The sequence below is a fragment of the Amyelois transitella genome, chromosome 15, assembly GCF_032362555.1.
Source record: "Amyelois transitella isolate CPQ chromosome 15, ilAmyTran1.1, whole genome shotgun sequence".
In the NCBI taxonomy this organism is placed as follows: Eukaryota; Metazoa; Arthropoda; class Insecta; order Lepidoptera; family Pyralidae; genus Amyelois; species Amyelois transitella.
In genome coordinates, this window is record NC_083518.1 from 8706032 (window position 1) to 8815112 (window position 109081).

Below are 109081 nucleotides of genomic sequence, written 5' to 3' on the forward strand. Positions count from 1 at the left end.
GGTCGATAAAAGCAATTTTTTTAATTACAGCTTTTAGACCGATCTGATTGCGTTATAATTTGCTGAGATAACTTTTGAGACTTGTATTCAATCCGTGTAATAACTTCGTCTTTTATTTATCTTTACGGTGTTAAATTTATGTTGACGCACTCATAATATATACTCATGTATATAATAGAATAGATTTATTTTTAAAATTGGAAACAAGGTATCACTTATTGACGTCACATCACTTAAATCTAATTATAAATACTACCGCTTCCAAAACGCATGTGTAGAAGAAGCGGCGGAACAAATTACACTGCAGCATTTTCATCGGACGTCAATTGAATATATTATTGTAATTGAGAAAGTTTGTGATTATTATGGGATAGGCTTATAAAATTGGAATTCTTATTTTAGGCGATGGGACAGCAAGCTAGTCACTATTTGAATCTCAATTCTATCATTAAGCCAAACAGCTGAACGTGGCCTATAATTCCTTTCAAGACTGTTGGATCTGTCTACCCCGCAAGGGATATAGACGTGATTATATGTATGTTTTGGATGTATGTAAGCAGTCACGTCTTTTTTCTTTTTTTTTAAAGCGAAGACTTCTAAGTGCAATATTTAAAAAACATAAATCGTGATAACTTTGTATTGTCAAAATGCCAAGAAATGGACTACTTGTTGCGTAATGCAACAAGTTTTATATTCCTTTATTGTTTCGAGCTGTTATTATAATAACACTTAGCCTTTAGTGTCTGTTTACGACTTGTTTAGCGAAATCGTATTTATTGTACAGCGTTTTTCTTGGCATGTAACTATTTTATAAGTACTTGGACAGGAAATAATGTCAAACTTTTCTACGAGTAAGTTCTCGTGGTAAAGAATCATTATAGATCCGCCTAATTATTTATACTTACCTAACGCGCACGAGCGACGCCGTTTTCATCGCGCGAAATACTATCGCCGTCTCATGTCACATTGTGACAAAAAGCGAAATAGCGTATATTTTCGCACTAAAAACGTGGAGTCGCGCGTGCGCGCCTTAGCAAAACTTCTGCAGACTGGCCATCATTTCTGATGGTATTTAAAAAGCGAAGATATTTATTCATCAATATAATTAACGCACACTCATACAATACACGCGTACAAGGTCACAGGTAAGTAGGTATTACTATAGTAATTAGTACTTCTCAGTCGTACAAAAATCGTATAGCATAGACACAGGTCGTAAAAACATTTGAATTAATTCGAAATTCAAATTCAGCGAACGGGGCGTATTCGATTGTCGAAGACTTAAACTAAGCGCCTTACGCGAAGTAAGAAGATTTCCGACGGATCCCCTTACCGAGACAACTTTGTAGTATTAAAAATTTAAATCGCATTTTTCCGCGGATGACGGCCCGAGTCCGGCCCTGTACGGATTTGTGTACTTTGAAGTTTTTAAAAAAAAAAAATAAGTCCGCCCCTGCGATTTGGGTGGATTAGTGGTTTTGATTACGTTCGTTCTACGTTTTGGAAAAGTTTGTAAGTTGTTTTTTTTTTTAATACCTACCTAAAAGGTTTCGGAGGAATATAAGTAATTACGTATCTTATAATAGAAACACCACGAACATACAGAAATAAAACCTTTAAATGTCGATTTTATATGTGCTTCGGAAAATATTATACAGAAATTATTGAGTTATAATCCAGGGGCTTTTGCTTTTACAATCATTTAACATTAAGACAGGGCCCGGATTTTTGATCATGCTACTATAAATTGATCAGGAGTACAGCTCATCTACTTACCCTTTGAAACCAATTTCATCAAAATTATGCCATTTTCTTTTCGTAGTTAGTAACTTATTTATGTAAGTATGGGTGGAAAGTTAGTTACCAACAGTATTGTTAGCTCGCTAGCAACAACGGAATTCGTTAGTTCCTGAACTATCCGCCAGGGGCGCTTTGTCGAATACCGTACAAACAATTCACTACATTCGCTAGCGAAAATGTTAAGAATAACCAAATAATAACTATATGTATACTCGCTTGGGTTTGTTTACTTTGTGACTCATATATGATCTGGGTCCCAATTCTCAAGAATCACATGTGAAAATGACATCGATTTTATCATTCTTAAAAAAGTTCACAGCCGTGTGGTTCCTGCTGTTTCTCTTATGTGTGAATCTGAATCCAAAACACGTGTAAGTATATTTACAACATTATCTGGCTTATAAGGCGATATTTAAAATTCTACACGAGTACCCCATTGTTTTGGCTACAAAGGGAATAATATCAGTGTTAGAGTATGTACAAAATAAAAACTTTACAGAATAGATTAAGTCTTCAACAAAATAAAGAATTTTATCCAAGTAACTCTGAACGGACAAATATAAATGAGTCCATAAAAATGAAATTTTTAATGCATTTGTTGTTGGCCTTTTCTTCTTTACTCGCCTTCTACTCTATTTATAGGAAAACTAGCTGTCCCGGCAAACGTTGTTTTGAATTTTGTGGGTATGAAAAATAGATGGTGGCCGATTCTCAGTACGTACGTACGTACGCACATTTTTTGTGCGTCAATATGCTCACAAAATTTCATGAAAATCGGTCAAGCCGTTTAGGAGTACGGGAACGAACATTGTGACACGAGAATTTTATATATAAGATAATAATTCTGTTTAACTTATTTCAAAACTAGCTTTCCCCCGCGACTCCGTCCGCGCGGATGTCGGTCTTCGCGTAGATGGTTTACTTCTCCATTTTATTTTCAGTCCGGTCAATTTAGACCAAAAAATAGGAATGAAGCTACATTAATTCCCATCAAGCTGAAAATGAGTATAATTGTTTAAAACACAATCAAAAGCATTATTTCAAAATTCCCCATGATTCCGGTTTAAGGAAAAAAATTACCCAAGGTCAAAGGTAAGAAAATGGGATTTTCACGATTTTCTTCAAAACGGTAAGTTTTATAGGAAAATTACCTCAGACATAGATTGTAGATCATAAAGATATCTATAAAAAGGAATCAATATTTTTTTCAATAAAGCTACCGTTTCTGAGATATTACGATGCAAAAAGTTGCAAGCGTCATAATATGCATAAGCACGTCTCGTATATACTCTATGTAGCAGTAATATAAGTAAAAATATTGTTCTGTCGGTAATTTTAACTTGAATTCAAAATATAAAATATACATAAGTATAATGAAACCCAGTCCCTTCATTTATATTGTAGTGAAACCTTGAGAGAACATCTGTCTCTCTGTTTAATTGTGTACGTGGCTAGGGTCGTATAGCTGCTTTATCTCAGAATGCTCAACACATGAAATACCGTTAGTCTTTAATAATAGTAGTCCTTGCGGGGATACCGTTGTCGGCTATGGACACCACGGCCTCTCATGCCCTAGGAGTGCCGGCCGTTTAGGGCGCCATGCCGCCCTAAATTATATAATCTTCCTAGAACCAAACGGTCTAGCTCGGGATGATGCCAAGAGACCGGATGGTATGACTTTGGTACCCTGGAGATTGGGGCGGCCTTTGGTGTGGGATGCTACTTGTGTCGACACACTTGCGCCGTCTCATCTTCAGGTTACTAAATCTAAGGCCGTTTTGCTTCAAATGAGGCAAAAAACCTCAAAAGGCGCAAATATGTAGTTATCGGGATCAAAGTTTACATCAGATGGCAAGTGTGATAGTGATATTGAAAGGAGAGTGAACGCGGGGAACATGGTGAATGGAGCTTTGCATGCCTTTATGAGCAGTGAGAAACTATCCAAAAAGGCTCGACTGGCTGTGCACAGGGGCGTGTTGGTCCCGACATTAATGTATGGGAGTGAAAGTTGGGTATGGCAAAAGAAGCACGAAAGCAGAATAAATGCAGTGGAAACGGGAGCGTTAAGGAGTATGTTGGGTGTGAAATTGAGTGACCGGATAAGGAACAGTGTGATAAGGGAATGTTGTGATGTGAAAGAAGATGTAGTTACAGGAATAGAAAAGGGTATGTTGAGATGGTTCGGTCATGTGGAGAGGATGAATGAAAACAGGTTGACTAAGCAGATATACATGGAGAGTGTGGAGGGAAAGGTCGGGGTGGGAAGACCTAGACGAACATATCTTGATCAAATTAAGGACGTCCTGGTAAAGGGTCAGGTCAAAAGTACCCGAAACCGCCGAGCTTGCATGAAGAGAGTTATGAATGTAGATGAAGCAAAGGAAGTATGCAGGGATCGTGGCAAGTGGAAAGAGGTAGTCTCTGCCTACCCCTCCAGGAAAGAGGCGTGATTTTATGTATGTACCTATGTATGTATGTAGTTATCAGTAATATCTATACTTTTGAACCTTTTGGGGTAGAAACTCTGGGACCGGGGGCCTATCTGCCCATCAGCTTTTCCGACAATTGTCGAAAAAGCTAATTGAGGTATCTCTTGGCCGGAGGGCTGGAAATTATCTGTCTCAGAGAATCAGCATTGCCATTCGAATTGGCAATGCTGCCAGCCTTCTGGGCACATTCCCGCATGTTGATGCTATGCAAGGACTGTACAATTTATAAATTAAATTTTAGTTTGTAGTCATCTTTTTTCTTTCTTTTTATAAGTAGTTTTAGTTTTAATTTGATTATTGCATTGAATTTGATAATTGTAATCTCTATTATTGTCTTAAGATGATTTTCTTCACTTAGGGTTATTCTATTTTTTTTTTAAATAATAAATGCGAAAGTTAGTCTTGAGTGCCACTGCGTAGTGAAAACACGTGTTTATTCTAACCTATTTCAGACTTTTTCAAGTTTAATAATAAAAATGTTAAAAAAAAACGCGCTAATAGTACACTACCTCAGAGGTGGCAAGGAAACGGATGCATATTATGACGCTTGCAACTTTTTGCATCGTAATATCACAGAAACGGTAGCTTTGTTGAAAAAAAATATTGATACCTTTTTTATAGATAACTTTATGATCTACAATTTATGTCTGAGGTAATTTTCCGATTTGAAAAACTTACCGTTTTAAAGAAAATTGCGATACACCCATTTTTTACCTTTGACCGTGAGTAAATTTTTTTCCTTAAACCGGAATCATGGGGAATTTTGAAATAATGCTTTTGATTGTGTTTTAAATAATTATACTCATTTTCAGCTTGATGGGAATTAATGTAGCTATGTAGTAGTTTTTTCATAGTAATTAGTAGCGGCCCGCTTGTGCAGCAAACGGTTCAAGCCAAAGCCGACTTTAGGCGCTACAGGTTACGGCGCTAAATCCACTGCGGGTAACGCAACGTGTGTTCGCGGTTCTACAGAACAACGTCTATGGATAAACTGAAAAATTAAGATTTTTTTTTTCTTCGTATTTTTTCGGGATAAAAAGTATCCTATTTTACGCCCAGGATAATAAGGTATAATTATACCAAGTTTCATCAAAATCGAACCGTTAGTTTTCACGTGATGCCTGAACATACAGACAGACAGACAAAAATTTTTTTTATCACATTTTTGTGTTTGGTATCGATCCAGTAACACCCCCTGCTATTTATTTTTTCAATATTTTCAATGTACAGAATTGACCTTTCTACAGATTTATTATATGTATAGATATATGTACTCGTATGTCAATTCTTTTCCTTTTATTAAACGGATAAATAGAACCATTTCATATATTTCATTGATTGCTACCTCTTGGACTAGGACCTCTTGCTATTGGACCTTGCGGTTTACGAACAGACAGACAGACAAACGAATCTATTACATCATAGATTATCTAATAGACATTGACACAGCTCCAATGGTCCAATACAACTTGTGGTTAAATTCGATTCTGTATTTGGGACACGTAGTTATTAGCTGTCGAGCTGACACAAATTATAAATGAACTAGCTGTGCCCGCGACTTCGTCCGCGTGGAATTGTTATTTTGGGCATCATTGAAACCCTCAGGGATGAATAATTAACCCCGTTTTTTTTTCACATTTTCTTCATTATTTCTTCGCTCTTAATAGTTGCAGTGTGATGTTGTATAGCCTATAGCCTTCCTCGATAAATGTTCTATTCAACACAAAAATTATTTTTCAATTCGAACCAATACATTTTTTTTCCTGTTTTTCTTTTTCTTTGGTGCAATAAAGAGTTTATCCATCTATCTATCTAAATAAGTAAAGTAGTTCCTGAGATAAGCACGTTCAAACAAACAAACAAACTCTTCAGCTTTATAATATTAGTAAAGATGATGGTTTTACAAAAGAGAGCGAGAGCTGAACGTGGCCTTTCAGTCTTTTCAAGACTGTTGGCTCTGTCTACCCCGCAAGGAATAAAGACGTGGTTATATATATGTATGTAAATCAAAAAAGAATAAATTTATTTAACACAAACATTCTCACCAATAACCAAATCGCATTTTAATATTGAGAAATTGAACATAAAGCCACGAACTTTCAGACTTCAGTAACTAATTTTCCCCCCAAGTGCAGCTGCGGCGAAGTAAAAAAGATTCATTTCCACCAAAGGTAATTTTAAAGTTCCCAATATTGGAATCACACAGGTAAACCCATTTTGTGCGCTTGCCAAAGGTGGAATAGTTTCCTTATGCGGGGGTCCAAGGAAATCCGTCGCCAATTGAAAAATCTTGCGGATGCGAGCACAAGGAGTGAGATTGCTATAGAGAAGTTCTAGATGTGGCATGATTCTAAAACATATATTGTTTAATTCAGGCAGCAGGCATTGTGACGTGTGGTTACCGGCACAAATAGAAAAAAGAATAAGACCACTCTATCTCTTTCCCATGGATGTTGTAAAAGGCGACTTAGGGATAGGCTTATAAACTTGGGATTCTTCTTTAAGGCGATGGGCTAGCAATCTGTCACTATTTGAGTCTCAATTCTACTGAACGTGTCCTATCAGTTTTTTTTAAGACTATGTCTACCCCGCAATATAGACGTGATTATATGTATGTGTATAATTCAGGCAGATCGATGAAAGGTCTTGAGATATATTCACATCTGACGCCAGATATTTGTCTGAATAAAGACCAGAAGCGGGATATAGCACCTATCTATACTCATATTATAAAAGAGTTTGTTGCTAAAGAGTTTGTTTCTTTGAACGCGCTAATCTCAGGAACTACTGGTTCAAATTGAAAAATTCTTTTTTGTGTTGAATAGACCATTTATCGAGGAAGGCTTTAGGCTATATAACATCGCGCTGCAACTATAAGGAGCGAAGAAATAATGGAAAATGTGAAAAAAAAAACGGGGGAAATTATTCATCCTTGAAGGCTTCAATGATGTCCAAAATAACTATTCCACGCGGACGAAGTCGCGGGCACAGCTAGTATAATTATAATGTAAAAAGGATAGACTTGAATAGAAGTTTCTTCCAGTACTGTAAGTCTACACACTAGTCTTAAAGCCTGTGAAGCTTTGACGTCTACCTACAATGAGTACGAATGTTCATTCTTCAAGGCCCCATATGGTTACATCGGAAGATTACATTTTGCACTCTCATATTTCATATTTTACGATTGTGTCGACGAATTTTATTTATTTAGACAACTGAAATCACAAATGCCGTGTGGTTCCTGGCACCAATAGAAAAAAGAATAGGACCACTTCATCTACTATAAACCATCGCCTATGAGAAGAATCCCAAGTTTATAAGCCTGTCCCTGAGTCGCCTTTACTACATCCATGTGAAATTGGTTCTATTCTTTTTTTATTAGTACCGGGAACAACACGGCACATGTTAACTACTGAATTAATCTTCTTGAAATATCACGTATAATTATTAAGATATTATATAGATACGTAAAATATAAATATGAAGAGTCTGGAAAACGACATAGAGTACTTTCAATCTACGTAAAACCTATAATTCCCTTGGGATTGGCGAAAATCCTGTATTCTTTTGTTGGTTGCGCTAAATTCGTCGCTTTTTGTAGGTGGCGGTTTTTTTTTTATTCTTTTCATAGGTTGTGCTTATTTCGTCGCTTTATTGTTAGATGGCGTTAAAATTAAATTCGTCGTTTTTCGTAGATGGCGCTAAATTCAAGCGGGCGAAACAGCGTGTAACAGCTAGTCTCTTATAAATTAATAAGTCTCTAGCATTTTCACTTCTCTGGAAACTAACCTGAGGTACATCTAAGACCAAAATCCTGGATGTAAGTCAGGATTTTACACGACTCCCGACTGACATCCGCAACCTTTGTAAGCCAACCATCCCATGTTAGATCATCATTGGACATCCAGTAACATACATACATACATATGATCACGTCGTTATCCCTTACGGGGTAGACAGAGCCAACAGTCTTGAAAAGACTGATAGGCCACGTTCAGCTGTTTGGCTTAATGATAGAATTGAGATTCAAATAGTGACGGGTTGCTAGCCCATCGCCTAAAAGAAGAATCCCAAGTTTATAAGCATATCCCTTAGTCGCCTTTTACGATATCCATGGGAACGAGATGGAGTGGTCCTATGTTTTTATTTTTTTTTATTGGTGCCGGGAACCACACGGCACATCAAGTTGCCTGCAGATTTCCCGTCAAAGACTGTTCCCAATATTCTCCACAATACACGTGACACAAGAACAATGGAGCTTAAAAACTGCCATCCGAATCATTACAGTAACGAATTCGGTCAACGGGATTACTGAGGTGCCTTTTTGAGCACTGTCCGGATACACCCGGGCCGTTCTTTGTGAGAGGATTCTGTTTTTTTTTTCAGATACCTGTATCTCTAATGAAAGCGAAGTTGTTGTGTTTTTGTATCTTTCTCGCATTTCGCTAAACCGATTTTGATGCGGTTTTCGGGAAATATTTTGGAAATGTGGATGTCTCTTGGAGGCGGTTCTGTTTTTCCAAAAATTATTATTTCAGTGAATTTTAATGTAACGGTGAAAGTAAATGGAAACGGTTAATAAATATATGAATTCAAAATTTCTAAAACCGCAGAATATAAGTGAAAACAAAATACAAAATGAACGCGTTTTAACCAGGCACCTTACCTACCGATTCTACCACCCTTCTACACATAGCTCTTTCTAAGCTCTCCACAAAGAACATGTTATTTCTATATTCATTGCTAACCTATGTCTTTCTATCTGTTCCTTAACCTTTTCCTTTGTGAAAATAACTGGAATGACAAACACTAAGTCTAGAACTAAAACTGGACGCGAAAGGACAGAAATATTGCAACCTCCTAATAACATAAGAAATGTGCACTACCGTTTCTTTGACAGATTTTCTAAAGCTAAGGATTTGTCATCTTTCTGAACGCGAATAGCCCACAATACAAACGAACAGGCGTCTTAGTGCGATATACTCAGAACTGTTTCTCAATAAAATTGTACGTGAATACAGCTAGATATCGCCAGAACTAACAAAGGGGTAAGTGCGAGTTTGTTTGTTTGTTTGTTACATCTTTATTGCATAGAAATTAACACAGTAACAAGAAAATAATAAGTACATAGTTATCAAAGAAACAAATCACTTGCAATGGCGGACTTATCCCATGAAGGGATAAGTTAATTCAATTTGTTAAGTTAATTAAGTCAATGGAACTTCATTAGTGCCATCGCGTTACCACTAGGTGGCGCTGTTTGAATCACATACAAATTCGCGTTTACTTGCTCGACTCGTTTGTTCGAGTAAACGTCACGTTTGAGTTCCACCAAAGCAGGGAGTGTCACATAACTAATCAGATTTTTCCTTATATCCACATCTCCTGGCTGATTTGGTGCAAAAAGATCAAGCGGAGAGGATAGGAGATGTCGAATTTTTGTGTAGAATGTGTTCTTTTATTCAATACTATCTGTGTCCGCGACTTCGTCCGCGTGGTATAGTTATTTTGGGCATCATTGAAGCCCTCAAGGATGAATAATTTTCCCCGATTTTTTTCACATTGTCCATTATTTCTTCGCTTCTAATAGTTGCAGCATGATGTCATATAGCCTAAAGCCTTCTTCAATAAATGGTCTATTCAATACAAAAAGAATTTTTCAATTCGAACCAGTGGTTCTTGAGATTAGAGCGTTCAATTCAAACAAACAAACAAACTCTTCAGCTTTATAATATTAGTATAGATTGTATAAGGCATTTGTCTTCCATCTCACCTGGTAATTCACGATGGAGACAAAGTAACATGCCTATCGAAGAGATACCCATTTATTCTACTTTTAAATGTTCGCGGACAGTACTTGTCTGGGAATATGGACGAAGGCATTGCAGCAAATTACGTAACTCAGAAATCAGCGAAACTTATACCTATAATTGGGATTCCTCTTTTAGGCGATGGGCTAGTAACCTGTAACTAATTGAATCTCAATTCCATTAACTCAAACTACTGTACGTGGCCTATCAGTCTTTTCAAGACTGTTGGCTCTGTCTATCCCGCAAGGGATATAGACGTGACCATATGTATGTATTATAAATACAAAAGTTAGTAAAGGTGTGTGGACGTATTGTTTGTTATTTTCAATTTCAAAATTTACTGAACGGATTAGGATGAAATTATTATCCCGTACTTTTTATCCCGAAATTCCCTCGGGAGCGAAGCACGGGGCTGCAGCATTACTTATATAAACTTTGAGAAAAAAAATAAAGTGAACGATCACTGAAAACACTCTGGGAGTAATTTATCCTCATTAAAATAATGTCAGCGCACATTAATCGCTACTTGCACCATTAGAGCTAAAATTACACTTCATTATATTTTTTGTTTATGCCTAGGGTTGCAAATTTTATAAATGAAGATTTAGCTTCAAATATTCATGGTACAAATAACTATTGGGCTTGTCATACATTATTAACTGAACCAACCTTTTCAAGACTTGGCTATGTCTACCTTGTAAGGGATCTCCTAACCTAATACTATTTATTTAAAAAAATTTTGAGGCTCAAAGGCTACTGTGCTAAGCATTCTCTACCTTTATAAAAAAGCATACAGATAAATAATCCGATGTCAATTTAAGAGTGAGAAAACGAAATACAAATTTTATTTATAAAAATATAAGTATATAAACATATCTACATATTACATTATTCACATAAGTAAAAGATGATGAATCATTACGCCGTTTGCTTTCGGAGATAAAACTATTTACTTTAACTATATGTACGTGTATAACTTTAACTTTATGTAATAAAATTGTGTAATAATGAATTTTGGGGCCCTCGACAAATTGCGCACGCGTTTGTATTTGTTCTCGATTACAGAACTTTCGCAGAGACAAATCTTCACATGGCATAATAACAACAAAATAAAAATGAATAGAAAGACCCCAGTATCTTTTTATTTTCCCTTGCTCGGACCCTGCAGATAATAAAGTTAGTCTATGGTCTATGAGCGTTTAAAATGGCGAATATCGATCAGCTGATCGTGGTTGTAAGGAAAAATCAATGTGACGTTTGCATTCCCGCCAAAAAGTTCCACTCACATACAGCCAACATTTTTAAAATGTCACAGTCATAAAATGTTAAGAGAACGTTAGTAAAAATAAATAACAACTGCTGCCGATCAACATCTTCAGGGCCCGAAAACGTATAAAAAATGTGTACCGGAGAAAAGTAATAAAAAAGAAATTTTAAGTTATTTCTGAGTGAGAAAGTTTTAATCAACAGATTGTTAGGCCGGCGTTTTTCCAGTGGATGCTGGGATGCTAAATAACTTGTAATTTGTCAGTTGTCTACACTTCCCACTCAATCCGCGGTTAGGGCGCGATTTCCCGCCAAAATTTATCTCATGTACGCAGTAAGCAAGTTTTAACTAAGTCAGGGTTCTTTAGTGATTCGGGTAGAGCAATACGATAGCAGCGGTGCAGTACTTTGTGGTATGTTAACTTATATTCATACGCCTTACGGGGTAGGCAGAGCCAACATTCTCGATATGCCTTTTAAGCCACATTGACATGCTCAGTAGTTTTAAAAGTGACATGTAGCTAATCAATGGTAAACCTATCACCTACAAGAAGAATTCCAAGTTTGCAATCCTATCCCTTAGTCATCTTTTACGACATACATGGGAAAGAGATGGAGTGGTCGTTTTCTTTTTCTATTGGTCCCGAGACACACCAAGGCTTCATTCTATCGTATGGAGAAATTTACTTCATACTCTTACAAAAACTAGAGAGAGAATCAAAAATGTTAACATACTCGTATCATGTTTTACTTACTTTTTATTCTCCAATATTGAAATTGAAACATTTCTATTCAGAGAATTGCCACACAGAAACTGTCCCAGACCATATTTCTAAACTGATCTGATATTTGTTCGTCGTCCATTACTAATTTTACGGTTGGTTAATCGGCAAGATTTAAAATTTCAATCCCCTTTGTCCACGTCACTCAATAACGTTCTATACGATTTTGTAGCGTTATACGAGTATATAACCCTTACTTAATCGAAGTTTTCGCTCGATGGATGCTTTTTGATTTTTTTATTGGGTTTTCGTGCTTGGCTTGAGCGTGGTCAGTCATAAATTCGATGTTAGAACCTTTGGGGTGATTTTTATGGGTACATTTTTTATTTCGATGACTTGCTTTTGTACGTGGTTATATCTGCATGAATTTGATTAACTTTTCACTACCTATACCTACTTACTATCTATTTACTGACAATATTTTGTGATGTAAAATATTCTCTTTTTCATATTGAACTAAAATATAAACGGATTCTTCTTTAAGGCGGCAGGCTAGCAACCTGTCACTATTTGAATCTCAATTCTATCATTAAGCCTAACAGCTGAACGTGGCCTATCAGTCTTATTAAGACTTTTGGCTCTGCCTACCTCGCAAGGGATATAGGCGTGATTATATGTACGTATAAACGGATCTTATTAGATGCTATAAACTCAAAAATTATCGACCAACATTTTATCCTTATTTTGCCATACTACAGTGTTTTTGTTTAAAAAGTTACTCACATCCATATATATTATGTAATTATTTATCCCTTTAGGGGTAGACAAGGCCAAAAGGCTCAAAATTAATATTAGGCGACATTTAGCTAGATGGCAGGAAATTAAGGTTAAAATTAAAAAAAATAAAGACTTTTTGAAGACTTCAAAAGTACCTAAAGATGTTTAATTTTTAAACGTACCTACGTAAATAAAGACTAATTTAACACACAACTCGACCGTCGTAATCCAAAATAATTCCTTCTCGGGACCTTTGACATAAGACTCGTAAAGAAGTATTATTAAGTTCTAAAAATAGGGTCCTGTTTGCACATGCCCTAACACCCACTGGCATGTAAGGTTTGTCAATATACTTACGTGATCGTCTATTCCCTATAATGATTTTCTCTGTTTGTAAGTGATCGGTTATTTTGTACTTATTATCAATGAGACACCTTTATTACATCTCAAATATAAAATTCTCGTGTCACAATGTTCGTTCCCGTACTCCTCCGAAACGGCTTGACCGATTCTCATGAAATTTCGTGAGCATATTGAGTAGGTCTGAGAATCGGCCAACATCTATTTTTCATACCCCTTAGTGTTAGGATTGTTCATCTTTAAAAAAAATATTAACTAGAAATAACTTAAAAATTAATTATATGGCAAAACAACTTTTACCGGGATAGCTAGTATAATATACATCAGTTTTACAAAATTAATTCTGCCTTAAATTCCGACTATGATCAAACTTTGATAAGTTTGTTTTTCTATTATTAGTATTACTGATTCGACGTCAATCAAAAGCCTTCAAAACAATTCTCTTTCAAGTAAAGAGTGGCCATTTTATAGCAATTAGAGTATAAAAAAAATTAATGAGAGTGCATTACGTCGACGATACAAAGGGTTCATTCCGAACAATGTCTATTAACTAAAATCATATCGTATATTATACTACGTTCATTCAATTACAGTGCGCCGATTGCCGCTATTATTTTAAAATCGTTCGCTACCACCGGCTAATTTAGCTTGGACCCTAAATTGAACTTCGGCGAGCTATAAAAGAGATCAATAAAAACTGGACGGATTTTAAATTTCAAACGACCATTCAAATTAGTCATCGATGGTCATTTATGCAAAATTGGTGAGCGCCACCGTTATATTATAACGAATAGTTGGCGCTTAATGGTATTAATACGAGTTTAGATATCGATGTAGATAAGATACAATTATAACGTACTGTATACTTCTTATATCTGTGTGCATATGTCCACGATTTAGATTGACGTGCGGTGAAAATGCTGCAGTGTAGTTTGTTCCGCCGCTTCTTCTACACTTGCGCTTTGGAAGCGGTAGTAGATATAATTATATTTAAGTTATGTGACGGTAGTAAGTAATTTTGAAAATAAATCTATTCTATCTATTTTTATTACTCTTTGTTAACATGCTGGGAACTAAGTTAATGTTATTTACTTATTATAATGTTAGTTCTTCTGTATAACATGAATTACGTAGATAAGAGTAAAGAGTAAGAGTAAACAGAATTAACAGTTTTTAATTTACTTAAAACTTTAAATTTCTTAACTGTTAATTTTAAATTTAAAGGTATCAATATCATTTAAAAATAAACAAAACATCGCACCCGTATCAAGCGTACAACCTTTCATTGGCAATGCGCGCGCGCCGAATAATGTACCAGTAACATTTAAACGTCAGTGACAAACGGACCTCCATGCGATAAAACTTTTATTTAGTATTTATATGGTATTAAAAGTGCTATTGTTATGTCTCTAAGTAGGAAGTGCGTTTGTTTTGTGCTCATTTGCCTTTGTACTTTTGGTAAGTTTAAAAAAAGAACAGTTTTTTTTTATTTGGTCACTCATAGTCATAGCAGACAAATATGTATGTACAGTATAACTGTAAAAGTTTATGTACAGTTTTGTGAAAAGAAGTTCTTTTTTTTAAGTCTTAGGAACATTTCTTATGAAGAATATTTTATGAACTTGTAGGTATATTTAAATGTGGCGGTAAATGGTACCCAGTTACAATATTTAAATAAGTACATAAAACCTATGTAATTATGATATTTCTTTACAGCCGCTAACGAAATCCCACTTGAATATCCTCATTTAAAAGAAATTATTATTTTCTTCTTATTTTATTCAGGCAAAAATAACATCAAGAACTTAAACTTACTCAACTAAAAGAATGCTGCGAATTGACTATTAATTTACAGAAAAAAAAAATAAGATCATTATCGTTCTCCCGCGTAAAATGAACGGTGGTTAAAAAAACTTTTTGTGGTAAAGTTGTGTACATAAACATCTATTTAACATATCCCGCAAAATCTGCAAACAAACGTCTTGTATTTCTGCCTCCAAAATATACTAGCTATTTTTGTTTATTTAAAAAACATAATCTACTAGTTATGCCAAGAATTATATTGTTCACGAAGGGCAACATTATGCGGGTCTCACAATAAGCTAAACAATAATGTGTAGATATATTCAGTTTAGAAACATAGTTTTTTTTTTTATATTTTTTAATATTGATTTTACTAGTCTTGTGTTGTGAATACTGGCACTGTTAATCATATATTTTGTTTTTAACTTTTGAATATTTCCAATGCAAATTAGCATTTTTATGACATGAAATGCATTGAAAATATTTAAATATTTTGCACTTATGAAAAGAAAGTTTAAATACTGAGGTACCGTACACATTTCAGTAAGTACCTATACCTACGTCGGGTCGTATAGTTCATCCCAGAGTTTTAATACCCTATTTAGTATGATGCCGTGTGGTTCTCGGTACCAATAGAATAAAGAATAGGACCACTCGATCACTTTTCCATGGATGTCGCAAAAGGTGATTAAGGGACAGGCTTATCAATTTGGGATTCTTCTTTTAGGCGATGGGTTAGCAACCTGTCACTACTTGGCCTATCAGTCTTTTCCAGACTATAGACTCTGTCTACTGCGCAAGGGATATAGACGATAATATGTAGATATGTATTTAAAAACAAATAAAAACATGGCTGACCTCAGCTCTCATATACTAACACGCTATCATCAAATGTTATGTGCATCATCAATGTACGTTTATGATCATCATAATTGATTTTAATTGGACGCGATTAAACAACTGTCCCTACTCTTTAGTGGTATGAGAAAAAAACAACTATGCGAATTAATGATCCGATTTTATTTCAACTTGGTTTTAGCCGTCTTAAGGTTATAATACTGCAGAAAAGTGTCGAAAAGCGGACCCCGGGTTCCTAAACTGTGGTGGAGGGTGCAACTGGGAACCCGCAAAGATGGGAGAGAGAGATTGCAGCCTTCTTAGGGCGGAATGTAGCGCTTATGTCATGGTGTTTTCCCAAAGATTTTAAGGCCGGCCTGCCTGACTGCAGTCAGTATTTCTGAGTATTCCTTTAATCACCTTTCACTACGTCAATATTCTCTTTTCTTTTACATTATACATATATACATGCATTTTCTAACGAGCCTCTTACGACGTCCATAGGATAGCAATATTACTCTTTTTAATTTGGCGGTAAAGATTCGGCTATCACAAAATATTTGCCATACAAATATCTATGATAACGGAGGCATCAACTAAGGAATAGTTTTCAAACACTCCCACAGGAACAAAGTCACGAGAATTAGATAGTACAGTTTGAGAGCATTCATTAATTCATATACAGAACATTTCCGCGTTAAAACATTCACCATATTACGGCCCGAAAAGTGGGACATTAAAGTATTAAGGCGCGCACGACTGCCCAATTGAGCAAATTAAGGCAGCCTCTTATGACTTAAGGCATCCTAATGTAGTATAACGTGACGACTTTGAGATGAGCGCGTTGGGTTGTGCGATGTCATAAGTTGAAAAGGTTACGAGTGAAGGAGTAGGTATTTTGACAGAAAAGCTTGGGTATGTATATCGTGTATTTTTAAATTCATCGCTTTTAGAAAATTTAGTTATTTTGTTTTAATTTATATTTTTACGATAATCTTCTGTTTATAAAGGTAATAAGATCGATATTAATCCACAGATGTAACTACGAATAGAATTTCGCGAAAATGCGCGTCATTATGTTTAGTTGGTACGTAGGCTACCAATTCAAGCAAAATCTAAGCCAAAATAATATAGATGTAATATACCTGATATGTTCGAAATAAAATATTTGATAGACTTAAAAAAAATTGTTTTAAGTTTAAATATCTCCAAATATATGCTGTGTGGTTCCCGGCACCAAAAGAAAAACTCCATCGCTTTCCCATGGAAAAATGTAAATGTAAACATGTGACTAAGAGATAGGCTTATAAACTTGGGATTCCTCTTGTAGGCGACGGGCTAGCAACATATCACTACTTGAATCTCAATTCCATCACAAAGCCAGACGGCCGAACGTGACCTTTCAGTCTTTTCAAGACTGTTGGCTCTGTCTACCTCGCAAGGGATAAAGACGTGACTATATGTATGCATGTATGTATGTACACAAAAAAAAATACGAGTGACTATAAAAACATACACTTCACTACAAAACATCACCCGTATTTATTACTTTCATCACTTTTTAAGTGGTATTAATGGGTGGGTTAGTCCGTCTGTTTGTTGTTGGATCTTTGATTATTTATTGACTAAACTTGTTCAATCACTGTTTAATAAGGGACGCGTACGTAATTGGAGTATCGTTGGTTAAATGGACGCGGGAAATTAGTGACAGATTACTAGCCTATCGCTTAAAACCCTTAGTCGCCGTTTACGACGTACTACATAGGAAAGTGATGGAATGGCCCTATTCTTTTTTATTAAGGTGTGGGTAAACATTCATATCAAAAATCAAATGAAAATTCAAATAATTTCCAATGTCAGTTATAATTCGAACTTTACTTTTGTAGATTTTTGTGATACTAATAAACATATAATCTACATTGATCAAAATCACGTAGTCGAGTTATAAGACAGTATGAAATTATGATGGCGCTTGTCTAAACGGCGACGTCCCTTAATAAGTCTAATTGAAAAATATAAAAATGTACCGCCCATAAGAGAAAGTCGGGTGCGATCATTAGTTCGTAATCGGAATAAATTGAAATGCATCACGCATGAATAAATATGAGTTCATTGAATTATAAACAGTTTTTGGGAGAATAAGCGTTAAGTAAAATATCAGCCGCCAGTCAGGCAAAATAATTAAGTAAAAATGAATTTGATTTATTTTTCAGTTATTTTTAGTAGCTCCCTTGCTGGTCTGGTCCTGGTTGTAAAAAATCACATTGGGTAATTGCTTTTTTCAAGAGATTGACATCATACAGATTGAGTTAGCCTCAAATTAAATTTCGAACTTAATTAGAGGCTAACAACTCAATCTGTGTAATTTGTCCCGTATATATTTACTAGAGGCCGCCCAGGACTCTGCTTTGAAACCCTATCATAACGTAACAATCAATCCCCGGGAACTCCAGGATAAAAGTAGCCTATTTGTTATTCTGGGTCTTCAGCTACCTACATACCAAATTTCATCGTAATTGGTTTAGTAGTTTTTGCGTGAAAGAGTAACAAACATCCATAATTCCATACTGACATCCTGACATACTCACTAACTTTCGCATTTATAATATTAATAGGATTCATTTTTTTAGGATTAAACTTTATAGGTGATAGGCTCATAAAATTTATTTCATGTAAGTAGTACCTATGTCTGGATTCAAAATCTCTAATTCCATTACTAGGCCATCTATTTGGAAATAAGAAAAAGATCATTTCTCATCATGGCTGGCCGGGATTCGAACACACACTAACACTGCGGCACAGAGGCCGAACCATAAAGCATACATACATATAGTCACGTCTATATCCCTTGCGGGGTAGACAGAGCCAACAGTCTTGAAAAACTGAAAGGCCACGTTCAGCTGTTGGCTTAATGATGGAACTGAGATTCAAATAGTGACAGGCTGCTAGCCCATCGCCTAAACGAAGAATCCCAAGTTTATAAGCCTATCCCTCAGTCGCCTTTTACGACGTCCACGGGAAAGAGAAGGAGTGACCCTATTCTTTTTTTATATTACAACCACACGGCACATAAAGCAAAGGTACCTGATGAGAACCTTTTTTTACTACGCTTTTATTAGCTTGGGTTGTATGTATGTATGTATGTATGTATGTATGTATGTATGTAACGGAATCTTTGAGCTTAATTTTCACTGATTTCTAAACGTCTGATCAACTTGGAACTTTGCACACGTATCAAGGACCGATGACAATGCAATATTTTGATAAGAGTTTCTCATTATCCTTATTAAAACTGCCAGGATTAATAAATTCATTTTTAGATCCTTCGTATGAGAGTAAGAGAGACAGAGATAGCACCAGTGCCAGTAATCTCCATACAAGAAACCAAGAAGTTCTGACGTATAATGCGGAATATTGCTACTACTGAATTCCTTTGTCATTAATTTTTATTTTCTATTTTTTAGTTTGATTAGCAATAAAAGCGTAGTTTTTTAGTTTTTTTTAAACTATTATTTTTTAGTTTTTTTTAAACTATTATTTATTTTCTATTTTTTAGTTCGATTTGCAATAAAACAGGTAGTTTTTTAGATTTTTTATACAATTATTTTTTGGAAGTTAACACTTCTGGTATAACTATCTTATTAACACTTCTGGTATAACTATCTTACTAGAAAAGACTTTCGTAACCATGCGCCCATCGCCGGAGGTTTTCACAACTAACTTTCTTAAAGTTATATGTGGCCTGATTGGATTAAATCTCATAATATTCTCATCATCATGATTCTTTTTAAGGCGATGGGCTTGCAACCTGTCACTATTTGAATCTCAATTCTATCTTAAAGCCAAATAGCTGAACGTGGCCTATCAGTCTTTACAAGACTGTTGGCTCTGTCTACCCCGCAAGGGATATAGACGTGATTATATGTATGTATGATGATTGTTAAACCCAGTTGAAAAGAATTTTATAGTGATAAATCACTGTTAATAATATTTTTGACTATCCAGCAAACGTAATAATTTTCGATTGTGGCCTTGCCAGGAATCAAACCACAAGATTAAGAGGCAGATTGATACAGGAACAAAAATATTTCAAACATACCTCCACTGCCTTTACAACCAGGAACGCAACAAAGTTTATCTGAAGACATCGTGGCACTTTTGTTGTAAAATCTGTCTTTCACAAAAACAAACACAAACTTGGGACTCCTATCTCAAATAATAAGGTACTTTTTACAGGAGTCCTATCTAAAAATATCTGCACAACACAGTAAACACAGTCAGAGTCCGATCTCAGATGATAAAATCACACGAATATCCGGAAGAACAAAGCTCGACTCAACGGAAGATTCCAAACTCCAAATAACGACAAGTTATCAGCACAAAACAAAGTGCAAATAGGTAAATACACAGGCACTGGTAAAAAACAACAGAAAGAAAGTTTACAGGTGTTCGAATCGAATTCAATCAAAACTTACTGCAAAACTTATTTGACATAAAAAACTGTCACTCATTTTCCAAACGAGTATTACAGTGTTGCTATTATAAATAGGCAAAAGATACCTAATGTTAATTCAAGAATTGCATTAATATGTTAAATACGTATTAAATATCGCAAAGTTCTGTAGACAGTAACTTTATTCTTGTATTTTTGTAAATTTAGTTGTTCAATTTTCATTTATTACTTTTGTTTTATTACTTATATATTTTTTATTGTTTTAAAATATTCTAATACATACATACATACATAAAATCACGCCTCTTTCCCGGAGGGGTAGGCAGAGACTACCTCTTTCCACTTGCCACGATCTCTGCATACTTCTTTCGCTTCGTCCACATTCATAACTCTCTTCATACAAGCTCGGCGGTTTCGGGTACTTTTGACCTGACCCTTTACCAGGACGTCCTTAATTTGATCAAGATACGTTCGTCTAGGTCTTCCCACTCCGACCTTTCCCTCCACACTCTCCTTGTATATCTGCTTAGTCAACCTGCTTTCATTCATCCTCTCCACATGACCGAACCATCTTAACATACCCTTTTCTATTCCTGTAACTACATCTTCTTTCACATCACAACATTCCCTTATCACGCTGTTCCTTATCCTGTCACTCAATTTCACACCCATCATACTCCTTAACGCTCTCATTTCCACTGCATTTATTCTGCTTTCATGCTTCTTTTGCCATACCCAACTTTCACTCCCATACATTAATGTCGGGACCAACACGCCCCTGTGCACAGCCAGTCGAGCCTTTTTGGATAGTTTCTGACTGCTCATAAAATATTCTAATGGTAATTCTAAATGGAGCAATGCGATGAAATAAAGAAGCCTCAGGTTAATAGTAACATTATATGGAAATATATTACATCTCTTTTTGACTCATTATACGTCAGAACTTCTTGGTTTCTTGTATGGAGATTACTGGCACTGGTGCTATCTCTGTCTCTCTTACTCTCATACGAAGGATCTAAAAATGAATTTATTAATCCTGGCAGTTTTAATAAGGATAATGAGAAACTCTTATCAAAATATTGCATTGTCATCGGTCCTTGATACGTGTGCAAAGTTCCAAGTTGATCAGACGTTTAGAAATCAGTGAAAATTAAGCTCAAAGATTCCGTTACATACATACATACATACATACATACATACATACATACAACCCAAGCTAATAAAAACGTAGTAAAAACTACGCTTTTATTGCTAATCAAACTAAAAAATAGAAAATAAAAATTAATGACAAAGGAATTCAGTAGTAGCAAGTCGAACAATCAGTTATAGTCAGTTGTAGTAGTAATTACCTCGGATTAAAATTATAACAAAATTAAATTTATAAACAAAACAATTTAAATCAGAGTAAAAAGCGTGGGGTGCATTTTACTTCATTTTCATAACTCTCTTGTCATAAATATATGCTAATAGAATGATTTTAATATTTACTACATCAGGCACCCCACGCTTTTTACTCTGATTTAAATTGTTTTGTTTATAAATTTAATTTTGTTATAATTTTAATCCGAGGTAATTACTACTACAACTGACTATAACTGATTGTTCGACTTGCTACTACTGAATTCCTTTGTCATTAATTTTTATTTTCTATTTTTTAGTTTGATTAGCAATAAAAGCGTAGTTTTTTAGTTTTTTTTAAACTATTATTTTTCAGTTACAGCGCAACCAAGCAACAGCTTTACTGCTGTGGAGCTGACACAGGAATGGCGTCCAGAGGTTGGATGGGTGGTCACCTGCAGCTGGAATCTCGCCCCCAACGACCGCCTGCAGTCAGTGTTCCTTCACAGGGACAACAGACAGTTCGCGTATTTTAGACCTGCCGTAAGTTACTCTCTCTCTCATCTCATGAGAGAAGAGAAGAAGTAGTTACTCTCTCATCTCATCTCATGAGAGAAGAGAAGAAGTAGTTACTCTCTCACCTCATCTCATGAGAGAAGAGAAGAAGTAGTTACTCTCTCATCTCATCTCATCTCATGAGAGAAGAGAAGAAGTAGTTACTCTCTCATCTCATCTCATCTCATGAGAGAAGAGAAGTAGTAGTTACTCTCTTATCTCATCTCTCTTTGCGTGTTCACTGAAGCACCGAATTGAACTGAATTTTGCCGGGATATGAAGGATTCCTCGCTATAGTTATAACAACGTTTAGCTTAAATTTACTGACAGGAGATAGATAGGAGATAGTGCCTTCCCGGCACGAATAGAAAAATGAATAGGATCATCTCGCTCAAACGATAGGCGATGGGCTTAACTCTTCAATTCCCAGATTTGAATCTTAATTCTATCATTAAGCCAGCGAAAGAGAAGGAATGTAGGAGTGATTATATGTATGTACTCGAATGTTGAACGGCCTCTGTGGCTTAGCGGTAGTATGCTTGTCTGTGACACCGGAGGTACCGGGTTCGAATCCCGGCCAGGGCATGATGGGAAAAGAACTTTTTCTGATTGGCCTGGGTCTTGGATGTTTATCTATATAAGTATTTATTATAAAATATAGTATCGTTGAGTTAGTATCTCGTAACACAAGTTTCGAACTTACTTCGAGGCTAACTCAATCTGTGTAATTTGTCCCGTATATATTTATTTATTGTATAAAAGTTTCTCTCTCATTTCATCTCATTTTTGCGTGTTCACTGAAGCACCGAACTGAACTGAATTTGGCCGGGATATGCAGGTTTTTTCACTAAGTATAGTTATAGCGAGTCTATATCGCCTCGCCAGGGTAGACAGAGCCAACAGTCATCAAAGGACTTAAAGGCCACGTTCAGCTGTTTAACTTAATGATAGAATTGGGATTCAAATAGTAACAGGTTGCTAGCCCATCGCCTAAAAGAAGAATCCCAATTATACAAGTCTATCCGTTAGTCGCCTTTTAAGACATCCATGGGAAAGAGATGGAGTGGTCTTTTTTACATACATACATACATATGGTCACGTCTATATCCCTTGCGGGGTAGACAGAGCCAACAGTCTTGAAAAGACTGAATGGCCACGTTCAGCTATTTGGCTTAACGATAGAATTGAGATTCAACTAGTGACAGGTTGCTAGCCCATCGCCTAAAAAAGTGGTCTTTTTATTTTTCTATTTGTGCCGGGAACCACACGGCACCAATAGATAGATCACGGAGATAGATCTATACTGATTTAACTAACACGTAGATACCACATTTGATTTTATCCACAATTCACTCGCATAAACATCGAAGCATGATAGCAATCATAATCAATGTATGCTAGTATGTTACCAGTTGTATGTGATACGAACGTTTGTGCAGTAAATTGAGATGGAGCGATGCGATCTTAGCGAACAATATGGATTGAAACACATCGATAGTGATTCATTAATACAGATTATTAATGATTTGCTATGTTGGTTGTAGATTTGTATCGACTTTTCCGTATATCAATCAACTATTCGTCATTCCGTTAAATAAAGTAAATAAATAAATATATACAGGACAAATTACACTGATTGAATTAGTCTCGAAGTAAGTTCGAGACTTGTGTTACGAGATACTAACTCGACGGTACTATATTCTATAATAAATACATATATAGATAAACATCCAAGACCCAGGTCAATTAGAGAAAGTTCGTTTCTCATGCCCTGGCTGGGATTTGAACCCGGGACCTCCGGTGACACAGACAAGCGCACTACCACTGCGCCACAGAGGCCGCCAAGTTGTTGTAAGTATTATAAAGCCGAATGTCTCTGTTACGCTTGCAAGTCTAAACCGTTGGACCAATTTTGATGAAATTTTCTAAGAATAGAGTAATTAATCAAGGTAAAACAGGCTTTTTACGAATTCCTACGACAGTGGAAAAATCGATTATTTATGTTCATGGCGGTCGATGCTGCAGGCAAAATGTAGTCAATATATTTTGTGCAAAATTGGGTAAACGAATGAAAATGGGTAACTAATTGATTGACAAATAATGTTAACTTCTAAGCAGACGTAAAAAGCTGAAATTAGTAATTGTGGAGAAGTGCCATATGGTTCCCGGCACCAAAACAAAAAGAATAGGACCACTCCATCTCTTTACCATGGATGTCGTAAAAAGCGACTAAGGGATAGGCTTATAAAATTGCGATCCTTTTTTTAGGCAATCGGCTAGCAACCTGTCACAATTTGGATCTCAATTCCATCATCAAGCCGAGCAGCTGAACGTGGTCATTCAGTCTTTTCGGGACTGTTGGCTCTGTCTACCCCGTAAGGGATATAGACGTGACTATATGTATGTTACATATGTTGAGAAGCGCATGGAACTAAGGGAAGATATCTTAAAATTCACACGGTTTAATGTCTATGCAATGCATTCAACGGGCAACTTAACATGGGAATGTCCTAAGTTAAAAATTTATTCAAGTTATTCACTCCATTGTACCTAGTCATATGATACAAAGAAGGGTCGTATGAACCTCATTATCCAATTATTATGTTTGTCGACTTTTTACCGTCCACTATGAATGGGATGTTTCAATTTACCGCCCCGACTGAAGACCAAATAAAGTTGAACTTTATTAACTTACAAGTCTACCTGAGTTATGGTCCCACCTTGTTGGTTCAGTCGAAGATATGGATAATGACTTCCTAGCTGTTAAGACAACGGAAATACGCCATCGTAGTGGCTAGAAAAGTAATTTTATGACCTGTTTTAATAAGTAGTGCCGTATGGTTCCCGGCACCAAATAGAAAAAAGAATAGGACTACTCCATCACTCTCCCATGGATGTCGTAAAAGGCGACTATGGGGTAGGCTTAAAAACTTGAAATTCTTCGTTTAGGCGATGAGCTAGCAACCCGTCACTTAAAGCCACATCTTAAAGCCAAATAGCTGAACGTGGCCTATCAGTCTTCACAAGACTGTTAGCTCTGTCTACCCCGCAAGGGATATAGACGTGATTATATGTATGTATGTACTTAATAAGTAGTTAAACGCTCGACGTTTTTCTCTGCTGTCATTTTAATTTACTGCTAGATAATGTATCAGAGTTCTAGCTGTTCGTAGTAAGATGCAGTCTCTGCTTACCCTGAAAGACTATCGTTGTCCCGTTTCACGTCATTATAAAAAGCGAAACAGTGATATTTCGATATTTTTTCGCGCGATAAAAACGGCGTCGCGCGTGCCATACTGGGGACTACCCAACAAGAAGGTAATCGGGTCAGTTTCGTTCTTCTAGTATTTTCTAACTCTGAATGTACTAGAAGAACATATTCTGTAATATTGGACAAATTACTAATGAGTTTTTCAGATGTGTAGGTAGGTACAATAGGGCTTGAAAAATTTAAATTTATGTGTATCTACTTGCATCCAGTTCAGGTCAGGCATGCGAGGAATGTGTGTGCATTACCATTTGTTCCACTTTGTCAGTGTGAAGGTGACTCATAAACGGTTACAATGACAATGAGCACGTTGATCCAATTCACACGTTTGTTTTCTAAATAAGATAAGTATTTCACTTTACTCTTTATTGCACCAAAAACACAAGGGACCACTGACTGACAAAAGGTACGGCATGTTTTCGATTCAAACACCTTTCGTTGTATCTACCATCCTAACTTCAAAACTAATACATACATACATACATATGGTCACGTCTATATCCTTTGCGGGGCAGACAGAGCCAACAGTCTTGAAAAGACTGAATGGCCACGTTCAGCTATTTGGCTTAATTATAGAATTGAGATTCAAATAGTGACAGGTTGCTAGCCTATCGCCTAAAAAAGAATCCCAAGTTTCACAACTAATTTTATTTTTCACAACTAATAATAATGCGAAGGTAACTATGTTTGTTGTTTTCACTCAATAACTAAATATTCTTGAAAAAACGTAGGTACCTGTATATAACCAAGAGTCTGGAGAAGGACATAGGGTACTTTTAAAGCCGTTAAAAACTATAGTTCCCGTAGAATTTGCGTAAAACCTGTATTCTTTTATAGGGGATGCGTGTTTGTAAATTCACGGGTATATGTTAGTAGAAAATACTTTTTAAAGCTCCTATTCCTATGATACCAACCTTACCAACAAATATTAACAAAAAAAAAACAGGAACGAAAATCTAACAACCAAAAATTACTGTATCATTTGTATTATGTGGCATTAGTTTAAACAGGTCTAAATTCATTCATGTTTAGTTTACCTAATTTTCACTGAAGCTACTAAATTATTCAGAACAAATGTGAAATATGCATAATCGCATAATCAATTTGCATTAGGCTCTCAATGTTACATCCGATGTTGTGAATATTTATTGTAAAGAGGATTATTTTACGAGTTCATAATTTATAGACAGATTTAAGTGTACATTTAATGTATATATGTAATCTGTAATTTTATACAATTCCTAGGACATAAAAATAAGGAATAAAAAAAACAGTTGTTTTTTTTTCTAGGAAAACTTAGAAAATGTGTACAATGCCGAATAAGCAGCCGGAAATGTGATAATTAGACGAGAGTAGGGAAAATAAACACTTTAATTAATTAATTCATCAAATAAATTAATTTCTGACTTATTCTAACCTTGTAATTCTTGAAGCTCCGCTCATTTCGCTCGCTCCGCTTTGTGTTGTCACATAAGGTAACCAAAAACCCTACTGTTACGAGCCTACATAATTAGGTATTTTATTCCTTAAGTATTTTCATTGCGGGGGCTTCCCGAACCACTTGCATCCCTGCATTGATATAATAATCTTATATTAAATACACACCAATGTCAAATTATGTCACACAATGCCAGTGGACCAGCAAACGTTCTATACAATACCGAGGAATTGTGTATAGACATTCAATAGATTTCCTAGGAATTGTATAGAATGCCTATATTATTCAGATTTTCGGTGACAAGTTGGTGTACACCTTAACAAACATATCGCATAGGTAGTATATGTGCCGTGTGGTTATCAGCACAATATATCTAGTAATTGCAACTGGCCCTAATAAACCTACGTTTTCAGCTTGTGGTTCCCGACACATTAGAATAGGACCACTACAAATCTTTCCCATGGATGTCGTAAAAAAACGACTAAGGATAAGGCTAATAAGTTTGGAATTCTTGTAGGCAATTGGGCTAGCAACCTATCACTATTTCAATCTCAATTCCTTCATTAAGCCATACAACTGGCCTCTTCAATTCTGTTGCCAAAATTCAAAATTTTTATTCATTATTATAGGATACTTCATATCGCTTAATAATTGTCAAAACTTTTAGTTTCACAACATTGGTTGACGTCAAATAAATTACTTAAAAACTAAGTTTACTGCCGCTGCCAAGGCGTCAGTGCAGAAGAAGCGGTAACAAACTGCACTGCAGCATTTTCTTCAACAACGTCAACTTCACAAATATAAACCACCGTTGGCTACCTGTCTGCCTCGCAAGCGATAAAGACGTGATTATATTTTTTATTTATTTATTGCTTCCTTAATGTAAAATACAGATGTTTGTGTGATAATATCGAACCATTAAGGGCCCTGGCGGGCATTGCAATGACAGAAGCGCCATTTTTTTAATATTACAGAATAAATCATATAAAAGAAAGAGATAAAAAATTACTCTTATAATATATCGTTCCAGCCAAAGTTCAACGGACCCAGTCTTCGCCACACGTACTCGACCCTCGACGATGACATGCAACTAACTTGCGAAGAGGCTTCAGCCAGGTGCGTCCTGACAATAGAACCTGTACAGCCTCCGAAGGCAGACATCAGCATCACTTGTGAAGTGTCGGGAGAAGGGCCTATGTTTAGAGTTGGGAACAAGAGCTTGGTTATAGAGACTGTTGGTGAGTGGTCTTGATTTAATCTTCCTTTATGCATGTACCAGTACTTAGTAGTTCTACTAGTAACTACCTACCTAAGAATACTCAGGAGAACTACTGGGTATGGGGGGTTTCCGCGTCTTTTTTTATTTTTTTTATCGATAAAAATAGCCTGAACTGGTTCTGAAGGTCAATTTCTATGCACAATTTGAGGTCCAGTAATTTTTTAATCAATTCATAACATGATCGGTTATCTTGGTATCTGTCCAGTTCAGAATCTTTCCACTTGTTATTCGTTTGTTCCATATCATTGTAGTAATTATGTAAATTTCCATAATGGCTAAGTTTTTAAGCAATAATAAAAATAAACAAATGCTTTTAACGCATAGGGAGGTAGAATCCCCGCCATCCTTAAGTTATGGTAACCGCTTGCTATCAGGTGTATAGCATTTCTTTTTAAATGGAAAAATCTGTATTCACACTTTCAGTTTTACCCAGCGACGCAGTCATAGAGGTCTCAAAACCAAACGAGGATTCGAACCCGGTCCTTAACTGTTCATCTACCGGTGTACCTTCCCCTAGGATCGAGTGGACAGTTGGTGACGAAGGGACTAAGGTAACTAAATATTACGACCAGAATATTGGCAATAGAACGTTTACTCAAAAAAATAGAGTTGGTTCGTGGCGGGCAATTTGCGCGTGTCTGCGCAAAAACTATTTCTCCGAATTGGTCCAACTAAAAAACTGGTAGGTATACCATAATCTCTCCCCCCACACGGCTAAGGGCCAGTGAACGAAGTCGAGGTCAACAACTATACTGTCAAAGGAAATGTCCAGATATTGACTTTATACAGCTGAGGACAAGTAGACATAAACGCATCCATAAACTTATATAAAAAAAATCGTCAAAGTACCTACCTTTTTAATTTTTACAGATTGCCAGTTTCCACAATTCCCGCACATGGAACGTCACGTCGAAGCTGTGGTATTCCTGGTCGACCTTCATGCCGGCATCAGACCAGCTCCCAGTCACATGCACTCCGAAGGTGGCGAGAGGAATCAAGCTGTACGCTGGCCAACCCGCCCATTACAATGCGGGTAGTCGGATAAAATTTACAGGAATGTTACGTAAGTACTTTTTCATTGGGCTGTATTTATTTCTTCCCAATCCACTGGTTGTACATACATTTTTACATACAGTCACGTCTATATCCCTTACGGAGTAGACAGAGCCAACAGTCTTGAAGAGACTGATGGTCACGATCAGCTTTTTGGCTTGATGATAGAATTGAGGTTGTAAGCCCATCACATAAAAGAAGAATCCCAAGTTTATAAGCCTATCCCTTAGTCGCCTTTTACGACATCCATGGGAAAGAGATGAAGTGGTCCTATTCTTTTTTAACAGTTTTTTAACAGTACCGGGAACCACACGGCACACCACTGGTAACAATCCACTGGTTTTATTTTATGGAATGTGACAAGAGGCGGCAAGCTGTATGCTGGCTCACGCTATATAATCCATCAACAGTCCAGTCCGAGTAAAGTTAGTTGGTTAGTAATGCGGATAATCGGATAAAATTTACAGAATATTAAGTTTCATTACTGTTTAATGACAACTTTATGATTTTGTTTTTTGTTGATAAAATCGAGTTGAGGTAGTATTGGGTAAAGGTTCTTAGTAGACTTATTTTTCCAGTGACCTTTTTCATAACCCAAACAAGGCATATATGTTGTCTCTTTTTCATCTTTCTGGCAACCTTAAAGACAAAGTGAGGGACAAGAGATTATACATATCTTGTTGGTATTCGTGAATAAGGACGCAGATAAATCAAGGCTATATCATTTCCTAAAAGGAATTGCCTTTGCCTATACGTGGGTAGTTGGACATGTAGTAAACTTTTATTAATTCACATTTATTTTCTTTTCAGAAGCCACATCCATCATCTTCGTTATATCTCTATCATTCATCAGTTGATCATGATAAGACTGAGGACAGTTACTTAAATGAAACGAGACATTCTTCAAGTTGTTTTTTTTTTATTGGGCAGAAATCGTTGTGAACGACCGTTGAGAATTAAAGTCACACTATTATATTTAAACTGGGTCGAGTCGTGAGTACAAATTAGTTAATTTATCCAAATATCTGAAATATTGTTATGCATTATGACTAGACACAATAATTATAGTTTTATACATAACTAAGACTAATAAGTGTAAAAAAATTGAGTCAAAATTGGAGAAAACAAATAATATTGACTTTTAAAACTGCGAGAATTTTTTTAAAAATAATAGTGTAACTATAGATGAATTTATACAATTTATTTGGCTTGTTATTTTTTTAAGATTTATCGTTTTAAACATTTTATATTAGATAGGTGACTATTACCATTATTAAACACATTTTTTAATAACAATAATTGAATTTCATATGTCATGATTTACTTAAAGTAAAAATTACATTTAGTAAATATTTATATAATGGAATAGTTACAGTAATGTGCGCTATTATTTGGAATAAAAATAAATAAATGCCATATTTCTTCAGACGAACAATGATTTGTAAATAAAAATGTTTTGGACGTAACAATATTTTTTTATGTTAAATAAATCTAACTATTAAGTCAATTGGAAACTTGTAAATATTTTTTAATTACACTAATGGATACGATCGATATACATTTATCTATATTTCAAGATAGTTATCAGATAAAATATTTTCACATTCCTATATACTTCATAGAACCCTATTTTAATTAATGTCCAGACTCTAGTATACGTTGTCCAGTAATCTATGACATTCCCTATGGATGCATTGATTTTTCAAAAACAATCATCTAGAATAGAAGTAATTTCATCCACAGTTAAAAAAAAAATTACAAGTTTTTTTAAAGGATTTATTTGTGTATATTAAATCCTTTTTAAAGGTTTAATTATTAAGAACTGATCTTATTTAACAATGAAAATGAGACATCAACTTTTAACTCAGTCAATCATAATATCTTACATCAATTTGCACACAATATTTGTGTTTTTACTCACACCTTCATAAGGCAGTGGTGTTTTCATAGAAATCTGAAGCTTATATTTTAGTAGTAAGATTCAAAATTAATTATAACCATAGGTAAGTACCTACTTAAAATGAAATTACGTCTTCACGTGGAATACTGCGTGCTTTTCCACATTCAATGTGGATATAATATGAAATAGTACAAGATAAAACACATGAAAATGAGGTGAAATATGATATCTAAACTTTATTATCACAGTGCCTTTATCCACTGATCCAAAGATTCCACTATAACCATTTAATTCCAAACATTAAACGAAGGCCCATAGAGTATTTTTTTATAATATTATAATATATAATACTTTGGATCTAAAATTCAAAACTTATTTATGAAACACTCGATTTTCTGTATTAAGCACTGATTTATCATGAAGAATATTAAAATAAATGCCTGTTGCAAAAAAAAAAACTATAGGTTATAGTGAATCTGTGCGATCGATATCATGCATCGACTTCAGTCTACCCGCGTAGCGAGAAATTTGAGTCTACAAGTACATATGAGGCCAAGGAAAAGTACCGACATAAGCATCAATAATTCATATTTGAAATGCACTTCTGTTTTTAAAATTTTATCAATATATGAATAATATAAATGGTCAAGATAAGAGTTGTGAATTTTTTTTTTTTCTTTATAGATACACAAGAATTATCAATTGTCACTACCTTTATATTTTAATAATGTTTAATGTATCTTTCACAGTACAAAGGATGCATTTTACTTGGCCTCATAATGAATGATCGGTACATTGATATAATAAATAATTGATCTAATAACTATGCCTAACAGTTGGCCACCGTATCCTGAGTTAAGTGAGCAAGAATATTTCTAAATAACGTCTACGCGACAACTATGTTTGAAAAGTCAGGCAGAAATAGCCTTTACTTACAACACGCTTTTTAATTAACCTAGTGAGCGTGGGGTATTTTTTTTTTTATTATAAATGTAAAACAAACAAATATAGCGAGAAATCAGACAGGTTGAGTTAGCATCAAAATTCTGTCTTAATATACAAAATACTCAAAATAAAATACATTATTTAAAAATATCAAAGACAATTTTCACACAGTCCTAACATTAAATGAACCCGAGACTTTGGAATCCATTACCACTGAACCATACGGCATCGGCCGTTTTACAGTCTCGGCTTTAAAAAAGACTTCATGCCTTAATACTAGATGACTAGAAATATCTAAAATCTACAAATTGATTTGACAAAAAAAAAATGGAAAAACACCAAAATTCACGGATTATTTCAATTCCGATTTAATTTATTCCTAATACATTAATATACTAGTGTATACTTTTTAGAGGCCAAAAGTGTACGAGTACCGTGACGGAGCCGTAACATTTCAAATCATAGCATATACGTCTAATAATATTATCACAACATACATTTGGAATTTTTACGTCTAGGAATGTTTAAGATTAGAATAAGGCTCAGAATACCTTTTATCCTTCTTTTTTCACAGGTTAAATAAAAGTACATTTGACTAGACACAAGACGTTTGAATATTCCGTAGTTAAATGGGTGAGTTTTGATATTTAGCATGTATTTTTTTTAATAACACGACGTAATTAGCGTGCTCTGAACTTTACGGTTGGGAATGCTGCCGGGACAATCGTAGTAACTAAGAGAAAATGATGTGACTAGACACATTAACTAAAATTTTTGTGACTTTCATGTGCGTAATCTCATTAGATACTTTTTTTTACATATTGCTTTCTTTAGCATTTTATATTCATCACTTTATCGGTTTTTCTCTATTTCTTAAACCTTTTACTTTAATGACTTAATATTACTGAGATTTCCATTCACAAAATTAATATTCCGAGTTTTTTTTTTTAGTTTTCACTACTACTAATAAAATTCTTCGACGTAATGTCAACAGCACATCAACCAACACAAATTAACTGCAAATTCGCCAGGGTAACTTGATATGCGGTTGACTGTACGTCTAGTGCAAAAAACTAAAAATTGCATAGCAAATGTTAACGATGTGATGTGACTTTGAATTCAACAATTCATTCATTTCATAATTCATAAACCCTAATCACGTTTATATCCCTTGCGGGGTAGACAGAGCCAGCAGTCTTGAAATACTGCCAGACCATGTTCAGCTGTATATAATTAATGAGAGCTGTATAGGCTTAATGGTAGAATTGAGATTGAATTTAAGAATAAAACTTAAAAAAATCCTACTTCTTTCTAAAACCGACCAAGAGACCCACATCAATAAATTAATTAAACGTCATATTGTCTTAGAACTTATAAATCACGTATTTATAACTAATTAATAGTATAAATGCACTTTTTGAGAGACATCTAACACAAACTAGCTAGCATAGCACGACAAAGAAGGATAGATCAAAGATAACTGAAACTATAGAAAAGCACTTGGCAACAAAAAAAAACATTTTTTGAGTCTACAGAAAAATTTTGCTACTTTTTTAATAAATAATTCTTCTTTCCTAATTCTTCTCCAAAATTAAAACTGTATTTCAACACAGATACATAACGTGACTCCGAATTTGACGTTATGTCATAATTATTTATTTGTGTAACAAAATCTTCATAGCTCACTGAATCCAACGCAATAACCTAATAATATTATAGAACAGTGGAGATATCAAGTAACTTGCCATAATTTCAGTTAATTTGCCAACCCATATCACTAAGATCACCACATTGAAACCTTAAAGGAATGTTTGTGCGAAAGACCACTAAAATAGATTTCTCATGTAAAGTAGCTATATAATTTGCCCCAATATTGCATTTGTGGAAAATAAATTTTTACATAGATTGTAGGTATTTGTGGAAAATGATTTTTTTTAAATTTTTCATTTCATATAAGTTGTGTTGCCCGCTACATTTCGGGCTTCATCTCGCTTTTGACGTTACATGTTATAGCAAAAAAAAAACTTTTATATTTTCAATATTGGATTAGGCATTTGCCTTCCATCTCACCTGATGGTAAGTGACCATGAAAATTGCCAAATACTGTAAGAGGTGTACTACTACCGTTGTATTTTTGGCGTAAATAAATAAATAAACAAATAAATAAAACTACTTATTCCTCCTTATTCTTCTCGGACTTATGGCTTGTCTTTTAGTGTTCGTTCTGCTCAGCTTTGGAATAACCTCCCACAAGATACGAGATCTGCTCTGAACCTTAGTTCTTTTAAATCACTTATCAAAAGACTGTGTTCTGATGCATCTAACAATTGAGTGTACTTATAAATATGTAAGTTTATATATATATATATATATATTATTTATGTATGTTTATCTTTAATTAGATATGTAGAAATTTATTGTTTATTTTACTGCATCTCAATGCTTTTTATGTGCGTTGCCTTTTAATTATGGATTTTCCTTTATATTTTGGTTGACTGGAAGAAATCCCATTGGGGATAAGTCCGCCATTGTACATATTCTTCTAAATCCAATAACTGTTTTGCAATTTGTTTTATTTATTTTTATGTGCAATAAAGAGTTTACAAACAAACAAACAAACAATAAATGAAGACGAAGATGTTACATGCCTATCTAACAGATAACGATTTATTTTACTTTTGAATGTTCGCGGTCAGTACTTGTCCGGAAACATAAAATGGCTGCCTGAAACGCATCACCCAATTCAAGAATTTTTATTTCAAGAATTGAAAGATTTTCACAAAATATATAGCCACTTTACACGAGTCCGTATCATAATTTTCGACAAAATTTATAATTTCAGCATTACAATACTAGTACATATGATGATATTACTTCATTTACATTTTATTATTTATTTAGATGCAAAATACAACAAAAGTTTAAACTAAATCGTTGGACACAAAAATTACAATGTTCTCTTAGTTAAAATTTGAAGAATAACAATATTTCTAATTAATCAAGTCAACTTACTACTTTATAAAATTCTGGTTAATCTTAACCATGGAACTTGTACAACAAAAGTTTAATAACTTTTCACTAGTAAATAAATAATTAATTCATCCTTAAAACTGGGATAATAAAAGTAAATCATACATACTAGTATCTTGTATGGCCGCCATAATAATGATTTAAGGTGCAGCTTGTAACCACGCCCTCAAACCTCTGGCCCTTTCTGCGACACCGCCGTCGGAGTTGTCGTGAACCGTTGCTTCCGGCTGAAAAAAAAAATAAAGATATCAAACCTCATACAAAAACTAAGCTTCACTGTTTTAAAATTAATCTGTTGGCTGCAAATAACTCAAGTCCGGAAAGTCTTAACAAACCTGACTGGATTCGTAATTAAATTGTACTGATTTATACTTAATATATACTGACATAAATACATATGATCACGTCTATATCCAGTCTAGAAAAGACTGATTAGCCACGTTCAACTGTTAGGCTTAATGATAGAATTGAGATTCAAATAGTGACATTTTATCGCCTAGAAGAAGAATCCCAAACTTAAAAACCTATCCCTTAGACGACTTTTACAACATTCATGGTCAAGTGATGGCGTGATCAGATCCTATTGTCAATTTAATTATTAAAAACATTGTAATGATAGCTCACCGCTGACAATGTCATTCTAGTTTGCGATGTAGTTGCTGGATTGTAGGAGCTGGTCTCAGGGGATGCTGGAATTAACAATTAAAATTAAAAATAACATAATTAGGGCGGAAGGGTTAAAAAAAACCTGACAAGTGCGCGTCAAGACTTAATTCTATAAAAAAAGCGTGTATTGTATGGGAGCCCTTCCTTTAATAATTACTTTTTTTTTATTTAATTATTTGTTTTGTAACATAAATAAATGAATAAATATATACGAGACAAATTACACTGATTGAGTTAGCCTCGAAGTAAATTCGAGACTTGTGTTACGAGATACTAACTCAATGATACTATTATTTGATAAAAAAAAAATACTTATGTAGATAAACATCCAAGACCCAGGTCAATCAGAAAAAGCTTTTATCACGACCTGGCCGAGATTCGAACCCGGGACCTCCGGTGTCACAGACAAGCGTATTACCGCTGCGCCACAGAGGCCGATAACTACAACTAAATAATATTTTTTTAACATATGTATCTGTTACGAACTCCTTAGAGTGTTCCGAACTCCTTTGTAAAGGACAAACATTTTGTAAGTAAAATTGTAAGAAAAATAAATGACAGTCTGTTTTGAGCGTGCATCATCTTTTCTTTGCCAGCGTAATTATTTTATTATTTTCAGCATATTTCCTATATTTTGGTCCTTCGAGCCGGATATTTTTTTTAAATAGGTACCTGTGTGAGGTCTCCTTGCGTCCAGGGCCCGCCAGATGTCCCTGACGTCAGCGTGTAGGGCTCGCAGCGACCGCAACACGGCGCCCCCCGCTTCCGCTTCGGCGGCCGCTTCGCTTTCCGACGAAGCCGAACTTGTCGCTTCTTGGGTGCATGGCGTCTGGTAAATAATGTTATATATTAAGTTAGTTAGGGCTGAAAAGAAGATTTTTATAAAGAGGGTCTTAAAATTTTTCTCACAAGGCTTTTGAATTTGTGGAGAAAAGTTAATTAAAAATTACATTTAACTTGTAATTAGCATTAAGCAAATCTTTGGACGGCTGTCGATAATGATGGCTACCGATTTAGTATACAGTTCAGAATAGAATTAAAGTGGCCTTAAACTAATGTATTAATGATCCCTTAAGCGAATTGATGTTCTAAGGTGGCAAGCGAGTGTGACAACTTAGCCAAACCTTTACAAAGAATGTAAAGAATCATTTACATGTTCCCTTTCATAAACTCCAAGCTTTGAATGCATTCCGGAATAAACTTGAGATAATTTGCAACAGTCACTACAGATAAATATAACAAAATCAAAATACCAACATAAAACAACAGAGAGAAATAATACCTGATGATCTGAAAATAAATCCTGCTGAACCCTTAAAAATGAAAACAAAATCAACTAACAATACCAAAAATTTGAAGATGTTGTTTTAAAAAGCAAAGTCAAAAAAAAGTGCACGTTTTTAGAAATCGTTGGAAATTATAAAACGAAGAAGACGAAGATAAAATGATAGCAAAATCAATTTATGATTGCATCTTAAAACGTAATCCAAGAAGCAATAGAAGAATAACTAAAATTGACAACAAAATTTAAAAATACACAATAAAATTTAATCCATATAATCGCATTAAAAATAGCACCGACATTAAGCATAAAGAAATTGAAAACACGCATTTAAAAAAAATCTATAAAATATTTCGAGAAATAATCCAAAAATTTAAATTTCGAAAGCAGAACCAAGGACAGAAATTTGAACCACCAAATCAAAATTCGAAGCTTACGAACATTAATATCGACCCTAAAAATCATAATGCTAAAACCGCCAACATTTGAAAAAGGAACAACGAAAGCAGAACATAATAATTCAAACTAGAAACGCGCGGTGTTCTAAAGAACCTGTATGATGGTTGGGGGTTGAGAATCGGCCAATCGGTGCAAAGCCCGCTCGATGTGACGCAGCCGTATCTCCTTCTCGCCCAATAAGGCACGAGCTCTGTGTAACGCCACCTCTAGTTCGGTGGCTTCGCGTTCCTCCTAACGCATAAGAAGAACACAAAAAGAAGATTAAAACCATAACGTTCATTCATATTTTTCAATCCCTTTTTTTATCAAGTGGGTTTTATTGCCCGTTTTGTGGTGGTATTCTCAATGTGGTGGAATGGAATGATGCCCTTAAAATGTCAAGATACACTGACTACTGACTAGGCTGGGCCCGACACACATACATTTGTCGAATGTTAAATATTATTGTCTTGTGTCCAAATAAAGAGTGGTGTGATTTGTCAAATGTCACACTATAATAAGTATCATAGTGTCTTGTAAGTGACACAGTGTGTATTAGGGTTTGTGACGTATAGTCTCACCTGCCTGCCCTGTAACCAGCTAGTTTCTCATTACTGGTAAGAGCAGAGTCCAAATAATGTTTGATGAGGTGGTCTGTCAAATTTTACTGTCTAGTGCCCAAAAAAGTGTGTGGGGAGTGGATGTGTCGCCAGGAGTATCCCAGCGTGTATCGAATCAGGTCAGATTGTTCAACGCAGTTGATAACCATGATTGTCATATCTTTTGATTTCACAACAACGTCAAAAACACTATTAAATTACGTCAAATAAATCTTTTGGTTTCGCAACATTGGTTGACGTCAACTAAATTATTTTAAAACTAAGTTTACTGCCGCTTCCAAAGTGTCAGTGTAGAAGAAGCGGTTACAAACGGCCCTGTTCTGCGGTTACTGAATTTACCTGTATACAGGGTGACTTTTAATTGAACTGCATAAATTTAACTGTTAAGTGTACTCGTCTAAAGGATATTTAAAAACGTTAAAAGAAAAATATCGGTTCATATTCCAGAAAGTACAAAAAAATAAAAGACGATCCTAAATACGTCATATCACCCCGACGGCGGAAAAGCGACGTGTAAGATTCAGAGGTCAACGACACAATTCATTCAGCTGAGCGATCTCGACAACTCTGTACTTTACTTGATGTTGATACTAGAAAAATAATTTATTTTTCTGACATTTATTTACATGTTTAGTTTTAATTTCTTTTAGTAGTATTGGTCTTTAATAAAGCGTGTGACGTAGTTTTTGAGGGTTTTTTAAATGTGAAAATGATGACGTGTAATTTAAATAAAAATAGGCTCAAACGGCTCAGAAGCATGGGTACAGTCTATGTTTAAAAGGATGCAGTTGTTTTAAATGTCACCCTGTATATTTTAAGTAATGTCTTATAGTGTGTAGACCGACCTGCCCCCCGCGCGCGGGCAGGCGGTCGCGCGCCTGCGCGGCGGCGGCGCGGCGCCGGCGCAGGGCCGCGCGCGCGCGCCGCACGCCCTCGCGCTCCACCAGCGCGCGGTGCCGCACGAACTCCACCTCGGCCGTGTCCGCTGTCGACACTGCCCCTATATATATACATACATACATTAAATCACGCCTCTTTCCCGGAGGGGTAGGCAGAGACTACCTCTTTCCACTTGCCACGATCTCTGCATATTTCCTTCGCTTCATCCACATTCATAACTCTCTTCATGCAAGATATACAATATACATATATATATATATATATATTATACTAGAGGCCGCCCGCGACTTCGTCCGCATGGAAACTCTATCAATCCCGCGGAAACTCCGGGATATAAAGTAGCCTATATGTTATTCTGGGTCCTCAGCTACCCAAACATACCAAATTTCATCATAATCGGTTCAGTATTAATTTTTCCGTGAATGAGTAACAAACATCCATACTGACATGCTCAGAAACTTTCGTATTTATAATATTAGCGTATAAATAATATTAAAATATTTTTTTTTTTTTTATTAATAAAACCAACAGCATAACACTCGGTAATTACAATGTTACAAGTCAATAATAGGTTTCCCTTACTTTTACCATATTACGATGCTTGTACGCTTATTAACTTATACACATATTATATTAATTAAATAATAATTGTCTTCGGTTATTTACACAGGTTGTATTTCATATTATTAAGTAGGTAGTGATTAATCTTACAACATGAATAATTTTACAGAGTTTAAATATTATAAACGGTATAACAAAACAATCATAACGTAACGGTCAAAGACACGCATACATATGTATGCATGTATCCGTTATGTTTTGTTTGTTTCCTTATCATCAAATAGAAAAATAATCCAAACATTGCAAGATAGTATTTTACCCACAAGACTCTCCCATATACATATGTACATATAGTCACGTCTATATCCCTTGCGAGGCAGACAGAGCCGATCAGTCTTGGAAAGACTGATCGGCCACGTTCAGCTATATGGTTTAATGATAGAATTGAGATCCAAATAGTGACAGGTTGCCAGCCCATTGCCTAAAAAAAGAATCCCAAGTTTGTAAGCCTATCCCTTAGTCGCCTTTTGCGACATCCATGGGAAAGAGATAGAGTGATCCTATTCTTTTTTTGTCTTGGTGCCGGGAACCACACGGCTCCCCTCCCTGTTTCAATTTGTATAAAAAGAGGCCAAACAACTATTATAAAATGTGATTACTCACCTATTTCTCCAAATGGATATCTGAGACTATAGGAAGGTTGGCACGCCAGATCAGGAAATTGGTCTTCCAGATCGTCCAATTTTCGCAACTGCTGCCTGAGCGCTTCCAAAGGGCTAGACCAGCCTTCGCCTCGTCTATAAAAGGTTATTAAAATATAATTTTCGCATTTTAACCCTGGTGAATAGCCCGGGGTTTTAATATCCATCGAAAATAGATAGAACCACATGGCATTTAAGAATTTATCAAATCTAAAGTATATTTGTTTGTGTGTTTGTAAACTCTTTATTGCACATAAAAATAAATAAAACAAATTACAAAACAGTTATTGGATTTAGAAGAATATGTATAATGGCGGACTTATCCCCAATGGGATTTCTTCCAGTCAACCAAAAAATTGTTTGTAAATTTACACATACATATATGTACATTGTTCTGTGCTTTTTAGATTGGTATTGGATTCAAATTAGATTATAAGATTAAAATTATAAAGATCAACATAAAAATTAACAACACAATTTAAAAGAAAATATACCTAAAACAAAAAAAACACTAACTGGTAGTATTGAGGCATTAAAAAACAAACTTTCAAACGGAAAGGCAGTGTATTCTAATATTTTTTTCGAGAATATTGAAACAAAACGAGAGAAAATATGTTTTATATAAAAAACTGAAAAAAATGAATAGACTTTATTTGCTTCTGATAAGGGTTTACAAAAGGTGTAGCACAAAACATATTGCCTTCTAGTCAGCCATTAAAAATAGCATGAAAATATTATAATATTACACATAAGTCAAATACATCACACTCTTACTAAAGTACTAACTTGGGAGAGTAGTTGAGTCGCGACGTTGACGCAGATTTTAATCTTGTGAAGCACCTTCTTCGACCGTGACCTAAAATGATTGAGAAATTAAGTACATACATACAAATAATTACGTCTACATCTCTCGCGGGGTTGACAGAACTAACAATCTTGAAAGAGTGATAGGTCACGTTCAGCTGTTTGGCTTAATGATAGAAATGTAATACAAATAGTGACAGGTTGCTATCCCATCACTAAAAAGACGAATACAAAGTTTATAAGCCTATCCCTTACTCGCCTTTTACAGCATCCATGGGAAAAAGATGGAATAGTCCTATTCTTATTTCTATAGGTGCCGGGAACCACACGGCACGAATAACTATAGTTTCCATGAATAAAAGTAAAATTTATCAGTTATTTTTCAATCTGTCTGGTGATACGCGAGATAACCTCTGACGTACACGCAAACTCAAATAATGCCTATTCACTCTTGTCTAACAAGTACCAAAACTGTTGAAAAACTGTCTATCTATCTTTAAAATTTAAACAAAATCGGTCTAGCGTAACAATATTTTTTTTTATTAGTGAAGACCTGTAATTGGCTCTTAAATGTATAATTGAAAATCTAATGATTGTATAACTTGCTGTTGGTCATCCAAATATATAAAATAAAATAAAAATAAAATATTCCAGCAGTTTTTGTCTTTATAAAGCATTACATCATATTATGACATTTATATCTTTATTATCAAAAAACTTTGACTGTCGGCTCTGTCAACCCCGCAAGGGATATATACGTGATTATATGTATGTATATATGTATTATCAAAAAAAATTACCATTGACACTTTCTTTAGGTTTCTCATCCGCTGTGGTTGCATCCGAAGAATCTTGGCAGTCTGTTGTAGCACCTGGAACAACAGTCAAGTTACGAGAATCACATTGTATTGTAAATCAAATTAACTGTCGAAAAAGATAATATAAACTACATACATACGTCATAAAATTAATACATAAACAACATAATATTTTATGCTATACTCCATTATAGAGGCCGCCCGCGACGTCATAACGTAACAATGAATCCCGCGGGAACTCCGTGATAATTGTGTACCTAAATACTAAATTTTATCGTAATCGGTTCAGCGGTATTAGCTTGAAAGAGTAACAAACATCCACATATACACATACTCACAAACTTTCGCATTTACAGTATTAGTAGAATTACTAAGATGATGCACAAAATTATTTAAAAAAAGATACTCTCTTTTCAAATAGCAATAACTTTATGACGTCACAATCCCTAAACCATAGACTCACCAGTTTCTCTATGAGTGTCCCGCGCTCGTCTCCTTCTCTCTGGTTCTCTGAAAGCGACGGTAGTTTTCCTTTGCTTCACAGCTGACGCCTGTGAAGTGTCTGCTGATGTCACAGTCTGAAAATTAAGTGAAATTAGATCTTAAATTGTTTTTTTTTAACGTCTATAATCGTGCAGTACAACCACGTTTATATGTTATTCTTCCTCCTGGCTTTAGTCCCGGTTGAATCCTTATCACTCTGGAGAGGAGCCCGGGGTATGCCTTTGACCATGGATCTTGGATTGGGTGAGTCAGGTTTTAACACGAAGTGACTCCTCCGCAACATTTGCAGGTAAACCTGACTCACATTGGATCGATCATGGTTACAAATACAGTTGCCTGAATGTGCAGGTTTCCTCACGATGTTTGCCCTCACCGTTAGAGCATCGATTAATATTCAAACTAACGTACATAACTTTGAAAAAAAAAGTGCCGCGCGGTTCCCGGCACCAATACAAAAAAAGAATAGGACCACTCCATCTCTTTCCCATGAATGTCGTAAAAGGCGACTAAGGGATAGGCTTACAAACTTGGGAGTCTTTTTTAGGCGATGGGTTAGCAACCTGCCACTATTTCAATCTCAATTCTATCATTTAGCTAAATAGCTGAACGTGGTCATACGGCTGTTGGCTCTGTCTATCCCGCAAGGGATATAGACGTTAACATATGTATGTATGTAACTTTGAAAATAGTCATTGGCCGAGGTGGAATTCGAAACTGCCTTCATGCGCATTACGCATTTCATCAGAAAGGGTGACATGAGAGTGGTCCTACACTTATTCTATTGGCGCCGGGAACCACACGGCACTCATATCTGTGTTTAAAGCTAGAACAAATGAAATCCACTAACATTAGCCCTCCCTGCCTTCCAATCGTCGTTATTATTGTCGTATTTATGCGCGCTCTCTGACAACGAGGTCTCGTTGTCACACTTCACGCCCGGATTATTGTTCACCGGACCCGGACCTCGGACCCTGGGCTCTGGTTCTACCACAGCGCTCACTGATATCTCGTTTGCTTCTTTACATCTGCCAAATAAAAATTTCATATTTATCTGATATATACTATATATAAAATTTATGGTCACGTCTATATCCCTTGCGGGGTAGACAGAGTCAACAGTCTTTAAAAGACTGACTAAATACTAATTTATCTGATATTGTGGTTAGAAATGGATGATGATGATGATGATGGACGGCGGAAGGGGGGTGTGTAGACTGTGCTTACAGACTTCCAAAAGTATAATGTGTATGGCTCCAAAAGTGTATAACAAGATACTTAAAGAACATAAAGACGTTAACATAATATTATTAAAGAAGAAATTGCAATAATTCTTAATTGGAAAATATAATTATAATGTAAATGAATTCCGCTCTGAGAAACTTTAATGATGCTTTTTTTTCACTTGTGACAGGTTTTATTTCATATAATGTATACCAAATTGAATAATTTTGACTAAGTAATTTGCATGTGAAATCACATTATGTTGTCATTATTATGTAACACTATTTTAATTTTGACATCTTAAATACATTTATATGTTATGCACAATGTATCTTTTAATAGAAATTGTGAATGTAGGGGGAACTGTTTATTAAGGCGATAGGCTTGCAACCTGTCACTATCTCTAATTAGCCATCATTGTCATCTGATAAAACGAGACTTTTCGCGACTGTTGTCTATTCCTTGCACTCCATCTCTTTCCCACGGATGTCGTAAAACTAGCCAAAGGGACAGGCTTATAAACTTAAGATTCTTTTAAGTGCACCAGCAACCTGGCACCATTTCTCTTAATCTCAACTCTATCATTGAGCGCTGAACGTGACCTATCAATCTTTTCAAGTCAGTTGGCTCTGGATACCCCGCAAGGGATATAGACTCGATTATATGTATGTATGTTTATTACAACATAATCTTGAATGTAAAACACATTCTATCGGTTTTTACAAAATACAGTACCTTTCCAATGACTGCGTGGCTTTGTGCGAGTTAGATTTTTCCGTTTCTGAACCGGTGGTCATGCTCATTTCCCGCCTTTTATTGCGTCGCTCTATGGACATCTGTCAATTAAAAAAAAAATATGTCACATAATGTTATCAATGTGGCCAAAATCCTGTTCCTTGCAGTATTTTCGCGCTTTCTTCTTGTAATTAGGTAAACTCGTAACTATAAATACTAAGAAAGACAAGTTATGAACTTATGAATGTGGATGAAGCGAAAGAAGTGTGCAGGGATCATGGCAAGTGGAAAGATGTGGTCTCTGCCTACCCCTTCGGGAAAGATGTGTGATTTATGTATGTATGTAAAAAAGACAAAAGTTCATTCACAATATTCTCCCAAGAAAAAAATGTGTATCAAATAACGATTTGCCGAGTATCGAATAGTAAGTATTCCACTAAATTCCAAATAATATAATAAATGTACGTATGTATTGAAAATATATATGTTTGTTTAACTAATCACATTTCATTTAACAGATTTCGATGATACTTTAAACAAATATAGTTCAAATATTTGAAAAATTAGCTTCATTTTTTTAATTCAATCAACGGCAATTTCAATTCAAAGCGTTCTACTGACGAAATTTATTACCTTTACGTCGTGTTTCAACCGGGCATATTTTTGTTTCAAACAGCGGTATTTCTCAGCCAATTCCCTGTCTTCCTGGTTTCTTCCCGACGCGGCCCTCTCGTTGGCCAGACGAGCTCGTAACTCTTCCAAATGACATGCGTGTTGTGTTCTTAAACGCTCCACCTGATGGAAAAAAAAACACTAAATTATTATATAAATTTACAAACAAACACATGATCCCGTCTATATCCCTTGCGGGGAAAACAGAGCCAACAGTCTTGATAATACAAAATTAGTTCCTATATCGGGCATGGCACGCGCGACACTGTTTTTATCGCGCGACAACCTATCGCTGTTTCGCCTTTTATTACGATGGGAAAAGAGACAGCGATAGTTTATCTGTTAGGTATGCTGCCCTCCAGGTTCCATGTTTTACCTTTCACTATACAAAAATTGGCTTAAAGAGATTGCTTAGCGATAAGTCCGCCTATGCTCAACATATTCATAATGTATGTTTCTACTATATATAATAATAATAATTTACTATAATACCATTGATACTATTATGCCACACCCAGATTGCGCTCTGTGAACTTTAGATCCGTGGTTGCCCGATGCGCAACTAGCAGTCGACGCAGATTTTTGTGACTCCTACCCTACATAGTTCCTTATTCTAATTTTTGTTTTATATACGCTCGCTGTCTTGCTATACTTATGATGTATATTGTTAGTTTCTCAGTAAGTGAATTGTTAATTCTTTATGAGGAAATAAAGTTCCTTAAACCAAAAATGTAATTCTTTATGAGCAATAAATATAATTCATATTTGTATACAAGGCCCGTACATTCATCGATCTTTTCACACAATCACATCAACTAACCTCAGCTCTATAATCGTGTTTGAGGTCATTCAACCTGGCGCTGTGTTCGTCTCGCAGCGAATCCGCGTTCGCCCGATGTTCGTCCGCCATCCGCGCACGTTCGCGATTCCACGACGCGTGTAATTGTTCGCGAACGTCCGACAGGGCGCGTTCGTTCTCTGTATAAAAAAAAACACAAAGAATATATAAATACAAATATAGCCTATATATCCCTTGCGGGGCAGACAGAGCTAACAGACAAGTCGAGGCCATGTTCAGCTGTTGTGGATTCATGATGGAATTAGATTTAAATAGTCACTAACATTAAAAATTATAAGGAGGCGTTATGTAGCGGGAGCGATGATTCGGCTCGACCGCCACCAAAGGGAAGATCTTCCGCCAGGCTAGGCGTTATGCCCGGGGAACCGCGCGACAGACAATGTTTATTTGGAGGTTGTATATAATTATGCTCCAATCCGTGAAATCTTTGCTCGCTGTTTTTGACTGATATTTTATTTTTGGGACTTGTGGCGTGACATTGGTGTCGCCACAAATATAATATACAGATGAACATTAAGTCCGCCGCAATTGTGCTACACATTTGTATTTTGTAAAATAAAGGTTATATACCTAAATAAACAAAATAATAAACATCCAAGACCCAGGCCAAACGGAGAAAGTTCTTTTGTCACTGAATTCATACTTAAAAAAAATATTAACACTTTCTCAAACACACTCACCAATCTCCAGATGCTGTCTCAACTCGGTCAATCTCCTGCTATACTCCTCTCTCAATTTGGCCATGTCCTCAGCGTGCTGCCTTTCGGATGCGTCCGCCTCTCGTTTGTAACGATCTTCTATCTCTTGCAAAGACATCTGAAGGGTCTTTTGGTGGTTTTGTTCGACTGATAATAAGGCCTGTAAACAGTTAAATGTTACGTAAATACATATAATTATTTTGTAAATATAGATCTTTTAAATGCAAAAAAAAAAAATACACAATAATCACGTTTTTATCCCTTACGGGGTGGACAGAGCCGACAGTTTCGAGAATACTGAAAGGCCACGTTCAGCTGTATGGCTCAATGATGGAATTGAGATTCAAATAGTGACAGGTTACTAGCCCATCGCCTAAAAGAAAAATCTCAAGTTTATAAGCCTATCCCTTATTCACTTTTTCGACATCCATGGGAAGGAGATGGAGTGGTCCAATTATAAAGTGATAGTTATTTAGTTTATATTAAGAATATGAAGTTAATATTAAAAATATTAACAAATATGATTAAAACTAGGTTAGGTTGAAATACTAGATATCTATAATATGTTAACCAAACCTAGATAATTTGACGAGGTTTTTACACAAAAAATCTGAGCTCCACAAGCTATTCTAAATGTTTTGTTAAAAACATAGGAAGCCAATAAAAAAAAGTAACACTAATCTCAAAAAAGGCTTAAGACAAAATACTAGGTTTTTTCAGAGTTGATTACATAACAAACTATGTACATATGTATCGAAAGAACGTCCTATAAAAATTGTGTATAAACCAAAAATAAATATTAAATCTATTATCTATCTTACCTCTTCCAATTCCTTGCGATGTCTCTCAGCCTGCTCCGTCAACCTAAATCTCTTTTCCGTCAAAAACTTCTCCTCAGCTACCTTCAACTCTTCTTGCAACTCCATTCTCATTCTCCTCTCCTTAGTCGCCCACTCCACCCTTATCCCCTCCAACTCTTTCTGCAAAGACAACTCTAATCTTCTCCTTTCATCGGCCTTATTCCTCTCAAACATATCTCTATTCCCCATATCAGGAATCAAAGGAGAATTAATCGGCTTCTCATCTTGAGTTTCAAATTGATATACAACAACCACATTATCAGAACTGGATTTCCCTTGAGATATAATAACTCCGTCCAATCTAGGACTTGTTAAAGTTTTACCTAAACTCGTAGCCGATTCGGAAGATTTAATTTGTGGTGCTATAACAGCTTTATTCAGAGGTTTGAAGGTAGACATAGGACTCCAAGGCTTCCCAAAATCTCTTGGGGAACGTAAATCGGATGTGTACGAAGGTGTTGGTGATATTCTATGAATATTTGCTTTATCTTTTGGACTTTCAAAGCTTTTAGACTCTTCTTTTTGTTGACTTTTGGCATCTATTTGTGGTTTTTTTGAAAATTCTAATTTAGGAACTTTAATTTGAGGTATGATTAAATCTGTTTTGGCTTTGTGATTAGATACAGATGTTTTTGATTCATCTGATGACTCAGTATCAGTATTTTTAATGTCTTTCGTTTCATTTTCTTCATTTTCATCTGGATCATCATTTAGTTCTTTAGGTTTTACTTCGTTTGACTCGTCAAGGTCGTTTAGGTCTAAATTTGCAAACTCTCTGTCTGGAGAATCTATTGACGTTTCAGATTCGATGCTCTCCATTAGGTTTATCGATATTTTGTTTTTTAGAGGGATCATTGGGGACCTGAAACATAACACAACTTAGCAAAACCTAAGTTCTAGTCCAAAGAAGACTGTCAAGTTATTTCTGTTCCAATTTTTAACCAATCACGTCTAAAATAAACCAACAACAAAAATAATATGTAAATGCACTTTGGAAATTATTTCGATTCATCCAAATGTATAACATTTATCAGCTATTTTCTACAAAACCAACATACCTAGGTCTCTTATCTTTATCAACCGGCTCCTCCAGATTGATCGGGGAGGTCTCAATGTCTCTGGGACGGACTAAGTCGGATATTTTCTGGAAGTTCTTCTGGAACAGATCCGGTTTGATGTAGTCGGCGGCGGGCGGGCGCACCACGCGGCGCCGGGGCGAAGCGCCTCTGCTGTCGCGGGATTCACTATCTGAAATATATTTAAAAATATAAACAGGACATATTAATTTAATCTAAATCTAAATCAAAGTAAGTTCGAAGCTGTGTAATGAGATACAAACTCAACTTATATACTCATTGTATACTTTATACATACATACATATAATCAACAAGCCAACAGTCTTGAAAAGACTGATAAGCCACGTTCAGCTGTTTGGCTTTATGATGGAATTGAGATTCAAATAGTGTATATATAGCAACCTGTATACTTTATTTATATTTATAATAAATACTTAAATAGAAAAGTATACAGTTATTTTTGAGATTGTTGGCTGTGTCTACCCCGCATGGGATAGGGAAGACATTATATGTATTAATAACGTGATTATATTGTATGCATGTATAGGAAAAGATCTAAGCCAATCCGGGGACAATATGAACCCATCCCAGACCGGACTGTAGGCGATTTAGTTATACTCGTAATTTGTCAACATGATTCCTTTTATACTATTCTTAAGTATAATTTCTATTACTATATTCTTAAAATGGATAATTGTTTCATCATTTGGGATGTGGCAATTCCAAATAAACTTTCTCCTCTCAACTAGTACACAGTTCTCTAACTACTTCGCCTTTGACTTTTGACTTTATTTAAGACTTATTTAGGCACAAACACTAAGGAACCAAAAACACACTTACCAACAGAATCTTTCTCCGAAACCGACAAGCTTTTCTCCTTCGGGCTTTCAACCACCGGTCTCGGAGGTAACGGGGGTCGAGTTACCAGAGGAGATAATACTATAGAGGGACAAGGCACAGGGGGTGAAATTATTGGGGGCGAGAGGACGGCAGGGGACGAGATGGGGGCAGCACTGATGATGGAACTCTGCCCGTCATTTTGTTCCGACGAGGAGTTGGAGCCGGGACTTATTGTCGTCTCCGGATTGTTCTCCAGTTTGAATCTGTAAAATTGATGTTTATTTATTTATCACTACATAGTATAAAACAAAGTCGCTATTTTAGTCTGTTTGTCTGTATGGTTAAATCTTTAAAATTACGCAACGGATTTTGATGCGGTTTTTTGTAACAGGTAGAGAGATTCAAGAGGAAGGTTTTTATGTATAATTTTTTCCGAATTTTGCACCCGTGCGAAGCCGGGGCGGGTCGCTAGTTTTATTATATGGTAAAGGCACACCAACAGTATACATACAATACATCGTTTTATAGGAATAAATAAATAGAAACCCCTACACCCGTAGCGTGGATGGCGCGACGCCGTGTATATCGCGCAAAAAACTATCGCTGTTTCACTTTTTATTATGAAGTGAAACGGGACAGCAGTTATTTTTAGAGCTATAAAAACAGCCTCGAGGCGCTGCAAAGCTAGTCAAAACGGCCACGCAAACACTGTTATCAAGATAAAGGAATCAAATGAAGTGTCATATCTATTTGTAAAACTTTTGTAATTTTTATATTTAAACAACTTAAAATACATGTGTCAACTGTCGCTTTATAAGGCTTATATTTCATTTTGTTTGCTGGTTGATTTTTTTTAATTTACAATTCAATTGACGCGCTCAGCCATTAGCAGCGAAGAATCTAAATCGCGCAAACAAAGATTTTACGGATCGGATTATAAATACAATCTTCGACTCAACATTGTCTGTCGCGCGGTTCCCCAGGCATAACACTTAGCCTGGCGGAAGATCTTCCCTTTGATGGCGGTCGAGCCGAATCATCGCTCCCGCTATAATCTTAATTTTTTCTTAGTAACTTAAACTCACCTAACACTCTTTCTGTCCTCATCAAAACTGGACACAGCTCTCTGCTTCACATTCTCAACTCTCTTCAATACGGTATCACTCGGTTTCTCTCTCAATATCCCTTTTGGGGGGTCGCTCTTGGTCAAAGAGTCTAAAGGTAAAGATTTGTCTGTGTCAGGACTAGGGAGGTCTGATTTGCAAGCCCTTAGAAACATACTGCCTTTGCCTGGAATAAAAATCAACGTTTTGAATGTAAATAAATTTAAAAAAATATATTTCTTTAAAATTGGTTGAGAATTGTAAATTGTTCATCAGTAAATCTTGCTCTCATCATTCTTAGATTTTCCTTAAAACTTTGATTGCTTTTGTAACCTCGAAAAAAGTTAAGGACAGCATGTATGGGAGAAAGAAATTATTTAATTTGCACACCTGTAATCTTTTGACACTTTAATTTGACTTGATTTCACAAAGTTTTTACAGTCTAGTTCCACACTGAAAATAGGCTATTTGACAAAGTTCTAAAAACTATCTTAGGGTATTTATTTGTTTATAAGGAGCCCTACAAAAATACTTTTCTGCCTTTATTACAGCTATTTTATTAAAAAATCGAAAAAGAAAATGAAATATTCAAATATGCCGCCAAAACGCGACTTTTAGCAATATGGCGGCCATGGCATGCAGTGACGTAAATTTCGTGTAAATATCATACAAAGCTTGTTGGTGTTTCGAAAAGTTTTGATTTTCTCTTGTTTTATTTAACTTGTGCCACGTCATATGTGTGAAAATTATTAAAATGAGTTCCTATAAATGTTGTGCCGTGCCTCAATGCACTAATACAACAATAAAATCTCCTACGAAACTGTTTTTTTCTATGCCGATGGATTTGAATATTCGTAAGAAGTGGTTTCAGATCATGATCTCAGATCAGTGGTTACCAAGATATACTTACATTGATGTTTTCACATTCCTCAGTTCGGCAGCATAGAAATCTGAATTGTCTTTGAAGAAGACAATCCAGATTTCTTCTTCCAACCATTATTGCGTCCACTTTTGGTAGGTTTCAACTGTCAGCTTTCGCGGAATTGGTTTCCATTATTAAATACCTATGTTATCTGAGTAAACCTGAGCGATCAAACACTTATAAAATCTTGAAAAATAATAGCGAACACTAAGGAACGGTACGATCCACAGTCTGTTTATGGATAATTGACGTCATAATAGAAATAGCCAATCACGTTCGTTTTTAGTCACGTGACAGCTGCATATAAAAACCTAATTTTCTGAGACGGATTTTGTTTAAATAATGCAATATTTTTATCTCGCGTTATTACAAATCGCTCCACAAAAATAATATTAAGACTGATGACATAAAAGAAATGTATATTTTTAATACAGTCAAATAGCCTATAGTATAACTAGTGACGTCACGACATCTCTACGCAACAAGTCACAACAGCAAATCTCACGACGCTGTCAACCAATAACAGCGAAGAGTCTAAAACGCGCAAGCAAAGATTTCACCTCCGACACAACATCGTCTGTCGCGCGGTTCCCCAGGCATAACACCTAGCCTAGCGGAAGATCTTCCCTTTGGTGGCGGTCGAGCCATAATCATCGCTCCCGCTACAGTCACAATTTACAATCACTACATAGTATAAAACAAAGTCGCTATTTTAGTCTGTTTGTCTGTATGCTTAAATCTTTAAAATTACGCAACAGATTTTGATGCGGTTTTTTGTAACAGGTAGAGTGATTCAAGAGGAAGGTTTTTATGTATAATTTTTTCCGAATTTTGCACCCGTGCGAAGCCGGGGCGGGTCGCTAGTTACTTATAAAACACTCACCCGTCAAAGGCAGTCCCTTTTCAACCTTAGCCGCTGCCAAAAATGGACTAAAATTCTCCTCCTCAGGGCTATTCAGCACATGCATTTTCAGATCTATAATCTCGGACTGTTGTTTGAACAACATTTTGGGTCTTTCGTAATTCTGACGACTCAACAAATCCCTATCGGACGTGTTTCTTAAAAGTGGTTTATTGGATAATGGGCTGTCGGCGCTTCTTCTTAAAGGTGATATTCGCAAATCACTTAGTTTCTTATCTAGTCTTGCTAAAGGCGCGAGCGGTGGCCGCCCCAGTGGTGTAAGTCGTTTTAGTCCAGGCACTAGAAACATACATATATATGGTCACGTCCATATCCCTTGCGGGGTAGACAGAGCCAACAGTCTTGAAAAGACTGAATGGCCACGTTCAGCTATTTTGCTTAATGATAGAATTGAGAGTCAAATAGTGACAGGTTGCTGGCCATCGACTAAAAAAAGAAACCCAAGTTTGTAAGCCTATCCCTTAGTCGCCTTTTTCGACATCCGTGGGAAAGAGATGGAGTGGTCCTATTCTTTTTTGTATTGAAGCCGGGAACCACACGGCCATATATATATGTATGTATGTTTCTTCTAATATACACACACGTATATTAGAAGAAACATACATTAAATACATATAATCACGTCTATATTCCTTGCGGGGTAGACAAAACCGACATTCTTGAAAAGACTGACAGCTAAGCTAGTCAATTGATTGAATTGAGACAGAGAGTTAATTGATCAAATAGTGACAGGTTGCTAGCCCATTGCCTAAAGGAAGAATATCAAGTTTATTAGCCTATCTCTAAGTCGCTCTTCACGACATTCACGGGAAAGAGATGGAGTAGTCCTATTTTTTTTTTTTTATTAAAAACGTTTTACAATAAAATCCAGCCAGTTGATCAAAGTAGAAACAACTTACCTTTCCCAACGTTTGAAGATGCATTATCCTTGACATCTGTTTGATTCTCACTGTCTGTTGAAAGGTCATCATCATCACTCTCCACTTTGGTCTCCACACGCTCGAGCTGTTTGGTGTTTTCCTCAAATGTGAGCAGTTCCTATTAACATAAAAATTTGTTTATTTTATATATATTTATTTATTTACTAATTTATGTACACAGAAAACATCTAGACTGATAATCACAAGAAACAAAATACATACATACATATGGTCACGTCTATATCCCTTGCGGGGTAGACAGAGCCAGCAGTCTTGAAGTACTGAATGGCCACGTTCAGCTATTTGGCTTAATGATAGAATTGAGAAAAAAAAATATTAATTATGAAATCTCTTCCAGCAGACCCGAGATAGGAGACATGATGGAAAAGGTGTCAGGCGTGTACCTACTCCACTCACACAAATAATTATAGATATACATAAACAATTGCATAAATAAAATATTATGAAATACATATACATGTAAACACCAAATAATAAACTTACATAAATTATATACCTACAATAGATACTAAATTAGAAAGGCTTGGAGAGGTAGGTAATAATTTATGTACATGAAAAAAAAATATTTAGGCTAAGTAGAAACTTTTTACAAGGGCACTACTCATTTCTGAAGAAATTACTTTCAGTAAGCCCGCGACAGGAAAATGTGAAGAAAGACTTGAAGAAAGGCTTGTAAATATATTAATAAGATATTTACCTAAAACATACTAACTTATAATAACTTTGTTATTCATATAAAGAACAACGTTTATTACTAACAATCATACATACATACATACATACATAAAATCACGCCTCTTTCCCGGAGGGGTAGGCAGAGACTACCTCTTTCCACTTGCCACGATCTCTGCATATTTCCTTACCTAGATGAAGCGTCATCCACATTCATAACTCTCTTCATGCAGGCTCCGCGGTTTCGGGTACTTTTGACCTGACCCTTTACCAGGACGTCCTTAATTTGATTATATGTATAAACATTAGTTTGAATACTAACCAATGTTCTCACAGTGAGGGAAAACATCGTGAGGAAACCTGCCTTCACATTCAGGCAACTGAATGTGTAACCATGATTAGTTGTTAGGTTCCCAAACAAAATAAAAAACAAAAAACAAAAAAGTTTTTAACAGAAAAGAAATTAAAAAAAAAAAAAACAAAATTAAAAAAAAGAATGACTGGTAATTAGGGGAAAATTACCTGAACCGAGGCACAGGTGTCATCTTGCACAGACGCGTCCCGCGCCTTCTTCACGAGCTCTCTGTACACATTGTCTAACGGGTGCTCCCACTGAGTCTTCTTAGTTTCCTCATTGTAGTAATAATGTGTGCCGAGTTTCTCATCGTAACTACGAAAAAAAAACTTTACTTCAAATGAAATGTTCCAATATCCACTTGTGTCAGATCTTACTTTGTTTAAAATATAACTAAGTATGTCATTGTGTTGTTTACAGATTTTTTAAATAGAAACACTGCATATCTTGCCATTGATGTCGTAAAAGGCGACTAAGGGATAGGCTTATAAACTTGGTATTTCTCTTGAATGTAATAGGCTAGCAACCTGTCACTATCTCAATTCCATCAGAAGGTCATACAGCCGAATTTCACATTTCTTTCAAGACTGTTCAATTCAAAGATAATGTCTACCCAGCAAGAGATATAGACTAATTATAAGTATGTATGCAAGTTGAATGAACAAAAGAAGATAAACATGCCCAATCACATATAAATGTCACAAATAAATCTTTTGTTTCTTAATGATAAGTAAAAAAAAACTTTGCCTTAAAAATATTTCTTTTCAATAAAATTTCATAGTCAACAAATTTCAATGGGAACTAGAATCTTACTATGCTTTCCATGGTGGTGGCAGTGCTTGCATGAGCCCATCTTTAGCAAGCGGTAGCAGATGACTCTCGCTCTCCGGATCAATACCCAATTGTTGGGCATAATCAGATATTTCTGCAAAATTATATAAATTTACTAACTTGTAATTTACAACCTTAGTTTACTTCTTACATCACTGGACTTTTTCAGGACTACTTTCTCTTGTCATAAAAAGGGACTTAGGTATAGTGGCTAATAAACTTGGGATTTTTTTTTTGGCGATGGCTAACAACCTGTCACTTTTTGAATCCCAATTTCATCTTTTAGCTATACAGCTGAGTGTTTGCCTTTCAATCTTTTCAAGACTTGGCTATATTTACTGTGTAAGGGATAAAGACATGTCATATGTCTGTATATACATATGTTACTAGCTCAGAAAATACATAAACTTAAATAATCAACCTCTTTCTCAAGCCCATACACATTAGGCCGATAAAGTTGGCACACACATTCATTAGATCTTGAATGTACACATATGACTTTCAATAATCAATACCAACCAATCAACTAGAAAACTGTATTTGTTGACACGGTATGTATGAAGGTTCTAAGGACTCTGCCTCTAGGCAGAAACAATTTATTTTTTCTAATATTATCTAATCTAATCTTCTAATAAGTCATATAAATCTGAAGGTTTGTTAAAAGGATATGTGGATGTTTGTTACTCTTTCACGCAAAAGCTTCTGAACAGATTTTGATGAAATTTGCACATAGAAAATATAACCAGGAATAACACATACTACGAATTTGCTACTATCTTACTTTTTGTCATAATAGAAAATACTTATAATTTTTTTTATCAATTAATAACTAAAATCTGTTGTACCAATTTTCAAAATTTAGGCACAGAGATACACTACATTTTTAGGAGTAACAGAAACTACTTTTTTTATAAATATTTATACATTCACCCAGGAAGAAGAAAGAAGGGCGAAATTCTAGTTGACGAAGAAATTAAATATTATAGTACTAAAATGAGTACTGAAAAGAAATAAATCATGCAATAGCTCTAAGTACTTTGTTTATTTTATACACTGGCTTAGATCGCTAGTGTATTCTCATAATAATAATTAAAATTAAAATTTTACGGACCTTCGGCAGATGGTTGGCTATTTTCATCGAATATTTCACGGCATACCACTGCTGAAGTTGAACTCATATTGGGTTTTCATATTCTAATATCCTTCAAAGGAACTCCAAGTGTGGTAGTTCAAATAAATTTGGCCTATCAATAAAATCATTATCACTTGCGAACCGGAGAAGCTTCGAAGGAAAAATTCGCTCTCCAGAAAGAAAAGCTGAAAACTAATCTGACATACATGACAGTGACACAATGTGGCAGTTAGTAGTGCTTTACCCCAATATTTTTGGTTCAAGGAATTTAAAGTAGGAGAAAATAAATTTAAAGTAAACATACATACATACATATAATCACGTCTATATCCCTTGCGGGGTAGACAGAGCCAACAGTCTTGTAAAGACTGATAGGCCACGTTCAGCTAAATTAAATTAAATTTAAAGTAAAATAAATAAATTAAGGTATAATATATTCAACTTGATATGGATCCAGAAAGTATCTCTTCATGCAAGTTCGGCGGTTTCGGGTACTCTTGACCTGACCCTTTACCAGGACGTCATTAATTTGATCAAGATACGTTCATCAACCTTTCCCTCCTTACTCTCCTTGTATATCTGCTTACTCAACCAGCTTTCATTCATCCTCTCCACATGACCAAACCATCTTAACATACCTTTTTTATTGTTGTAACAACATCTTCTTTCACATCACAACATTCCCTTTTCACGCTGTTTCTTATCCGGTCACTCAATTTCACATCGATCATACTCCTTAACGCTCTCATTTCCACTGCATTTATTCTGCTTTCGTGCTTCTTTTGACATACCCAACTTTCACTCCAATTCGAGCACAGCAATTCGAGCCTTTTTGGACAGTTTCTGACTTCTCATAATGGCATGCAAAACTTCATTCACCCGCGCCTTTCTATACAAACTGTAAATGTTGACAATAAACATTAGTTTTTGGCAGTCTGTCGTATGTTGGGCGCGAAGTCTTATTATAAATTCAATTTTTAACCCCCGACTGAAAAATAAAAGGTGTATTTGATGTTATTATCTTCTATCATTCAACCATTAATGATAGGTCTTTTATTCAACGCTTTATAAAAGAGACAGTTGGCAATACTAATTTGCAATGCAAATCCGTGATTTCAATAGGCTATTTGACTGTATTAAAAATATACATTTCTTTTATGTCATCAGTCTTAATATTATTTTTTTGGAGCGATTTGTAATAACACGAGATAAAAATATTGCATTATTTTAACAAAATCCGTCTCAGAAAATTAGGTATTTTTATGCAGCTGTCACGTGACTAAAAACGAACGTGATTGGCTATTTCTATTATGACGTCAATTATCCATAAACAGACTGTGGATCGTACCGTTCCTTAGTGTTCGCTATTATTTTTCAAGATTTTATAAGTGTTTGATCGCTCAGGATTACTCAGATAACATAGGTATTTAATAATGGAAACCAATTCCGCGAAAGCTGACAGTCGAAACCTACCAAAAGTGGACGCAATAATGATTGGTGTCTTCTTCAAAGACAATCCAGATTTCTATGCTGCCGAACTGAGGAATGTGAAAACATCAATGTAAGTATATTTTGGTAACCACAGATCTTAGATCATGATCTGAAACCACTTCTTGCGAATATTCAAATACATCGGCATAGAAAAAAACAGTTTCGTAGGAGATTTTATTGTTGTATTAGTGCATTGAGGCACTGCACAACATTTATAGGAACTAATTTTAATAATTTTCACACATATGACGTGGCACAAGTTAAATAAAACAAGAGAAAATCAAAACTTTTCGAAACACCAACATGCTTTGTATTATATTTACACGAAATTTACGTCACTGCATGCCATGGCCGCCATATTGCTAAAAGTCGCGTTTTGGCGGCATATTTGAATATTTCATTTTCTTTTTCGATTTTTTAATAAAATAGCTGTAATAAAGGCAGAAAAGTATTTTTGTAGGACTCCTTATAAACAAATAAATACCCTAAGATAGTTTTTAGAACTTTGTCAAATAGCCTATTATGACGCGTATTTGATGCTGTCATTCACTGTCATTTTGAGTCAAACAAATACTCGACCTCAATCTCAATCAAATCTTGTTCTATATCTGTCAGATTCTTGGGATCTTGCTTGATGCTTTTGTGGAATTTCGGATAATTTTTATTAGTAAAGTGAAACAAATGGCTTCCATGAAAGATGTTGTTAGTATGTATCAAAACCTCAAAACAGAATGGGCAAAGAAACCTACCAGGTTAGACAAATGTGGCGAACTGCTCAACAAAATAAAGGTAAGCGAATGACTCGGCAAAAATAATAGTTGTAGGTAAAATATAATGCATTTAATATTTAAAAGCTAGGTACATGTTTTCTTGCAATTACTTTTTAAACTAATGTGGTTTTTACTTTTAACACAACAAAAACAAAAGAAATAATCATTTCTACTATTATTTGTAAATTTCATACCACAGGTTGCTCTCACCCAGTTGACATTCCTCCCAAGTAACAACACAGCTGCAAATCAAAAAGAACTGATGCTGGCTCGAGATGTTCTGGAAATCGGGGCACAATGGGCAGTAGCTGCTAAAGATGTGAAAGCTTTTGAACGCTTTATGTCACAGTTGAAATGCTATTATTTTGATTACAAGTGAGTTTTGAATCATTTTTGTGAATATTCTGTTATCTTGCTTTGTTGGTCTTTATAGTCTTTTCAAGACTGTTGGCTCTGTCTACTCAATCAGGGAAATAGAAATGATTATATGTATGTATTCTTAAAGCCAAAAAAAACCTGTTGGTGGAATTAAGTGAATTGTCATATATTCATTTATTTTGTGATGGTTTGTGCCTTTGAATGTTCTTAGAACTGGGAATTATCTAAGTGTACCCCTATACCACATAGGCACTAACCTACATGTTCGTCCAACACTCAGTGTCCTCTGATGTGTAGGTACCAATTTAGAAGATTTTGTTTTCTTGCAGGGACCATCTTCCACAATCAGCATTTATGTACCAGCTTCTTGGTCTGAACCTTCTATTCCTGCTGTCTCAAAACAGAGTGGCTGAGTTCCACACGGAGTTGGAACGTTTATCGGTAGACATAATCAGAGCGGACCCATATGTTCGGCATCCGTTGGCTTTGGAACAGTATCTGATGGAGGGCAGTTATAATAAGATCTTTTTGGCGAAGGTGAAATATTTTGATTTTCTCTTAACCGTATTCAAGATTGTTTTTCGGCTTTTGGTTTTAGTTTAAAAGGATTTCCTAATAGTGATTCTTGGCACTAAAAATAGGACATAGATGTTGTAAAAGGCAACTAAGGGATAGGCTAATACTTGGGATTCTTCTTGTAGGTGATGGGCTAGTAACCAGTCACTATTTGAATCTCAATTCTATTATCATCCCATACTGCTGACCTTTGCGGCCTTTTAGACTTTTCTAGACTGTTGGTTCTGTCTGCCTGGAAAGGTATTTCCTTACTGTAATTAAATTACTCCTGTCATGTAAAAGTTTGGCATCAGGTATTATTCTCATTGGAAAAAAATATGTTAAAGGTAACTTATTGATCTTTTGATTTCCGTAGTGCCATTTACATACCGTTTTGTACCGTGGGTCACATATTAAAGTACCTTTATCACCTTTCATAAGACCATGATTGAAGGGTTACTTGCTATGTGGCCTGCACTGTACATGTAAAATCTTATGTTTTGCTTAAATGTAAGAATTTCAGGGAAATCAATTGCTTTTGCTTAAGACTCAAATGAAGAAGACTAATGATATTTGTGCATTTATTGTAAACTTTTGACATTTATTTCTAGGATAATGTGCCAGCTGAAAGCTACACCTTTTTTATGGACACACTATTGGATACCGTGAGAGGGGAAATTGCTGCTTGCATAGAGAAGGCCTACCTCTGCATATCCTGTGCTGAAGCGGCGCGACGTCTGAACTTACCATCCCAGCAGGCTGTACATGAATATGGCAAGAAGGTATTGTGATGATTGTTTCAACTTGGTTGGTTTATACCAACTATAAATATAGTATAAATCTTATGATTTTTCTTTTTTACCGGTATTTGGTTGCTGTGTGGTTTCGACATCATTCAGCATTTAAGAATAGGATCATTACATGTCTTTCCTATGGATGTCTTAAAAGACGACTAATGGAAAGGCTAATAAACTTAGGATCCTTTTTGTAGGCAAAATTTGAATATAGCTATAGTTAACAACAAACAGCTACTTATCACTTGAAATAGAAACGTGACTGTAAGGTAATTCTATGCAAATTAACTTAGCACTTTATATCTGTACCAAAAACTAATTATAAAACACAATACGTATGTTACATTTCAGCGTAATTGGGTGCTAGGCGCAGACGGCTGCTACCATTTCAACGCAGCTGAAGAGACGTGCGCGGCCGCAGCTGGGCTGCCGTCCGCAGAGCTAGCTGAACAAACCATAGAGTACGCCAGACATCTCGAAATGATTGTCTAAATTCAAATTTTTGTCTATGGGCTAGCAAAACAGCCTTGATTTTTTTTTAGACAGCATTCACAATTTCGTCTACATGGATTTTTCGTATTGCAACAATATCTAATGTCGCGAAGTTGAATAAGTACCTACTTATTCTAATTTATGGTTTTGAAACAAATAATTACTTTTTTTTAGTTTTGCAGTTACTAATCTTTGATATTAGTGGCTAATATTCAGTAATTTGTATAATGTGACCCAAATTTTATGCGTTAAAAACAATTAAAATAAATAAGAATGTAAGTTGGGTACAATTTATTTTATCACCTCCATACCTAAAATAGTTTACAACCCTTTTGCTTATAATAACAATAATTAACCTACGAATTGGGCAATATTAGAAATTTGTATTTCGTAATTTTAAACCAGGTTTTCATTTTAATACCATGTAAGACATCGAAACTCACATCTCATTAAATTTTTGATCAGGATTTCTCTCAATTTAATTCGATCGAGCTCAAATCATTTAACTTTAGAAGCTGGATAAAGTGATCTAAAGCCTCTTTAAGGTTCCATTCTTTTCTTTCCAGGCACCTGTAGCAAAAAGAAATTAGTGATTAGAAAAAGTATTATATCTATACTAATATTATAAAGTTAAAGAGTTTGTTTGAATGTGCTAATCTCAGAAACTACTGGTTCGAATAGAAAAAATATTTTTGTGTTGAATAGACCATTAATCGAGGAAGGCTTTAGGCTATATAAAACATCACGCTGCAACTATTAGGAGCGAAGAAATAATGGAAAATGTAAAAAAAAGGGGGAAATTATTCATCCTTGAGGGCTTCAATGATGCCCAAAATAACTATTCCACGCGGGCACAGCACACACACATACACAAAATAAAAGAAGTACATATCCCTAAGAAATAGGTATAATCATTCTACTAGTGCTTGTCTCGGTTGCGTCCTGACCTCTAAAAAGGATTTTGGTATATTGATCCCACCTATTTTGTCCCAATGATATACGCTTTTGAAATGGGTGAGCCAGGTTCACAGAAACGAAAAGCTAAGCAAAAAATTGCATGATTTTCTTACTTTCGGCTACAATCTGTATCCAATTCCGTCAATTGTTCAAATATGAGAACCAATTTTTCTTTCGTCTCTTCATCAGGATTTGGATCAAATTCAAAATCGACATACAGTTTTCTCGACCTTATCTGAAAGAAAAAAAAAAATTATTTAAGTAACACAAAAAAATTCGCAAGTTATTCGAACGATGTATGCTACAAAACCCAAGGAATTTTGAAAGCAATTTGATAGTGTTTCGTTTCGTATATCATACAAAAGTGACCTGTGTTACTATTGCCTTTGTGTACCCGAAACCACCGAGCTTGCATGAAGAAAGTTATGAATGTGGATGAAGCGAAAGAAGTAGGTATGCACATATCGTGGCAAGTGGAATGATGTAGTCTCTGCCTACTCCACCGGACGTGATTTTATAGACATAAAGACAAAATCGTAGTATAGCTTTTATAATTCGTGAATAGTACCCTATGTCTATGTCCTTCTCCGTACTCCATAATAAATGTTCACAATATTTCAAGAAGGTTACAGTGGTTTTAAAGTAAAAAAACAAATAATTAGACAGACGAACGATATATATCGAATTTATAAAATAGTGTCACTGAGTAGTGACATTATTATGGAAGTATGAATTTATATGGATTGGGATAAGTACATAAGTGATTTTACTAATTTTCCGTAAATAATAATTAATATGATTCATGATTATAAATAAATGTAATAGAAAAAGAAACAAAGTTAATTTTAGTTAACACTTTAAATAATTTGCAAGTATTTTTAATCGATGTAATGAACGCAGCTGTAACCATAGACAAATATTTTTTAGTCTGTCAACATTTCATTGATTCCTCGGCGACGCCGCCTGTCAAACTACAAACATCCATCACTTGGTGCTGGTGAATCCGAAACAGGAAAAATTAACTCGATTTGTACATTTATTTTATTAGCCATTGTAACTAAATTAACGCATAATGAAGAAACATCAAACTCGGCAAAAGACGATGAACGACCCCGTGATTGTGTCGCGTGTGAAAAATTACCTTGCTGAAAATGTAGACAAGACTTTTGTCGATGTTAGTCAAATGGCGCGTTCTCTCAAAGAGCGCTACCGCGAATATAGTAATAGAAGTGATACCGCTTTCTGCCAGTTAGTAGAAAGTGCTTACAAAGTGGTATTACAAAGCTACGGACTTGACGGAGCGTCTACATCGGAAGGTTCCGAGGAAGAATCCGACCTAGAGCTGTTGGATGAAAACAACAGCGTATTGAATGATCGTTTGCTAACTATGTATAAAATGCAGGATAAAAAACGTCCAGCAGCCACTCGTCGGGCGACAGACAAGTCCGGTGAACCGATAGACATACTTAGCAGTGACGAAGACGGCTCCGCGGCACCAAAACTACCAAAAATTAACGATCAGATAACCATAACCCCTCACATACCAATAAGAAATGCAAACAGCACTTCAGTGGACCCTTCCAGATCACATCAAAATATGCATACCGGTGATAGAAAGCGAAAAGTGGATGTAAACAAAATTGCACCGATCAAAAAGAAGTATGATGTTGCTACAAAGAATGTTAAGGTTAGTTTCGAAGACATTGGTGGTATATCGGAAGTAATTACACAGATTTGTGATCTTGTGCTGCATATGAAACACCCTGAAGTTTATAACCAGTTAGGTATAAAGGCACCTAGAGGGGCTTTGTTACATGGTCCGCCAGGCACTGGTAAAACATTGTTGGCTCATGCAATTGCTGGTAAGTTACAATTGCCACTCATAGCTGTGACTGGGACAGAATTGGTTGGGGGAGTATCTGGAGAATCAGAGGAGCGCATTAGGGAGCTATTTGAGAAGGCAGTGTCCATTGCCCCCTGTGTGTTGTTCATTGATGAGATTGATGCAGTATGTGGCAATAGAGTAAATGCTCAGAAAGACATGGAAAAAAGAATGGTGGCTCAGTTATTGGCTAGTTTAGACAATTTGGGAGAAAGTAATTCCTCTGTACTCATTCTTGCTGCTACAAACAATCCTGATGCCTTAGATCCTGCCTTGAGAAGAGCAGGACGTCTCGAACAAGAGATTACATTAGGAATTCCATCATTGAAGGCAAGAAAAGAGATCCTCACAATTTTGTGCAAGAGCATAGCTTTAAGTGATGATATTGATTTGAATACCATTGCACAAATAACACCAGGTTTTGTTGGAGCTGATTTACAAGCATTGGTGAATAAAGCAAGCACTTATGCAGTAAAACGGATCTTTGCCGAAATCAAGGCTACCAGCTTAAAAAACGAATTGGCAGAAAAACAAAAAAATAATGATGAGGTCTCTGTTATACCAAATGGTGAAAAGGAGAAGGAAGAAGCACCAAAAGACGCTGCAGAGTCTGATGGAACTGCCCCAGAAGAAAATGTTGTAGAAGAAGCTAAACCTGAATCTCAAGCTCCAGCAATAAATACTGAAATCCCACCTGTGGAGGGTAACCATATAGACAATAGTACAAGTAATGCAGAGACTGCGGACCCAGTTAATGATGTGGTCAGTCTTCTGGAAGATTCTATGCCATACAGTTCAGAAGAACTTGAAGGTCTTGCCATTAGACAGGAAGATTTTTTGAAAGCTCTTAAAACAACCAAACCATGTGCTGTCAGAGAAGGTATTGTCACTGTCCCAGATGTGACATGGGATGATGTTGGTTCTTTGAATCAAGTCCGGAAAGATTTACAACTCGCAGTTTTAGCACCAGTAAAGTATCCTGAACAGTTAAAGAAGCTGGGATTGGCTGCCCCCAGTGGGGTTTTGCTTTGTGGACCTCCTGGTTGTGGTAAAACATTATTAGCCAAAGCTGTAGCGAATGAGGCAGGTGTAAATTTTATCTCTGTAAAAGGGCCCGAGTTGCTCAATATGTATGTTGGTGAGAGTGAAAGAGCGGTAAGAACTTGTTTTAGACGCGCACGGAATTCTGCACCTTGTGTTATATTCTTTGATGAATTTGATGCTCTTTGTCCAAGACGTACTTCACAAGACCATAACGGAGCTGCAAGGGTAGTCAACCAGCTGTTGACAGAAATGGATGGTATAGAGAGCAGAGAAGGAGTTTTTGTGTTGGCTGCTTCTAACAGACCAGATATCATTGACCCAGCAGTGCTAAGACCGGGCCGTTTAGATCGCGTCATGTACGTGGGCATGCCAGCAAGGGAGGATAGACTTGATATAATCCAAAAATTGACTAAAGGTGGTACTCAGCCACAGTTAGGTCCTGACGTGGATTTGCAAGTGATTGCCGGCCTCACAGATGGTTATACAGGTGCAGACTTGGCAGGATTAGTCAAGGCTGCAGCTACAAATGCTTTAACTCTGCACATAGAAAATGGTACTATGGATGAAGATATATTTGTTTCATTTGAAGATTTTAGAGCAGCTCTTGCCAAATGCAAGCCTTCCGTGTCCACTAAGGAGCAACTGCATTATGAGAAATTAAGAATTAAATATGCTTCTGGGGCTGATGATAAAGATATGGAGATGGAGACTGAACCGACTAATGAGGAATCTATGGATACTGTGTGAGAATCATTTCAACATTGGATTTTACAAGAGGATTGATTTTAACTTAATCACCTTTAATTTTTGATACAAACCAATAGTGCCAAGATGTTCCCGCTGAATTGTAAAGCCCTTGTATGCATGAGGCTTGTATGAAACCAGTAGTAATTATTGATATATATGTATGTTAATTTACGCGTGATAGAACTGTTAAGTCATTTACAATATTGCACATTTGAAATTCAATGATAAATAAAATATTTTTTAAGATATTTGGATTTGTTGTTTATTTATTGTATACAACATAGTTTGGCAATTTGTGCGATCATTATGTGTATACACAGTCCACAAATTAAAAATTTAATCATCTTGTAATATAAGAATTAGTGCCCAAAATATGTACTTTAATTATTCAATATCCTATTTAAAAGCCAGCTCTTATTTCAAGTAAGTATAATATGTTTTTGGCTTACATGCAGTCTGGTAACAATGAAAACACTGTTTCTCTTCTTCTGCAGATTATAAAAGTCAATATTATAGTAGACAAAGCAACCTGGCACTAATTAAATCTCAATTTCGTCATAAGTCTAAAAGCAGAACGTGGCCTTTCAGCGTTTTCAAGATTGTTGACTCTGTCGACGCCGTAAGTGATGAATACATACATACATACATACATATAATCACGTCTATATCCCTTGCGGGGTAGACAGAGCCAACAGTCCTGAGCGGACTGATAGGCCACGTTCAGCTATTTGGCTTTAAGATAGAATTGAGATTCGAATAGTGACAAGTTGCTAGCCTATCGCCTAAAAAAAGAATCTCAAGTTTGTAAGCCTATCCCTTAGTCGCCTTTTACGACATCCATGGGAAAGAGATGGAGTGGTCCTATTCTTTTTTGTATTGGTGCCGGGAACCACACGGATTGACGGATAAGTGATGAATACGTGATTTTATGTATGTAAAATATATTTGTTTGCTTGTTTCAGCCAGGGAATGTAAAAATTGCCTAATGCATGGAATTAGAGGAAAGATTTTGCAGTTTTTATGGTACTGGCTTCCTCCATCACACTTAACTCTTATCAATAAAATAGTAAAATAATTGTAGGTACATTGAATCGAAGGTCTGGAACGCCAACTTAATGCCGATCCAACAAAATTATATGTAGTAGAAATGACAAAAAAAAAGAAGGCGGGCGAAATCCTTGTCCAGTTCGGCTCACAGTGGCATAATCATAGGCTCGGATTTGTCGTGTCGTGAAACGAGAGCCCTGGGTCCGGGCATCATTTATTATACATAGTAGTAGTATATTTTTCGTTACTCGATTTCGTGAAATACCATCACGAAATAAACTCGAGTCGAATCGAGTTAAAATGTAGTATTAAATTATCCGTAGGTCATGACTTATTTCAACGTAAATCTTCACAGACAATCTTTCATTCCCTCTGTCTCTCTTTTATATTACTAGCTAGTTGTTCGCCTTTAATTAAGACTTCGCGAACACTTTTTTACAGAATTACTAGCTGTCCTTAATTATTACTAAAATTACTTATATGGCAAACGTTTTTTTGCCATATAAATAATTTTTAAGTAATTTCTAGTTAAAGAAAGAATGTTAAGGATGGAAAACCCTTATCACCAAGGGCTATGAAAAATATAAAAAAATATCTCGATTCTCAGACCTACTCAATATGTTCAGAAAATTTCATGAGAATCAGTCAAGCCGTTTCGGAGGAGTACGGGAACGAACATTGTGACACGAGAATTAAGTATTTTGTACTCAATTCCGTTAGTACAAAAAACAATATTTCTTGTTTCCGTTCCTACACACTGAGCTATGAGATTTTAACGTAGGTAACAACGTCAACTTGACCACTATCCAAACTTAGAATAAAAATGTGGACGAGAGAATACATATATTACCATAGAAATCAGAATAATAATACATACATTTCAAGCCTACATTATAATTACATGTTAACCCCTTGCAGGGAAGACAGAGCCTTTATTAGTACAACATTTTCCCGATTTCCATAATCGTAGCATAGCCACTGATATTTATAGCATTTGAAGATTCAAAATCAAATTAAGGGTTTATAAAATAAATGGGGGTTTTATTTTTAAGCTCAGCTTTTTTTAAAATACTAGTATTTTTTAAAGATTACTTTCTTGATTGTTTTAAGATGAAACTAAAAGGACCCTGCCAACAGTTGTCTTCAATGAAACAAAACTGTATAGTAGGGTGGGTCGAAAATTATTTTTTTCAAAATTCGATTTGTAATAGTGCGGAAAACATGACCTGGGTAGCGACTTAAAAACGTGTATATTTATTTTTTATTTTTATCAACATTAATTACCCGCGCATGACGTTTGAAAATTCGGAAAAATTGTTAAAATCGTATTTATTGTTTCAGAGTTTATTGTATAAACTACATGGCGTAAAATGATATTACATTATTATACTCAGAGATAAACGTAATAAGGTAAAAGCTCCTAATACGGCGGTAGTCAAAATCGCTTCCAATTACGGTGGTATTTATATTTCTTAGTTTTATTCCTGTTCTATTCAGTGTAAGTACATCATAACGCAAATGTGTTATTCTAAATTTATTACGGCACGACTTAACCGACATTTGCAACTACAACACATTGGCAACACAACAAAATCAATCAGTTTGTGTCACGGCATCGACGGAACAGGTGTTTTCATACAAACGCGGAACAACAAAAGTAAGCACACTAATATTTACAAAGGCAATTTTTCGTATTAATAGGCCGTTCAAGTTTGTTTATGAATAACTTATAGCATTTCCCTACTTTTAAATTTTTAAATTAAATAGCTTGTTTCACGTTTGTAACTCAGTTTTTACCCAAAAAATAAGAAATAAAATACCGCCGTAATAGGATACGAATTTTATAGACTAATCCTAACTCGGTGGTATAACTCCGTAATAGGAAAAATACTGATAAAATTTAATTGTTTATAACTTTCAAATTATTAAGTTTTTAAATTAGTTAAAAGTTCAATTGAAATAATTATTAATCTCATAAATTAATAACCATATTCTGAGGTATGTGTTCTCAATTAGAAATCTAGTTAAATAATAAAACTGTTGAGTACAAAATGTTAGTTTCTTAGGAGGGGTAAAAATTGAGAGGTGTGTTTTAATTTATCACAAATAATATCCTGTGTATAACTGTTACTTCAGTTTTACACATCTTAGCCACAAAATAGTTGTCGTTTGATTAAAAATTTACACTCTTTTGTTAATCGGAATTTTGATGGGTCAGAATTAGGATTATTAAAAACACGAGTAGTTTTCCTAATACGGTGGTAGTTATTTCCAGGTAAGTCTGTATTAGGTTATATGGTTTCCTATTATGGCTTTATTAATTAAACAGAAAATCACAAGATTTTAGGGTTTCGTAAATAAATAAAAAAAATCGTCTTTTTTCTGATTCTTATTTTTTATAAATTTTTTTTTTTTTGTAAAATCAAAAACATTGAAATAATTAAATATTTTAATATCAATTAATGCAATCTACGTAATTGTTCTTTTCATTTTTTCATAGCTCAATTCAGGCAGCAGTGGCAGCGGGCAGCATTGACGCAAGTTTTAAAAGAGTTTTAAACTTTATTTTCATTATTTTATAGACCAGTAATCGCTCGAAAAAATAAAACTGTAGGTGGCTGATGCGGCGTCGGTTGCTGACGACAGCCAGCAGTTTTGAAGCGAAGCAAGTCTAGTAGCGAACGTTTAAAATTCTTCCGAAGCTGTAAATGCTCTTCGGGTTGCTGTCGACCACTGTAACTGCAGCCTGAATTGACCCTAAACTTTACTTAGGTATCTTATATTAAGTTCACTTACCATTACTAAAGTGATTATTTTTTAATATGTAAAACTTTTAGTTACAGTTTACTATCCTCTGCGGAGTGTTAGTTTTTGAAAGACTGATGTTATAAATATTTCATTATTGTTACTTTTTGTTCCTCTACGAAGTGTTGATTTTTGAAAGATTTTAGATGATTGTTATTGTTCGTCATTATTTCTTAGCCAAAGTAACTAATTGTAATAAAAAATAAAACTTAATTCCTAAATGAACCTGCATTTTTAATATTGTTAAATCCGTGAAAGCTGTACACACGCGTGTAGAAAACACTAAATAATAATATATACATATATATACTTTAAATAAATAATATACTTTAAATTCAAAGTCGTCTTTAATTTCATTAAAGTGAAATAATGTAATTAAATAGTCAATGAACGAAAAACTTACAATAAAGGTACTTACACATTTCTATTATTGTTATACATATTATTTGTACGCAACCTAAATTAATGTACTTTCTGACCCTCCGTATTAGGAGCCGTCTACCGCAGTAATAGGCTCTGACCAAAATCATACCTCCGTATTAGGGAAAATCGACCTGCCTTTTTAAATATTTTTTTTAAATAAGAAATCGCATGAAAGGATACTTAGACTCAACAGCAATACAAAATTTAAATTCCATTTTAGATAATAATTTTGTTTGGAACCTTTAAAAATACTTACTTATGCTTATTTTTGCTTCTTACTTTCAAATGTTGCGAAATACCTCCGTAATAGGTGCTTTTACCTTACAAATAATAATCAAACCAAAATATTAGAATAATCGTGCGTATAGTGCGGGGGAAGGAGTGGGGAAAGGGGGCGTAAACTGTCGATCACGCGTCATTGTCTCAGTGCGCCTAATTAGTTCCGGGTGAAAGGTCGCGCGCATTTATATTTTTTTTCGCTATTTTAAGTCGTTTTTGTTAGCTTCTAGACGTAGTGCATCATGGAGATTTCAAATAACACCCGAATATCCACAAGTTGCATTTTTGGTGCTCTGGAAGAAATTAACGAAAATCAACTACCCACTTACAAACAAGTTATGAAATATTACAATTTAGTAAGACATCAGCTTAAACTTGGGAACAATTCAAAAAAAGAGCCATCCATTAATGAGATATCTGAAATAGTGTCATCTAAAGTTGAATATTTGTGGAGAAAAGCGTCTATTCCTACTGTGTCCCATAATCGTGTGATGCAATTGATTAAAAGTTACCACGCAAAGTGTAAAAATTTATTAAAATCTTTGAAGCGTTTATCAGAAGAAAAGATTCAAGATTTTCATAGAAATTCGGAAAGACTGTTTGATTTGAGTTCATGTAAGTGTAAAGATTTAGAGTTATGTAAATGTTCTAAAAACCAAAAGATTCCTAAGGAGGAACGAGCTTTTTTAATAGATCAGAGAACAGAGAGAAAAATGATTATGGGAACTGTTGATTTATTGACAAGTAAGAGGAAAAGTAAACTAAGTGATAGAAAAATTAAGCTTAAATCCTATTACGATTCTAGCGTTTGTGAACCAGAAATCGCGACGAGCGAGACAAAAATTACGAAAAAAAACCTTATCTCAAGGTCAACTAGATACTATTCCTGCCTTATTTTTTGATGGAAGAAAAGATAAGACCATGAAAATCGTTATGAAAGGGGACAAAAAATACCGCTTAACATCCGTGGAAGAACATATTTCAATAATTAAAGAACCAGGATCAGTTTATGTCGGATATGCCGTTCCCAGCCATGGAACTGCAAAAGGGTTGGAGTCAGCTATATTTCAAACAGTAACAGGTCAAATGAATATGTCTCTAGAGGATACTCTAGCTATAGGTTGTGATGGGACGGTAACCAATACGGGCAAATACGGCGGAGTCATACGGCTTTTAGAAAAGCGTTTACACCGACCACTTCAATGGATCATATGCCTTTTACACTTCAATGAACTGCCCTTAAGACATTTATTTGCAAAACTTGATGGCACCACAACAGGACCTAATACTTATTCAGGTACTATCGGCAAGTTATTAGATGATTGTGAGAAGCGCTCGGTTGTCATGTTTGAAAAGATAGAAGGTATGTTACCAAACATTTCAAATGTAAAAGACCTCAGTTCTGATCAACGTTACCTTTATGATATCACATCTGCCGTCATAAGTGGTGAGTTCTCTCCTGATTTGTCTAATCGCTCTCCGGGAAAAATGTCGCATGCCAGGTGGCTAACAAAGGCCAACAGGATTTTGCGCTTATATGTGTCTACTGAGATACCTACAAACGAACTGAAACAACTCGCTACTTTTGTAGTTAAAGTATATGCCCCTATTTGGTTTGAAATCAAATTAAATCCGACATGTAAAGATGGAGCAAGGCACTTTTGGAAGTTGGTATTTTATTCTCGATATCTTCCGCAAGAATTGAAGAGTGTTGTTGATCCTGTAATAAACCGAAATGCTTTTTTTGCGCACCCAGAGAACTTGCTCTTGTCTATGTTATCTGATGAACAAAAACATGTGAGAGAACTTGCCGCTAGACGCATTTTAAAGGCAAGGAAACCATCTGAATCCCTTCAGCTTCGAGTCTTTGAAGTGCCTAAGATAAATTTAAACGCTTCGTCTTACATCGATTTGATAGACTGGCAGCAATCTTACTCGCAACCATCTATATTGACGAATGTTCCGGATGAGACTCTTCATTCCCTAGTTGAGTCAGGTGGTGATGATGAAGTCCTTTTTCTGCGGCTACCATGTCATACTCAAGCTGTGGAGCGGGCAGTAAAAACAGTAACAGAGGCATCTATGCAGCTTTGCCACAAAACAGCACGAGAAGCTTTAATTAAGAATAAAATTATTTCACGAAAGCTTATGCCTAAGTTCGAAAGTAAGAAAGATTTTAACGTGATTTGAAGATGCTTTATTTTTATTTTGTCTTATTATTTCTTTATTTTTCTTTCTTAATAATAAAATTTAGTCCAAAAGTACTTTATTTTATTAGTTTATGTAGTTATTTTTCCTATGTGCCACTACAAATAGATTTTCAAATAATTCACAAAAAAATCAAAAATTTCAGTTTTTCAAACTCAATGCGCGGGTAGAAGGGGTTGAACTAGATAATTTTTTTTTCGTTGTTTTTTCACATATGGATGTGGGTCACGTTTTTTTTACTATTACAAAACGTATTGGACAATTTTATTTTTTTCCATACAAAAGCGACCCACCCTACTGTATAGGTCAAAGTTATCTGCGAGCCACTGTACGCCTGTCAATTGAGCTACTCCGAATGCAGATTATACGATGCAAATGTTCATATAGATAGGAGCTACTCGACGTATGACACTGATCTTGTTACGAGTAGCTGGTCTGCACTACACTGTGACTGCATGTAGATAATGCTGTTGCCTTAAATGAATAAGTATTGGGTACTTCATTTTGTTTAAATCTCGCTTATCGCTTTATTTTTAATTACGAAATGTTTTATGATGACTTATTGGACTTACCTACGTATTTATATTTCAGTTGATTATAAGTATAAAAAAGTGAGTAAAAGTGCAGTGTGGTTCCCGGCATCAATACAATAAAGAATAGAACCAATCCATCTCTTTCCCATGAATGTCGTTAAAGGCGACTAAGGGGTAGGCTTACAAACTTGGGATTCTTTTTTAGGCGATGGGCTAGCAACCTGTCACTATTTGAATCTCAATTCTATCATTAAGACAAAGTGCTGAATGTGGTCATTCAGTCTTTTCAAGACTGTTGGCTCTGTCTATCCAGCAAGGGATATAGACGTGACCTTATGTATGTATGTATAAGTATAAAACAAACTACTTACCTTAGTGATTTGAAAAGCGTTCGCGGCACACTCTTTACTCGGTTCGTCCCACAACAACAAATCGTTGAGTATTTTGTACTCCATACTGTCGGTACGATGTAACACGGTCGTACGTGAGAATGACATTATATGCTCGTCTTCCGCCAAAGATTCCGCTGTCAATTTCAACATTCCGCAGATTTTGACGACTGTTGTCGTGTCCTGTTAGAAACATTTTATTGTTAAAAAAAAAAAAAACTAAAACATTGAATTTCAATTTATTTTCTTTACACTAGTATATTTTTGTTTGGGGCTTTACTTCCGTTGGATTTTTCAAAAACGAAAGTAACCTATGTTGGTTCTGAATGTTTATATTTTTTAGTTGTCTACTGTAATATTAATTAAATAACTAAATAGTTATATATAATTATTAAGTTAATTATAATTAAAAAACTAAATAATTATATATATTACTTTATCATATATAAAGATATCATAGATAAAGTAAAACAAATCTATTACCGTAAATATCTTAACAAACTTGAAATTTTATATTACAGCAATCGCGTTAATGTGATAAGTAAAAACTTATACATACATACATACATACACATGTCTTTATTCCTTACAAGGACGACAGAGGTTTTTATTTTTTGGACAAATTAGACATATTGAGTTAGCCTCGAAGTAAGTTCGACACTTGTGTTATAAGATACTAACTCAACGATACTATATTTTATAATAAAAACTTATATAAATAAACATCCACGACCCAGGCCAATCAGAAAAAGTTCTTTTCTCATTATGCCCTGGCCGGGATTCGAACCCGGGACCTTCGGTGTCACAGACAAGCGTACGACCGCTGCGCCACAGAGCTTGTCAATCTATCTATCAAAATTACAACTTACACTATGAAAAATCACATCTACAGTAAACGTGAAGGGGTCGTGTTTGAAAACGGGCCACTTGTTTATGTATTTGGTTATAGAAGTGGCGCCCTGTATGACGTCTTTCACGCCGTCCGCCACGAATTTACTGTTGATGGATGAAATTCGGAATAATCTGCGAACTGAAAAAAAAAATCAGCTATAATGTACATAGGTACTATATTTTACCAGCATCTTTGCCAGCGCGAATTTAATACCACTTACTACATGTGCGAATTTAGCGCCACTTACAGGGAAATACAGGTTTCTCGCAAATCTCACGTGAACTATATGGTAACACCGGGATGAAAAGTGGAACAAAAAAAAGAATACTTAGGACCGCTCCATTTCGTTCCCATGGATGTCGTAAAAGTCGACTAAGGGATAGGCTTATAAACTTGGGATTCTTCTATTAGGCGATGGGCTAGCAACCTGGTCACTATTTGAATCACAATTCCATCATAAAGCCGCGCAGCTGAACGTAGCCTTTCAGTCTTTTCGAGACTGTTGGCTCTGTCTATCCTGTAAGATTCCGGATATAGACATGACCATATTGATGTATGTATGTACTTGTGGCGACATCTCTACGCCACTCGTCACAACATCCAATCAAACAACTACTGTCAATCATCGCAAAGAAATTGACGCAACCAATAGCAGCGAAGAATCTAAATCGCGATTTCAAAGATTTCATGGATTGGAGCATAAATACAACCTCCGACTCAACATCGTCTTTCGCGCGGTTCCCCAATCATAACACCTAGCCTGGCGGAAGATCTTCCCTTTAGTGGCGGTCGAGCCAAATCATCGTAATCCAGTGGTTTTTCTCTTTTATGTTACCTATATAGAATGAAATTTATGATGGACTACTAATATACTTACTATATTTATATCTGTATATAACCATCATCAGCGCGTTCTCATCGTACATGTCTCCAATGAGTTGTCTCTCCGAAGGCTGCAGTTCTAACAGCGGGAAGTATACGTCTAGAAATTTCTCTATTATGCTGTCAGCGCCGTAGATGCAGTAGTTCTTTTTGAAAGCTGGTAAGTCGCCTTTCAGTGTTAGTGATACGCCGTCCTGTTGAAAAAACGAAATGAATTTAAGTGAAATGTGAAATAAATTGTAAGAAACCTACAACAACATCTTTAAGGTTCTACAAAATTCAATCTAGTATTTTCCCTTAGAAATATATTACTGAGAAATAAAAATAGCCGACTGAATTACTGAGAAATAAAATAGTGCCGTGTGGTTCCCGGCACCAATAAAAAAAATAGGACCACTTCATCTCGTTCCCATGGATGTCGTAAAAGGCAACTAAGGGATATGCTTATAAACATGGGATTCTTCTTTTAGACGATGGGCTAGCAACCTGTCACTATTTGAATCTCAATTCCATCATAAAGCCAAACAGCTGAACATGGCCTATTAGTCTTTTCAAGACTGTTGGCTCTCTCTACCCCGCAAGGGATATAGACGTGATTATATGTATGTATGTAATAAAAATAGCCTGTAAAGGTAAAAAATATGATTCCATGGTTTAGACTGTTAGCTCTGTCTACTCCGCAAGGGATAAAGACGTGATAATACCTATGATATTATAAACTTATTTATCCCTTAAATGGATTTTTTTATATATACAGCATAATATAGCATATTTATTGTCTTGATAAACACTAAACGTTTGTAATTTAATTAAAGCTGGTAAGATAACTTCGATTCCAGAAAAAAGTCTTCTTTTATGGTTTATTAGAAGATTAACTGAGATGCTCTTTTCCACTCTTTTTTTTAAAGACACCATTTTAATAATATTACATACATACATACATACATACATATAGTCACGTCTATATCCCTTACGGGGTAGACAGAGCCAATAGTCCCGAAAAGGCTGAATGGCCACGTTCGGCTGCTCGGCTTAATGATGTAACTGAGATCCAAATAGTGACAGGTTGCTAGCCCATCGCCTAAAAAACAGGATCGCAATTTTATACGCCTATCCCTAATAAAAGTAAAATTTAATAATATTACTCACAAGTTCTCTCAGAGTGGGAAACATGGCTCTGACGTTGTCTACATACTGCCTGGGGTCGATGTAGTCGTGGCAGAGAGGGTTGCCCTCCAAGCTCAGACTGCGGAGAGGCAGACTCCTGCTTTGGAGGAGTACTGTCACCCTCCCCAAGTAGTTGTGTGATAAATCTAGAACTTTCAGTTTGGGACACGTGGTCGATAGTTCGAAGCCGTTTATGGATCTGTAAAAAAAACGTTAGATATTGTACTACACCCTCTCCGCAGCTCGGGAGCCCTATATCGCGCCCCGGGCCTTCTCCTCTGGCGGTTACTTGCTGGATCTCGTGTCTATAGATGAACCCACGCCCTCTTAAATATTTTAAAATTAGTCCAATAACAATTGTCATTATTGTCATTATTCTATGTATATTTATATTATCTCTCATCTCTCTTACCGGCTACGTTTTACCTAAACGTCTCAATAAGGTTAAAAACGCAGACCTCGCGAACACTTCAAATTTTTCCAAAATTGTGTATATATCAAAATATTATCATGTCTCATTTGCGGTCTGATTAATGTTTTTCTTAAAGAACATAATTAAAAATGTTGAATTTGAATATTATTTTTAATTAAACAAATCATAAAATTACTCGTATTCGGAGAAATATTGAGGAAAGAATTAAATATGATTTTAATTTTTTCTCTGTTTGAAAAAAGAATTAAATATCATCATTTCAAATTTAATTCTTTCCGCAACTTGAATACAACCTCAAGTCTATGGCGCGACATTCAGACGCTAACTTGATAAAGGAAGAAAGAAATTATTAAAATTATACCTATATATTAAAATTGAAAACATACGTTAGTCTATTTCGCGATAAATTCAGCTCGGTCAAACGCTCCCAGTCCACCACACTTCGCAATTGTATCAGGTCGGTTTGATTCGACAGTGCACTGAGAGGGAAATAGATGAAGTGGCTTATGTCTGTAACAAAACGTTTATGTTATTTATGTATGTAAGTACGAGTATATTTCTGCCCTGGTATAACTAAAATGCCGTTATCTGCCAAATCCTTGTTTTAAGTAAAACATCAAAAACGCGGTAAAAATTTAAAGCGATGCCATTTATCAATGAGAACGCCTATTTATGACCAAGAAATGAAAGGTACCAAAAAGTCGTATATACAGATCTTTTTTCTTATTCTACTGGTAAAAAGTAGAAAATCGCCCTGATGTCAGATAACGGCATTTTAGTTATACCACGGCAGATTTCACAAGGTCAATGATTATATTAAACTGTAGCGACTAAGATATAGATTTATAAACTTGGGGTTTTCTTTTAGTTGATGGGCTAGCAACTTGTCACTATTTGAATCTCAATTCTATCACTAAGCCAAACAGCCGAACGTAGGCTACGTTCTTTACAAGTCTTTACAAGACTGTCGGATCTGTCTATCCCGAAAGGGATATAGACGTGATTGTATGTGTGTGGTGACATCACTGCGCGTTTATAGCAAAAATTAATCGGCCAAAATAAAATACTTTGATATCCAATCAGAAGAAACTTTGCTTGCGCAATTTGGCTGACTTTGCTTGACCCTTCGCAGCTGACTTTCGCCGCAAATATTTGGCGACTAGTGACGTAGCAATTTCGAATTATAGTGATGTACAACTAGGTATATAGAACAACCAGATATACAGTAACCCTCGTCATATATAAAAAAGTAAGCATAACCTAACGCAATGCGTTTAAAAAAAAAGTTGCCCGTCTCGTTTTTGGCTCACTAAATATTATTTAAAATAGTGAGCACACATACATATAGTCACGTCTATATCCCTTACGGGGTAGACAGAGCCCCGAAAATACTGAATGACCACGTTCATATGCTCGGCTTAATGATGGAATTGAGATCCAAATAGCGACAGGTTGCTAGCCCATCGCCTAAAAAAAGGATCGCAATTTTTTAAGCATATCCCTTAGTCGCCTTTTACGACATCCATGTGAAAGAGATGGACCGGTCCTATTCTTTTTTGTATTGGCGCCGGGAACCACACGGCAAAATAGTGAGCTATTGTCAAATCACCTCACTATCCAACATGATTGGTGTTGCTATATGAAACGCAGAACTAGCGCCCTCATTGACCACGGCGTGATATATTTCAGTTTCAGTAATTTTTAAAAGCAATTTTTACCTGACTTCAATGTGAACTCCTGCAAATCCAGCTTCCTCTCGCCATCGTACCCCATCCCAAGCCGTTTCCTCAACTCGAGACGCGGCAGGAAGTCGATCTGGTTCTGCGTGAGTAATGTGAGTGATATCCTGAGTCTCAACTCCAGGTCTTCCTTGCGTATACGGAACCCCAACTTGTGTATGGCCATCAAGGCCGGCTTGCTTCTGATCACGAAGAATTTGCATTCTTTCGGTGTGAACTAGAATTAGAAGATGATATACAAAACTTCAAAAAGGGCCTGTCAGTGAAAGGATTTACCAGAAATTACGAACATTTAGGTACTGTATAATAATATAATGACATCTCTTTCTGAAAAGAGTGAGCGGAAACGATATTTTTCCACGTGACAGGATCCTTACACATTTATTTTGTTATATACTTCAATATCTCCCTCTTGACTTGACCTTCGTTTATGTTCGCCTTATAACAACCCGTACTTGATTAATCAAGTTACCTTTCACTAACAATTCCCTTGCAAAGATCCCATTAACAATCTTATAAGATTTAGGCTCTTTCAGGACGCCAATAAGTGATACCTTGTATCCTATTTTGAAAATAAATCTATTCTATTCTAATCAAGAAGAATTTGCATTCTTTTGATGTGAACTAGGCTTACAAACTTGGGATTCTTCCTTAGGCGATGGGCTAGCAACCTGTCACTATTTGAATCTCAATTCTATCATTAAGCCAAATAGCTGAACATGGCCTATCAGTCTTTTCAACACTGTTGGCTCTCTAACCCGCAAGGGATATAGACGTGACCATATGTATGTATGTATGTATGTTGATGTGAACAAGGTGAACATATTTATTCAAAAGCGGTACATTATAATTCGTGGGTAGTGGTAAAAAATAAAGTCGTTAGCTTCTTGTTTCATGACAAAATACATTTTGGCGGCCCATTTGGCGCAGTGGTTGTGTTCCTGCCTTTAAACCGGTTCGATCTCCGGGTAGGTCTTAATGGAAAAAGAACTTTAATGAATGGTTCTTAAATATGTTATTCTATACACAAGATTATAAAAAAGTGTACCCTGAATAATCCATAAACAAGCCCTGAACTCACTTAAGGGTGGGATCAGTCTGTGTAAAAAAAAAACATAAACTCACCTCAATAAAACACGGTATGACATTTATCTGTTCCAGCACAACGTCAAACACCATTTCCTTGGTCCAATGTTTTGGGTAATGGGTCACCTGAAATGACATTAAATCTTGGTATTACATACATACATAAAATCACGCCTCTTTCCCGGAGGGGTAGGCAGAGACTACCTCTTTCCACTTGCCACCATCTTGGCATACTTCCTTCGCTTCATCCACATTCATAACTCTCTTCATGCGAGCTCGGCGGTTTCGGGTACTTTTGGTATTACAACTTACTTATATTATAAATGTAATATTCTTCTTCTTCTTCTTCTTCCATCCCTGGTCCCGTTATGAGGGGTCGGGTCTCCTCACTTTTCTGCGCCAAGACGTTCGGTCTTGGGTTGTCGATTTTGGCAACTGGGCTTGCTTGAGATCCTTTTGGATATTTGATCACCAGGTCGATGGCGGGCGGCCTCTTCCTCATATATTATACATACATACATATAAACACGTCCATATCCCTTGCGGGGTAGACAGAGCCAAAAGTCTTGGAAATACTGATAGGCGACGTTTAGCTGTTTGGCTTAATGATAGAATTGAGATTCAAATAGTGATAGGTTGCTAGTCTGTCGCCAAAAACAAAAGAATACCAAGTTTATAAGCCTATCCCTTAGACGCCTTTTACGACATCCACGGGAAAGAGATGGAGTGGTCCTATTCTTTCTTTTCTAATGGTGCCGGAAACCACACGACATATATTATATATCATATATTATAAATGTTATCATTTAATTAATACTTACAGTAATTAGTATGAACGAATTGTCTTTCTCGTACGATTCCACCATTTGTTCCAGTTCCAACAACATCGCCGACTGAAACAACAATAAAATAATATATACCCGACTGCATTTTAGTTTTTGGAGTCCATTAAAGACATTAAAATAATTAAGATGCCATGCCAACTAATATCATAAATGCGAAAGTTAGTTTATTTGTTTGTTTGTCACCTCTCCACGGGTTATCCACTAAATACATATCATGTATAATAAATAAATAAATATATACAGGACAAATTACACAGATTGAGTTAGCGAAGTAAGTTCGAAACTTGTGTTACGAGATACTAACTCAACGATACTATATTTTATAATAAATACGTATATAGATAAACATCCAAGACCCAGGCCAATCAGAGAAAGTTCGTTTCTCATTATGCCCTGGCCGGGATTCGAACCCGGGACCTCCGGTGAGACAGACAAGCGCACTACCGCTGCGCCACAGAGGCCGTCAAAAGAGAGTAATGTTATCTCCCTACCTTGGAAGTTCTGAAAGAGGCTGTTCTTCTTTCATGCACTGTCCTCTTCCAGGGCCATAAGTGCAGGTACTTCATTACTGTCTCGTCTGTGCTTGTTGTGACGTCATTGCGGAGGTGAACAGGGGTGTATTCTTCTACAGTTTCTTCTGTCTCGTCCACCACTTCCCTGTTGAACATACATATATATATATATATACGCCTCTTTCCATTAAGGAGGACGTCCTGGTAAAGGGTCAGGTCAAAGCTACCCGAAACCGCCGAGCTTGTATGAAGAGAGTTATGAATGTGGATGAAGCGAAGGAAGTATGCAGAGATCGTGGCAAGTGGAAAGAGGTAGTCTCTGCCTACCCCTCCGGGAAAGAGGCGTGATTTTATGTATGTATGTATGTTTCAGTACGGAGTGATTACAATTTTCCACTTGCCATGATATACTAATACTTCTTTCGCGTCATTCATATTCTTTAGTCTCTTTATACAAGCAAGTCGGTTAAGGGTACTTGTCACCTGACTTACTTGATTTGATCAAGGTATGTTCGTCTTTGCTTTCCCCTTCCATTGTTACCATTCACACCCTTCTTGTATATCTGCCTTGTAGGCAACCTTCTTTATGTACGCCATAGCAACGGTTGCTATCGCTTGTCAGTTAAGAAAAAATTTCAGATATAATTTTTATTGTCAAATTTTTTTTTTATTTCCATAATATAATATTTTAAATTTGATTATTTCTCTCCTCTTTTCTTCTTGCGTCTCTCATGGTGAATAACGTAACTTTGCGACTATACTTCCTACGTGCCTAGTCAACCTGATTTCATTCATCCTCTCCACATGACCAAAACCATCTCAGCATTCCATTCTCTATTCCTGTCACTATATATTTTTCTTTCACGTTCCCTTATCACACTGTTCCTTATCCTGTCATTCAATTTTATACCGATAGTATTCCGTAAAGCTCTCATTTCCACCGCGTTTATTCTGCTTTCTTTTTCCTATGCCACACCGGATTTTCCCCCCATACATTATACATTAGTGTTAGGACCCACATGCGACTAGTCAGTGTCCTCTTTTATGTATCTTTATGAAATTATCGCGTTACTGTTTCTCTTCCTGTTTGTAAATGTCAATCATGGGAAAGGCTTATAAACTTGAGGTGCTTCTTTTAGGCGATGGGATAGCAACATGTCATTATTTGAATTGATTCCATTCCTCCATTCCATCAAGCGATACAGCTGAACATGGTCTGCAAATACATACCTACATATGGTCACGTCTATATCCCTTGTGGGGTAGACAGAGCCAACAGTCTTGAAAAGACTGATAGGCCACGCTCAGCTATTTGGCATAATGATAGAATTGAGATTCAAATAGCGACAGGTTGCTAGTCCATGGCCTAAAAAAAAAGAATCCCAAGTTTGTAAGCCTATCCCTTACTCGCCTTTCACGACATCCATGGGAACGAGATGGAGTGGTCCTATTATTTTTTGTACTGGTGCCGGGAACCACACGGCAACGGCTTTTATACTGCAAATCTTTTCAAGAATTGTTTACTTTGTCTACGTAAGTAAGGGTTGAAGACGCGATTTAATGCACCTCACTGGCTGTCCTTTATCGCAAGAAAGGTTGATGGTCAACTTGGGTTTCTTCTGCGTCGCCGGTCCAAGGCGCTGGAACGCGCTGAGACGCTTCTGACCTTGCGGGTCGGGTGATTCCGAGCCTTCGTGCGGTTCTGAAATATGTAATACCAATTATTTTGTAAAAAAACAAATTAAAGACTCTATGCCGTGTGGTTCCCGGCACCAATAAAAAAAGAATAGGACCACTCCATCTCGTTCCCATGGATGTCGTAAAAGGCGACTAAGGGAAAGTCTTATAAACTTGGGATTCTTCTTTTAGGCAATGGGCTAGCAACCCGTCACTATTTGAATCTCAATTCCATTATTAAGCCAAACAGCTGAATGTGGCCTATTAGTCTTTTCAAGACTGTTGGCTCTGTCTACCCCGTAAGGGATAAAGACGTGATCATATGTAATATGTATGTAAAGATTCTTGTAGGCATACATTAGTGTGATCCGACCCTAATGTTTTGGAAGGATAATCATGATCAGAGAATTAATAACAATAGTTTTATTTTCAAATAAGATATCGCAACACAACTTATATCTACTGTATCGCTTCCGAAATGGATGTGTAGAAGAAGCGAAGAAACAAAAAGTTTACACAATGCTTTACAGTATAATAATCATCGTTTGGCATAACCTTTCGTTATGTAAAAATTACATACATAAAATCACGCCTCTTTACCGGAGGGGTAGGCCACTTGCCACGATCTCTGCATACTTCCTTCGCTTTATCTGCATTCATCTCTCTTCATGCAAGCTCAAAGTATGTAAAAGTTTATGCGAATAATCTCCCGTCGTAACAGGCGACGAAGGCTTCTAAACCTCGGATCCACTTTCAGGCGACGGGGTAGCAACCTTTCACTATATGAATCTCAATACCATCATCAAGCCGAACAGCTGAACGTGGCCTATCAGTCAATTCGAGACCGTCGGCTCTGTCCAACCCGCAAGGGATGTTACTCGTGATTACATATATATATTGCCGTGTGGTTCCCGGCACCAATACAAAAAAGAATAGGACCACTCCATCTCTCTCCCATGGATGTCGTAAAAAGCGACTAAGAGATAGGCTTACAAACATGGAGTTTTTTTTTAGGCGATAAGCTAGCAACCTGTCACTAGTTGAATCTCAATTCTATCGTTAAGCCAAATAGCTGAACGTGGCCATTCAGTTTTTTCAAGACTGTTGGCTCTGTCTACCCCGCAAGGGATATGGACGTGACCATATGTATTTATGTATGTATATATATATATATACTAACCAGTAGAGCCAAGTTCGTTCCTCATATCGCCGTAAACATCAGAGGGGGAGTAAGCCTGCGTTATCTCTGTCTCCGTTGTCTCTCCTTGTGTCGACATACGAGTAGATTCAACAGGCGGATTTTTCTCAATTGATATAGGCATAAATGTGTGCTGCGTTTGCCAGTCGGGAACGGGACTTGGTTCAGGAACGATTGGTTGAACTGAGAACGGTGAAAAAGAGTTTATCTGCACAAATTGGTGGCAAAAATACATATTTTTTCTTGTATGTATATGTAACTTTAGCTTTAAAAAAAAGGTGTTTCTCAGTTAGACCTGTATGTATGTATATTTGTATGTATGTATGTATATTTAAACGCTTTAAAAAAAGCGTGATTCTCGGTTTGACTTGTGTATGTATGTTTGACCGCAATTATCTATCGATTCTCGCTAAACCGATTTTGATGCGGTTTTCAGGAAATTGTTTGTTACACTTAGGAGAACGTTTTAGAAATTTGACCGATTTCAGAAGTCAGTCTGGGAAAAAGGCGTGTTTTAATGTATGTATATATGTATACAGGTCAAACTAAAAACCACTTTTTTTTTCGAGGGTGGTTAATACAAACCATTTCTATAGACTCGTAATTATTTAATGATTAAATACACAGGAATAAGTCCGCCCTTGTGCATTGTAATTTTTAATGTCTTTTTGTGTACATACTTGGTACCAAAAATTTGTTATGTACAATATAGTATTTACAAGTGCCGTGTGGTTCCCGGCACTAATACAAAAAAGAATAGGATCACTCCATCTCTTTCCCATGGATATCGTAAAAGGCGACTAAGGGATAGGCTTACAAAATTGGGATTCTTCTTTAGGCGATGGGCTAGCAACCTGGTCACTATTTGAATCTCAATTCTATCATTAAGCCAAACAGCTGAACGTGGCCTTGGATTCAGTCTTTTCAGGACTGATGTCTCTGTCTACCCCGCAAGGGATATAGACGTGACCATATGTATATATGTATGTAAGTATTTACAAACAAACAAACTTACCGGGTTGTTGCTGCGTTTGCCGTTGGATCGTTGGAATTCGTTGCTGCATATTCTGTGGTAACAACTGTTCTGTGTGTTGTGGAGTTAGAAACGACTTCGGTATACCTGTTAATGAGTTGAATCAATTTTTTTTTTGCCTGACCCTTTACCAGGACCTCCTTAAAAAGTCAAAAGTACCCGAAACCGGCCGAGCTTGCATGAAGAGAGTTATGAATGTGGATGAAGCGAAGGAAGTAGGTATGCCGAGATCGTGGCAAGTGGAAAGAGGTAGTCTCTGCCTACCCCTCCGGGAAAGAGGCGTGATTTTTGTATTATGTATATGTATCATTTTTTTTTTATTCATAACTGTTGTGTCGTGTGGTTCCCGCCGGTTTAGAATAGGACCACTCTATATGTTTCCCAATGGATGTCGTAACAGGCGAGTAGGGGAATGGCTAATAAACTTGGAATTCTTCTTGTAGGCGATGGGCTAGTAACCTGTTACTATTTGAATCTCAATTCCATCATACAACTGAACGAGGCCTTTCAGTATTTTCAAGACTTGGCTCTGCCTACCCCGTAAAAGATAAGGACGTTATTAATGTATTGCACTTATTTACCTGATGGGAAGCGGGTGTAACCTGAAAAAAAAATATTATTAATTTTAATATAAAAAATAGCATTCTATTTATTAATTTCTCAAATCCCACCTCGGCCATATACCAAAAACTCTTTTCTGATTTGTGTACATTAGTTTTAGTGCCAACCAATGTTCTTACGGCAAGGGAACACATCGCAGGGAAACCATATTCAGGCAACTGGATGTGTCACCATGATCCAATAAGGTTTAGGTTCTAGTGCAAAGGTTTCTGAGGTCAGACGCGGTACTAGTTTCAGGTAAAACCCTGAATTATCCAATCCAGGAATGATCCTGGATTGGGTAATGACCATGAGGTCATAGACACACCCCGGGTTTCTCTCTAGAGAGTTGAAGATGTAACCGGGACTAACGACAGAAGTTAATAGATAAATTACTTGTTAAAAAATGATAGAACTAAAAATCTAATGGCACAAAACAGGTTCTCCGCTTAACCCAATGGTAGACTGTTAGATAATGCTATTAGCATTAAGTCCGCCTATTGTACTTTTAAAATTGTAATTGTTACAATAAAGAATTAATAAATAAATAAAACAGGAAAGAAGAAAGGGAAGACGAGAAACGCCGTGTGTTTTCCGGTATCAGTAGAAAAAATACCTTTCCCATAGATGTCGTAAAAGGCGACTAAGGGATAGGTAGATAGATATAAACTAGAATATCTAAACTACTTAATCGATTCTGATTCCCACGAACTTAAAAATTCAAATCAAAATCAGATCAATGGTTCGATAGTTATCGCGCTACAAGCACACATACATACATTAAAATGTATTTCCGCCCCAAGTTGATTGTAAGACGTTATTCGCTTGGCACGCTCGGTCCATTATTAAGGTCATATTGTAAATCCTATTTAATAAAAAACAAAACTGAACTGAATTTAAGATATAACAGAAAATAAAAATACCTTGCATTGCAATAAACCCGGCCACATTAGCCTGATTCGGATCTGGAAAAGGGTAATTCTGCGGTGCGACCGGTTGATATGCTACAGGGTGATCTCCACTCACAACAGGGTGATTCTCAATCACAACAGGCATCGGAACAGGCATCGACTGATTTCCAGCGATAATAGTTTGACTCTCAAACACAGTTAGATGGTTCTCAGGTGCAGTAGCTCGTAAGAACATAGGTACTTTTTTCAACAAAGCCGCTCTCCGCCTCTTCATAGATTGATTCATTCTTTTTCTTATAGTCTTCTGTTTTTTCAACTCACTCCTTTGAGCTTCGGTAATTTGTTTACACACACCGATGGGTATACCTTTGGTAGCTGTAACAAATAAATTTGTAATTGTTTATTATTGATCTGTTTTAATTTGTGATGAGAAAGATTATAGTGGCAGACGTACATACATATAATTAAGCCCTTAAAGGATAGACAGAGCCATCTGTGACGAAAACACTGAAAAATCATGTTTAGCTGTTTGACTTAATGATTGCTTGCTTAAAATAAGAGCTTGAATTAAGAGTGACGAATGTGGATGAAGCGAAAGAAGTATGCAGGGATCGTGACAATTGGAAAGCCGTCTCTGCCTACCCCTCCGGCAGATACGAATGTGTATGTATAATTTTCCTTGTGTCGTATTCGGGATTAAATACTTACTTTGATTATCAGTTTCAGGTTGTTCCGCACTTAGATCGATGAAATCGTCTGGAATCACAAAAAAAAATTAGTTACTTGCATGTATCTCGGCCGGGCTCCGTCACCTCTTAAGGGTTTTGATGTTAACAATACATCAGCAAAATTATCGAAATTTATTTACGCACTCCTGAAACTTAAAAAAAATGACCAATAAAAAAAACAGCCTATTATGTGTATGCATTTTCATGGCTAACATACGGAATTATTCTCTGGGGAATTAGCACTGACGCAGATAAACTTTTTATCCTACTTAAAAAATGTGTTCGGATAATAAAACGATTTCCATGAAATTTTGAATAGGTACAGTATGGAGTATGGAAAAGCAATGTTACTTATCACAGTTATTATTTAAAAGTGGCACATATTATTATTGTTTATTACTTGGTGTAAAACTTTTTTACTTACATATGTTCCCCTCCTTTTCAGATTCACTGAAAAAGAAATAAATAAATCATAACTTTATAATTTAGAAAAGTTAAACGAATTCTCCTAAAAATAAAGTCCATCAGAAATAACATAGGCTGACTAACTTTTATACAATCTGTGGCAAAAAACCTAAACGTCCGTAAATGGCATAAAGCTAAAATATACAAAACCAGAAAATAAAAACTTTTGAAGTATTTATAAATTATCACCCCGACATCGCACGGATATAGATATAAACCTTCTTCAGGGACATCCTCATTCCAACATTTTAAACAGCAACAAAATCAGTCGAGTTCAGCGCATACGTACAGACGGATAAAATAGGGGGATTTTATAGATTGAGTGATTTAATACATACAAATATATAATCACGTTTATATCCCTTGCGGGGTACAGAGCCAACAGTCATGAAAAGACTGATAGGCCACGTTCAGCTGTTTGGTTTTAAGAAATAATTAAGATTCAAATAGTGACAGGTTGCTAGCTCATCGCCTAAAAGAAGAATACCAAGTTTATAAGCCTATCCGTTAGTCGCCTTTTACGACATCCATGGGAGAGAGATGGAGTGGTCCTATTCTTTTTTCTATTGGTGCCGGGAACCACACGGCGCCGTGGTTCCCGGCACACAGTGATTTAATGAAGGGAAACATACCTTTCCTTCGAGCCAGGTCCAACGTGCCATTTCTTCACCGGACAAGTCTGGAAGTTGTGGCCCTGAACTCCGCAGAAAGTACATCTGGCATCTTTTGACATTTGATCGGTACATTCGGTACTGGAAGACAATAAATTTAAGCTTTTTATAAGTGCTATAGGTTACAAGTGGCTTTATTTTAAAAAAAGAAAAAAAGTTAAAATTACGACGATAAAAAAATATGCATAAAATTCATTATCTATTTTAAAAATTGAAAAGTAGAATGTTCAAAAAATCGGTATAAAAAGTTAATTATCGATTTGAAAAATAACGCTTCTTTTTGGGAAACATAGACAACGAAATCAATCTATGAATTAATTTCACAAACCTATAAAACATGTTGTAAATATCAAGAGTGGATGACACGACTTCATGAGATATATTACGAAATGATTCAGCTAAGATAAAAAATTTAAAAATATAGACAAATAAAATCTTTATTCAATAACCAAAATATCAATTAAGTGATTTAATGAAGAGCTTCAATATAATAATGACTCAACTAGATTATAAAATCATTCTGCATTTCAGATATATTAAGACAGGCTTTAGCTGTACGGCTTAATGATGCAATTGAGACAAAGTGACAGGTTGCTAGCTCATCGCCCAAAAGGGGCATTCCAAGTTTAGAAACCTTTCAATTGTTTTTTGCAAGGAAGAAAAACAGCTGATATGCACTATGTTTAATCTTCCCTACCATACAATGACAATGTAAAAAAGAGATTTTACCTCGAAGCACCGGCCAAGGCGTCCTGTTTGTCTTTCAAAGGGCAAGCATTTTGTCGGTGGCCCTTTTGGTGGCAAATGTAGCATTTCACAGTTATGTTGAGAAGTTTCTTCTTTGGTTTTTCAGCTTCGGAAGCGGCGCTGATTAAATGATAGATATGTACAGGGTTATTTTTAATTAATTGGAATCCATTTAACAGGTGTACCTATCAGTACATCAAACTGAACAACTTTTACTGTAATCACGAAACTGCGAAATTCAAATATGAAGAAGCTAAGATTGTTTTCTCGATTTCAATGTTGGTCCCATGGAAAAGGTTGTTCAGTTTGATGTACTGATCCACCCGTTAAAATGAATTCTTGTTATTAAAAATTAACCCTGTATAAGGCAGCAGCAGGGAATACCTCGTTAAAAAACTTTCACATTTAGGCAAATAGTACCTATAATCATTACGCCTTATGGGTCAGAATCCCCTGAAAAGGTTTCTAAGGTAAACTCCGACAAAGCCGGCCTGAAACTGATATCTATTAACATATTTTTTTATACTGATACTGGATGACAGTCTTACAAATAATTAGTGCAAGTTTTACTCGATCAAACGCGTCGATAAAGTAAGCGCGAATTTGTATGTCATTTAATCAGCGCCATCTAGTGGTAACGCGATGGCACTAAAGCAACTTCGTACAAACTCGCTTTTATTGCGCGACGCGTTTGACCGAGTAAAACTGGCACTAACCCCTCAGGTCCCGTGTCCTAATGGGAATTTAACACGTTTTACCCATCACAACGCCGCTACAGAAGTTTTCATTTAAAAAAAAAACCTTATTTCCCGGGACTAGTCCGGGATCGTAGTGTCAGGCAGACCTTAGGCTCTTATCTAGAGAGGTGAGGACGGGACTAATGCTAGGAGGATGAAACCTTAATCAGACAGCACACACAATGTTTATTTTTGCAACTAAACTTGTATGGAAGCTGCGTATTTATCATTATAAAATACATATATTTCAACTCATATCAAAAAGTACGAACAAAAGTTAGTACCTATTCACAAGAAATTACGATAAAAAATACTAATTGTAAATACCGCACAATATTGCTAAAATGGGTGATCAATTTTGATAAAACTTACATCTCTCTTTCTTTCGGAGTTTCAGCCTTATTCGTTTCAGTATAAGATTTACATTGCCCTGAAGTTTCTGCATTATCACTGCAAAACATAAAATTTTGTTCCATATTAAAAGAAAACACAGAAATACATGGCTGATTCAGCTAGGATAAATACATTGGCTTTTGCGCATGGCTTCACCCGCGTTTTTTACAATTTCAGTTTCGACGGCGGCGCTGCGAATATAATTGTCTACACATTGTCCAGTCCAACCATTTATGTGAATTTCAAAAGTTTTACGTTGTCCTACCATTTATGTCAAGTTAATTAACTACTGTACTATAAAGCAACCGATGCGATTCATAACCACAATCTTTTTAATTTTTATGAACTTTTTATTGATTTAAAAATTACTTAATTATTTAAAACTTTGTTGCACAAAAAATATGTACAAAAGGCGGACATAATGCCGTTTGGCATTCTCTACCTACTTATATGTATGTATATAGGTATTCTTTGTCTTTATACTAATAATAACTTGTCCATTTATTTAATTAAGATAAATGGTTGGACAAGGTATAGTATTAGTTAAAAAATAATCAATAGTCTACTAATATTGCTCGCTACCCTAAAGACTTACTTGTGTCCTGTTGTTGTAAATTTAGCTTTATTTGTTTCATCTTTAGATGAATTTTGTCCTAAAGTTGTTGCATAACTACCATTATTTGTACTGCGAAAAAAAATATAATTATGTTCTCCTATATGGCTTAATGATACCTGCTGATCACTTAACTTGTTTGGAATGGCTTAAATTTTTTTAAACTACCTGTCGTTTCATTTGAGTTTCACATCCTGATATGTAACTTGTAAGGGACTGAATATGTGCAATCGCAAAGTTCCGCAATTACTAATTTTGAAAATTCACATTATTTTCTAAAAGCTACCTACGAGTATTTCTAAAAAAAAATATCAATAGAAATAGATTTATTTTCAAAATAGAATAAAACACGGTAACGATTAATCACGTCAACATAAGTATATCTACTACCGCTTATAAGTGTAGAAGAAGCTGCAGAACAAACTACACTGCAACATTTTAAACGGACGTGAATTTAAAAAACAGGTTACAATAGTGCTTGCTATCCTAAAGACTTACTCCTCTTTTGCTGTCGAAGTTGTAGATTTACTTTTTTCATGATTAGATGCACTCTGCCCCAAAGTTTCTGCATTATCATAATTGGTACTACAAAAAAACATTACGTTCATATATACATGTCATTATTCCTTGCGGGGTAGACAGAGCCAACAGTCTTGAATAGATTGATAGCCCATGTTCAGCTTAATGATAGAATTGAGATTCAAATAGTGACAGGTTGCTAGCCCATCGCCTAAAAGAAGAAACCCAAGTTTAAAAGCCTTTTACGACAATAATTTGTGGTCCTATTATTTTCTCTAATGGTGCTGGCAACCACTGGGCAGTAACTAATGGCTTGTAGGCAACCTTAATATGTACATAATACGCCATAGCAACGTGGTTTGTTTTAGTTAGGAAAAAATGTCAGTTTATATTATATTTATTTTATTATATTGACAAATATTTTTACTTTTATTTCCATAATATGGTACTTTTAAACTGATTATTTCTCTCTTCTTTTCATCTTTTGTCTTCTGTAGTGAATAACTAACTTTGCGACTATACTTCCTACATGCTTGCTTAATGATGGGAATGAGATTCGAATAGTGCAGGTTGCAAACCCATGACCTAAAAAATTAATCCCAAATTTATAAGTCTTTGCCTTGACTGACTTTTAAAATTTGCATGAGCCGAGAACCAGCTGGCGCACACGAGGTTTTCTCTCCGCTACAAGCAGCAGGAAAGATAATTGTTTTAATTACTTATGAGGTAAAATAAAATCGGCTAAATGCGAGTCAGACTCAATTTCAGTTCAATTGGAGTCCGACTTAATTTCATTCGCACCATCATCAAGTTTGTAACAAAAATATTTTTTGTATATACGTTTCCACCTGTTTGTTAACTCTAGTACCTAAAAAAGAACTCTAAAAGTAAAAGTATAAGACTTACTTCATCTTTCCCGCATCTTTACTCGCAGCTGTAGTACTGTAATCTTTTTTTTTCTTTTGACCTTTGTTTAATGGGCATATTCTTGCGATATGTCCAACCTCACTGCATATATAGCATTTAGCCCTCTTTAGTTTGTTTGGGTTACTATAAAAATGTATACAGAAAACATACAAATATATACATACATACAGTCACTCCTATATCACTTGCATTATTGGTATAGAGTGAGCCAATAGTCTTGAAAAGACTGATAGGCCATGTACAGCTGCTTGGCATAATGATAGAATATTAACTAAATTATGTAAGTAAAGGTTAGTGAGTTATTTAATTCTTAGAGATTGATAATACAAAACACTAATACAAGAAAATATTTTTCTTGTATTAGTGTTTTGTATCATCTGTAATTTGTGACCATTTTAAATTTTAAGTTCAACATACACATAATGCTATTTTTGTAAACTGTTGTTGATCTTCTAAGTTAAAAAAATGGTAAACAATATAGACTCAAAGCTGTTGAAAAAAACAACACTTACTTTAGCCTCCTTTCAAGAGCACTTGTTTCTGCTGCAGTAAAATCTTTTGTTTCTGACGTTTCTGCTTTTTCACTATCAATGTCAATATCAGCCCAAAACTTGTTTGTTGTTGGTATAGTAGAAGTCGGCTTTTGCTTTTTAAATTGCCTGAAATGTTAGATTAATTATTTGACACTATTATACATATGTAACTATTGCCCAGGGCTTTGAACGCTGTAAAAGTTCACTGAAAACGCTTTACCCCTGTATAGCCCCTTTAAGTATTTACTATAGTGTCCTGTAGCAGTTATGTCATGGTTTGGAAGGTCAAAGTCAAATAAACCTGAACACTTATCCATAAATTACTTGAATAATAACTGATGCTCTTAGGGTAAAGGAGGAAAACATAGTGAGGAAACCTGCACTTTAAGACAACAGGATGTGTTACCAGCCAGCAGGACGAAAACCTGTTCATAAAAACTGGGCCAAAAGTGGTTCAGGATTATCTGCCATCAAGTAACAGATTAAAATGTTTAAATAAAATGCTACAAAAACTAACATAGGAACACTAATAAGATTTTGGTTATAAAATTCCTTCAAACCACGTAATATTTAGTCACAGTATCCATTGAAATCCTTACCACATATTGGGCTGAAATCCAGCTATTTTATAGATTAGTAAATAAAATTATTTTATTTAATCTCCACTTCTCGCTTGTTTGTTTTGTTTTGATACAATTTTGATATGAAGGAATATTGACTTGACTTGACACTTGACATTTTGACTTTGACTTCACTCTTTCTGCTTCATAACTTTTTCTGCTGTTTCCAGCAATGTCAATTTTTTCAACACTATTCATCTCTTCTCTGAAAGCGGCTTTGATGATTTTCGATGGTTTTGGCATTCCATTACTACGATCGACAATATTGATCATAATTATAAGCCCTTATGTTCCGGATTTGCGACATTTATTAACGCCACACGCCATAAGCCAAGCACAGAGAAGAAGCTAGGTATTTGCTAATCGTGTAATCAGAGTTCTAGACCTTAAAACACAACCTCCGGCTCAACATCATTGGAGCTACGGTTACCCAAGAGAAGCCTTAGCCTGGCAGAAATTTTTTCCAATTAACTGATTACTTTCGCGTTGCTGCATACTATATATTACTAAAGTTGCACAAACGAAGGACGTAGTAATTTTCAGCTTGGAATCCAGTGATTACAAAAATGCAACCTCATTCTGTTAAGTACGAACAATTAGGCGGTAGAAGAAATTTCTGCCGTGCAGAGCAGTAGCGCGCTGGTGTTCAGTCGCTCAGTGACCACGGATCATTGTAAAATGATTCGAAACGTCCGAGATTGAATAAAGGTACGTTACATGCGCGTTTTTACAGGTAGGTAGGTATGTAGTATTTATAAATAATCTTCTCATTGGAGGCGGTTGAGCTTGAGCCCACATTATTGCTTCGGCTACATTTTAATAAAAAAGACTAGGTACTCCTAATCAAAGCTCCTAATTTATCCTCCTTATTTATCTATAAAAGAAAATTTTAAAAGTGCGAACCTACGACTCTTGTACGGATTGTTTCATAAACATAGAGAAGTAAAGAAATATATGTAAGTTCGTACAGTCAGCACATCAAACAACCCATATTTATTGCAAATTCACGTCTATAACCGCTTCATAGGGCTTCATGTAGGGTAACTTGATATGCGGTCGACTGTTCTTGAGAGTTATACACTTGCCTAGGGACACGACGTATGTTACGTAAGTACTTCAGACGCGATAATAAACTCAAGCTAATGGAAGTACAGTCGCCACTCGCTAGGGACCTCTAAATCTCACACAGCGTGTACTCAACGCCGTTCTTGATTCCGCTCTATACTTACATAGACTTTTACAATTTACCTAGACAAAAAAAAAATTACTTGAATGGTCTATATGCAAAAGTATTTAATGAAATAAATATCAGAACGTGGCCTGTTAGTCATTCAAGACTGCTGGCTCTTGTCTACCCCGCAAGGGCTATAGACGTAATTATATGAATGAATGAATGAAAAATTTAACAATATAATATTTTCAAAGTACAATTTTATCATTTCGGTGGTTGAAAAGATGGGATCCATTAACTTCGACATCGAATCGCGGACATTATTTTGCCAACCGATGCTTTATAGTGAGGGGGAGCGGATGAGTAATATTGAGGCAAATTCTACACGCGAACTTCACTATAGGATTGCGGTCAAAGACTGATTGTGAGTTAAAATGCAACTAAAAATTGCAGTCAATATAAAAGTGAGAATCTTAATAGGTTATACCCACCACATTCTCATGAAAAACTTGTCTCACCCAATCCAGGATCCAGGACAAGGGCTTACCCCGGGCTTCTTTCTAGAATGGTAAGGATGTAACCAGGACTATGGTCAGGAAGAAAATGAATTGAGTATGGACCCAATTTACGCTATGACTAGTCCATCACAAAGTAGTCTACGTGCACAAAATGCAATATTGCTCGTTAGGTCCACTTGACCCGCAGTTTACAGGGTGTTTCATTTCGCGACGTTTTACTTGCCCAGGTTAAATTTATATTACGCCAGCACGGGGTATAAAGTACAGTTATTAAAGATTTAACAAAATGTCGCGAAATTGGCGCTGCATTTTACAGTGTAAGTATGAATTGTCGACTAAACTTTTTGCCGGGGTTTGCTACTACGGAAATTTACAACATTCATACATACATATGGTGTCACGTCTATATCCCCTGTGAAGTAGACAGAGCCAACCGTGATCGGCCACGTTCAGCTATTTGGCTTATTGATAGTATTGAGATCCAAAAAGTGACAGGTTGCTAGCCCATCGCCTAAAAAAACAATCCCAAGTTTGTTAGCATATCCCTTAGTCGCCTTTTACGACATCCATGGGAAACAGATAGAGGGGTCCTATTCTTTTTTTGTATTGGTGCCGGGAACAACACGGAAATTTACAAATTTCGTTTAATATATGATATAGGTACTATAAGATAGATATAGATAGACAAAATGTTTAGATAAACAAATATAGCAAAAACAAATCCTTAAAACCAACACAGGTGTGCTAATTAAAATTACTCTCTGTTAATATAACTTACAGTCTGTATGATTATATAAGCTGAATTATTTCCTTGATTTGAACTATGCACTAATAAATGAGCCAGTTTGTAAGTTTTCCATTTACATATACTTAAATATGGGATTGAAGGCATAAAATAAGCAAACATGCAGTCTTTCTTTGGCCTTCTAATAGTTAATAGTTGTCGCAGTTTCGCAGGCAATGATTATTTCATTCAGGCACCAAAAGAAAAAAAGAATAGGACCAATCCATTCCTTTCAAGGCGTCTAAGGGATGGGCTTATAAACTTGGGATTCTTCTTTTGGGCGATGGACTAGCAACTTGTCACTACTTGAATCTCAGTTCTATCATAAAGCCAAACAGCTGAACGTGGCCTATCAGCTTCTTCGGGACGGTTGGCTCTGTCTACCCCGCAAGGGATGTAGACGTGACTATATGTGTATATGTAATTATAAGGGGATAATGGCCTACTGTATTTTTCTTTCCCGAAAATATTTAAGCTGACGAGATATTCGTAAACAAAACATTAGTACATCGCACGACTGTAAAAATCAATCAAGGGCATAAAATAACTTGGGATTGATTTCTTAGGCTATGGGCTGCGCAATCTGTCACTATTTGAATAATAATTCCATGCGAGTGACATTTAAACTTCACTTTTTATATTTTATTTCTTTTTGACGTTGACATCATCCTGTAGGTACACTAGATGTCGTTAATAAGGTCATGAACTAAACAATTATGACAATACGTACTGAAATCAATCATTTGAAACTGTGTATTTCGAGTTAGTCAGTTGCAGCGCTTTAAAATCAGTGTTCGAATAAAAAAAAAAATTGTGTAATTTTTAATTTACGAATTGATGGGTCAAATGAATTTATTAATTTATATATGAGATATATATAAACTTCAAATTTATGAACAAAATTAATTAAATACAATATAAAATTTTATACTATTTTGGTACGTATTTAAAATTCTACGGTATATTTATCGAACAAAAATATAATATGTAGGTCGGTATATATTTAATAATTTTGTACGTAAGTACCTACTAACACTGTTAATAAGAATATCAGGTAGTTTGGTTTGTACTGATAAAATGTGGATAAAATAAATTAAGTAAGTTTTAATTAATATAATAAGTAATATTTCCTTATGCTTAATAATAATACGTACCTAATGAAGGACAAAATTGATAAGAGGTTACTAAGTGCAATTCTAATTTAAGTAAATAGGTATCCTAACGGTAAAATTTTGAAGTTATTTAAAACAAATTAAAAAACTTTTTGATTATTTAACTACAATATTTTTCAAGACTAATAAATAGACATAGAACATACATATAACCACGACTTTATCTCTTGTGGGGTAGGCAGAGCCAACTGTCTCGAAGGGACCGAGAGGTCACGTTCATCCGTATGGCACATTGATGGCATTGAGATTAAAAAAGTGACTGTTTGCAAGTCAGCATGTTCAGACATTTGTTTTAATTACTGTTCTAGTCATAGAATTATACCTACTTTGTATTGGTCATAGTAATACTTCGCCATTTCTCGGGACTTTTTGGACTTGAGATTTTATTAACGGCGATGGCGATGGGCTAGTAACTTGTCACTATTTGCTTTGCGTACCCCGTAAGCGGTAAGGACGTGGGGTTGTTTTATTGCATGTATTTTGTAGGTAGGTATCTATCAGTTCTGTTAATACACTTTACAAAGTGGGTTGTTTAATATGTATTTTTTATTATCTAATGATATGTGTACAGCTGAACTGACTTTCTTATTAGTTTAGTTTTTTTTAACAACGTTCATTTTGCTATTTGAAAAGGAAAAAGAAACTTACAAAATAATTTTGTACAAAGTTCCATTAGGTACGTCTGTCAAATTGCAATATCATAGTAAAATTAATTTAAACGCAGCTCTATCAAAAAGGTTCACCAGTAATTAGGATTTATAATTTTTTTTAAGTAATTAATAAATATTATGATATATGTAATTAATAAATATTATAATAATATTATTTGCTTAACTACCCACTGAAATGTAAACTTGTAAATTTAGTAGAAAAAGTAATTAATAAATATTAAAAATAAATACTAACCAATTAAATATGAACAAATAATGTTTAAGGAGGTAGGTACCTACCTATATTAATGACACACCTATATAACATACGATGTTATCTATTTCGCGATCATAATACAATACAATATACTAACTCTATAGTTATATATGTACACTATGGTGTACTGTTGACAAATAGAAGGATACTCTGGGAACAATGACGCATAATTAGAGCAACTTGTAACAGTAATGGGAACAATTCTCATTGTAGAATGTGTTTTTCTATCGGCATCAGATACGCGTATATGAGGCTAGTCGGTCGGATGCTATTTAAAAAAAAATCAGTGAAAAAGTACAAAAGATTTGGCGGGAAAAGGAAATTGAAAGTGTCATGGCGGCGATTACGGCGGTAATTTTGTGGTAAGCGATGTTCTATTCAAAGGTAGATTTATTAAATGGTACTATGAGCACAAATTATAAAGTAATAGATGAATTTCTTAGTTGGGTATGATTTGAATAAAAATAACAATAAAAAACCAATTCCATTTTTTTTTATTAAAGAAACTTATCAAAAAAAAAAACTTTTTAATCTTACTTTTAACCAAGAATTAACTTTAATTTTCAACAGTATACGAGTATAACTCCCTAGACTTCTAGTATTAGAAAATTACTTGATACGTACGTATTTTATACGTATACATACGTATAATCACATCTATATCCCTCGCGGCATAGACAGAGCCAACAGTCTTGAAAAGACTAATAGACCAATTAAATTTACTTGATAATTTTGACATTAAAAATAATACCTCTATTTTTTATTTAAATTATACCGACTTTTTTGTGAACATTATAAACATTTATATAACATGATTACTTCTATATGTTTAAAAATAGTAATTTGTAGACAGTTTTAAGTAATAAGGGTTTACCCTTATAAATTTCCATAGAATTCTTAACGAAATGAATATAAGACTACTTTGGGAGTGTATCATTGCAGAAATTATTAATAAAATTTCACATAAATAAGTTTTATTTACTCAAATTTACATTTTAATTCTTATAAATCCGGAAGCGAGTGTATATGTTAATGTTTTATTTGCTTAACTACCCACTGAAATAGTTTGTAAATTTACCCACGATTATTAATTTACATCCCTAGGTTAATCATACTTCATTGCGGTACATCTGAAGCTCAGAGCTTGTTTAACAAAACAGAAGTGCCTTACAAAAAAAGCGGGATATGCAAGAGGATGCTTTGTAATTCTTTGGAGAAACTGAAACTTCTAGAAGATTGCGTGGTCGTCCTGGGAGACCTTCAGGTCATGGTGATGGAGAAGGCGGTGAAGAAGGATTTTGATAAATTTACCTTCAGTAAATTGAGAGAGGTAAGAAAAGATACTAGGGTAATCTTACTTCTATACATATATATAATCAAGTCTTTATACAGGAAAAATAAAGCGAACTGTCTTGAAAAGATTAAAGGTCCACGTACGGCTTAATGATGAAATTGAGTTTTTTTATATAGTGACAGGTTTAATTTAAATAGTGACAGTTTTAAAAAAAGGAAGCAGCCATAGCAAACACCTTTTATGAACTTTTATTTTTTAGGTGACTGGATTCGTAATATTGTACAGAGTCAAAGGTTTGGAGTCCGTGGGCCAGCTGTTTCCAAACTTGGTAAGAATTCGCGGAGACAAGGTTTTCAATGACTTCGGTCTGATCGTTTATGATATGGAAGATCTCAAAGAGGTAATTTTTCATTCTAGTGTCTTGTTTAGCCACTCACTACATAATTAACAATCTGAAATAATGTTATCTGCGTATCCTAAAATTTATACATACATACATACATACATATATGGTCACGTCTATATCCCTTGTGGGGTAGACAGAGCGAACAGTCTTGAAAAGACTGATAGGCCACGCTCAGCTATTTGGCTTAATGATAGAATTGAGATTCAAATAGTGACAGGTTGCTTGCCCATCGCCTAAAAAAAGAATCCCAAGTTTGTAAGCCTATCCCTTAGCCGCCTTTTACGACATCCATAGGAAAGAGATGGAGTGGTCCTATTCTATTTTGTACTGGTGCCGAGAACCACACGGCACTAAAATTTATTGGTTATATTATTATTAAAACGGATTTTATTGTCATAGATCGGGCTGTACAACCTACTCAAAATCGACAGAGGAGGTGTTATCATATGGTCGGTGCCACAAGCTTGCTTCATCACCACAGTGAACTGGAAAGCCATAGTGCCTATGGCCCGTCGTGTGTTCGAGTACTCTGAGGATGCCATGCACTGTGCATCCGCATGTCGATGCACAAATGATCTGGATACAAATAAATGTTGGAACACTAAGTAAGTTTAAGATATACTTCCTCCTGACTTTAGTCCCGGCTCACCACTCTGGAGAGAAGCTCGGGGTGTGCCTTTGACCATGGATCTTGCATTGGCTGAGTCAAGTTTCTACACGAAGCGACTCCCATCTGACCTCTGCAACATTTGCAGGGGAATGTAACCCGTATTGGATCAATCATGGTTACACACATGGAGACCGGGGTGTGCCTTTGACCATGGATCTTGCATTGAGTGAATCAAGTTTTTACACGAAGCGACTCCCATCATCTGACCTCTGCAACATTTGCAGGGGAATGTAACCCGTATTGGATCAATCATGGTTACACACATGGAGACCGGGGTGTGCCTTTGACCATGGATCTTGGGTGAGTCAAGTTTTTACACGAAGCGACTCCTATCTAAACTCTGCAACATTTGCAGGGGAATGTAACCCGTATTGGATCAATCATGGTTACACACATAGAGACCGGGGTGTGCCTTTGACCATGGATTCTGGATTGGGTGAGTCAGGTTTTACATGAAGCGACTGAAGCGTCACCCATCTGACCTCCGCCACCTTTGCAGGTAAACCTAACTCATATTGGATTGATCATGATAACACATCCAGTTGCCAAAATGTGTAGGTTTCTTCACGATGTTTTCTCTCATCGTAATAGCATCGGTTAGTATTCAAACTAATGTACATAACTTTGGAAAAAGTCATTGGTACATGGTTGAGGTGGGATTTGAATCAGTGCATTTATGAATATAACGCATTTTAACCAGGCACCTTATCGATCCTATCATCGACGCTCCTCACTAAGTAACTTTAAGGTATGCAATCTGAAAAAATTTTCACTGAATGTTATGTCACATGTTAACTAAGAATTCGATTTCATTCTAAACTTTATCCTGTCTATGTACAGGTTTATCAATGTGAACAATTATGATATCTATGTTATATTATTCTTACCTAAAGTCACTAGCGAATGTCTGTCTCACTGTCACATCTTCCATCGTTTCCGATATCAAAAAACCTTTTGTGTTAATATCTAAGGTCAGTTTTCAGATGAACTTCTCTACTCATTATTGGTTCATACCCACACCTTAGTAATCAATATTTTACCGACACACTTCATCTATACTAATATTATAAAGTTGAAGAGTTTGTATGTTTGAACGCGCTAATCTCAGGAACTGCTGGTTCGAATTGAAAAATTCTTTGTGTTGAATAGACCATTTATCGAGGAAGGCTTAAGGCTATACTACATCACGCTGCAACTATTAGGAGTGAAGAAATAAAATGTGAAAAAAAACGGAGAAAATTATTCATTCTTGAGGCGTTCGCTGCAAAAACGGTTTAAGATACCAAAAATATACCTATGTATGAAAGAATTATTTCTCTTAAAATAATTTAAAAAAATGTCCACGATATGTCTATCTTTTAAGATCAATTTTGGTTATTTGCGTGGACTAAGAACAGTCTGGAGAATGACATTGGGTACTTTTCGTAAATGCCACAAAGACCAATTCCTGTGGGATTTCAGATTCTTCTACACGTACGAAGTCGCGGGGAACAGTTAGTAACTAGATAAAATAAATTTTAGTAATATATTCGTTCTCATTTATTTTCCTTATAGATTATGGGCTGGTAAAGACGAGACATGTTAATGACCTTCTAGATAATACCAAAGTTATCGCATAGACTTCTGTGGTTTAAGCACATTTTTAAAAAAATAATTATACCCTTTTGTAAACTTGTCTTTTTCTTAAATAATAACTTTTTTAATTAACGCTGCTATTGGTGTTATATTTTCTTAAATACGTGATAACGACATTTCTTATGGTCTTTTTAAAATTTGATACTTCATTATTTTCAAGGCACTATTATAGGTTACTGGCTGTCGCGGCAAACGTTGTTTTGCCATATAAATAATTTTTAATTAATTTCTAATTTAAAAAAAATGTTAAAGTGGACAACCCTTATCACTTAGGGTTATGAAAAATCGATGTTGGCCGATTCTCAGACCTACTCTCAGAACATTGTGATACGAGAATTTTATGTATAAGAAGTATTGAATTTTCTACATCCTAAGCAACTTTACTGAACTCAAAATTTCATTTGTCCGAGTTTTCTTTTGAACGATCCAACGATCGCCTACTGGTTTTACCATGTTCGATTAACAAGAAGTAAACGCATATGATTTAAAATTATCAAAACAAATTGTAACTGTAATTATAGTTTAAATCCTGTGGGTTTTGATCTCCCAGGTGATTTGCCATCAGATGATTACAGGAATCAAAAAAATGTAGAATCAAATCTAACAAGATTTATTCCACTTTGATCACCGAAATTATGGAATTTGATCACCCAGATATCACCTGGGTGGTGAAATTCCATATTTTCGATTGGTCAAAGTGAAATAAACCTCTGTAGATATATTTATCAACAATGACAACGTTTTTGAATTCGTAGCGTAGCGTTGAATAACACTCGTAACACAAGTCTCGAACTTACTTCGAGGAAAACTCAATCTATGAAAATTGTGCTGTGACTAATTTATAGAAATTAAAATGAAGATAATTCCTTGAAGAACAGTTTGTATTGTGATGTTTCAGACGGTGTCAGCGATTCTACGAAGGACCAGAAGCGGAGAATTGCCACGAACAATGTTTCGGATGCAGAATCACATCTCCGAACCAATGTCTACTTTGCCGCCATTATACATACAAACACGAGTGCGTTTCCGCATGTCCAAATGATACGTAAGTTATTTGTATTATATTTTATAACAATATCTGTATATGTGTTTTCGTTTTGTTTTTTTTTAATTTAGTCAAGAAACAGAGCCCGTTATCAGCAAAGTGTTTACAGAACTTCATAGCAACATGCTGCGATTCTTCTATTCATTCCTTTAATTTCGCACTGTACTTTGTTTAATGTGGGTAAATTCTAGAATTAACCCACATTGAAAACAAAGTTCAGCGTTAGTTCTATTCTGGTGGGTAAAAATATATTGATAATGGGTGCAATGAGTTAAAACCATAAAACATGTCGAAATTCATTTTTTCCTAAGAGTCAGAATAGTTTTCTTTCTAGAGTTAGTCATTTTCGTGATTCTATTTTGGAAACTGCGTATTCCACTCTAATAAAAGGGTAACGCTCATAAAAGAGATGAATTTCAAATTTTGTCAATCCCGCATTTCGGCACTTGAGAGTGCCCAAGTATCATGGCTCCAATTTATATTAATAGCCAGTAGATTGGTGGTAAAAGGTCAATCAATCAATTAATTGCAATTTCGAGTCAATCTTGAAGAGTTTTATTCGTGAATCGAATTGATATTTAATTGAAGCCCCTTATCGATTCAATGTTAATCTTCAATCGATAATGCATATCTTGGTGTCAGGAATTTTTCAGTTGATATAATCGGCTTTGCGAGTTTCGGTCCAGACGAGGACAAGGATTTATTGAGCCTATCATAACATAAAATCAACAATAATTTAAAAGCAATTGCAACGCGCCATACTACTGAACGTGGCCTATTAGTCTTTTCGAGACAGTTAGTTCTGTCTACTCTGTAAGATAAATACGTGATTTAGGCGATGGGCTAGCAACCTGTCACTATTTGAATCTCAATTCTATCATTAAGCCAAATAGCTGAACGTGGCCATTCAGTCAAGACTGTTGGATCTGTCTACACCGCAAGGGATATAGACGTGACCATATGTATGTTTGTATGTAGTTGCGTAATGGTTTCTCTCTACTGTTCCCTCATTATTGAGGAGGACGGCCACTGGCACCGGAACTCATCAGTCTTCTCCGTGGACTACAGTAAGAAGTAACTTTCATCACCTCGTTAACCGTTTCCATCCAGATTCACCTCGTGGTCATCAAACCGTTATTATAACTACGAATGTAATACTCATAATTTTTTGTTCTCAGACTCCTCCTGCCAGTCAACAAATATTGCTTATCAGAACAAGAATGTAAAGACCTGGGAGGTTGGGAATGGAAGAAGACATGCATTTTAGAATGTCCACTTGATTTTGCAAAACACACATTTGCCAATGGAAGTGTTACTTGTAAGCCCTGCAGAAATTGTGACGAGGTTTGTATGTTTGTCTTACAAAATTTTGCTGTGACTTTCTGTAAAGATATGAAAAATTTTCACAAAAGAATGTGTGACCTTTTCTTTTTAATTTTATACAATAACCAAGAAATAATATAAAATTTTTGTTATCAATTATTTCAGATCTGTAAGAGTCTTCTCATCCAGTCAACAAGTACAATCGAAGCTGCAAAGAGATGCGTATACATCAACGGCTCTTTGAGAATACACATTAAATCAATCCCGGGAGCCATCGAAGAACTTCAGGCGTTCATGGGTAGAATCCAAAATGTCACAGACTACGTAGAAATACACGGATCAGTTATAATCACATCCTTAGATTTCTTGTCATCCCTGAGGTATATTGGAGGCAGAAATTTATATGCCAATAAATATAGCTTAGTCGTACATGACATGGTCAACCTACAGACCCTTTTTACAACCAATGTTACTAACAATCTCGAAATTGGCAATGGCACTATGAATTTTTATAGAAATCCAGTCTTGTGTATTAATGAGATCGAAAAATTATTGCCAAAGTTCCGTGAAAAACCTAATGATATTGATGTGCCCAAAAATACAAATGGCTATAGCGGTGGTTGTGCTCATGCTTCAGTTCCTCTCAATGTTACTATTATAAACGAAACATCAGTTGCGGTAACATTTCAATTATTAGAAGAACCCGACGTGCATTACTCGTTGCTATATATTCGAGTACCACTAGGTTCTAAAACAGACTTCGTTCCTGAAACGTGCAGTGAATCCGAATGGCACGCTATTAATGTTGCCGTAGAACCTGGAAAACATGGATCAGTGAACCTGACAGATCTTCATCCTGCCTCAAAATACGCTCTTTGCGTTGAAATTTACGAACCGAAGCGTAACTATGTCGCTCGAAGCACAATATACAACTTCTCAACCCATGTTGGAAAGCCAGAACCATCATTTATATCAGAACTGGTAGCGAAAAACGATGAAGTCGTAGTTATACGTTGGGTTGATCATTTAGTGTACCAACCATATATAGTGCGTTATGAGTTAGACGTATCATTAATTGAAATTTATCCAAGGGATGTTACAACAAGGAATTTTTGCAATGATAATTTTGAAGAAATTGATGATGACAGACACGCTGTTGTTTATCGACCACCAGTTAATTACGAGAGAGGCTGTGAATCTATGTGCGGGGTATTATCTGATTCCACAAAGGGAGCTTTGGTAGAAAATTACTTTGACATTTGCTATGACCTTCCAGATTTTGGTTGCAATGTTGAGGAGTCGCCACCTCCCGGAAATAGCTCTTTTGGGAAATATGTAAGGACATTATCTTTGAATATTAGTGGATCTAAATCTGATTTTCAAGTTGGAGAATTAGCGCCATACAGGGATTATAGATTTAGATTACGTGCGTGTACAAGAGAATTATGCAGTAGATCAACTAAAGGCGTTGTGAGAACGTTACGTTCGGAATATGCGGATATACCAACTTTAACTTATGCTAGTGCCAATGAATTTGGCTATATATCTGTTGCTTGGAGACCACCAGAATTAACCAACGGCCCAATTTTAGCGTACTTAATTGAAGTGATACCAACAATGAAAGTGAACGAGATCGCTCATTTGCTGCCGCGTTCTTGGTGTGTACCTTCAAGTCAACTAAGTATAGTCATAAAATATTTTGTTGATAAAAAATATGTGATAAGAGTGTGTTCAAGAACTCTGGCATCGAAGAGCGCATGTGGAGAGTATAAATCTGTAATTGTATCATCAGTTTATGTCAAAAATTGGACTTGGTTTGCTTGTACATTTGGTATTGTATTATTTAGCGCATCAATTGTTGTGGGCAGACTTAGGAGAACTCGCAGACAAGTGGATGATATGATACCTTTAGTGGAATATGTGTATAATGACAGTCAGTCTCCAACTCTTACGCCGGAGGATATGCCTTCATGCTCGAGTGCCATTGATTAGGTGATATTAAAATAATAAATTTAAAAAAATTTAATTAAGATAATAAATTTGTTTTTTATTTGATTTGAATATTTTATTTACCTACCTATTATATTAACTTATTCAAAGCAATATTACTAAAGAAGTTTTTTCGATTTCGGTTAGCATACGTACATGCATATCCCTTGCGGAGTGGACAAAGCTTACAGTCTTGTATTTGATAGATACCTACATTAATTATATTATTTATGATTAAATGGATACTCTTAGGTTTAATCAAAGTTCCGTATAGCATACACGTCAGTATTTGGTCATCTAATCGGCAAAGCAAATCTACGAAAAGGGACTTTGTGATTTACGCTCGTAACTAATTGTAAGTCAGTTTCGTAGGTTGGTACGTCTCCATAAAATCGGTTATGTCATTTGGTTTAGTAAAATAAAAAAAAATGTCTGAACTGTTCAGAAAAAAAGTAATGTAAAACGAATTATGTATATTTTTAATATCCACATTTTTTTTCACCAAAGCGTTACTAACCATTTTGTTAATAAACAGTTTAAATAGTCTGTGCAATGAATAAAACCTCTATCGACTTTGACCTAGAAGGTAGGTGGTAACTACGAGTATATTTACTACATACAGTTCTAAAACTCAGTAAATAATGAAGCACTCATCCATGGTTAAATCTCTCCCAAAAACTTATGGTACAAGGTAGGCCCCGGGCATAAGATACCGAAATTAGACCTCTAAATAATGGATAAGGGGTTTCCAACTTCCTAACTTTTACTAACGCTGGTCGTAAAATAGAAAATATTGAGGGAGAGATTTAAGCGAATTGGGGAGAAAGGTGTAGTATTTTTTGATAAGATTCTTTTATTTTATTTATGAACTTTTATTTTATTTATGAACATATAATCACGCCTCTTTCCCGGAGAGGTAGGCAGAGACTACCTCTTTCCACTTGCCACGATATAGTATATATAAATATATTTATTCCTAATGTATTTTATACCTAAATTATACATACATTCATATATTCACGTCAATATCCCATGCGGGGTAGGCAGAATAGAATAGAGCTGATTGGCTCAATAGTATAATTGAAATTCAAATAGTGACAGGTTGCTAGCCTTAAAGAAGAATCTCAAATTTATGAGCATATCCCTTAGTCGCCTTTTACGACATCCATGGGAATAAGAGGGAGTGGTCCTATTCTTTTTTTTAATTGTTCAATTTATTATCTAAATTATATTAACACTAGCGACCCGCCCCGGCTTCGCACGGATGCACAGCCGATACTAAATGTATCTCTATTAGAACTAACTAAAGGACCGCCCGCAAAGCGGCTAAGTAACTAAGTCTTGCTCCCGGCAAAAGTGTCACTTCTGCCTGCAGTCCCGGGCCGTGCAGCAGAAATCGTAATATTTTAATTTCACCACAACTTCAAAACCAAACGTCCAATTTTAATCATTCAAAGACCAAATATTATCTACATAAACTGTACTTATTGATGAAATTATTTATTTTGATAAGGATTAATAGCGTTTAAATGTAGACCAAAAAAAATTCAAGATTTTTAAATAAAAATGTGGTTGTTGTGCCTCATTCGACATAGATAGGTTTAGTGTGTCGCGGACTTTTTTGTAGATATTTATAAGATCTACAATTAATTAAAACATTTTATGGTTCTATCTTTTGTAGTTTAGGCAGCGTTCGCAAAATAAGTAACTTTTTGGTTGATTTTTTTCAGTTGGTGTCCGAAAAATCCAAATATATTACGGAACCCTATTTTTTTCCAGAATAAAATATAGTCTGTGTTACTCGTGGATAATGTAGCTTTCGAATGGTGAAAGAATTTTTAAAATCGGTCCAGTGGTTTTTGAGCCTATTCATTACAACCAATCAAACAAAGTTTTCCTCTTTATAATATTAGTGTAGATAAATTATGTACCTAACTCTTTTCTTCAACATAATGTATGTATTGCATTGAGTTATGATAGGGCTTAAAAGTGAAATTTTATACCTAGATCATGCGTTATACCTACTAAAATTTGATTATTTAGATTTTGTGATGATTAATAGCATGATGTTGAACGTACATCGTAACCTTTTTTATTCCATAAGCCTTTTTTATTACATATAAGCCATTCTTATTGACATCATTAGTTTTACATACATTCATGTTTTTTAATGTAGACAATGTGCTTTCGTCTATTATTAAGATTTGAGAGATCTATATTTGTATATTGACGCCCGGTGAAAATGCTGCAGTAGTTTGTTCCGTCGCTTTTTCTACACATGCGCTTTGGAAGCGGTAGTAGTTATACTTAGATTTAAGCGATGTGACGTTTATAAAGTGATACCTTGTATCCAATTTTGAAAATAAATCTATTCTATTCTATTTTATTCTAGCCTGTTAGTAATGATCAGTTTTTTTTTCTTGGTGCAATAAAGTTTATATCTATAAATCTTACTGCCATGTTATCGCAATATATTTTTAAGTTCATATCAGTTTATAATTTCCATATCTAACTAGTGTGCCGTGTGTGTATACAAAAAAGAATAGGACCACTCCATCTCTTTCCCATGGATGTCGTAAAAGGCGACTAAGGGATAGGCTTACAAACTTGGGATTATTTTTTAGGCGATGGGCTAGCAACCTGTCACTATTTGAATCTCAATTCTATCATTAAGCCAAATAGCTGAACGTGGCCATTCAGTCTTTTCAAGACTGTTGGCTCTGTTTACCCCGCAAGGGATATAGACGTGACCATATGTATGTATGTATGTATGTATGTATCAAACTAGTCAATAACAAAATTTTGTTAATCGGTAGCCTTTGCAAGTCGGGTTGTATAGACAGAGGTCAGAATCGTACGAATTTCGTAATTTTTCCTTTTGTTGCCTACATATTCGGACTCAAGGGACGAGTGTATGAATGATAGATGATCTTACTCGGAAACATTTTTAAAATGATCGATGTGCTTTTAAACAAGGCAAGAAAGCAAAATTATGGTTAAAAGTTAACAACAACAATATACTGACTGACTGGAGTAAATTATGATGAAAAATCCTTATTAGGTTCTCATAGTAAAATCACGTAATTTTTTTAATTGGATTATATTTATTGGAATAACAGTAGGTATGTCCATTGAAATTAGAATTATTATATTAATCCAATTTCTGTG

At 35.6% G+C, this 109081-nt stretch overlaps 6 protein-coding genes across 9 annotated transcripts; 4 read left to right on the forward strand and 2 right to left on the reverse strand.

Annotated features, from left to right (window-relative positions):
- Window positions 1–14547: 14547 nt before the first annotated feature.
- On the forward strand, window positions 14548–30500 carry LOC106130285 (uncharacterized). The gene is made up of 6 exons (XM_060948158.1): window positions 14548–14682; window positions 22032–22198; window positions 27947–28154; window positions 28619–28746; window positions 29066–29258; window positions 30059–30500. The coding sequence occupies exons 1-6, from the start codon at window positions 14628–14630 to the stop codon at window positions 30103–30105; spliced, it is 798 nt and encodes a 265-aa protein (XP_060804141.1). The 5' UTR covers window positions 14548–14627; the 3' UTR covers window positions 30106–30500.
- Window positions 30501–34469: 3969 nt separating this feature from the next.
- Window positions 34470–56436, reverse strand: LOC106139788 (microtubule-associated tumor suppressor 1 homolog). Of its 2 annotated transcripts, XM_060948155.1 has the most exons (22): window positions 56237–56436; window positions 55108–55219; window positions 54462–54609; window positions 53226–53364; window positions 52288–52605; window positions 50465–50669; window positions 49380–49642; window positions 48521–48710; window positions 47424–48324; window positions 46585–46762; window positions 45866–46023; window positions 45007–45168; window positions 44374–44474; window positions 43265–43442; window positions 42377–42491; window positions 41896–41967; window positions 41078–41147; window positions 40254–40387; window positions 38975–39129; window positions 36462–36618; window positions 35748–35812; window positions 34470–35350 (listed from the first exon to the last, which is right to left on the reverse strand). In XM_060948155.1, exons 1-22 carry the CDS (start codon window positions 56301–56303, stop codon window positions 35264–35266), a joined length of 3975 nt encoding a protein of 1324 aa, XP_060804138.1. In that variant the 5' UTR covers window positions 56304–56436; the 3' UTR covers window positions 34470–35263. The 2 variants fall into 2 exon arrangements, with proteins under 2 accessions (XP_060804138.1, XP_060804140.1); XM_060948157.1 differs by lacking the exons at window positions 34470–35350; window positions 38975–39129.
- A 1887-nt stretch (window positions 56437–58323) lies between these two features.
- LOC106130283 (26S proteasome non-ATPase regulatory subunit 8-like) lies at window positions 58324–61027 on the forward strand. Its single transcript, XM_060948034.1, has 5 exons — window positions 58324–58537; window positions 58718–58893; window positions 59226–59433; window positions 60063–60233; window positions 60597–61027. The coding sequence occupies exons 1-5, from the start codon at window positions 58430–58432 to the stop codon at window positions 60735–60737; spliced, it is 804 nt and encodes a 267-aa protein (XP_060804017.1). The 5' UTR covers window positions 58324–58429; the 3' UTR covers window positions 60738–61027.
- Window positions 61023–93088, reverse strand: LOC106139578 (uncharacterized). 3 transcript variants are annotated; one of them, XM_060948031.1, is made up of 26 exons: window positions 92959–93088; window positions 92339–92485; window positions 91806–91949; window positions 90879–90965; window positions 90363–90452; window positions 89747–89824; window positions 88620–88757; window positions 87852–87971; window positions 87179–87204; window positions 86735–86782; window positions 86039–86401; window positions 85097–85117; window positions 84498–84602; window positions 83465–83665; window positions 82174–82309; window positions 80587–80752; window positions 80072–80143; window positions 79290–79376; window positions 78144–78381; window positions 76812–76935; window positions 75975–76191; window positions 74821–75019; window positions 73921–74081; window positions 73034–73234; window positions 61808–61929; window positions 61023–61307 (listed from the first exon to the last, which is right to left on the reverse strand). In XM_060948031.1, the coding sequence occupies exons 1-26, from the start codon at window positions 92961–92963 to the stop codon at window positions 61211–61213; spliced, it is 3393 nt and encodes a 1130-aa protein (XP_060804014.1). In that variant the 5' UTR covers window positions 92964–93088; the 3' UTR covers window positions 61023–61210. The 3 variants fall into 3 exon arrangements, with proteins under 3 accessions (XP_060804014.1, XP_060804015.1, XP_060804016.1); XM_060948032.1 differs by lacking the exon at window positions 90363–90452; XM_060948033.1 differs by lacking the exons at window positions 90363–90452; window positions 90879–90965.
- Window positions 62653–65615, forward strand: LOC106130318 (nuclear valosin-containing protein-like). Its single transcript, XM_013329136.2, has one exon. It carries the CDS (start codon window positions 62767–62769, stop codon window positions 65365–65367), a length of 2601 nt encoding a protein of 866 aa, XP_013184590.1. The 5' UTR covers window positions 62653–62766; the 3' UTR covers window positions 65368–65615.
- Window positions 93089–97726: 4638 nt separating the features above from the next.
- Window positions 97727–105916, forward strand: LOC106139567 (insulin-like growth factor 1 receptor). Its single transcript, XM_060948359.1, has 7 exons — window positions 97727–97913; window positions 98656–98881; window positions 99105–99245; window positions 99651–99856; window positions 102455–102601; window positions 103780–103945; window positions 104090–105916. Exons 1-7 carry the CDS (start codon window positions 97885–97887, stop codon window positions 105914–105916), a joined length of 2742 nt encoding a protein of 913 aa, XP_060804342.1. The 5' UTR covers window positions 97727–97884.
- Window positions 105917–109081: the final 3165 nt, after the last annotated feature.

Coding starts and splice junctions, on each gene's coding strand:
- LOC106130318 (XM_013329136.2), top strand. CDS start 62,767: ATGAAGAAACATCAAACTCGGCAAAAGACGATGAACGACCCCGTGATT.
- LOC106139567 (XM_060948359.1), top strand. CDS start 97,885: ATGGCGGCGATTACGGCGGTAATTTTGTG. Junction 97,914..98,655: donor ATTACGGCGGTAATTTTGTG/GTAAGCGATGTT, acceptor TTACATCCCTAG/GTTAATCATACTTCATTGCG. Junction 99,246..99,650: donor ATATGGAAGATCTCAAAGAG/GTAATTTTTCAT, acceptor TTATTGTCATAG/ATCGGGCTGTACAACCTACT.
- LOC106139788 (XM_060948155.1), bottom strand. CDS start 56,303: ATGAGTTCAACTTCAGCAGTGGTATGCCGTGAAATATTCGATGAAAAT. Junction 46,763..47,423: donor ATCGCAAGGAATTGGAAGAG/GTAAGATAGATA, acceptor AACTGTTTACAG/GCCTTATTATCAGTCGAACA. Junction 36,619..38,974: donor TGCCCGCGCGCGGGGGGCAG/GTCGGTCTACAC, acceptor ATTATTTACCAG/ACGCCATGCACCCAAGAAGC.
- LOC106130285 (XM_060948158.1), top strand. CDS start 14,628: ATGTCTCTAAGTAGGAAGTGCGTTTGTTTTGTGCTCATTTGCCTTTGT. Junction 22,199..27,946: donor TCGCGTATTTTAGACCTGCC/GTAAGTTACTCT, acceptor ATATCGTTCCAG/CCAAAGTTCAACGGACCCAG. Junction 28,155..28,618: donor CTTGGTTATAGAGACTGTTG/GTGAGTGGTCTT, acceptor TCACACTTTCAG/TTTTACCCAGCGACGCAGTC.
- LOC106139578 (XM_060948031.1), bottom strand. Junction 88,758..89,746: donor ACTCCGAAAGAAAGAGAGAT/GTAAGTTTTATC, acceptor TCATTTAATCAG/CGCCGCTTCCGAAGCTGAAA. Junction 74,082..74,820: donor TATATACAGATATAAATATA/GTAAGTATATTA, acceptor TTTTTTTTTCAG/TTCGCAGATTATTCCGAATT.
- LOC106130283 (XM_060948034.1), top strand. CDS start 58,430: ATGGCTTCCATGAAAGATGTTGTTAGTATGTATCAAAACCTCAAAACA. Junction 58,538..58,717: donor AACTGCTCAACAAAATAAAG/GTAAGCGAATGA, acceptor TTCATACCACAG/GTTGCTCTCACCCAGTTGAC. Junction 59,434..60,062: donor ATAAGATCTTTTTGGCGAAG/GTGAAATATTTT, acceptor ATTTATTTCTAG/GATAATGTGCCAGCTGAAAG.